The sequence below is a fragment of the Pipistrellus kuhlii genome, unplaced genomic scaffold (assembly GCF_014108245.1).
Source record: "Pipistrellus kuhlii isolate mPipKuh1 unplaced genomic scaffold, mPipKuh1.p scaffold_m20_p_63, whole genome shotgun sequence".
NCBI lineage: Eukaryota > Metazoa > Chordata > Mammalia > Chiroptera > Vespertilionidae > Pipistrellus > Pipistrellus kuhlii.
The window spans coordinates 978,584-1,122,057 of NW_023425566.1; the positions used below are offsets into that span (position 1 = coordinate 978,584).

A 143,474-nucleotide genomic window follows, 5' to 3' on the forward strand; every position below is an offset into this window, starting at 1 on the left:
AAGGAGAGAACTCAGTGAGGGTGCCCCTTACTCTCAAAGGGAAGGAGTGAAGTCTCCTCCTCCTGCACTTCCGGCAAACACGGTAAGACAAGGAAAGGCAGAGAAACTGGCAATTAAAGATAAAAACAAGATAAAAACTAAATGACGTGACTAAATGAGTACAAAAGATTGAAACCAAAAATTATTTTAAATTAAAAAGAAAGGCCTGAATTACCAAATATCACAAAATTCAAGTGCAAGAGGGCTCCAGTGGAAGCTCCTGATGTGGGATTGCAGACGGTGCTAAAATTTCAAAAGAAACGAGGGTGCCAATCTGGGTTGCCAGCTGGTTTATTCTTGTTAAATATGCTGTCTTTCTTTAAAAAAACAAAAACAAATAAAAACAACATTTAATTTAAAAAACTAGTATCTGAAAAACAAAATTAAGCCTTTTAAAAACCACTATCTTAAAGCAAAACAAAAAGCCCAAATTACTGTCTATTAACATTAGAAAATAAATGCCACTGAAATACTGTGAGCAGGAAGCTCCTCTCCTCCCCAGAGCAGTGCGGGCTGCCAGAGAGCTCCATCTTCTTCATCTTTTCTGTCTCACTGCGGATTGGCCTTGGCAGCCAGGCTGCAGCCCAGCTCTCCCGGTTCAGGAGTCCCTGCTCCTGAAGCCTTCAGCCAGTGTCCTCACCAGCGGGCCTGGGGCTGCCGCATCCACCACCAAATCTCAGGGAGCCAACTCTGAGAAAATGCACAAGAATCAATACCGTCCCTATCAACACATCATAAACAGTCTGAACGCAGAACGAAAACAGAGAGCCTGTTCGCAAAGTATCCAATTCTTGGGAGCTAGGACACACATCAGACTCCATGCTGATTTATTAGAATTACATAATTCCAAGCACAAACCCTTACTGGGAGAAACAGAAATGCAAAAAAAAAAAAAAAAAAAAAAATGGAGAGAGAGATCATACTTCTGGCTTAAGGCTTAAGGCTTAAATGCAGGAAAGATGACATTTCCCAACTTAATTTACAGATAATGCAATTCCAGTCAAAATATCAGCCAGGCCATTACAGAACTTGATAAAAATGGTAAAGTCCTATAAAAAATAAACGGGCAGAATTCTCAGGATTCTGAGATAACATGAGGTCGAAGGCACTTGCCCCAGCAGATCCTAAAATACAATGGAAGCCATGACGGCTGAGGCTGTAAGCCAGACACAGCAGAACTCAAGGGAAGATGTGACAATGTAACCAGGATAAATCACTATTAATAAGAACACACATTACTGACATTATGCCTCCATAGTCTGAGGACAGATAGATGCTTTTTTAAAACCCTCATCTTGACTGCGGACAGGAACTTTTGGTTCCTTCCTTCCTTTCCTTCCTCCCTTTCCTTTCTCTCTCTCTCTTTCTGTCTTTCTTTCTCTCTCTCTTCCTTTCTTTCTTTCTTTCTTTCTTTCTCTCTTTCTTTCTCTCTCTTTCTTTCTCTCTCTCTCTTTCTCTCTAATGTATTAAGCAACATCAGAAAATTTCAAAGTGACAAAGATGGAGATTTCTCGGCAGTCTTAAAAAACCATCGCTCTGGGATTCCTCTTTTCCTAGGTCATCTCAAACCCCATTCCTAGAGCGCCTGTAATCAGAAACACATTCACATTTGTGAGTGTGTGTGTGTGTGTGTGTGAGAGTGTGTGTGTGTGTGTGAGTGTGTGTGTGAGTGTGAGTGAGTGTGTGTGTGTGTGAGAGTGTGTGTGTGAGTGTGTGAGTGTGAGTGTGAGAGTGTGTGTGTGTGTGTAAGTGTGAGTGTGTAAGTGTGAGTGTGTGTGTGTGTGGGGGGGGGGGAGGATCTCCTGCCTGGGCTCCCTAGCAAGGGCCCTGCCCGCCCACCTGCCCACCTGGTGCCTACAGGTCCTCACAGGCTCCTTGTCCGTCCTTGGCTTCCTAACTGCCCACATTGTCCCAAAGGGCAAGGATGGTTTAGAAAAACGATGGGCTTCTCTTCCTTATGCTTCCCACGTGAAGAGCTGGGAGGAAGTAGTAGTTGTTTTATGAGGGAATTTCTAAACCAGCAAAGGGAAAACTCACAATTCACATGTATTTTAGCCCAAAACAATGGATGGAGGAGGGAGGGTCTGGAGTCATCACAGCCTATAAGTTTTCATTCCTGGCTTTGAGAAGCCTGGTCCTTTATTCTCCTATTTCCATGATGTTTTCTTTAATGTGTGCGGTACATGCCGAACCTCGGGCCCACAGGAACCTATCCTGGTGGCAGGGAGGTGACCTGTCCACGCCCAGCGCCTCTCAGGCCTGAGGACAGGGAGGGGCAGCGGAGATGCAGTGAGCCAGCGCCGACGCCTGGGCAGCAGAGGTGGGCTGGTGAACTCCCACACACCTGCGTGGCTTCAGGGTCCTGCACTGAACCACTCACCCCACTACCAAATGCATTTTGGAAAAACAAAGCAAGTGCCCAAAACAAACAAATACCTTAGCATTCTCTTTACCTCACACCACTGCGTGAACGAAGCTGACTTCCTGTGGTTATCCTTATCCGGAGGGACTGATTACAGAGCCCAGAGTCATTTGCCTGAAGATAATTGCCTCAATTCTCCACTTCACTTTGCACATATAGCAACAGTCCCAATCTACCGGAGCCTCAGTGACTAGACATGTGAAATTGGTCTAATCATATTTTGAAGAGCTCAAGCTGAAAGGATTTCTATGAGCTTGTGCCTGAACCATGACACCACTAAGGCTTTCTCCCCCCACGTCTGAAGGGTGAGTCAGAGCCTCAGCGGAGGAGAGAAAAACAGCTTTGAGGCCCTCTGTCAGTGCCGCTGGCGGAGGAAAAGGTGGGATGACCAGGAGAGCTGGACAAAAGCTACAGCCGTGAGCCTAGGGACTGAGCGTTGAGTCATCCTTCGTAGCCAGCCGTGCTTTCACCCGTAGCCCCCAGCTACCGGAGGAAGCTGTACGCAGAGCACAGGGGGGCATCTGAGATAATGCCCTGGGCTTCGGGCACCTCTGGACACTGATGTCTCAGCTGACCATGGCAATGAGCCGGATAGTTGGAGAGGAAATTTGGGCTAGGCAGACAGACAGATCTCTATGCCCACTTATGGACAGGACAAAGCCAGGCAAAGGGTCAGAGTCCAGAGCGTAAGCCAGGGGCCACATGAAAGCAGAGAATGGAGACAGCATGCCCAAGGAGGATCTGATGCCCCAATTTATGCTTTGCCCGAGGAATTTTTCCAGAAGCTTCCCGGTGGGCCAATAGCCTAGAAACTGCTCCCCCTGACAGAGAGAGGGAGGGGGAACCTGATGGAGGCGTGCTGAGAGGAAGGTAAGGCCCTCCTGAAAAGGACACTGCTAACGCTGTGGACTCGGGAATCAGCTCCATGTACGACCCCATCTCCTTTTCAAATGAAGGGCACAGACAGACTATTGTCATCCCAACAATGGCCCCCACAGACCCAGTCATGTCAGAAGACCGTTACTGCCCCCGAGGTTTGCTTTTGGCTTTAGATGGCATTCCCTCAAAATCGCGACATCAGCTCAGGGTTGTCACCATTTCTACTGGGGGGAGCCTGCCGCCATCAGTGCCCTGTGAACAACGGCGAGGCAGCATCCCAGAAACGAGCCACATGTGCCTGAGCTGTCCCCAGAGCGGAGGGGGGGGGCGAGTGCCAGGCAGTGGGAGCTCGTTCCTGCCCCAGGGAAAGCTGGAAAAGCTCTCGTCTCCCGGTGGTCCTTCCCAATGACTGCGAGCACGCCTTTCACGTGGATCTCGTCTCAGAGGATGTGCTGGCGTCCTCGGACCTGTGGCCAGGCCAGGCAGGCCTTTAGAGAACTGGCGCCTCATCTGTCTCGCCCTGAGCGACCACAGGGCTTCACACAGGGCAGTCATACGGGGAGGCAAGCAATATCCCCACAAACGTTTAAAAGGAAAATCTCCAAATCAGACCACACCTTTCAGAGACCCCAGAGGAGCTCTCCCGCTGGCCGTGGCCCCATCGCCGCCATCGGGCCCACCGGCCCTCCTGGGTCACGCCGCGGCCGTGGGTGCACGACTTGGCACCTGTCGGCGATCCCTTTTGAGTATTGGGACACTTCACCCTGACCTGCGCGTTACGCTGTGGGGGACGGTTGTTCCCTCGCCACTACAACTCCCACAATGTCCGGAATAGGGTCCTGGTCTCAGAAGTGACTCAATGCATGACTGCTGAACAGCCAGGATAATCTTTAATTTCCAAGCCCTCTCCTGGTGGGGAGGCAAGAGGACTGACATAAGGAACAGACTTGTCTCATTTCTTGCTCCAACCAGTGAGTCTGGCCCGGCTGTGGAAGCTCACAGCACACACCTGTTTGCTCGTGACCTGAAACGCCACCCGCGCATTCCTTCCCGTCGCCGAGCCACCGCTCTCTCCGGCTTCCAAAATAGAAGCGGAGCCGAGGAGCCCCCAGCCTGTCTCCAGGGCCTCACATGCCTTTCGTGCAACGAGAACCTGGGCTGCATCGGCTTCCAGCTTTCTCGGCTCATGAGTCCCACGGAAAACATCTCCAATATGCGGTCATCTGTCCTCTGATTTAAGACTGCTCCTGACAGAGAGCCAGCCACCGCCTGACAACAGAGCCCTGATTGTTAGACTATTCCTCCTTGGACTGGGCTGAGGTCTGTCTGTTTTAACTACCACCCATCAGTTCTAATTTAGTCTCTGGAGTCACACAAAACACATCTTAATGCCCTGTCCACAGGACAATCCTTGAAGGGACTGAAGACAACATTCTTCAAATTCATCCAAATAAGCACCCGACTGTAGGGCCCGGGGGACACTGGGAACCGGCGCCGTCCTGTCCAACAGGTCCAGCCCCGCCCGCACGCCTGCAGGTGATAGATGTCCGCACTTCATTCGCCGGCAGACAGATACAGCCCTTGTTCCTCAGCCTGCTAACAAGCCGGGGTCGTCCATCACCCGCTTGCTCCTTTTTGAAATTCACTCTGCAGCAAGCACTTTTAAAGCCAGGCACGCAATGCATTTTAAAGAGCATCTCCGCACAGACCCATTTGCTCGGCCTCGGCCCGAGCGGGAGGATCGGCGCTCCTCCGGGAGCCGTGGCGGCTGGGCACCGCAAGCATCTGGGGCTGGATGGAGAGTGCCCGTCGATTCAACATCCGTTTGTCGGTTAAAATGAATCTTGCAAAGAACGTGCATTACTAACGCAAAATCAAATCCAAAAATATGTATTATGTAATGCACATTTTAAGAAATGCAGGCAGTCTGTGTGCTTGTGAGCGGACCAGCTCTGGGCTGCCATCTCCGTTACAGCATAAAGCACTCCTTCCAAAAGACAGCGCTTCCACGCACCCACACTACCGAACCGCAACCCACACCGTCGCCGACAGTGGGTGTTCCCCTCCATTCAAAGGGCATCCGCCAGCACCCAGGTTCCCGGTTCTTCCCCCAGGGTGCCCCGAAACCCAGCGAACAACGTCTGCATGTGCCTACACTGTCAACGGGCTGCGCTCACTGAGAGAAACAAAGCCGGCAGGTCACTGTGAGCAGAGCCTTGAAAACAACCCCTCGTGGCGGAGCAATCACGACTTGAGATGTCCCATAACAACATCCACACGGTGACGGGAGCCATCCAGCAACTTGTGACAATAAAGCCTATTCCAGGCTCTCCAGGAGGTGTTAGAGTGCGGCACGGCTAGAATACGGACGTTAGCCTTTTATGGGGTCTGCCAAATCAATCCCACTTTATTAGACCAATCAGCATCTTAATGCTGCAAACTAACTGGAAGAACACAAGATGTAAGAGAGAGACACAGCCAAGAAGCCAGTCAGGAACATTCAAGACGGCGGCATCCAAGATGCAGACACTGAACCTCAATGCCTCCAAAGCAGCAGCTGGAATCTCATTAGGGCCTCACCTCTGGCTTGCTGGTCTTCATATGGGCGCGGTGCTGTTCTTCAGAGGGCGAATCCCACCTGTAGGGCGCACGGCTCTCCAGGAGGGCCGCCAGGGGGGCGAAAAGGGAAAAGCAGAGTTTTAGGGGGCTGTGGCCCTCTAAGCGTTCCCCATGTTGGCTCAAACACAAAGAAACGTGTCCCGAGTGAAGCCCCTTGCTAATGAATGCCTCTCTGGGCGCTGGGAGGGGCTTGGCCGTGGCTTCCCCACCTTCGGTCTTGTTACAATGGCCAAGGGCCCCGGCGCCGGGCTGCAGACGGAGCTCCAGAGCTCCCGCAGGACCGCGCTCCTGAGCACGGACCACCCACCCCAGGGCTCCCGGAGGACCTGTGCTCATTGGACTCTCCGGGGCCGAGAAAGAGGCTAACTTCCTCCAACGTCTTAGCCTTTGAGCTCCGACAACGTGCTCCAGGGACATTAGCTGAACCCTCGATCTAATGCTCTGGCTGAGCCAATCGTTTCCCACCAGGCTGGTGGGTAAGATGTTCTGAGTGGTTTGATGCTCTGATTCACAGCAGATTAATTCGAAATATCCTTTCCTTAATCTAAGACTTTTTTTCTCTTGTCTTTTTTTTTTAACTTTACCTTCAGCACCTAGAACAGAGATTGCCACTCAATAAATGTTTGTTGAATGAATGAATTTTGTTGAAAAACTATGAGTTTTAAGGAATAACCAATGAGGTTTCCAACACCCTGAGTCGCCGCCGCCCCCATGCCCCAGAGGGCACGTTTGGTTGTGCCTACTGCTTCTCAGGGCAGCAAAGACTGCAGGGAAGAGGTGGTTCTAGCAGATCCAAGTCTGCCTTCGGCCACGTTCTCCGCTAGAGCTCCTCCAGGAGCACCCTGGGCTTGAGAACATCACTGCTCCATGGAGACCCTTCCTAAGCAAGTAATTAGCAGATTGAGACTCAGGGCATGGGAGGGGGTGTCTGGGGGACACTTCTTCCATTACAGTCACTATAACAGCTCTGTCAACGGTGGTTTCATGATTAATGACTGCCTGAGATTACCATCCTCAAATTATTAAGCCCTTGGAAAATGCCCGGGCAGGATCATTAATACTGCTGTCCAGACCCTCATTTCCCCTGAATGTCTGCAAATCTGAGGTTTAGTTTGAGCTGCTTCCGGCTTTGTTCATTTTAAGGATAACACTGGAGAAGTTGGGGAGAGGATGTGAACCCCATGGAGAACCCATGCCCAGCTGCTAACCTGTGGCTCCATTGCTTGCTCCTTGGCACCCGCCACCCCGCCCCCTTGCTTCCCCCAAATCCTCTCAAACAAGGTTCCCTCCTGCCACCTGCCGGCCCACTAGGGTCTGCGCCACAGACTCAACGCCGCGCGCGCAGCTCGCGGGGAGGCGCCCCCACCGCCCTACTGCACATGCCCGGCAGAAGTCCGGGCGCGCAACTTTGCAGAACCTCTCCAGCAGCTCTCCGCGCCTCAGTCTCCTCTCTCCTCTCCCAGAGAGAGGATCTGCGGAGGCACCTCCCCGGGTCTTAGACCGCAGAGTCTGAGACTTCGGGAGAGGAGCCTAGGAGGAGACGGGCTTTCCCCCAGCCCTTCCTTTTGCTCAGAGCGGCGAGAAGAGGCGCGGAGCTTTAGAAAGTTGGGTGGTCGCAGCGGTAGGTGCTTCCCTTTTTGCCCTTACACCGAGGTGGGGCTGGGACCGCCAGACCCACGTTCCCACCTCGTAAGGTGCACCTTTTCCGGCTCCCGCGGCCAATGCGCACCGGAGCCGCTCTCTGCAGAGAGCGGACCAGCTTCTTGGTGCGCGCCTAAGAGGATGGATCGCAGGTCCCGGTCTCACTGGCGCCGAGCTCGCCACAATTACAACGACCTGTGCCCACCCATTGGCCGCCGAGCAGCCACTGCGCTCCTCTGGCTCTCCTGCTCCATCGCGCTCCTCCGCGCCCTCGCCACCTCCAACTCCCGCGCCCAGCGCGCGGCTGCCCGCCGCACCTTCCTCAACGCCCACCACCGCTCCGCCGCGCCGGTGGCCCCCGAGCCCCCCAATTCGGAATCGGATCCCGAGGAGCCAGAGCAAGAGGTGTCCCGCCCCGAGTGCCCTGGCTACGAGCAAGGGTTCAACTACGAATCTGAGACCGAGTCCGAATCTGATCTTGAGTCTGACATCGACTTCGACACCGAGACGGAGACCGCCCCCACCACTGAGCCCGAGACCGAGCCCGAGGACGAGCGCGGCCCCGTGGTGCCCATCCAGAACGCCTTCGCCCAGTCCCTCACCCAGCGCCTCCAGGCTCTGCGGGTGCGCAGCCCCGACGCCTCCCCGAATCGCGCCCAGCCCCGCCGCCGCCCGGAGCCCCGCAGCCCTCGCGAGGGGGAGGAGCCTCAGCCCGCGCCCCGGGCTGCGCGGGACCCCGAAGAGTCTCAGAAGCCCAAGAAGGAGCAGCAGCAGCAGCGCGGCGGCTGCAAGCCCAAGAAGCCCACCCGCCGAGACCAATCTCCGCGGTCCCCTCCCAGACGGGGACCCATCCCCATCCGGCGTTTCTAATGGAGGACTCTGTCCAGATTCTCCTTGTTTTCTTTGGTCCAGGTAGGTTGCCCACCGGGGAACTGGGGGGCCGGGGTGGGCGCGGGAGCAGCGGGAAGAGGGAGAAGGAATGCAGGTTAGGAGGAAGGCGGGAAGATAGCGGGCTCGGCTAGCCAGGCGGGGAGGTGGGCGGCCGGGAGGGCTGGGAAGGGCTCCGCAAACCTCGCCAAGGCGCTCAGGTGGCCAAAGGGTTGTTAGAAGGCGGTGCTCCTTGCACCCCGCTGGAGACAGCCTGAGGTCTCCGAGAGCTGGGAAGGGCTCCCCAAGGCGCCGGAGGGCGCCCGGATGGCCAAAGGCTTTAGACGGTCGGTGCTTCTGGCACCCCGCTGGAGACAACCTGAGATCCCCGAGAGCTGGGAAGGGCTCCCCAAACCTCCCCAAGGCGCCGGAGGGCGCCCGGTTGGCCAAAGGCTTGTTAGACGGTGGGTGCACCCCGCTAGAGACAGCCTGAGGTCCCCGAGAACTGGGAAGGGCTCCCCAAGTCTCCCCAAGGCGCCGGAGGGCGCCCGGTTGGCCAAAGGCTTGTCAGACCGCGGGCGCACCTGGCGCCCGGCTGGAGACAACCTGAGGTCTCCAGGAAGCGCGACTGGATCCCGGAGCGCCCCAGACTTCTCACTGCACACCCTAAAGGACAGGTAAGCGACTCGTTTTCTGCGCTTTCTTCCTCCTAGAGACTAATCTCAGCCCAGGTGGCTTTAGCGGCGCCGGATGTGTGGTTCCGTGCGCGCGGGCCAGCCCTCACGGCGGAGCGGCCGCGGGTTGCAAAGCGCGGAAGGAGCCAGCGGGCTGGCGGGCGCCCGCGGACCGCCGCCGCGGGATAGGCGCGCCGCGCCATGGACACTCGGGGCCAGGAGTCCGGGTCCCGGGGCTGCCAACTTGGATCCTTGGTGCCAGTGCCCCGCGAGGCTGGTCGCCAGGTCGCCAGCCCTGGCCGCGCCGCTCATCTCCGCGCGCTCGCGGGGCGGGAGGCCGCCGCAAAGAGCGTGCGCACCTGCCCGGGCGCCCAAGAGCCGGCTTCCCAGAGCGGCGGGCGGCCTCCCAGCCCAATACCGGTGCTTGGGGGTCAGGCGGAGAAGGTAGAGGCGTCTTGGGGGCTGCCTGGCTACCAGGATTGGTGGCGCGGGCTTGGTCACGTCGGGGTATCGCTTACCCTTTGGCGCAGCGGTTCCGGAGGCGGAGCCGGGCGGCCGCCTGGAGAGGTCCCGGGCCGTTGCGCAAGGCGGAGAGAGGGCGGAGAGCCCCGCGAGGTGTTCCCTGCGGAAGGTAAAGAGGTCAGGAAACGGCCGGTGCAGGGGTTCGCACTGATCATCAGAATCCTCTAGAAAGAGTCCCCAAAGAGCGCGGCATCCGCCGGGCTGGGGAAAGGTTTTTGGAACCGAGGCAAGTGTTTGGGCGGCCGGCCGGGCGGGGAAGGGGCCGGCGGCTCCGGCGGCTCGGGGCGGGGACGCGGCGCACACCGGCCATTTTCGGCTCGGCGGAGCCAAGTTTGCAGGCTAACCTGGAGGTGAAAGTGCCCGGTGCCAGAGCGCTTCACTGGCCGCGGTCCGGTCACACAGCGTCGGTGCGGAGTGTCCCTTCCTTGCCAGTCCTGGGGGAAAAGACCGATGAGTGAAATGTTTGCAAACCTCTCCCGACTTGGAAACTGATCTTTTCTTCGTGCGCGCGCGCGTCTCGTTTTCAGGTGTCGGTTTGAACTCTAATGATGGGAATGATTTGGGGGATAGGTGAAGCGTTTGGAGGGTTCTTAGCCCCCTGGCGAAAAGGAGGCGGCCAGAGGGAACACACTTCCAGGGGTCTTCGCTCCAGGCCTCTTCCCCGGGGGCGGGGGCGCGGCGCGGGGACTTGGCTGTGCGCGGCTGCGGGCGCGGGCTAATGACCGGCGGCTGCGGTTGTGGTTTTCACCGGTAAATACCAGGCGGGCAATTTGTCCACCAGGGGCTTCCCCGTGTCGGAAGCCTGGAGGCGGCTGTGTACTTACAGGAGGGGGCGGGGGGGGGGGGCCTACGGTCCTCGAAAGAGTGGACTTGCCTGAGTGAAAAGGAAGATCCCTAAGCCTGACATTCCTGCTTACACAGTGGTGCGTTAACGCCATTTCTGTGGCTTTAAGCGTTGTTTTCCCTTTGGGAGAGTCTGAGCAGCCTGAGCTCCCTGAGGAAAAGGGCTCCGGGAACAAGGCTGGGGCCCCGCTTGGCTTCGGGCAAGGTTTGCAGTGGGGAGCTGTTTTCATAGATTGGGCATCTGGGTCTTCCAGGTTTTCTGCAGAGTATGTTGCGTTGACTTGTTGCAGGTTGAATGAACAGAGTTTTAAAAAGTTCTCGGTGCCCAACCCATCCCTCCATCCCTAGTCTTAGTCTGCTTTTCTGTGTGTGTGTGTGTTTTAAACATTAAACAGAAAGTCTGCATTTGGGGTGCTGGCTTTCTTAACCTAAGCTATATACAGATTCATGATTGGGGTGTCCCCATCTCATCTAGGAACACACAAATAGTTTTGCCATCTTCTAGACTCCTTTTTACAAACTGTGAAAGCCTGTTACCCACCCCCACACTTCCTTCACCCATCTCCCCTCCCCAACTTCCTCCTGCCATCCTGGCTCCAGGGTGCCAAGGCCATTAGGGACCACACACAACTGAGGAGTATGCCAAACTCCTGGGAAAGCACCCAGTGCCCCCCGAGGAGAGGGGACTTAGCTACATAGGCAGGCAAACACTCTACCTGAGCCCCTTGGGGTCAGCTAGCTGCCTTTCTTTTCTAGATGTTTCTGGCAAGTTCTCCAAGCATTCCCAATTCAACAGCCTCCCAACCGCCCTTTGTCTCACCCAGCTACAGGGCACTTAGCATTTGAATGGGCTTGCTTGCCCTTTCAACTCAGGTGGGGCCAGGGTGTGAGGAAATTCCCCAAAGGTCACACCTAGTCGACCACACAGGTGCATTACCAGCCAGAAGCAATATTTCAGGGGGTAGAGGGGGAGGAGGAGAACAGTTAGTTATATTGATGGTATGCGCCAATATCTGGTGTGTTGTTTTTTTTTCCTTTACTACATTAATCATTTGCTTAATGGAAATTTGCTTTTTTTTTTTTTTTTTTTTTTTTTTAATAAAGCTGCTCTTACAACTTTCCAAGTTGGAAAATCATGTAGATATGTTCAAATTTTGTGTGGTACCAACAGTCTGTTGTGGGCTTACTTCTAAAAGTTTGGCAACTTTTCATCTGTTTATCAGAATTCATGAATTGGGAATTTTAAAGTTTGGAATTGTGTAATAATGTTTCTTTAATGAGCTTGAAGTTCTGCCCTGCCCCACTCCTTGCCCCTCCCCCTCCCAATTGCTTACAGCCCTTTGACTCTTTAGCCCTGGATTTTAGCAGCTGTGATAGAAGTTTAATGAAGAAAATGGAAACTTCAGTGTAAGAGTGAGGTCTTTTTTAAAGAACTGCATGAGTTTTTCTTAATATATTTGAATATCGCTGCTCTTCACGCAGAGGGAAGCTATTGAGAGGACACAGAAAGCACGGTGGTGGGGAAAGCATGTCTCTTAGCAGAAAACAAATCACTAAAATCAAATGAAGCTTCCAGAAGTGAGTGACGTCACAGCCCAGCAAAGGGGATGAGTCCTTAATCCCCAGGTTCCAGAATGAGGGATGAATGCCTCGCCCTGCTCTTCAGGGTTTGACATTGTACCTCTTTCCTGCATCCTGGTGCTCGGAGCCGGGCAATGTGATCTAAGGTCTGAGCACTGGTCCCAGCCTGCCTACCTGGTTCAGCCGCAGCACCCCTCTGCCTCAGTTTCTTCACAGGGAAAGAGAAATCTCTGAAGATGTTTCCAGCATCCCTTTCAGCAGAGTCCCCCAGTTTGACTCTGTCAATCATTTTAATACTAAATGGAACAAAAATTTTTTTCAATGTTTGATCAAAACAAAAGCACCAGTTGTGAAGAAATCTGTGTTGTGGTCATCTTACTTGAGTTTGTCAAATCTGTTTGAACTGGTGGCAAAATGGTTTAAAGAGGTGAGTTAGAGCACACAGAATCCCACGGTGTCCCATGACTAACCTATGAGAAAAGTGGGCACATGTTAGGTGTTGGTCTGATGTGTGCTTGTCTCCCTCCCTCCTTGTATCTGAGAACAAGCCTTTCAGAGGGGGGACAGGGTATGGTTCAGCAGACAGATAGCCACGCTGACCACCAGGCTTAACTAGCCACAGGTGTGGAGCACATTCTTCAGTAACACCTCTGAGTCCTAATCAGGCTAGGCCTGCAAATCCAGCTCCGAAGCTGCAGCTGGTTAGGCTAAACCAATTTTCTCAACCTTTTTCTTTTTCATTATCACTCCCTCCCAGGAGGTGTTTCAGACATTTCTTCCTAATTTCGCCTTTCCCATGAAATTTAGTACACACACATACTTCCATATGCTGTTCTGTTTGCTTCTGTTCTGCAGAAGCTGGTAATGACTAAGATATTTGCACTGCCCCGAACCAATTCCGCCTCTATTACCAATGCATGGGGTAAGCCAAGAAAGTGTTTTTAAAAACTGGTTATGTCAAATTAAGTAATTCAACATTTCATTTTTGTTTTCTATTTAACTTTTTTTTTTTTTTTTTTTCTACATATTACAAAGCTACACAGAAGGTGAAATTTACCGATGCTTGTTTTCCCTTGTTAAATCTTTTGTTTTTTTCCCCAAAGCCCTTGTACAGATGCTGGTACTGGTGCCTAGAGAATTCACAGGCAGAGGAGCCAGATTAAGCAGCCTAGTGACAGTCCTCCCGAGACCACGAGTTGACAGCACTCCGCCCACAGAGACAGGGCATCCGAGGAGTCATGCCACCTGCATGCCAGCTTGCCAGCTCCCTATCCCAGGGCAGACTTGGCTCCTTGCTGGCTGTGTGTGGACATGGCAGCTCCTATTCTCTGGGCTTATTTAGGATGAGCATGCTGCAAGTGTACAGCTATCAGAAAGGCCAGAGGGAATAAGATGGCTTCGTGGACAGAGAGACTGGGTGATGGCTGTAGTGTGGGGGTAGATTTGAGGATAGCAAAAGGAAAGGGTTGAGATTTGGGGGGCGGGGAGGATGCAAGGAGACCAGCCCCCCAGGGAGGAGCGCAGATTGGAGGTGGCACTCAGCCCACAAGGCCAGGGCTCCGGCGCAGTCTGAGTGAGGGATGTGGGGAAGGGATTTTAGTGGCAGGCTTCAGAGAAGCAGGGTGCTCAGCATTTGGCAGTCAGGGCAGCAGTGGAGGCCACTGGTAGAGGGAGCTCAGATGCGCTACCCTTGACCTTGCTTTCCCCAAGTCTCTTCCAGACCTGACCCAGAAATTTCCATTTCTTGGGTGCAGTGGAGTTCCCATACATGCTGCTCAACTGCTTCAACCAAGCAGAAAGAATTAAAGCCTAGGAAATCTTGTTTTATAGTTTAAATCTTGATCTTAGATCTCAGTTCATGGAGACCCAGCCTCAGTCTTGCGGGGTGTGGGGGCACAGGGCCAAGGCCTGCCCGCAGCTGAAGAGGACACAAATGTCCTCCCCAAGCAGGAGCTGCCTCTGAGCGCCTGGCTTATGTCGCTGTGTCAATTAGATTTCATCAGGAAATTCACTCTAGGTAATTGGGCTTCGGCTCAAAGGTGAAATATACCATTCCCCTCACATGCAAATGACGCTGCCCAGAAGCCCCCAGGGTGCCTGGAATTTCCACCGTGAATTACCGACATCTTAAACAGAGCTTCCACTAAAGCCAAATTTATCTTCCAGGATTCCCTCTCACCACCCTACCCCCATCCCCACTTTGCCCATCTTAGTCCCCTTCCAGTGGCACCGTTGTCTTTCCTGCAATGGCCACCTCTCCCCTCAGAATTCTCTGCCGCTTCACCGGGGCCTGGAGAGGCGTCCTCAGGCTGCAGACCACCTGACCCACTGGGCACACGGTGGTCGGATGGCAGCCTCCAGCCCAGCGGCACAGTGCGTTAGCCCCTAAGGTGAGGGTGAGCAGGCCAGGGGGAGAGCATTCTCCCAAGTCTGGGTTCCACTGCCTGTAAACCAGGGCGACATCTCTCCCAGCCCTCGGCCATTGGAAGCATTTTCCCTTCCGTTGGCATTTGCCTAAAACAGCCAGTCACACAGACCCTTCTGCAGACAGCAGGAGCTGGCAGGGGAGACGGGGCAGGTAGAAGGAGGGATGCAGCGCATCTTAACTGCATAGTAATTACCTGACCAGCTTCGAGTCTTACTGCTCCTCAGTCAGCACTCAAAACACTTGTCACTGGGAGCCTAAGAAACGTGAATTCTCCTTCCTACCTTCTCTCCTTTTGCCACTTCCTCACAACTGGTGGAGAGACTCTCCTTTTCCTCTCTGGAAAGAAACCCACCGACACTAACACTAACGACATGGCGGGCTCAGAGCTCTCTGCGGTAACCCCTCCCCCCGCAATGCCCGTGAGGAGGAAGTGTCACCACCCAGAAACATGTTTTCTTCTGACTTCTGCTCCCTTCTCTCCCGCCCTCCTCCACTCCCTGACAAAGGACCTCTTCCACTGCTTTGCTCTGGCTTCCTGGGATATAGGGATAAGCTAAGAAGATTGGCGGGCAGCTCCTTAAAATGTAGATGTGCCTTGTGCATTTGGCACTAAGAATCCCCAAATGGAAGGATGTTAACAGCTGTTTGCTGATTTATGTGCTGGCATGGAGGTGGCGATGTAGTGATAAGACTGAGTTTGGGAAGCTCAAAGTGTCACTTGGGGCCTGCAAGGAAGGGGCCATATCCTTGCAGGTGGTAGCGGTGCAGTTCTTTGTGTTTGAGTTAGTCATTTACAGAAAGTCAGCCAGTGTGCTACCTGTGGCCCCTGAGCCATCGGAGGGTTTAGCTGAGACATGGTAGTGCCTCCCATTCTTCAGTGGCTGGAACTCAGGGAGCCCTCACCTGGGTTTTGACAGCCAACCCTTTCCCTCCTCAGCCGGACACAGCATCTCCCTAAGCCATCCACTCCCTGAGGGAGGGCCCAGACCCTGGCACTCTACTTTGGTCCTTCACCCCAGTCAGCCAGCTCGCAGGAACTCGGACCAGCTTGTCTTGCAGGCCAGCTCCTGAGCTACATGAACTGACTTTCCTTCCCTCTCATCCCTATGAAATATTTACCTCTTTCCTTGATAGAAAACCACCCAGACTTGGAATTCTGGGCTTCAAATATTTTGCTATTACAAAATTAGTGGCAGACCCTAAAAACTAGGCCCTGGGTTAGGCCTGGACCAGGCTACATACTACACTCATCACTGGCCACCTCCATCTAAGTCAAGATCACATTTCTTTCTTTAAGCCAACAAGATTGCCAGCCCTAAGCAGGCTCCCCGGTAGTCCCATCAATCAGAACGGCCCAGTCAAGCCACCGCCTGCCCACCCCCAGCTCTTACCATACCAGCTCCTCAGGCCCTTGGCCAGGCTCCAGCTGTGTTTTGAGTTAAACATCTGGCCACACTCTGGGGCCTCTGGAGTCTCACTTCTGATCTGCAGTGGAGTTTCAACTCTCAGCCCCACTCACCCAAGCAATGGGGGTGTCAGAGTCTAGAGTCACTACAGAAAAGTAAAAATGGGCAAAAAGACACAAAAGAATTCAATCCTGCACTTTTTTCTTCAGTCCTAATTTGCCTTTAAGATGATTTCGACTCAAGGCAAAGGGTTGTTTCTCAGCCTATAGCAGTAGTTTCAACCAGGGGTGGGGGTGGGGTAGCGGGTGGGGGGCAATTTTGCCCTCCAGAGGACATTTGGCAAAGTCTAGACATTTTTTTGTTGCTATGCCTAAGGGGATGCTAGTGGGTAGAGGCTAGGGATGCTGCTAAGCATCCCACAGTACTCACAACGAAGTACCCGGCCCCAAATGGCAACCATCGGAGGTTAAGAAAACTGTCTAGATTAGCCAAGCTGACCAATTCCTCCTCTTCCTCTGATGTATGCCACCGGTCGCTCCCAGCCTCTTGCCACGCCCTGTGGTGGCTCCCTTCTCCTCTCCAGTACTGCAAGTGTTCAAGATTCTGTCACTCCCCTTGAGGGTCTTCTTCTCTGGTGACTTCATATCCTCACAAGGATGACCATCACTTTGAATTTGGGGTCTTAACCTTTCTTTTAAACTTCAGACCCATCCTCCTAAATAGGCTGTGAGAATCTCCAGCCAGTTGCCCATCCTTCCTCCGCCTCTGCTCTGTCTAAAACCAAATCAGCTCCGCCATTTTGGCAACTCCTGTCCCATCATCCAGATGCCAGACGTTGGCTCTGCCATCTCTTGTGCCATTCTAGCATATCAATTGTCATCGGGTCCTGTGGGGCCTTTCTTCAGCCTTGCTGCTTTCTTCACAAGTTGTGGGCTTCCCTCCTTTAAAGGTGATGACCAGACACAAGCCCCTATGTATTCTCTTCCTCAGACCTTCCTCCACATTGCCTCAGCCTGTCCTGAAACTAGCTTCAAATCCTCACTTGCAGGACAAAAATAAATAATTAACCAATCAATTAATTAAAATCAACACTTCCATCTCCTACCAAAATAGCCTCAAAATTGCTTGCCCTGATACTTCACCATATCCTGGAGAGACCCCATCTAACCTTTGTCCTGAAACTAGTCTCACTTGCAGAACAAAAATAATAAATAATAAATAAATAAAATCAACACTTCCATTTCTTACCAAAATAGCCTCAAAATTGCTTACCCTGATACTTCATGATATCCTGGAGAGACCCCATCTAATCTTTGTCCTGAAACTAGCCTCAAATCCTCACTTGCAGGACAAAAAAGTAAATAATAAATAAATAAATTAATTAATTAAAAATCAACACTTCCATTTCGTACCAAAATAGCCTCAAAATTGCTTGCCCTGATACTTCATGATATCGTAGAGACCCCATCTAACCTTTGTCCTGAAATTAGCCTCAAATTCTCACTTGCAGGACAAAAAAAAAATAAATAAATAAATAAATAAATAAATAAATGAACACTTCCATTTCCTACCAAAATAGCCTCAAAATTGCTTGCCCTGATACTTCACTATATCCTGGAGAGACCCCCTCTAACCTTTGTACTGAAACTAGCCTTAAATCCTCACTTGCAGGACAAAAAAGTAAACAATAAATAAATGAATAAGTAAATAAATAAATAAAACCAACACTTCCATTTCGTACCAAAATAGCCTCAAAATTGCTTGCCCTGATACTTCATGATATCCTAGAGACCCCATCTAACCTTTGTCCTGAAATTAGCCTCAAATTCTCACTTGCAGGACAAAAAAAAATAATAATAAATAAATAAATCAACACTTCCATTTCCTACCAAAATAGCCTCAAAATTGCTTGCCCTGATACTTCACCATATCCTGGAGAGACCCCCTCTAACCTTTGTACTGAAACGAGCCTCAAATCCTCACTTGCAGGACAAAAAAGTAAACAATAAATAAATGAATAAGTAAATAAATAAATAAAACCAACACTTCCATTTCGTACCAAAATAGCCTCAAAATTGCTTGCCCTGATACTTCATGATATCCTGGAGAGACCCCCTCTAACCTTTGTACTGAAACTAGCCTCAAATCCTCACTTGCAGGACAAAAAAGTAAATAATAAATAAATTAATTAAAAATCAACACTTCCATTTCCTACCAAAATAGCCTCAAAATTGCTTGCCCTGATACTTCACCATATCCTGGAGAGACCCCATCTAACTTTCCTGCTTTCTCCAACTGCTCCTCCAAGACCCCACAGGATGCTCTCTCTCCGCAGCCCTACACGTAGTTTCCAACCATCTTAGTTCACCGCCAGCCAACACCAACCATCCCCCACCTCCTACTCATAGTAAAGCAAGCCCTCTGTCCCTCTTTGGAAGCTCATTTGAAATGCCATTACCTTCATCAAGACACTCAAGATCCCCCAGTTGACGGTCTTTTCTTTCACATCTATGTTGTTTACCCTTTAGAATGGAGGTTAGGCCAACTACCCGATCCGTATCCCCTCAAAGCGCGCTCTCCTGCTAACGGGCGAGGTGCCGGGAAGAGGGAGGAACACAGGGGTCCCGGGCCCGTGAGCGTGTGGAACAAAGGGAGTCTGTACTCACTCCTTGAGGGAGAGCGCTTTGGGAAAGAGCGAGCTCTCAGGAGAGCAGTCATCCCTTTGGGGACGCCACCGCGGCCTCCCTGGGGCTCCAACCCCAATATCTACTGACCTTGCTCTTCGGCATGCCCGTCGCCTCAACTCCTTATCCATCGGGGCTCTCATTTGCATGGGGCGGTCAGCTCTCTCTCTTTCTCACTGATGGTATGTTTGCCCACCGCCATCAGTGAGACCAGGGGTTGGCCCCTGTGAGCCCCGACCTCCCCTCCAGCCTGGTGAGTGTCGGAGTCAGGAAGAGGGACCCCCAGTGCCCGCTGACCTCGTGGCATCCCGGGCCTGGCCGCCATATACACGCTCGCCAACCGCTTCCAAGCAGCACCACCTCTTAGGGCGTTCCAACTCGGCGCCCCCTAAGGGACCTCCCACTCACATCCGGTTTCCGGTTCGATGCCCCCTGCTCATTCGCCAGGCAGCCTTGATTGGCGTGACCCCGGCCCAATGGCTGACCCAGCACTGGGGGTCAAAGGGGAGCGAGTTGACTGTTGGGACCCAATTGGCACGTTGAGTGATTGTTCAAATGGTTGAGCCGTCTTTGCACGTGGGTGTAGTTGCTAAAGTTTAGACCGAAGTTCAGTGTTGACATTTGGGAGCGTGTGGACCCCCGGAAGTGAGACGATGCGCCTGTCGGGGGATCCAAACGTTACCCAGGGTTGCACTTTGTCGGCATCCCTCCGCGCAGCGCGGCAACGCTGGATGGCAGACGAGGGGGCCATGCTGCGCCGGGCTGGGGTCTCCTCGTTCTGAAAGGGAAATGGTGGGTTTAATGAGATTGCATTGTGAGTGGTTCGCCCGCCCGCGGTGCGTGGATACAAGGATCCACCGATTCAGGGATCCACCCGCGGCACGTCGGTACAGGGATCCACGGATACAGAGATCCACCTGCGGCGTGGCAGTACACGGATGCAGGCGCTGCGCCTCGCTTGCCGCAGCCCACCCTGTGTGACATTCATCCCCGTGCCATCCGCTCTGCAGGCCGGGTGGTCCCCAAGCCCCGCGGCCGCCTAAAGATGGCTCGCAGGCCCGTGTCACCCGCTGGCAACACAGACCTGATGCCCGTGCCGCGGATTTTACGAGATCCGCAAGCAGAGATTTTTTTTTCCATGTTTCTAATATGACTGCAGACCCCCGAGCGCGAGCAGCACACACATGCGCAGAGCCCACCCGGCAGCGGGGGTCTCCCTCCCCTCCGGCTGCGAGCCCCCCGCGCGCGCGCCACGGAGGCGGGAGCGCAGCCGGCGGCCGCGGGGTTTAGGACCAGGCTTGTTGCTGCCTCTGCGGCTCTAGCAGTTGGAAAATAAAGCGGCTACCTGGAGATACCAGAGCGAGAGGAGGGGGCTGGAGTGGGGCCGGGGGCGGAGGGGACTAATGGACGCTGCGGCGGGCGCCCGAGGCGGGAAGCAGGCACCGCGGCCGCCTTTGCCCGCACAGCGCGGCACGGCGTGGTGGGTGCCTTTGGGCTCAGCGCGCACAGGGTTGAACAGTCTCTGAAAGCACCCCAAATCCGCCTTAAATCCCCATGAAATCCCCTTTCACCCTTCCCCAGAGCGGTAGGACCCCCGAACGCCTAAGGCCTGCTCTCTCTGAGGTCTCTTCCTCGCCCCACGTCCCCTCCCGCCCTCCCTCCGTGCTGCCGCCGTTACCGCGGGCCGGGGTCGCCCACCCTCGGGCCTCCCGGATCCCCCGTGGCCCGTGGACCACCGCTTGGCGACCGTTGCGTCAAAGGTTTCCTTAAACCAGCGGTCGCCAACCTTTCGGACCTCACGGACCCCCAGGGGTCTGTGGTCCGCCGGTTGGCGACCGCTGGGGAAGGTCTCCGTGATGCGGACCCGAGACCCTCTTATTCCCCGGATCACTTGTCCGCGTGAACGCGGACCCCGGCCCGCGCGGCGCCCGCGGAGACCAAGAGCGCCGTGGGGAGGGGGCTTTGAGGTGATTGACAGGAGCCAGCCCCTGCAAAGCCGGCCAACCAAAGCTGCAGCGGCGCCGGAAAGTGCCCCGAGGCTTTTTAAAAACAAACTGTGTGCACACGCTCGGCATCGCCGTGCCCCTCGCCTCCTGCCCTCCCCATCGGTGGGCTCGCGACCACCTGTCGCATCCCCGTGCGCGCGCGCCCTCGCCCCCTTCCTAACGCCCTGTGCTCGGGATCTGGGCCCGGGATCGCAGGCTGCGCAGAGCTGGGGGCTGCGGCTCGGGCTCAGGAGTGTTTTGGGGTTATGAAACCTTCCTGCAGCTCCCCCCTCCCTCCAAGGAGAGCCTGGCGTCTGGGAGGGAGGGTGGCAGCTCCTGCGCTCCGCGTCCCGGGCCCACGTCGTGCGTCACGTGGCCTCACGCAGCAGCGTGCTGCGGCCAGGGAGCGCGAGCAGACAGCTCCCGGCAGTCCGGAGCGGAGCGGAGGAGCCGCCACATCCCTGCGAGGCCTGCTCGCCGCCCCGGACCCCAAGGCCCGGGCTGCAGGCAGCGGAAGCGGCTCCCGCAGCTGCCCGGGCCCCCGCCGGCGGCCTCTGGCGGCCGAGGGGGAGCTCTGCGGGCGACTTTCGGACCGAATCGGCGCGCTCCTCGCATCCAAAGGGGCGGAGCTAGCCTGGAGAGCCCTGAGAGACAGAGAGACAGAGACAGAGACAGAGACAGAGACAGAGACAGAGACTGAGGAGGGGGCCCAGGGTAGGGCGTGGGGGAGGGGGGGAGCCGTGAGCAGCCCCAGGAGGTAAAAAGTGGCCTGGAAGGAACTGAGATGCCACCAGCAACAAGAGAATTGCTTCTACCACAGCCTAGGGTTTGAGGGCCTCTACCCCCAGCCCAGCGGGGATTGGACAGTGAGGTTGAAGAACCGGCTGGCTGGTAATTTTGTTTTCATTTTCTTGGAAAGTATTTTTTTCACCCTAGTTTGGTTGGGTGCTCCGTCTCACGGAGCCCCAAATATAGATTAAGAGGCCGCCACCGTGTTATGGGCATGTGCCACTGCCTCTACGGCAACCATATGTCAGGACAACGCCATCTCCCCCCTGAACTCGAGAAATAATAGCCCGAGCAACCACCCTTGGAGGCCTCAGGGGCAGCTGCCCCCAGTGCTGGGCTTGGCGCAGCCGAAGAAATGGAGGCCCCATCGCCTTCCAGGGAGCCCGTCCCCGTCGAGACTGACGGCGAGGCCCGCGGACCTCCAGAGCCCTCCAGACCCCACGTGCAGGGCGAGGCAGGCCCGGAAGTCGGAGCCCACGGAGGATACAGCCCACCTCCGGAGGAAGCCATGCCCTTCGAGGTCCAGCAGCCCGGCGGGGGAGGCTTCTGGCCTGTCCTGGGGCGGCCTGCAGACGCCAGGGGGGCCCATGCAGGCCCCCGAGCCGACAGTCCAGCGCCCATGGAGCCCGGAGCCCGCGGTGATGCCGGAGCAGAGCTGGGAGGCTACAGCCCTCCGCCGGAAGAAGCCATGCCCTTCGAGTGGGAACAGCCTGCCGGGGGCGGGGGGAGCAGTCAGCCTCGTTCGCGGAGCGAGCGCGCTCCCGGAGGCCCCGCCGCGGGGGTCTTTAGCGCCCCCTCACTGGCGCCCCGAGTGCGCAGCCCTGCCTACGCAGGCTGCGGCGGAAGCGGCAGCCCTCCCCCGGAGGAGTCTATGCCATTTGCATTTGATGGAGCAGTCCGTGGGCACGACAGCCCACCCCCCGGGCTCCCCCGAGCTCCCCTACAAATCCACGACGGTGGCGGCGGCCACTCCGCGGCAGTCGCGGAGCAGAGTGCGATCGTCCTCGCTCCCGCCGCGAACGAGCCCCCCCGCCTGGTCCCCGGAGCCATCGCCAGCACATCCGGAGAGGCAGCCAGAGCTCTTCCACACTCCGTGGGCTTCAGCGCCCCGATGGAGGTCCCCGGACCCCAGCTCGAAATTGAATCCCCTCCCGTTGGGGTCGGCGACGCTCCCGTCAACATGGACAGCCCGCCAATCGCGCCAGACAGCCCGCCCATCGAGGTCTCCGGAGCCCCAGCCGCGGCAGAGCAGGCAGAGGGAGAGAGACCCCCAGTTGAAGGAGAAGCAGCCGAGATGGAAGGAAGCTCAGCAGCCCCCGCTGCAGCCGCAGCCGCAGAGGGAGACCAGCTCCCTTCTCCCGGAGCCGGAGCCGGAGCCGGAGACGGAGACGGAGACCGAGACCGAGACCGAGACCGAGACGGAGACCGAGCTCCTGTCGCCGCGGCCCCCGAAGCTCCAGACGCCGGAGCTCCTGACGCTGGGGCAGCCGCCAATGCCCCAGTCGCTCCCGATTCACCAACTGCTCCCGGAGCCTCTCCCGACCACCCGGCAGCCGCAGCGGAGCCAGCCGCCCTGGCAGATCCCGCCGTGGCAGATCCCGCCAGCGCCGGGGCAGATCCCGCCAGCGCCGGGGCAGATCCTGCAGCCCCACCCCCTGTTGCCCCCCGCCCCGATGTCACTGGGGCAGATCTTGCCGCAGGGGCAGATGCTGATGTCCCACCCCCTGTTGCCCCCCGGCCCCCCATCGCCGGGGCAGGTCCCACTGCCAGGGCAGATCCCGCTGTCCCACCCCGTGTTGCCCGCCGGCCCGATCCTGCCCCCCGGCCAGTCCCCTATGCGTCTGCAGCCTGGGGAGTCCCACCCTCCTGCTATGGTCCACACAACGCAGCCCTCCGCGTGTCCCGGGCTGCTCGAGATGCCCAGACAGCTCGAGAGCTGTCCGCTCGGTGGGCAGGCCCAGCCAGGCGATCCCATTCCGACCACCGTCCCATCGTCCGCCCCGACCCCCGCTTCCTTAGGCCCCCCAGCCCCGAGATTCAGCCTGCCGATCCGCCTGCTGCACCTCCTGCTCGCTTGTACCGGGCGAGGGCCTACGACGGCGGAGACGGCGGAGACGACCCCGGATGGGCCAGCAGCAGCGACGAGTCCAGCGAGGGCCAGTGGAGCTGCCTGCCCTGCGGCGGCGGCGAGAACGACGGAGACGGAGATCGTGGCCGCAGCCGCAGCAGAAAGTCGAAGCGTAACGTGTTCCGCCAGTTCTTCGAATGGCTCCTCCCCTGCTGCTTCGGCAAAAAAGGCAAAAGCAAGCGCAAGGGAGCCCAGTCCGGAGCCGGCGGCCAGGTCTCGATTCCTATGCTGGAGCGGAGCCGACGACAGGAGTTCCCCCAACGCCTCACCCAGCAGGGAGACTCAAGATGGCACGGCGGCCAGCTCCTCGACCGACAGCTCGGGCCCGAGAGGGTGGATTTCATGTGCTCCCACCGCCTGCTGCTTCTAGGTAAAGCGGCGGACTCTGCCCGTGGCGAGCAGGGCCGCCCGGGAGCGGGAGCGGGAGCGGGAGCGGGAGGCAGGGCTGCCCGGGGCCCGGGGCCGGCGGCGGGCGGCGGGCGGCCGGGCGGAGGCCGGAGAGCCTGCTAGGAGTCCCCGCGCGGGCCCCTCTCTGCCCCGGGAGCGGGCGGCGGAGGGCGCGGGTGGGCTCGGGTGGCCGGAGTGAACGCGCGGCGCGGAGAAAAGGAAAAAAAAAAGATGGTGTACAACACTGGGGTCGTTTCCAGCTGAGCGTGCCAGGGGCCGCGGCCGCGGCCGCAGGACGACCCGACTTCCCAGGGTGGGGGCCAGCCTGAGAGGCCGGGGGCGCGTCCTGACAGGCGGGGTCTACAGGTGAGCCAGGAGCTGCCGGGGAGGGGCCTGGGGGGGGGGCCCGGCTGAGCTGTTTGTGGCCGTGGTGGGATGGGGTCGTTGGGAAAGGCGCGCCCCGCCTCGCCTGGCACGGCTGCTTGAACTCAAGACAGCTTGTTGTTGGTGTGTGTTTGGTGTCCATATTGTGTCCGGCTGTGCATGACATGCGCTAAAGTGTCCCCCAGTTCCCTCCCCTGGCACCCCGAACCACCCGCCGACTGTGTACTTGTTGGGGAGCGGGCTGCCTTGTGTTGTGCGCCATGGTGCGGGCGCAAACTTGGCGCGTCCACACTCTCTGCGGTCCTGCCAGCCGGCTCTGCAGCGGGCGGCGCGGAAAACGCGGAGAGAAGGCTGTGGGACATCTTGGTAATACGGTGGGCGCCCCGCGCAGGGGCCGGGGGCCGCCTCCTGATGGCCTGCATAACCTTGTTTTCTGTGTGTCTCTCTCTTTTTTCCCTTTGCGATAAGCGTTTCCTCTCTTCTCATTCCTCCGCCAAACCCTCTCGCCTTTACGGTTGAAAAAAAAACCAGACACTCAGGTATCTGGGGCGTCAGGGGCTGCACACATAAGTTCGGCATTCTGCACACATTCGGCTCACCTGGTGGAGGGGCAGGGGTGGGATGGGGGCGGGAAAAGCACGCAAACATGCTCTAGGCAAGTCTGGATGCAAACCACGCGGGGCCGGTTCCGAGGGGGTGGGCGTGGCTGTTATTAAAAACATGAAATAATCCATCCCCCCACCCACTCACCCACCCCTTCCCCGGACCACCCGAGGTAAGCCCATCATTGACACTTTCCCCGCTCATGCAGTAGGAGGGGCTTAGGTAAAAGAGGGATGCCTGGGAGTGGACCACAGTCATATTTCAAATGCAATTAAAATAAATCATTTTTTAAAATGCTCCGAGTGTATTTTAAGTGTGTGGACAAAACGTGATAAAATTGACCATGACTTGTGAAATCTGTAAATGTTTGCATGTGCATCTTTTCAGGTAGCTTTAGCTGGGGGCAAAGAGGCTCAAAGGTAAGATCCTCTGCAAATGGGCTGGTGATTGAAAAACATTAAAGAGGTCTTGTGCTCATAATCATATTAGAAGGGTACCTTTGGGGGCCCTCTGCCTGCCCCCCTCCCTTACGGGGGTGGGGGCACATCTTCTACCACAGCAAGACGCCCGGCCCATCTTCATGTCCTTCCCTGGCCCCGCCCAGTCTCCACCCTCTTTGCCCCCTCCAGACTCCTTTAGCTCCAATCTGGAGTGTTGACTCTTGTGTCACAGTTAATCAAAGCAGTAATTAGCAATGGTCTGAATGTGTGGCTTAAATGAAAATTCCAAAGTGAATTTCCTTATTTTATTTTCTAAGACCTTTCAAGGGATTTGAAGATCACTATTTCTAAGGCTTTGCTAAATGTTTGTTAAGCACTTTATAATGTGTCCTGGTTTTAATTAATGACATCATGGACATGGCTGTATGCTGTTGTGATGTGCGTCTCTCACAAATCACAGTGTTAAATGTGATGGTCATTTATGCCCACCCATAAAGATAATGACATCATCATTTTCCCAAGAACATTTCGGGTGTCCCACTGCACTAAAGCCACCGAGCCTCAAATGACAATGCACTGTTTTCCTGCAAACAGCTGGTTTTGCCACAACAGTCCCATTTCAATATTCCAAGCACAGCCATGATGGGGGAGACACAATTGGGTAAAGACAGGAGAGTCAGTTACGGTGCACTTGACCCCTGGCGGGCACGCAGTGTCCCTTGCCTTCTGGGGCCTCAGTTGCCTCATTTGTGAAATGACTTGGGTCCTCTATTTGAGCGGGGGGAAAGAGGGGGTGCAGGGCAGGGAGCACAGTCCACTCAAATCAGCACTGGAGGCTTATATCATAGATGATACAGACATCAACCCACCAGCAAATGGTCTCTGTCTGAGGCGGAGTCTTAAGAATATTAGAAGTCACCCTTGTTTTATAGTGGGGGGCGGGGGGTGGGGAGTGAGGTGTTAACCTCAGTCACGGGAAATTTGCCATCATCCTGGCTCTGCTTCCAGGGCGGTGGTCCAGCAGACCAAACCTCAGCCACAGGTGGCATGGGCCTAAATTCAGGTAGCCAGGCTTATAGTTTCTCTCCAGGTTTCATTTTGCCCAAGTACCATTCATTCATACATCTGGGTCTGAGTTTCTCACTGGGGAGGGGGAGAGTAGGGAGAATGAGGCCTTATATTTAGAACAAGCCTTTTACTAACATTCTACTCCTAACACATAAAACAAGACATCCATCTTCCTGCCACTGAAAATGCAGAACAAATGACCATCCTTTGATGTGACTCTGAATTTGTGACATGCAGATTCATCTGTGGCTTTAAAAATGTGTGTGTGCATTTGTGTATATGTACTCTGTGTTCTTATTGCCCGAACAGCTTAACATGACAGAGATTAAGAAAATAAATAAATAAATAAAAACACTATATTATATTAATTCCAGTTGTACTACATAGTGATTCGGCACTTTTATCCCTTATGGAGAGATCATCACAAAAAACCTAGTAACCATCCATCACCATACAAAGTTGCTATCATATTACTGTGTTCCCTCTGCTGTAGTCAGGGAATCCTAAAGGAGAAAAGATAGGTAGGTAGGTAGAAAGAATCAATAACATGACTAGAATTCTAGAATATCTAAAGTGTTAAAGGCTTTTTCTTATTCAACACTATCCAATAATAGACTGTTTCCATGTTTCTGTTGCCCTTTTGGATAATTTTGGAGGCTTTACCATTTTTTGGAACCTAAATTTCCTCATGTCTTAAGGATTGAAGGGGCTGCTCTGTTAGAATTTCTCAGTAGCTGCTGCATTTATTAAAACTGTGCAGACAAAATGCTCCCTGTACTAATGGCCGTTCTGCCATGAGGCTTCATTTGTACAGCGAGTCTCAATTAATTGGTGATTTATTTATGCTACCACCAGCCACCAGGTGCAACAGTGCTGCATTGCAGCCATCTTGCAGGAGGCTTTTTTTTTTTTTTTTTTTTCCTCCAAAAAAACCCACTAATTTTTCTCTATTCAAAATGGCTCCTCTGAATTTCAGTGCCATGGAAAGGATATGGCCTATCTGGCCACAACATTGTTAGAAGTAAGAGATTTTTATTATTTTTCCTCCTCTGTCTCCCCATAGTGTTTTGTGCTTCTCAAAGGCCAAAGTGCTTGCCTGTTTTTTAAAATCCAGTTTCCCCTAGATTTCTAAAAAAAAAACACAAAACAAAACAAAACAAAAAAACCTGTGTGTTTCCTATCCAGGCAGATTAATTTTTATAATTTATCCTCATTCTATATACCATGAAAAACTGGTAGGAAGCTGTTTTGTGTGTCCCTGCTGACCCAGAGAAGAGGATGCACAATGGCCCTGGAGTTCTTAGTAACCAGGCACAGCAATGATTCCGCATAAGGACAACACATTCTCATTGTATTTCTAAAAGCCTTTCATAGAGCCACATTTGTCCTTTGAAACAGCCTTGGGCAATAAAAACACGCTAGGACCCCATTTCATAGGCAAATCAGAGATTGAATGTCAGGGACTTTTGCTCAAGGCCTGCAAGGTAAGTGAAGGAATCCATGCTTATCCAAAAACGCAGCAGTCGCTGTATCACATTATTAAACGTACAGCATGATTGCAAGCGTACTGTGTGCTCTTAAAATCCCTTGTCAGATGACAGGTGACCGGCAGTCTTCTGCTTTCTGATTTACAGCCAGAGCCTGACAGATTCCTGGTTATAAATGTCCATGGAGTGTATGTGAAACACGAGCTCCCCCATTCCAGAGACACCTGTCATTGCTACGGCAATATCCAGTTTCCACCATTTGCTTTAGCTCATCAGCCAACACTGCAGCCTTAGCTCATTCATTTGCTGGCTTTTTTTTTTTTTTTTTTCCTTTCTTTTCCTTTTCCTTTTAAATGCAGGTTTTCTTTTGAGTCTTTTTTAAATCCCCCTGTGGTTTTCTTCAGGATCTAAAGCTTTCCTATTGACTCGGGTTTCCACTAAAAATAATAATTTTAAAATGCAGTTGTTTTTATGCATTGCTTCCTTACATTTTTAGTGTTCTGGTATAATAGACTATTAGAAGCCTGCCTTGGATCTAATGACCCTATTAAAATAACTGTTGCTCAGAGTCCTTCAGAGTGATTTTTTTAAAAGTATTTCTCCCTTTTAGCAAGGGCTAATTCCTGCTTAGTGAGAGTCAGTGCATAATCTTAGAAATCACCTTTGATTTTTATGCAGGAAGGTCGGTATTAAGCAAGAAAGTAAATTTCTTTTTGGGAAGATAACCTAATTGACTAGATTTGAAATTTTTTTTACTGGTCATGCCTCTTCTTTTTAGAACTGATTTCCCCACCAAATAAAACAAACCCCTCACCCCAGCAATATTACGCCTCTTAAAATCTCTGTATCAGGTGACTTTGAGGAAGCATGTGACAGCCGGTGAAAACTGGTCTCTGCTTGTTGGCTTCTTTCACCAGGGGCCAAGTGCGGTTCTCCCGGGGCCCAGTGGAATGTGACATTAACCTGACAGTTGTCCATTTTTAAATCAAATTTGTCAGGGGATGTAGCACTTTTCAAAACAAAGGCAGGCAGGCTCAGTTGATACCACAGGGTCCCCACCATCAGTGGAACAGGTGGTCCAGTCTAATTAACCCTCTCGGGCCCTGGTGGCCTTACAGGATTTCATTGAATTGGATGGAAAGGGTCTTTGTTCTGGCCCCTGGTCACCCTGGCAGGAGACCTGCAGGGAAGTGTGAAGGCAAGTGAGAGGCCCAGTTGCCCTGGCCTGCCAGCCTCGAGACAGGGAGGCAATGTCACTGCCCTTCATGCCTCTGAAAAGAAGGCCCGAGACTAGAAGTGAAGTTCCCCTAGAGGGAGAGGAGCCTGGACAGGGGGTCCCCAACCCAGGGCCTGCGGAGGGGGGGGGCGCCAGTGAGTGGCAACCAGCATTTTTAGAACTTTACTTCTCCTTTTTAACTCTTCTGCTCCCGGTGAGGTTTTTGTTTTGTTTTGTTTTGTTTTGTTTTGTGTTTTGTTTTCTGTATTCCCCTTGAGATTGATCGCTGCTCAGTTCGAAGAGTCCGGGTAGCCACTTGTTCCGCCTCTCGGTTTCAGATACACTCTTTGGACACTTTTTGTAAACAAAGGCGAGCCCTAACAGTAAACAGATGACACCTTATCAAATTGGTGATTGTGTGAGGTCACTCTCGGGTGAGTGGCGTGGTCGAGCGAGGATGTTTTGGCTTTTCCTGAAGAAGTGTCACCCAGCCCTGGTTCCCCGCCACCTCTTCATTAAATCACATCAATGTTGGGGTCAAGCTCTGGGACCTGAGTGCAGATTGCTCTATGCTTATCACACGTGCAGAAAAAGAAAAAAAGATTGTCTTTAGTTTCCAGTTTCCTTCCGGACAGCCACATGGCGGACAAGGCCAGCCCTTGGGAGCGGAAGAGGACGAGACCGCCACGAAGAAGGTAGGGAGCGACACGAAAATGCAACGTGGGCCTTTTCAGGGGGGTTGCCCATCACGCTCAGTGGAGACGGGGTTCTCCGGGCTCCGATCATCCAGTGAGGATGATCCGAGCCGTTTTGCATGGCAGCCACTGGGCCTGTGGTAAGGGAGGGGTGTTGGGTAACTCATCTGTGACGGAGCACTGACGATGAAGGGAGGGCGGCTCTGCTTTACTCACTCAGAGCGAAAATCCCAAATTGCATCGTGGAGTAATTTGTTAAACCTCAGGAAAGTTCGTGAGCATTTCGACTCACGGAGTTCTGCCCACAGAAGTTGAACGTTAGCTTTCACGGAATGTTTCTTAATGGTTCAATTTGGGGCGAGGAGAGAGGTAAAAAGGTACCAATTGTTATCCGATCCCGAATTTATGATGAGTCAGTCAGCATTTCCGACGTTGTCGCACATTTCGTGTGTGGGACACAGTCGCACCTTAAACTTCCTTTAATGAGTTGCTAATGGGAAGGAAATGTCTTGTGCCCACAGTTAAGCTCTCGCAGGCGGGGTGCCTTGCTGAGAATGGATTTTTAGAAGGAACTATGAACTTGGGCGGTGAGAGCCTCTGTTTAATTGTCCGGCTCTTCTCCCCTGAGTCAAAAGACCACGTCACCTCCCTCCTCTGTCCTATTTGAACACTTCTGCCTCTCATCACACTGCCTGCTGATGTGCAAATGACTGTGAAGGTTTTTTTTAACAGGGCACCTGCAGCCAGGTAAGTTTGCAGCTGTGGGATTTCCGAAAAGGCTAAGGCTTAGGATGAATGACGCACAAAAACTGAAGTCACGCGCTGTGTGTGGCCCAGCACCAGGAAGGGCTGCTAGCCAGGGGTCTGCCACAGGAAATGAAGTGAGGGGGTCTGTTCTCAGCAGGTGTCCATGCCACACCCCAACCTCTGGGGCCATATGCCAGGGCCTCAGCTTCCTTAGCTATAAAAGTAGCTAATGGGTCCAACTGAAAACAAACAAACAAAAACCTGTCAAGGGTAGGCAGAATCACTTAGGAAGACAGAGGTACTTAAATTACTTAACCACCTTAACACACCCTTGGAAATGGGTGCCATTTTCTTATCTGCGCTTATCGATGCTACGCCTACATGTCCTAAGAACCTAGGCAGAAGCCCTGTGGGGTCCAAAAGGGAAAGTTTATTTGTCATTAGCACCTTGAGTTTTGGGGCCTTCATGGCCTTCTGAAATCTTTTAAAGTGTCCATCTTAATTCCTTGCAGCCATTCTTTGGACAGGCCTGTAGGCCTACAAGATGCTTACTTAGCTTATTCATAAAACCACACACTCCCTCCCGGGTCCTCCAGCCCAGTGCCCGCCTCAGGGGTGACTTTTTTAGTGACTGGCTCTCCAAGGGCCCGGAAATGGGGACTGTGAGCTGATATACAGGTGGCCACTAGATGGTGAGGTGGGACAAGGTAAGGATACCTGTCCCGGCCCTGGCAGGAATGAAAAGGGAGGGGAGGAGCCAGCAAGGCAGGGAGAATCCCACTTCACTTTTCCTCCCATGACCCCCAGGGCAAAACCAAGGTCTCATAGCCCCAAACTCAGTCAGACCCAGCCTTTTCTATTTAAGCTGTGATCTCTCTGTTGGCTGGCTCTGTGCTGGATCTTAGTAGCATTTGAGCATGTGTGTATTCACACGTATCTGTCCATATGTGAGTGCTCTGTCTAACAAAGAGGTGCTCCACAGTGGCTCCGCCCCATCTAATCCTGGGGCCAGTTCTGTACTCTTAAGGCGTTTGTAGCATCCTTGACCTCCACCCACTAGATGCAACACAAACACACATACACATACACACACACACACACACACACACACATGAGCACAATACACATGCAGTATATGCACAAATATACACACATGCACAGGTGTGTGCACAAACACAAAATACATTCATGTACACATACACACGCACACAAATATACACACATGAGCACACAAATATGCACACACAAAATATGAACACCTGCATGTACACATACACAAGCACACAAATATACACACATGAGCACACAAATATGCACACACAAAATATGAACACCTGCACATGCACACTCGTGCACACAAAACAAATGCAAACATATACAATGTGCACGGCACACATATGGACAAGCACACACAAATGCACACATGCGAGTACACACAAAATGAACATAAGTACACATATATGCACACATATATACACATGCACATACCCAGGTGTGAATGCACATGTATATGTAACCATGAACACACACCAACACATGCACATATACTAACGGGTGCACAAAGGATCATAAAAAACATACATGCGCATGTGCATACACACTCGTATGGATATATGTACACACAAGTACATGCACAAACATGCACACCTGCGTACACAGAAATATGAATGTACATGTGCACATATACACACATGTTCACATGCCTGTGTACACACACATGCATTCACAAGTATGCACACAAATATGCATGCACACACATACACACAAATACGTGAACAGATGTTCATATGCACACATACACATGAGCACACAAATATACACACTCAAAATGAGCACATGCACATGGGCACACACACAAATGCAAGCACACAAAATATGAACACACAGTACATATATATGTAAACATGTTCACACATGCATGCATACACATACCCACATGTGCACAAACATATGGGCAGACACGTGTGATTACACACATGCATCCACATGAACACACACCAATACATGCACACATACACATGAGCACACAAATATACACACTCAAAATATGAGCACATGCACATACACACTCATGCACACAAAACATATGCATATGGGCACATACACAAATGCACAGGTGCAAGCACACAAAATATGAACACATAGCACACGCACATGTAAACATGTTCACAATACACACATGCACATGCCCACATGTGCACACGCATATGGACAGATACGTGTGAATACACACATGCATCCACATGAACACACACCAATACATGCACACATATTCACGGGTACACATATACATGAGTGCACAAAACACACACATGTGCACCCACTCATATGGATGAATACACACACAAGCACATACACAAATATGCACACTTGTGCATACACAGAAATACAAATGTGCACAGGCACATATACACACATGCCTATGTGCACACACACATGTGCTCACAACTATGCACACATATACACATGCCCATGTACACATATATACATGCAGATATGTGCACACATATTCAGATGCACACATACACGAGTACACAAATATGCACGCACAAAATATGAGCACATGGACATGTGCACATACACACTTGTGCACACAAAACACATGCACATGGGCACACATTCACTAACACATGGACACAAATGCACACATGTGAACACACAAAATACGAACACACAAGTACACATATATGCAAATATGAACACACACACACACACACCTGTGTGTTCGTGCGCACACATGGACACGTGTGAATACACCCATGCATATGAACACACACCAACACATGCTCACACATATACATGAGCACACAGCACACACACATGCACATATTCATACATGTGCACTCGCATGATGTATATACACGTGTCCACATGCCAATGTGTACGCACAAGTGCACACACATACACACAAATGCATGCATATTCACATGCACACATGCACAAGCACACAAAATATGCACATATGCACATGGATGTGCATGTACACATGTGAACACACAAGTGTGCAGATGTGCACACACATGGATACATGCACGTAAATACACACATGTTCGCATGCACATATATTTATGAGTACACAATATACGCACACACATGTGCCCATACCCACTGTGCGCATGGACACGGACACACGCATACACATGTATAGATACAAGCATGTCCAACTATATGCATATACACTTGCACATGAGCACACAAACGCATGGACACGGACACACACATACACATGTATAGATACAAGCATGTACAACTATATGCATATACACATGCACATGAGCACACAAGCGCACACATGGACACACGTGTGTGCGTATTCACATATCCACATGTGGGCATACAAGATATGCTCACACATGTGTGCTGTACACATACGCGTACACAAGCTCACACGTACACGTGTGCACGCGTGCACACATGGACAGACACAAGGACATGCATGAGTCCCACAGGCACCGACTGAGTCTTGTAGTGGCAACGTGTGCATCCCAGCAACAAGGTTGTAGGCCCCATCAGCTGAGTGACCTTGGTCCCAGTCCCATAGGGAGCCAGCCCACTGCATGGAGGTGACCCATAACCCTGAGCAGTGGCTTTCTCAAGGCAGGAAGTTACCTTACAGGGATGGGTTGGGAGGGAGAGTGGGAAGGTTGCCTGTTGGTGACTGTACTGAGAAAGGCAACCTTAGATCTTTCAGGAATAAGGCTTAGTTGTGCCAAGGACATTTCCTGATCAGGAGGCTTGCACTTGGTCTTTGACAGGATGGGGGACACCTCCCCATTCGTAGGACAGATACTATAGCTAATACTTTGGAATAATCATAACTGGACTAAGTCATGATTTCACTTTTAAACAGTGTCTAACTCCTAAACAGGCACCTACCCAGCCTCTCCCAAGTAATCATTACGGAAGAAGACTAGATTGCTTCTTTATTATATTTTGAGCCTAAAACATTACATTTTTGTCCCCATCTGGTATTTCCATAAAGCCTTCAGATGTTACAAAGTCAACAGAGATTTAATTTTAAAGGTTTTTTTCTCGGAGAATTTAGAATTTGTGGCCTTTAAGTTAATTGCAAAGTGTAGCAGGGGGTTTGGGGGAAGACCAACTACACTTCAGACATCTATTATGAATTTAAACACTTTAGCTATTAATTTAAACACTTTACTATTAATTTTTTTTAATGGCAAGGTAGTTTGATGTTGTGTATTAGATGTGTTAAATTAGAAATATGTTTTAAAATGTTCCAAGCTCAGCTAAGCAAGGTTTCCTCCTACTAATAACTCCTTATTGCAGAATCCTTGAAATTACCCAAGGGGTGTTGACTGAATGTTGATTTCGACATTTTGTCTGGGACCAAGTGCATCCTTCAAGGAAATGTTTAGAAGGCTCCGGGCCAATCCCAAAACAAATGGCAAACATTAGGGGAAGATTTTGAAAGTTGGATTGTCAGAAAACTAATAGCTGTTTACCATTAAACACTTATGCAACTTCATTTCTTCCTTTTAGCCGCTGTAAGGGAAGCATAGTGGGTCACTCTGTTCTGCACACCAATGGCCAGGACAGGTGTTAAAATGGACACTTGAAATAAATTTTGGAAATTTTCCTGATGGGATCCAGTCATTCTGGACTGGTTTAGGAAATCACATATATCAGGGCTGATTGGCATGGGGTGAGCTTATGGTGATTATTCCTTGCTATCTTCCTACATTGTCCTAGTGGGGGATGGAGTGGGAAGCCCCAATTTTTCCTGAGGGTCTAGGATGGTGGAAAGAGAGCACTGGCTTAGATGTTAGGAGTTCTCATTCCTGGGACCTGGTTGAGTCTAGCCCTCTGCTCACGAATTCCATAAATTTGCCAAGTGACATCCAGAAAAGCCAATTATTCTTAAACATGTGGACAACGCTCCATTTTGGGATAATTCGCCATGGTTAGTGCAGGGTCTGTGGTCAGCATTTGTATAAATAGGTAATGGCCCCGGTGAGCAGGTGAACAGGCTTGAGAAAGGGGGTTCTGGACAGAGCCCCCTACTCACCCAGCAGGCACACATACACATGTGTGTCCTGGCTCTTAGGTACACAGTCCTTCCCTCCTTCCCTCCCTCTCTCTCTTGGCCCTGAAACCTTGATTCCCCAGAGGGAGGGTCTAACTTCAGGTACTGAGATGGGCTCAAAATTGGGAGCCTGTCTTGTCATTCTGCCAGGACACAGGGTCTGGAAAAAGACCATCGTCCTTCTGTCTTTGGTGGAGCAGAGGGGTGAGCCCCCACCCCCCAGAGGGCCACTCAGCACAGAAATGGGGAGCAGAAACCAGCCCCTTTAGCAATTCCCTCATTTCTGTCTTGCTTTTCCGTTTCGTTTTCTCTCTCGAGATTTAAAAAACAAACAAAAAAAAAATAAGATTTTTATTTGGGGGTCGGGTTCTGATCAGGAAATTCTTTTTTTTTTAAAGGGAAAGAGATGAGAACACAACTATTTAGGGCTGGGAAATAAAAACAATAAAATAAGGCAGCCTGCTCAAAGTTGGCTGACAGATGGCGCTCGGTGCTCACAGTTGAGAGCCTGGCTGTAAATTCAGTCTGCTGCGCCTCAGGCTTGCTCTGCATCCCCCTCCCCTAATCCTCTCCCCAGGAACCAGCAACTGCCCAGGCCCTGGGAGAGTCTGAAAGGGTTTTCAGTTGAGCAATTGACCCCTGGGGGCAAATCCCGTCACTTTGGTGGCTCTGTAAACCTGAGCCAGTGCAGGACAACATCGGTCAGTGACCTCCGCATGCCAGCCCACGCTCCAGTTCAGAGACCTGGGGCAAATGGCTCTGTCTTCTGGGTCCCAGTTTTCCACAGGTGAAAAATATGTCCTCCTCACTTTAAAACTTCCATTTGTTTACGGAAAGTTCAACTAACACAGGTATGCTACCCCCACGCTTGTTGAAAGCATCCTTTCAAAAGTGACATTGTGCAGGGACTCTTAGGCCAAATTTTTGTCCTTTTTATAAATAATTAATAATTCCACCCCAACGGAGGGCTAGGAAAGAAACTGAAAGGTGGGTAGGAAAACCCAGGGAGCCTTCCTGGAGGAGATAGCATTTGATGCAACCTGGGAAGATGCAGGGAGGATTGTGGGTGGTTATCAGTGATTTTTTACAGAGAAGGTACTAGCTGAGGATGAATCCGTTCCTGTTTGCTCATTTCCAAGAACATCCTTGGGGTTTTCAGGGTCTCTGAGATTCAGGGCTAGTTCTCATTTTTCCCTTCTCAGTATCTCTCTACTCCTTGGTGCTGCGAACCAGCAGCGCAAGAGGGCAGTCTTTCAGGAGGGTCTTCCCTGGCTAAGAATGGGGACCCCTCCCCTTCCTCTCTGGCCCGGCCTGCCTTTGGGCAAGCCACTTCTGCCTTCTCTAGACCACCTTTCAGTGCAGGGGCAGTTGGATGGGCAGAGGTCCTTGGTTCCAGAAAGAACAGGCATCCTTGCCACTTCTTTCCATTCCACCCTCCTCCCCTCTCTGCTGCCACTGTGAGGTCACGGCATCATCTAGTTGAGAAGGGCCTTCAACGTCCAGTAATGGCCACTTATTCCTCTTCTGTGGAACTTACCCTCCACCCACCACTCTTAGGTACCTCTCCTCCCATCTTAGTTGAAAAGTCAAAGAAACCTAATAAGACATTAACTTCAGGTAAAAGCTCCCCCCAGCCCTGCTACTAAAATTCTTTAAGTTGACAAACTTCATTCCAACATTCTTCCCTTCAGTCCGTAATGTTCCTGGGCCTCTTTAAGGCCTCCCTCCCTTCTCTCCTTCTTCTCCACTGCCCAGTTTGCAGTCCTGACCACAGCACCCCCTGCAGCTGACCCTTTGGCTCCTGGGGGCTGCTGGGGAAGCTGGGCAGGTGGGCTACCCCTGTTTCTAACACCTTTTCTGGGCCCAGACCTGCTCTCCCACCAGAGGTCAGCAGAGAGCTGAGCAGCTCACAGGAAGTAGGATCTTTTAGAATTCTCTAGATGAAATTAAGCCCAAAATGAAAAAAGGCCCGTTTGTTTGTTTGTTGTTTGTTTTTAGGGGGCGGAGGGCTGTATCTTATTACCTCAGGTTGAGGTTCATCCTGCCCTGGGCCTTTGGTGGGTTAGCCTTAACACCAATCCTATTCTGTGCTTGGGGGGAGCAGAGGGCTCTGATCTGTTTGTTAGGTGGGTTTGTTTGCTAGGGAAGAGGCCCCTGTTCCCCTCCCCATGACACACGCATCTTTTCTTCATAGGGAATCAAGACCTCTTAAAACTCAGGGTTTCCCAGTTGGGGCCAAGCTGCCCACTTTTTGCTTGCCTGGGACTGACAATCTGTGTCCCATTGTTTCCCTGGCCCCTTCCCCTTTTTCTTCCAGAAGTTGTATTTGTTTAAATTATATTATAATATTACAGGGAATTCCCTACCTTTGTCCTGCCATGATTTGATTTCTCCTTATCTCTTCTTCTTGACCCAGATGGATGGATATTTCTAAAGAAGGTATTAACTATGGCATGCAACCATTTTTGGTATTTAGGTCTTCAAACCCCTCCCCCCCCCCCCACTTCATGGTTCTTTCGCCTATTCAGTCCTTGCACTGGGGTGGGGAAAGGGGGCAGGAATCTGAATTCCTTTCTGTTCTTTTTCCTTGTCTGAACTTTTGAAATCCCAGCATCCTTATAAACTATTAAGAGGTTACAAGTCAATTCCCCTTAGCCAGGTCTTTATTGTCAAAAGAGAGAGAAGGTGCATTTGTCTTCTAAGAGATAAATAAACACAGACTAAATTCTTTGTAAGGAAGGAAAGAAGAGAGAAAGAAAGGGAGAAATAGTATCTTTGCTAAATTAAGCTCTCAAAGCGAGCCGGGTTCCTGCCCTCTAGGAACTTCTAGTCTGGAAGGCAGGATCAGGTTGCAAGTCATGGAGGCTGCATCAGGCAGAGGCTGGAGGCCTGCCAGGACCAGGCCTAGCGGCCAGCACAGCTGAGGGACCAGGCTGAGCGTGGCCTGGAGGAGGAGTGCAGGCCGGAGGTGTCATCTCCACCCCCCCCCCATGTCTCCTGGGGTCCCATGTTGGTTCCAGGAGCCCACTGAGTAGGAGACGGACTGGGAGGCCAGTGTGTTTGCTAGAGAAGAGGCCCCTGTTCCCCTCCCCATTGTTTGCTGAGCCCTGACCCTTGCCCTATCTCCCACAGCTTCCGCAAATGTCCCTCTCCTGATCCTAAAACGATCATTCCATTTTGTTTTTTGTTTAAGTTAGTAATAAGCCCCCTTCTTGCACAACCTGATTTCCCAAGTGTTTTCACAGGCCTTACCCCACTTAGTTTGGTTTGAAGAACTTTGGCACACAGTGGACTTTTTGTCCTTCAAAAAAAATCCAATCTTTCATGGATTTTTAAAAATTCGATAATGTCTCGAAAAACAGCAAATCCTAAAGCTCAGGCAGCCGCTGTGCACCACATGCACGCTCTGATGGGTAGGAAATCCTTAGAGGTGGACAGGTTGATGGCCTCAAGATTTTGGCTCCAGCAGACCCAGGAGATAGGCATTGTTTTTTTCCTTCCTCCCTTCCTTCCTCCCCCCACTTTGGAAAAATAAGTTTTATTCTCCTGGGCATGTTCATTAGAGGGGGTGGTGACTCTGTGCAGTGAGGAAGGGAGGGGCAGCGAGGAGGGAAATTCTGGACCACCTGGACTGCTCTGTGCTGGGGGCCTGAGGATGGACATGGCACCCCATGCCTCTCTCGGGCAGGAGAAGAGGGAACAGCAAAACCAGTCCTGTCCTCATTTATTGTGGTGGGACCCCCTTCTCCCAAGTGAACCAACCAACAACCCAAACACAACGTGGCCCAGAGACAGGCGGGGTTGCCATGCTTCCATTTGTTCTCCAGGTTTAGCTTCTCTCCTCCAGGAAAAGCCCACTTTCCCAAGGCCCGGAGTTAGAAATGTGTTGCTAATTGATTTGAGCCCAATCTATATTAGACAGAGCAGAATGGCCGGCGAGGGGCCGGTGTGTGCAGGGACACTCAGTCTGTTTATGAGACGGCCTCTGAGACGGGTGGGGCTTCAGGAAAAAAGGAAGGTTGTTGGGAAGCGCCTAATGGGAACTTGGCATAAAATGGCGCGCCTAATTGAGGAAAACCGTGCTTCCGAATGAAAACAGTTGTCACGAATTCATCTTTCAGATGTTTGACCACCGGCAGCTGTGAGGTTTACCTCATCTTAGATGGTGTCCAACTTGGCAGAGCGCATGGGATCCCAGTCCTTGGTGCCATGCACCCATTGCTCCTTACTGATAAGCGCGTGGCCGCCGGCCCCTGAGGGCGGCGTGGCCGACCTTTTGCCTTTCTAGTAGGGTCCTCGCTCGCTCGCAGCGCTCCGGGCCCGCCGGGAGGAGAGATCCGCGGCCGGTGAGTCTGCCTCCACCGGCATTTCCACCCGTTCGTCCATCCACTCATTTCCTCAATGCGCGGGCCAGGCGGCCAGGGGTGGCCTCTGCTGCCGATACTTGCGGGTCAGGGCCAGAGCACTGCACTGCACTTCCGGGTCAGGGCCAGGGCACTACACTGCACTTCCGGGTCAGGGCCCTCCTGGTGACCCAGTGGCGCAGGGGCCAGGTATGCCTTCCAGGGTCTCCGCGGGCCGGCGGCTCTCAGGCCCACCGACCACGCCTTCAGTGTCTAGATTTGTGTCCAGAGGGTGGGACCAGGACGTCTGTAGTTCAAGCCTGAGGTGGTGCTTTCATCTTCACGCCCGTCCTCCATCTTCGCTCCTGAGCTGCCCTCCATCTTGGCTCCCGTCCTCCATCTTAGGTCCTGGACTTTGGCGCCTCCCTCAGGTCTTCCATCTCCTGCTCTTCGTTTCCATTCGCAAACAGCTCAGCCCAAAGCGGGGGGCACCTTCACCGTCCTCTTCCTGGCAGCCATCTCCAATGGGGGGGGGGAGTGCCCCCCCTGCGCTGCTGTCTACCTGTCACCTTCTACCTGGGCCTTGGCGGGTGGGATGGCGCCCATTTCGGCTCCACCCACAGCCCAGCCGCCGGCCTCGCGGCCAGGACGCCCGGGCCGCCGCCGTTTGCTCAGGCTGGCCTTTGGCCTCTCAGGCTTGCCCTGCGCCCAGCGGCTGCGGTCACACCAGGACGCCCAGCTTCGCTCCAGGGCCCCACTGGCCCCCCTCCCCTGTTTGCCAAGGCCCCTCCAACATCGCCTGACTTTTCCCCTGGTTGGACCCAGGGACTCGGTGTGGCCTTTGCCCTGCGGCCCCATCGCCCAGGTTGTCCAGGCTTGCTTTTGTGAAGGGCTCCTTTCCTAGAGGTTTTGGTTCTTGGTGTTAGGTCACTGCAACCCTGGGTAAAAATAGGTGTAATTAGTGTGTTACGGATTAGACGCCGCGCTCCAGCTTTCTGCCACTTCCTCTAATAAGACCAATTTTGGTGGCAACACATTTCCTAGAATCCCGGACTTTGCTTCGATTGCTAAAATCCTCCAAAAGCCGATTACAGGATAGACCTGTTGGCTTCAGAACCTGGAAGGGTTGGGTCCTGACCAGCTATCTGGCTCCCCCTCTCCGGCCCCTGCCTCCCGGCCTGTCGGGATCTTTGTTCTCTCGGCCGCACAGCCTCTCCCCCGCAGGCTGCCTTTCTGTGGACGCCAGGCACACAGGGTCTTCTGTGGCACAGGCCCGTTTCTGGCTGGCTCCAGGCTGGGAAAACTTGAGTTAGGCTTTGCCATTTCAGCCAAGCTGGGCACACATCGGACACACCTGTCCCTAGGGCAGGCGTCCACAGTCAGCCCTGAGGGTCACGGCTGTAGCATGATTTCAGCATGAGCTCAGGATTTCACGTTTCTCAGGAAAAGAAGGCATTCCGAGCTGCTGCTGCTGCTCACCTGGTAACCTTAGGGGATTTCAGAGAATGGAAGGCAGGAGGGTTCCTCCCTGAGCCGCGGGGCCCTTCCCCGCTGTCTTCCTCGTGGGCAGCAGCCGCAGTCAGACTCCCTTTCATCCGGGTGTAGTTTACTGCTTATTCCAGCGCTACTTGCTGGTCCTTGGCCTCTAGCTCTTCCCTCTTCCACCCTGTGACCTGGCCTGCCATCCTCGGCAGGCTTTTCTGCTGTTTGGGGGCAGATCTCAATTCACAGTTAAGTCTGGGGTGGGAGAGGAGGAAAGTTCTGGCCCTCAGTCGGATCTTCTCATTTTATGTAAATGGCCCCCGAAAGCAACACCCTTTTTTAATTTGTCCTCCTGAGAGCTGGGCCCCTCCGTCACCTGGTCTCAGTGAGTGAACTGGCCATCTGCAGTGGGTGTGAAGGCCGAGTTGTCTGCTTCACAGAGAAACGTGCTATGTTTCGTGTTTAAAGCAAGCCTGCTCTGTGTTCTTTGTAAAGTCAGGGACATTCTTTCCATTTTTTTTCGGTATAATTAGCACAGAAGGAGCCGTAATACGAGAAGGTAGCAGAGACTAAAGCCACGACCTAAAGCCAGGAATGTTCAAGAAAGCGGGCAGCGGCGCTTTCCCAGGCCTGGGCGGTGCAGAGCGGGAGAGGCTCAGGGCAGGGCTGAAGCCTGCAGCTCATAAAAACATCTTTTCTTCTGATCCCCCAGCTGGCTGCAAAACTTTGGCCGAAAAACTTTCTCCTCCTAACTTAAAACCTTAGAAAGCCATCTGGGCCCTTCTGGTGTTGAGTGGGCTTCTAGCAGGCCAGGGAGTGTGCTGAGCACGCTGCCACGCCCCTGAGAAAGAGCTGAGTGAGGGGATGGGGGCACAGCCCCTGGGGTCCCCAGCAAACACTGCATTTTGACCAAACATGGGCCAAATGGAAGTCGCCCTGGGAGGAGATGGGGCTGGAGTGCAGATATCTGCAGGGAAGGCAGCCGTCCTCACCCTCACGGGGAGCCATGCTTTAGGCCCTGGGCTGTCGTCCCTCAAAATAATAGCGGGGTCCAAATTCAGAAATACGTTTTCTATTTCAATTTAAATGTGTGTGGGCAAAACACACACAGATAAAAAGGTACCTACATTTCTAGATGAATTAAAAGTGTGACTAATTGTCACATTAATTGCCTACTTCTGGGTTTACCCACAGCAGATGGAGAGGGGGTTTCAGCTGGGAAGGCAAATGGCACCATGGCCCATCATGGTCTCTGTTGTTCCAAACCGAGGCAGCAGCTAATTGCTAGGCTGTTTGAGAGTGATCAACCGCTTTGGTTGGTAGGTAGAGAAAGTAAAACCCCAAGAAGTACAATTTGTATGTAGCCGTTGTTTGGTTTGTGTGTGTGTGTGTGTGTGTGTGTGTGTGTATACACATACATACACAGAGCAGCTCTAAGCCACAGTGTTTAACTCTGAACTCTTAACTCTGTGGGGCTACATTTGAAGAATTGAATGCAATGGAAAAGGAAACTGTGAAATAAGAGCAGTTCAAGGGCTTGGTAATTTAAACATTTGTGCTTAGTTTAGAATGAAAGATTAGGAGTACTTGTGGTTGGAGTTACTAGCCTAGTGAATATGACAAGAAAAGAAGAGCCCTGGATAATCACTACCTCAAAGTATGAAGAACATTATGGTCCTAAGGAATAGAACCTTCTTAACCACAGTTAACTGGGCCTAGGGAGAAGGTTTTTTAGTTTCTTTGTTTTATAATACCTGCTTTTGGCATCTATACAACACAGCTTTCAAGTCACATTCATTTGCAAACCACACTTGCAGCCATTCTAGTTAAATAAAAATGCAGAAAGTGCTTTGAAGACAGTGACAGCACTAAATATTATAAAATTTTACACCAAAGGTTTCTGCATCAATGGAAAACTGTTTATTGTTTCCCATGATGTTAAAATACTATTATATTTTCCCTGGGCTCTTATAGATCCAAACTAAGGGAAGGTCAAGAACACTCTGGTCCAAAAACTGAATTACATCGTTAAGTATAATAATATTTTTAAGATTCTAAGCTGTGGTGAGTCCATTGCTTCTAAAAGCGGACAAGGCAGTCTCAGGAAGATGCGAAAGGCCCAGGAACACATCCACTCATAAACATGAAGCCCCCAAGACCTCACGCCAACACTGTCATGTGAAGTCAGCCTTTGTGGTAAACGTGCAACGTTGGAAAAGATGGCTGCTAGGCTGTCCCTCTGTGTAGCACGTGAATCCATCTGTTTGACCAGGTTGTATCACGCAGTGACCAGTGTTGTAGGTTGGGGTGTGTTGTTATCTGGTGACTTGCAGGCTTTGGCATGAAGCAAGTCACCTGAGCCAGGGACCTGTGCCCTCCCTGGCCATGTCATACCCGGGACATTCTGACCCTTTGCTCCTCTCTGGAGCCTGAAGTTTCCACCACTTCCATCTCCCCCTGAGCCAAATGAGAGGCCCCTCCATTGCAAAAGTCTAGCTGCACTGTACCAAGAATTATGCAAATGCATTGTTCTACTTTTAAAACATAAACCAGGTACTTAAAATGGTAATGGCCTGGTAAAATAAATTACTAATTCATATGAAAAGGTCACACTTGGTGGCCTTCAAATTGGAAAGGCTTTTTAAAAAAATTTAAAACTTTTAAAGCCTGGGTAGGTCAAATGCAAGACTGAAAACTGTATGCAGTGCCAGCTCACAGCGCTAATTAAGTAAAATCTCATCTTTCCCTTTGTGTGGAGTGAAAACAGAAAGCTGACCAGGCCACAAATGGGCTTGTGTTCCCGAGTTCTTAGTATCGTTTTCTTACCTGTAAAGCCTGGGTCCCATCTGCTGTCATTTATCTGTCCATCAGTGGCTGGTCTTAGTAAAATATAGATGAAACCTACATTAAAAAAAACACACCTTTTTTCAAGGATGGCCTGAGAGGTTAGAAGGTGAAATGACTAAAGCCTGACCTTGCTTCATACAATAGCCCCATCTGGATCGTGCTTTGTCTGGAATATGTGTCAGTGTGTGATATGGCACAGATTCACTGCTTTCAAAGTTTAGGCATGTTACGCCTCAAAGGGGAGCTGGTGACCCAGCTCCGGGGGGAGGGAAGGGTTCCAAACGAGAACCTCTTCATTACATTCCTTGTAGTAATGTGTAGCTACTGGCAGAAATAGGGAGGTTGTGTTGGTTACTATTTACCTCCGTTCCTCATAAATACGATGTGTTTGTGCTTTGACACATTAGAAACAGGGAGGAAGATGTTTTTGAACAAGTGGAGCACGATAAGAAATTCTGACCTCTCTTCTTCCTTCTTCCAAGTTTTCAATTTTTTTTAAGACAACCGATCAATGAAATGTAACCAGAAGTTTTACTTAGTATATAAATATATAAAATGCAGGCGCCGTTGTCAAGTTGTGTCTGAGCTTCTGAGCTAGCCGGTGGATGACTGTGAGTCTGTCTCGGTCACATTGTTATTGATTGCGAGCTCCCACCGCCGCTTGGCTTCCCGGCACAGTCAGGTTCAATATCATTATCTGCTGTTTATGTTCAAAGCGTCACCTAGTCACCTGGAACAGTCGTGCCTTTGAGCTTTTTTTCCAAAAGGGGTATTTTTGTGGAAGAGAGGCCAAAATCCAAAGTGTGACAAAGTCCCGCTTAGTTTGGTCTGGTGCGGGGGAGGGCGAGCACAGCCATGCACTCTCATTGGAATGAGGCCCCCTGGGCCCGCAGGGGCTGCAGGGGCTGGGGCCTGACTTGAAGCTTTTGCTTTCTGTTCTGAAGCCTGTGTGTGTGACTCTGTCACACTTTTTACACTGGGTATGACAGGGTTGAGGGGGCAATTTCAACAGTCCTGTTGAATAGCTAATAGTGTCTTCCTTTTTCAAAGAAAACTTAAACCTATTCCCAACAGTTTGCTCCAAAGTATCAAACAATCACCGAGGGCCGTAGGTGTGGTGTGTGTTTTGGTTTACAGGTGGGCTTCCGCCCTTTCTTTTTTTCCCAAGCACCCAAAGTTTTACTGACCCTTTAGAAGTCAAAAAAGTTTCAGGGTGGGAGAGAGAGTGTACCGTTACCACCTCCACCTGAGTTTATTGGCAGTTAGGCCTGCTGGGCAGCAGAGGCGGCCGTGCCATGTCTTTGCCTGATCACCTGCGACGCCAGCTCACCTGGGCACAAGGCGGACCACATGGCCCAAACGTTATTGTCCCTAAGCAGAAACCCAAGAGCGGCAAGCGATTTAACCGAGGTCTCAGGAAATGAGCGGCGGCTCGGTAGTTGAGAATTTGGTGTCCTTGCTCTTAGCCAGTGCTCTCTGCTAGTGTGGGGACGAGAGTGCAATGGGGACGTAAAGTTTTTAAACTTTCTGCAAACTTTTTCGTGTTCAGTAAACTACTTTTCCTTCTGTTCTAGAGCCACACCGCGGCCCCCAGGCCCGGCCTGGAGAACAGGACACCCGACTCCACCACCTCTCCCGCCTGGGAAGACGCCGGCTCCGCGGCCAACACCGCTTTCTCCGGCGCGCGCGGCCGCCGGCCGCCTCCAGTTTCCAGCAATGTAGTTTTGCGTTCGCGTGGCACTCTCACCAGATCTGAAACCCTCTCTAGGCGTCGAAAGTTGTTAGGCTGCCGACACCTACCTCCGCGGGCGCGCGCCGCAGCAGGGAGGGGTGGGAACGGACCCGCGCACTAGCCGGGGAGCTGGAGGTAAGCGCGCAGCGGGGTAAGCGCCGCCGTCGCACACTTTGCACGCCGCCCAGGGCTACACCACTCACCGAAAATTGGGAGGCAGGTCTGGGAGGCGGGGTCCGGTGCCCACCAACTTGGGCGCCCCCGCGCCCCCCGCTGCCGCACCCTTCACGCCCCCTGCCCACTCCCGTGACGTCCGTATTTCGGCGCACGCCCGTAGGGTGCGCGGCAGCCCATTTGGGTACGTCCCCGGCGGGCCGATTTTTCGGCTTCCCCTTCGGTTTATAGGGGCCACCGCTGTGGGTCAGTCCTCTGAAGAGGCTGGGGCGTCATCGGACTGGGTAGGAGCGCCGGTCTTCGGCTGGGACACTCAGTCGCGTCGGCACCGCGGAGCGGGCTGGTCCGGTGGCTGGCCCTGCGGCTCCGGCTCTCCGGCTCGGGGCTGCGGCGCCTCGGCTGGAGCGAACCCCTGTCCCGCGCGGGGCAGCGGCGGGCGGCCGGCAGGCAGGCACTGCCTTGCGTGTGAGTGCGCTTAACTCACATGTAAGTCCCGGTGCCCCGTGGCTCCACGCGAAGCGCGAGTGGCCAGGCGCGGGCAAGAGCCGCCGGGCAGGGCAGGGGCGCCCCGGCGCTGCCTCCCTGCCCTCCGGCTCCCGGGCAGCCCCCAATTCTCTCTTTTCTCTTTTCTTCTCTCCATTGGCGCGCCCAAGAGCCCACCCAAGGAGCGTCTGAGGGTAACGGCAAACTCGTGCCATCGCGGCTCTGCACTTTTTTTTTAGTTGTTTGACATTTCTTGGTGCTTTTTGGTTTTTCGCTGTTGTGGGTGCTTTTTGGTGTGTTCTCGCCCTTTTTTCATTCGCTCATCCTTTTTGGCGCTAACTCTTAGGCAACCAGCCCAGCAGCCCGAACCGAACCGGGCAGCCGCGCTCCGCGGCCCCGGGGCAGCGCGCCGGGCATCGCAGCGGAGACCCCCGACACGGGGCGCCCAGGGTTCCGCCAAGCCGAGGCCGGGGGCAGGCAGGGCGCCCGGGCCAGGCGAGAATCCGGCAACCCGCGGTGGCCGGGCAACTATGCTGAAGATCGCCAGGAAGATCAAAGCCAAGGCGCTGGACAGCGAGAGGAAGACGGCGGCCGCTGCGGCCGAGGTAGCTGCCGAAGCTGCAGCGGTGGCTGCGGCGCTAGCCGAGCCCAGAGAGCCGCGCGCCTCCTGGAAGGGCTCGGACCCCAAGAAGACCTGGAAGAACCCCAAAATTTTGCCGTGCGAGGTGCCCCCCGAGAAGTTCCTGACCGAGAAGGAGCAGAGAAAACTCGAGAAGAAGCTGCTGGAGCAGAGGCGAAAGGCGGAGAAGAAGAAGGAGAAGGAGAGGAAGAAGTTGGAGAAGGCGCAGAAGAAGGAGAAGAAGGGGAAGGAGAAGAAGGGGTCCGCTGCCCCGGGGCCCGCCGCCGCCGCCGCCGCCGCGGGCACCGCGGAGGGCGCAAGAGGCGCGGGCGCCGGCACCGCGGGCACGAGTAGGTGCTGGGCCCGGTGCTACTGGGACGAGGACGACGCCTACGCCTACTACCGAGAGCCCCGCGTGGGGGGCATCGCCTGGAACCCGTGGCCGCCGAAGACCGGCGAGCTGAGCACCCACATGCCTCTCATGGTGTTCCTGCTCTTCTCCGTGCGCAGCCCCTCGTGGGTGCTGGACTTCCTGCTCCACAAGCGCAGGGAGCATGGCCGCGGCTGCGGCTTCGTGTTCGGGGCGACCTGCTGCTTTAGAATGTTCCTGGGCTGCGCCTTCTTCTCCTACTGGGGCCAAAGGCGCAGGGGCCGCGGGCGCCCCGGGGCCACGGGGCCCTCCGGCTCGGGCCGTGCCCGGCGCCGGGGGCGCGGGGAGAGGCTCATCTAAGCCCCCCCAGCCCCCACCCCCAGCCCCCCACCACCAGACACCACCATCACCACCACCATCGCTGTGCAGTGTGGAGTTTTATTAAGTTCGTGTGTTTGTGTGAACACATTTTCCTTTTCGGTTGCTGTGTCCTTTGGTTCATGCTCGCCTAGCTTTTTCCACACTCCGCTCTGGCTTTCTCTGTGACTCTCTCTCTCTCTCTCAGAAAATTTTCCGAAGTCCGGGCTCTGGCCCGCGCTCCCTCCCCTTCCGCCCACCCCGGCCCCTCGGCGGCGCCTGCGGGAGGGGGGCCTCGGGCTTCGAGGCCGGGCGGGGGTGGAGCGTTGGCGTCGTGCGAGGGGTCGTCACTGGCTCGGGGCCGCCCCCTCTCCCCCCGCGGCCCGCCCGTTTGGGGCCCCGGCTTGGGGGCGAGGGGGCGCCTCCCGTCCCGGGACGGGAGCGGGCGGAGGGACCCCCTCCCCGGGCACCCGGGGGCGCCTCCCTCTGCCAGCTCCCGCCCTCCCCGCCGCCGGGCTGCCGCCACGGCTGCTCCTCATCCCTCCTCCTCCTCCTTCCACCCCCCTCGCCGCCGCCTCCTTCTCCCCCCGCTTCCCCCCGCCCGCCGGGGCCCTTTTGGGTAGGGGCGGCGGGCCCGGGCCGAGGCAATAAGAGCGGCCGCCGCGGCAGCAGCTCCAGCAGCTCCCGCAGCTCCTGCTCTGGTCCGCCTCGGCCCCGAGCGGCCCTCAGCCCCTTTGGCTCCGGCTCGAGGGGCGGGAACGGCTCGTTCCCCTCCGTCCGACCGCCACCACCCTCCCCGAGCGGCTCTCAGTCCGCCCCGCGCGCTCCTCCCCGAGGAGCCTAGCCCGCGCCGGCCCGCCCGCCCGAGCCGCCCGCCCGCCCGCCGACCCGCCGGCCGCGCCCGCCGCCGCCATGGGCTGTCTCGGAAACAGCAAGACCGAGGACCAGCGCAACGAGGAGAAGGCTCAGCGCGAGGCCAACAAGAAGATCGAGAAACAGCTGCAGAAGGACAAGCAGGTCTACCGGGCCACCCACCGCCTGCTGCTGCTGGGTAAGGGCGGGCGGGGGGCGCCGGCCGGCCCGGCCCGGGGGCCCCTCGGGGCGCCCAGGCCCGCGCGCCGAGCCCGTCCCCCGCCGGGCGCGCTCCCGGCCCGCCGCCCGCGGGCTCTGTCTCGGGCCGAGGCCGGAAGGGGCCCCGGGGCGCAGACGGGGCGGGCGGGGCTCAGAACGGGGTCGGGGGCTCGGCGGCGGGCGCGGGTCCCCCTCGCGGGCCGGCTCCGGCCCAGCGGCTCTCCCGCCCCTCGCTCCTTTCTCTCCGCGAGGCCTACACGGCGCGGGGCCCGGGCTGGTCGGGAGGGGGAGGGGAGCCCCGCCGGGCCGGGAGACTGCGACAAAGAGGGCTCGGGGACAGGAAACGGGGCGGCGGGCCGCAGGAGGGGGACCCGCCTCCGTGGGGGTGATCTGCGCGGAGAGGGACGGGGAGAAAGGGGCGCGGGGGGCGTCCGCGGCCTGGGCCTCCCGCAGGGCGGCTTTGGCGGGGCGGGGGGGGGGCGGTGACATCAGCCCCTCGGAGGGCTGCGGAGAGGAGGTGGGTGCGGGGAGTCGTGGCGCCGGGGGGGCGGGGAGGAGGGCGCGCGGCGCCGGGCGCGACTCGCTGCGGCCAGGCCGGACACTCTGCGCGGGGCAGATGTGTCCCGGGCCGGCCAGGCCGCAGAAAGAAGGAAAGGAGACTCAAATAAAAAAAATAAAAAAAAAATGGAGTTGGTGCGCTGAGTGCCCAGTGAAGCCAAATGACACGTCATTTTTACAGTATGACCTTTTTCCCCCTCCCAGACACGCAGGCTTTTTGAAAAGCAGAGAAGAGAATTAATGGCAGCAGCTGCCCTCACCCCCAGCAGCATCGCCTCCCCCCGACAAATTCAATAAATTAACACACGCATTTTCCTGTTAGTCCCCACATTGCCAGGACTTTGTGGAAGGGGGGGGGGGGGAGCATTCACAAATCAGAACTGGAAAATGACATTGGTCTGGAAATGGCTTCTGGGTCTGGAAATGGCGTTTTCTGTCCTTTGAAGGGGGCAGGGAGGCGGCTTGCGCTTGGAGGAGACTTTTCCAGGTGGAGGAGATGAAAAAACGCTAATTAGTTGTTTGTCAAGTGACATTTGGTTGTTTGGTTCTGGGCTTTCGCTCCTGATTGCGGTTTTCACTTTGGCCAAAAAGGGGGGTGGAATTTGAGATGACCTTTCCTCCTTTTTCTTAAAGGTGCGGCTTTTGGGGGGGGGGGGGGAGAAGTTAAAATAAAACAAAAAAAATCTTAAAAAGTGGTGAAATGACCAGAAGAATTACACAAGCATTAATTAGTATGGAAGTTTTCCACTTTCTCAGTTATTTGGTTATCTGGGTTGGTGAATTGGTAGGTTAAGACCTAGTTGATGGTAACCCTTCGACAAACCAGCTTAGTTATAAAGAATAAAGTGTAAAGGCTGATTTTCTTTGTGGTGTTTGCTTTGCTTGTTTGGATGGGTTATGCCTTTGTTCTCCTGAGTCCAGGTTTATATAAAGCAGGAAATATTAAGTGTAAATAAGTGTTTTTTGGTGTTTCTGCACTTGCGCTTTCAGTAATTAAATGATACATATGTTGAGGTCTTATTTAAAACTCCTAAAGGCAGAATTACACTGTGTGAAGAATAATATGCAAAAACTTGATTTCAAAGTGTAAGTAAGCCTGGAAAAGTCTAGAACCTTTTCCTTGGCTGCGAGCCATACCCGAATACTAATTTGAAACAAGTGCGATGCTAATGGTGCCTTAAATCTTAGCACCTTTGGCAGTAATCGCAGCCTCTGCTTGGCCACACCTTGCACCACTGGGCTCACCTTCCCCAGGGTCCTGTGGCTGCACCTTAGCCCAGCTGAGCCGCAGCCGCTGGCACAGGTGTCTGCAGCCCTAGCCAGGGCAAGACATTTTGCATTTTTAAGGTGATTCTCACCAAATTACCCCCCCCCCCAAAAAAAGAGAGGAAACAGTGACGCCTCAAGTCCTCTCTTTAATCCGTCTTAATTTAATAGTGAATTACAGCACCAAAAAAACGTTTCCAGCCCAATTCTCTTATTTCACTTATGTGGAAACTGAGGCGCCGATCTGTTTTGTGCCTCTAAAAGCACTATTACGCATCCTAACACCTCTCAAATAAGAATATTGGAGATTCTGATTAATTTTATGTTTTCTTCTTCATGGAATCTCCTATTTTAATGAGAGCGAGGCTCATTAAGATGGAGTGTTTGCTTTGAAATCAATGTTTCTTCAGAAACTTTTAACTTTCCCAGGTATTGATTACAGCCTTGTGAAAAGCAAGAGAAGGAGGAATGCTTTAGTCTGGGAAATAAAAAAAAAAATTAAAAAATTAAAAAAAAAAAAACAAGAAAAGTAAGGGGAGGAGGGGGTAAAGAAAAAACAAACAAAAAAACCTCAGTTTATTTGAGAGAAAGGTTAAAAAAATGGTTCACACAAGAATTATTTTGTGGAACAGTGTGTATTTACAAAAAAAAAAATTAAAACAATAGCAATCCTCCTTCTAGCCTGGAGCGCATAAAGGTAAGGTCATTTAAAATGGAGATATGTCACCCTTCTTTTAGTTGGGAAGGGCTTGACATCTTTGAAAATGCAGTGGTTTCCTTAGGATTAAAGTTTTTAACTCTTTAATTAGAGTTGCTGCATGTAATGTCGTTCTCAAGCACTGTATTTGATATTAAAATGTGTTTTTCCAGAAGAGAAAATGGGCGGTCTTCTACCCCCCCCCCCCCCCCATGTACCACGGTTGCTGAGCCCAGGGGGGGGGCGGGTAGAAGGCCCCTGGGCTGAGGGCTGGGACGGGCGGGGCCGCTGCCCGGGCGGCGCTGCTTTGGGATGGCGCTGGGGCACGCGCTGCGGCAGACTGCAGGGCCTGGCGCTGGGTGGGACCTGGGTATTTTAACCATGAAACATGGACAAACAACGAATTACGTGGCTCTACATGTCCACGTGTGCAATTCACCTGGATCCTCTGTTTGGAGGATTCAGCTTCACAGTTTGAACTTCAATTTCCTCGCACCCCCTCCCCAAAATGACAAAACGGCATCGCTCCCCCTCTCTCTGGGGGTCCCCACCCCACAAATTTAAAACAAAACGGCCCACGCCCACAGAACCTTTAATTCTTGTTTGTTGTTTAGTGGTGAAATACTGCAGGGACCAGAGGGGACATTGCTGTATTGTTTGCCAATGAAAAGTGCACGCCTCTTGTTTGTTTGTTGTTTGTTGTTCTCTCTGTGCTGCTCCCGTGGGAGACAGCCCCTCGCTGCCCACCGTGCCAAATGCCCCTCTTAACCTGAGCCTCACTTTCATTTTCTAGGTGCGGGAGAGTCTGGTAAAAGCACCATTGTCAAGCAAATGAGGATTCTGCATGTTAATGGGTTTAATGGAGAGTAAGTGTCTGAGCCGCACCAGGGACAGGACACACTGGACACTGACCTTTAGGGCGTTCAGGAGCCTGGGGAGACCGGGCAGCCCATTCCCACTTACTTTTTCAGCCTGGTATTAGAGAATCCCGAGGGGGTGTTTGGGGCAGCCACAAAGGTGACAGTAACAGCGTAAGGCACGAGGCGGCCCGGACTGCCTGCCGCAGGCCGTGGTGCAGTGGGTCCCCAGCATGGCCGCCCGGGCTGCGGCCACCCCGTCAGGTGACACCCACTGCAGAGCACCCCCCAGACCTCCCGGCAGTGCCGCAGCAGGACCTCACTGCCAGGGAAACATTGTTTCAATAACCCCCTCACAAAGCAAGTTAGGCAGCCTTGCTAATTACTATCCCCCTCCCTGGAATTAATGTTACCCGAATCGAATCATTGTTTCCTTTTTAACAAACTGGGCCTGGAGAGACAGGGGAGATGGGGTGGGGAGGCCAGGAGTAGGTGCTGTAGCCGATCAGGGGGCACTTTTGTCTTTGAAACGGCCTTTTCGGCGTGGGGTCTCAGGCCGTGACCAGCCGCAGTGCAGGGAGAGGAAAGGAAAACGCAGGAGGGGAGGGTACAGAGCCGCTGTCTAGCCAGGGAGCTGCCCCCTCAGGCCCGGCAGAGTTAACCCCATTGCTAGCTGGTCAGCGGTCCCAGCCTCTCTACCCGGTGGGAGTCGACCCCTTCGTTGCTCCCGGGGGCACACAAGCAAAAACGCAAACCCACTGCCCTCCCAGTGCCAGGGACACAATTTACCCCTTTCAGAGGGTGCACTGCCCTGAAGGCAGCTCTTTATGGAAAATTCTAGAATTTCTTAGATCAAGGGAGGGGGGTAAGAAAAGGATGACATCATACCAATAACTACTTTAGTGACACCCCCCTCCCCCCCCCACACAAACAACACCTTACCAGGAGCGGTTCAGGAGGCCGGTTAACCGGAATGACCCCGCCTGCGAACCTGAGATAAATATTTTGTTTGAAACGACATGGCTAGCATTTTTAAAGGGATTTAGTGGCCACGTTTACCTTAGTTATTTAAAGTTTTATAACTCCTAATTGCCCTATTTATTTACTTATTTACTTATTATTTTTAGAGAAAGGATTTTCCTCTCTCCGTCAGCTCATCTATAATGCAGTCCAGGCATTTAAACCAAAACTTCTCTTTTCTAATTTCTTTTTTTAAAAAGAGGAAGTGAGTTCCCAGTTTGCCTGCCTCGTAGAGGAAGCCATAGGTAATCTTGTAGGATGTTAAACTTAGCCTGCGAAAGTGACATGCAGGGGATTCTTAGCTTGAGTCCGAACCCTTATTTTTATCCCGTCCCAGTAGCCTCTGTTTACCTCGATTCGGTGTCGCAACAAACGGGTTCCCTCCTGCCAGGGGCTCCGGGTGGGGGTCCCTGCCCTCCCGTAAGCAAATGCGCTTCCTTAGAGCTAGCTGAGCTGTTCAACTCGCCTTAACTGCCACGCTGGTTACCTGTCAGAGTAACTTGTAATTCTAACCTGACTTCCAGAAGTAGAAGTCAAAGTCAGATTTCCCTAACGCACAGCTAACTCCTCTTGCACTGAAAAAGAAAACCCCAGCACCATTCATGCCAGCTGAGCTAATCGATGATAAAACCACCACACTTAGCCGGGCTGCCCCTCAGCTTCGGGATGGGGCGCCCCCCGTCGGGAAGACTAGGCTTTGAAAGGTGTGTTTGGTTTGGTTCGGTTTTCAAAGTCCAGATGTGGTTTGAAGTGATGACAATGACTCATCAATGACGTCATATGGGTAGTTTCTGGGCTGCAGGAAGGGAGGTCTTACTGTCGCAGCAGATGTCACAGGCAGACGTCACCGCGCTGCCCGTGTTCAGTCAACACTGAGGACCTCACAGGTACTGCCGTGGTCTCCAGAGGACGGAGAGGAACCGCCGCCGGCTCCCTGGTGCATGCACAATTAGTGAAAGCACGGGAAAATAATTAGCAGTCCCTCCTGTCCCCGGCCAGAGCCTCCAGAGGGCTCCGCTAATACTGCAGCCAGGGCGTGGCATTCCCCCACGGCCGCAGCCCAGGAGGCCTTCCTAGTAGCCAAGGAGGCGACCTGAGCACTAGCGGGATGGCGGCCCTTTGGGTGGGGGTTTGTGACATTGCAGTGCCTTGCAGATTAGGTGAGCTTTCAATCTCTCTTTAAAAGGGGCGGCGAAGAGGACCCGCAGGCTGCCAGGAGCAACAGCGAAGGGTAGGCACATTCAAAAACAGAAAAACTTTCCAGCAGACAGACATGAATAGCAGATTGGGAAACTGAGGCAGAGCCCGGGACGAAGGCAGAGATCATGCAGGGGCCATCATCCATCCTGACATACGTTTGCACACAACACATAAGCAACCTCATCTCATGGCACGTGAAATGCAAAACAGCTCTGTTGTGGCTTTTCTTTTGGCCATCCTTAGAGTACGATTAGATACAGCTGGGGGAAACTAGCTGCCAGCTCAGACCACCAGTTTAAGATTTTGAGAATTGCTATTTTTTCCTATGTTCCTATCCAGTCCCGTCCCCCAGCTCTTCATTTGAATCTGCTACTTAAAAAAAAAAATTAAAAAAAATTCCACCACCCGGTGGGTCTGATTTTAAAATTTCAGACCTCTCTGAGGAAAATCTCCCCTAAAATACGAGGTGCCACACCCTCCTTAATTTGGGGAAAAAGAAGTACTTGGCACGTGGGGGTGAGTTGATCTCGAAAAGCCTCTGGTCAAAAAGTTAACAATTTAATCCGAGGCTCTATGTCAGCTAGTGGGCAGGACAGAAAATGAGTGATGGCATCCATCTTGTCCCCCATTCATTATCGAGTTATGTTTTCCTTCACTTCCTGCATCACCACCATCACATGCCAGCACACACATGCATGCATGACAGGTAACCTGCTCCAGCTGTGCCTGCACGTTCAGCATGCTGTCATCGGCAGCTTTCTCATGAGACCATGCAGGGCCATGGACTGAGTCAGGGCTCCTCCAAGAAGTGGCTGGGAGGGGCGGGGCAAAGGAGATGGGGGTCGGGACCAAGTGACTGACACATGTTTGTTCATCTGTTTCTTTTAGAATACTTTCCCTCTAGATGATGGCTTCGGTTTCTCTTCTCCCCCCTCTCGGTTTCTCCTCTTCCCCTTCCCTACTGTCCTATCACCCTTGTTGCATGCTGGGATCGCCCGTTTTAGGAACTTCTAATAAGAATACTATTCTGTTGGGGGCTGAAGGTGGAGGGGTGGAGGGAGGGGGGCGGGGGGCGGAGGGAGGGGGGACTCCACCTAACATCTGAAGATAACTGGGGGGGAGAAAAATAAAAAACACACAAAAAAATTGAAAAATACAAAATCACAAAAACAAAAATGGGATGAAATTAACTTCAAAATGTAGTGATATTCAAAGTAGACATTTAGTCCTTAACTGTTCAAAATGTAGTGATATTCAAAGTAGACGTGTAGTCCTTAATTGTTCAAAATGTAGTGTGATATTCAAAATAGACGTGTAGTCCTTAATTGTTCAAAATATAGTGTGATATCAAAATAGACGTTAACTTCTTAATTGTTCAGTAATGTGTGACATGAAACTAAATACACTCCTTAATTGTTGAGAAATGCAGTGTGGCATCAAAATGGGCATCTATGTAACAAGTGACTTGACTCAGTTTACTGTACCAAAAGTTGGCATTTGAGAAGTAGTGACCAGTCCTTACTGAACAACTCCGTCTGCTAGATGCTGCCCTAACCCTGCCCTGCTAACACTTGCCTTCTCTTCTCTCTAACTGATAAATAAAAAACTCTGCATGCCTCAGCAGTCCCTGTCTGTCTTCTGTCTCTCCTTGTCTGTCTTTCCCCATAAAAGCACAAGAATGGAGAAAACCTCCCCCCCCCCCCCCATCACCACTCCCGAGGCCCAGGGAGGGGGCGGGGGCCCTTAGGACTTGAACCGAGCCCTCTGCTTCCCACACGGGGCGGAGCCTCGCGCTCCTGGTCCCGCCCAGCGGCCCCGGGCGGAAGCCCGGCCCAGCCCGCGGAGCCCCTCCCAGCCTGCCCCCAGCTCCGCTCATTGAGCAGCAGTTGGGGCGCCGCCCCCTCAGCCCGGCGTGCGGCTCCGTCTGCGCGCTAATTGCCGAAGGCGGCGCCCACGGAGTGTTACACCCCAGCGAGGCCGGCTTCCTACTTAGCGGCTCCCACTGATCCACTCCCACCTCCCCCGACAGCGCCGAGCGCGTCCTCAGAGGATCCGGGCTTCAGGGCGGGCACGTGCCCATTGCCATCCCGCTACTCAGACCCCATAACCCGCCCCACACAGCCCGCCCCAACCCCCCGGGGCCTAGGCGCGCCTGAACCCCTGAATAAGGCGGGGGGCGGGGGAGGGCGGGGTCAGACACGTCCTGCCAAGGTGCAGGCCTCTGCGCACCGAGCCCAGCCGGGCACCCAGGGCGCAGGAGGCGCTGCGAGTTGCACAAACAGCACACAGGGCCCAGACTCCCTCCCAGTCCCCCCGCCCCAGCTCCTGGAGTCCCCCGGTGCAGCTCTGGCCCAAACAGCCAGTCACCCCGCCCCCCGACTCTGCGGCGCGGCCCCTCCCTCTGGTGGGGGGCAGGCCTCCGGGCTGGCTGGACGGGAGGGGGGATTCTGGAAAGGGGCCACATGAGCTCATCTTGGAGATGAGAGCCGCCCCTCATATGCAAATGGGAACATTATAAGACAAAAGCCCAGGTTTGGGGGGCAAGCACACGCCCCCTCAGCTCCCTGCTCCCCGGCCCCTCCTTCGTCCTCCCCTCCTCCCCCCACTAACCCAGGCGGACTGGCTGCTATTAACACATTTGCGCTTCCCCTTTTCATGTTCTGCCCTCTCCCGAGGGGTCGCCACCCCACCCCGACTCCCCCAGGTGAAGGCTTCAAACAGACAATCTCAAGGGATTATAAAAGTTACAGCAGGAGAAATAAGCCCTGCCCCTTCTGCGGGCCTCAGTGTCCCCTCAGTCACGAACCTGCTTCTAATACACAGCAGGTGTTTGGATTCCAAACCTGCCCCCTCCCCCCAAGCCCAGAGGCTGGTTGGGACCATGGGCCTGGCATGATGCACGCCCCAAGCTAGGGGTCCTTTCCCCTTAAAAACCCGCCGGCCCAGCCTCTGGTGAAGGGCAGCTTGGGGAAGATAGCGTTTTCATTGACCTAATGTGGTGCAGGGTATGCAGGGGGGTTGGGGGAGGGCACCCAGAAGCCCTAGGGTGTGGCCTTGGCCAGGGAAGGAGGTCGAGATCATTCCACACTTGGATTTCCCTCCATAAGCCCCGCCCCGCCCCTGGAGCGCGCAGCTCCAGGTGGCACAGGCCCACCTGCGGCAGAGCACACCTGTGTCCTGCCAGCACATCCCGATGATTCTCAGCAAAGAGTTAGCTCCGAAGGCCATTGTATAGGTCCAAATTAAAGCAACAAGGATTCCAGCCTGTGTCCCCCTCCCCCCTCCCCTTCCCAGTGAGTGCAGAAGCCCCAGGTCACAAAAAGGCTTCTGGGGCAGGCTCCACCCTAGCCGCACCACACGCCCGCGCCAGCAGCCAGTCATTGCTGCTGGCCACAGTGAGACACAATGACCAGTAAACAAGTAAACAGTCGATCAATAAGCCAGTGACCAGGGCTGCAAAAGCCCCGAGGTGGGATTTATAACCCCCCTCATTCAGCCCCTGACCCCGTGGGGAGGAAGCCCCAAAGGGAACCATGAAACTTTCTCCCTGGCCACACCGTGGCCCCGCCCCCGCCCCCACAGGGACGCTGACACCGAGGTCCTGCTAGTGTGTGCTGGGGGCTCCCAGCGAGCAGGCCCACTGAGGGGAGCAGCGGACAGGGCACAACCTCTGGTACAGTAGGCCTCGGTCACTACCTAGATGCCAATTTGCTGATGGAGCCCAGGCAGGCGTGGCCTGCAGGCAGAGCTGGGCGGTGGCGGTTTGAGACCACCTTTCCTCGGGACCCTCCACCCCCCCTTCAAGAACAGAATACTATCCTTAGCGGAATGTGTTACTAAAACGGGCCCTGTTAGGCACCACGACGCCATGTGACTTCCTTTTTCCTTTTCAATCCCACTGTAGTGAGAAGGCCACCAAGGTGCAGGACATCAAAAACAACCTGAAGGAGGCCATTGAAGTATGTGCTCAGTTCTTTCTGATTCGGTTAGCCCCCCCCACCACACAGTACTGCCCCTGACCGCCTGCTAAATCCCTTTCAGACCATTGTGGCCGCCATGAGCAACCTGGTGCCGCCCGTGGAGCTGGCCAACCCTGAGAACCAGTTCCGCGTGGACTACATTCTGAGTGTGATGAACAAGCCTGACTTTGATTTCCCTCCCGTAAGCTCCGCCCCGCCCCGCAGGGCCCCTCCTCTCCCCACCCCACCCCTCGGTGCCCAGAGCTCCAGGTGGCACAGGCCCACCTGTGGCAGAGCACACCTGTGTCCTGCCCAACACATCCCAGTGATTCTTAGGAGAGAGTTAATTCCATAAGATCCTTAATATTTAAAAACAAAAAAAACAATTGCCCTGGCCAGTTTGGCTCAGTGGCTAGAGCCTCGGCCTGCATACTGAAAGGTCCCGGTTCATTCCGGCCAAGGGCAGATGCCCGGGTCGCGGGCTTCATCCCCTTTAGGGGGCGTGCAGGAGGCGGCCGATCAATGACCCTCTCTCATCATTGATGCTTTATCTCTCTCCCTTTCTCTCATTAATCAATACAAATATATTAAAAATAAATAAATAAAAACAAAAAAAACCACTAAGAATCACTAGGGCCTGGCTCAAGATGGGTGAGCGAAAGCCTGTCACCCCTTGCAAATCTCGGCTCTCCCGTGCCCACAAATGGGCGTCACGCTAAGGGTGTGCGCCAGCAAAAGCCAGGAGTTGTCACCCTTCACCCCTCGCACCCAGAGCCCTGCTCAGCCCGGCGGCCCCCCTGACGCCTCTCCTTGCCCGCAGGAATTCTACGAGCACGCCAAGGCTCTGTGGGAGGACGAGGGCGTCCGCGCCTGCTATGAGCGCTCCAACGAGTACCAGCTGATTGACTGTGCCCAGTAGTAAGTGACCTCGCCCGTCAGCACCACACGGCACACACTGAGGCCGCAGTCCACACCAAGCCACTTGTAAACGGGGCCATTCACTCCCTCTCAAAGCCCTTATTGCAGTTTTTAGTGCAGTGACATTATTTTACATAAATAATTAATGTCTGTTATCCAAAAATGGTCACTATCAGCAATAAGGTGACATTTATAATTAATTAGCTTAAAGTAATTAATTGGCTTGATCTCCAGGCAGTAGATAGACAGGACAGCTCTCATACTTGGGATAATGTAAAAATATTTTACTTATTGTAATTTAAATACATGCAAAAAGATGCCGCCACCCCCCTCCCGCCCGCCCCCCTCCTTGGCAGCTGATAATTGCTTTGCCAAGGGTTTACTAGACAAGCAAGTTTGTATATTTTCACAGCGGACAGAAAAACAGCCCCATCTGGGCCAGTCCTTGCGACCCCCACCCCTTCTTCAACAAAGCCCCTGATTTTCTAAAAAGTTTGAACTAAAAGCTGGAAGTGCTAATTATAGTAACGAAAAACAAATGGAAATCCTGGAATTGTTTCTGCTTGGGCCCTGGATCCAAGTCAGAGGACAGGTACAGGCCGGAGCGCCCAGAGGCGGGGCGGCCTCCTTAATAGCAGTTTAGGCTGCTTTGTCGTTTTTTAATCTTCCACCATCTTAGTGTTTTTCTTTTTTTTCTTGGTTCTTTATTGTTGAAAGTTTACGTATGTCTCCTTTTTCCCCCATTGGCCTCTCCCCGCCCACTCAAAAGTTTTTCTTAATGCAACATTCAGTGACTCCTGCAACTTCAGATGGAAGTGGCAAACATACCCAGTTTATGAAAAGTTTTAAGAAACTTCGGGAAAAAGAGGACATAGCTTATAAAATGTCTTCCCCGGAGGAGGACTCCGAGGCCCTGGCTAGCACTGACCACTGAGCTGCTGCTCCACTGCCTTGGTGCTCATTTTAAAAAGTGGAGGTAGTAGGGCCTTGCCCATGTCTGAAGCCGCCTATTTTTATTTGTTGAGCTGGGGTTTGGGCTGGCCCAGCTCCAGCTGTCTCTCTCGCAAGATTTGGTGCTGTTGAGCTATTTTTAGAACTGTGGTTCTGTTGCCATGGCAATACGCTGGAGGCCAGGGCGGCGGGGGAGCTATTTCTGGCCTGGTGCTGTAATGTAAGCCTGATTGGGCAAGTTAGAGTGTCCTCCAAGCCAGACTAACTCTAACCTGGTGAAAAGGAAGGGGAAGACTTAGAGAACTTCTTTAAATAGACTTTCCCCCTTCGCACTTCGTTTTCTGATCAGCCACTTAGAGCAATCCCAACGCCCCCCACCCGACTCCCCCCAAAAAACACAAAACACTGGGTTAACTAAACACTAATTAAGTTAACCCAGTCTTCCAGAAGTTACTTTTCCTAATGGTGTTTCCGGTCCAGCAACACCAAAGTACCAAGTTCAGCTGGGGGAGAGGAGGTGCTCCCCATGGGACTCCCTGAGACCCCAACCCCAACCTCTTTTGTTCTTTCATTATCGAGGTTCTTAAAGGCAGAAGGAAGGGGTTCCCCTTCTGAGTAACTCAAACAACTCACTTCCATTAGAATTTTCAAGTTACCCGCTAATTTAGTCCAAGCCAAACAATTTTACATTTAAAATGTAAATTTCTATTTACTTAGACATTATCAAAGGCACACAATCTCATAGGCCTGACTTCAGACTGCAGCTGTAGTGTCCCCTATTCCTGAGGGGTCACCACCCCCACCCCTGACTCTGAGCGTCAGAGCAAACGCAATTTAAGATAATTTGGAAATATTGGGCACATTGATATGACGCTCAGCTGCCCCCGTGTCTTCCTTCCCCTCCCAGCTTCCTGGACAAGATTGATGTCATCAAGCAGGACGACTATGTCCCCAGCGACCAGGTACACAACTTCTCCAGCTTTTAAGAGTTTTGCTCTAGATTGGCGATTTTTAACATTTCGGTCGATTTTGGGGAGACCCATTGACCTTGGTTATGTTTTAGGACCTGCTTCGCTGCCGTGTCCTGACTTCTGGAATCTTTGAGACCAAGTTCCAGGTGGACAAAGTCAACTTCCAGTAAGTGAACGGGTTCCCGTTAGGAAACGGAGATAACGGTGTCTAGGTGTTCCCCTGGGAGGCCCCGGAGTGTAACCGGCGTCCTTTCCCTTCCAGCATGTTTGACGTTGGTGGCCAGCGCGATGAACGCCGCAAGTGGATCCAGTGCTTCAATGGTAAGGACGCTTCTCTACGTCTGAGTTCTGTTTGCCTCTGTAATGGTGAAGGATCCTTCTGCTTCTGACACGTATTGCCTTGCTTTCTTGCGCTGAAGATGTGACTGCCATCATCTTCGTGGTGGCCAGCAGCAGCTACAACATGGTCATTCGTGAGGACAACCAGACCAACCGTCTGCAGGAGGCTCTGAACCTCTTCAAGAGCATCTGGAACAACAGGTGGGTGGAGCGGCCCTCCTCGGACTGAGTCCGGCCCCGCCTATCCCCAGCGTTAGAGCAGAATCTTGTCCAAGTCCTTGTGAGAGCATCTCAAGCCCCTTGAAGGAGAAATCTCTTCTCCTGGGCTCTAACCCTGCTCCCCTCTCTGCTAGATGGCTGCGCACCATCTCTGTGATTCTGTTCCTCAACAAGCAAGACCTGCTTGCTGAGAAAGTCCTCGCTGGAAAATCCAAGATTGAGGACTACTTTCCAGAATTTGCTCGCTACACTACTCCTGAGGATGGTACGTAGGACCTTCTCCGGTTAATCGGCATGTGAGTTTCCATATGCAATCATGTGTCCGTAACAAAATCTTTATGTTCTTCCTAGCTACTCCCGAGCCTGGCGAGGACCCCCGCGTGACCCGGGCCAAGTACTTCATCCGCGATGAGTTCCTGGTGAGCAGACTGTCTTCACGTCCCTCCCTGGTTGCTTTGATTCTCGAGGATGGAAATTAACTTAATTCCACACTTGGAGATTAAACCATCCAGTACTTCCATTTCATCTCATGGGTTGCCCTGTGAATTTTAGCTTTTGTGCTCCTTGACTTGGGTTTGTTTTCATTAACATTAGTAGCTGGCCAGGGGTCCTAGGGGGCAGGGGCGGGTTTGTGCAGAGGCGGTGCTAACCGAGCGTCCCTGTCTGTGCCGCAGAGAATCAGCACTGCGAGTGGAGATGGGCGCCACTACTGCTACCCCCACTTCACCTGCGCCGTGGACACCGAGAACATCCGCCGCGTGTTCAACGACTGCCGCGACATCATCCAGCGCATGCACCTCCGCCAGTACGAGCTGCTCTAAGAGGGGAACCCGACTTAATTACAGCCTTAAGCACAATTAATTAACATGAAATACACGCAGTTAATCACCCACCATAGGGCATGATTAACAAAGCAACCTTCCCTTTTCCCCTTGAGTGATTACAAACCCCTCTTCCCTTTCAGCTTGCTTAAATATTCCAAATTTAGAAAGCTTAAGGCGGCCTTCAGATAAAGATAAATAAAAAAAAAAAAGGCCAAAACAGTTCCCTCTCTCTTTAAGTAACTAAAATTAAAAGCAGCAAACAGAAATAAAAGAAATGAATTCAATATTGTCTTGTGCAGCATTAAAAAATCAATAAAAATTTAAAAATTGCAGTTTGGGACTCCTTTGACTTATTTGCGGTTTCGAGCAAATGCCGTTGTTCACGGTGGTGGTGGTGGTGCTGGTGGTGGTGATAAAAAGGTGGGAGGCCCCACGGGTATAAGTGGGGGAGGGAGGGAGGAGAGGGAAGAGGGAACCTACAAAAAATCACATATAATAAAATGTGAATGGGGGTGGGGACTGCATAAAAATCAGTAACAAAGGGTTAATTTCCCTGATAAGCAAAAAGCTCTTAAGAATTAATAAGCTAACCCATCACAAAAATGAGCAAAGTGCATGAACAAGCAGTTTACTTAAGAAATACACAAATAAGACGGGGGAGCCACGGAACCTCGGTCATAAATGAAACGCTAATAAAACGTGCGCCATTGCTGGGCAGGGGTGGTTGTCCATACTCGGGCCCGGTGGGTTGGTGCTGGACCGAAGGTCCACTTGGGATCCCTAGTGCTTCATCCCCAGGATCACCCCTTAAGCATGTGGCACCGTGGCGTGATTTCCCAGGTGATGGGAGCCACAGCATCAAGCATTGCAGCTGAGACCGCCCCCAGGGTCAGCCATCAACTGTTGTACATTTCTGAAACTGGCCTAATGGAACATTAACGGAGTCAATTCCGCAATTCAGGCCAAAATCCATTTCCTATTTCCCAAATCAAATGAATCCCAACTAAATCAAGCATTAAACATCAAGCAAAATGAACCCCTAGGTGCAAAAAGTACCAAACACCATTTCCATAAACCTCAAAGCTTCCTATGAAATATGCAGTCCACATAAAAATTGTGTGCTTGCCCAAATACCCTCCCTTGCTGGTCTGATCTCAGCCCCAACAGCCCTCCCTTGACATCCTGGTTGCCCCCAATGGCCCTCCCTGCTGGTCTGGTTGTGCCCCCTAACTGCCCTCTCCTGATGGCCTGATTGCCCCAAACGGCCCTCCCCTGCCGTCCTGGTCACCCCCAATGGCCCTCCCCTGCTGGCCTGGTCGCCCCCAATGGCCCTCCCCTGCCGTCCTGGTCACCCCCAATGGCCCTCCCCTGCTGGCCTGGTCACCCCCAATGGCCCTCTCCTGCTGGCCTAGTCACCCCCAATGGCCCTCCCCTGCTGTTCTGATCTTGCCCCTAATGGCCCTCCTCTACCGGCCTGGTTGCGCCCCTTAACTGCCCTCTCCTGATGGCCTGGTTGCCCCAAACAGCCCTCCCCTGCCGTCCTAGTCGCCCCCAATGGCCCTCCCTGCTGGTCTGATCTCGCCCCTAATGGCCCTCCTCTGCCAGCCTGGTTGTGCCCCCTAACTGTCCTCCCCCATGGCCTGATCGCCCCCAACGGCCCTCCCCTGCCATCCTGGTTGCCCCCAATGGCCCTCCCTCCTGGTCTGGTTGTGCCCCCTTACTGCCCTCTCCTGCTGGCCTGGTTGCCCCCAATGGCCCTCCCCTGCTGGTCTGATCTCGACCCTAATGGCCCTCCTCAGCCATCCTGGTCGCCCCCAATGGCCCTCCCCTACCATCCTGGTTGCACCCCCTAACTGCCCTCCCCAATGGCCTTGTCGCCCCCAACGGTCCTCCCCTGCCATCCTGGTTGCCCCCAATGGCCCTCCCCTGCTGGTCTGATCTCGCCCCTAATGGCCCTCCTCTGCTCGTCTAATCTTGCCCACAACGGCCCTCCCCTGCCATCCTGGTTGCCCCCCATGGCCCTCCTCTGCCGGCCTGGTTGCACCCCCTAACTGCCCTCCCCAACGGCCTTGTCGCCCCCAATGGTCCTCCCCTGCCATCCTGGTTGCCCCCAACGGCCCTCCCCTGCTGGTCTGATCTCGCCCCTAATGGCCCTCCTCTGCTCGTCTAATCTTGCCCACAACGGCCCTCCCCTGCCATCCTGGTTGCCCCCAATGGGCCTCCTCTGCCGGCCTGGTTGCACCCCCTAACTGCCCTCCCCAACGGCCTTGTCACCCCCAACGGCCCTCCCTTGCCATCCTGGTTGCCCCCAACAGCCCTCCCTTGCCAGCCTGGTTGCCCCCAACTGCCCTCCCCTGCTGCCCTGGTTGCCCTCAACGGCCCTCCCGTGCTGCCCTGGTTGCCCCCAATGGCCCTCCCCTGCTCGTCTAATCTTGCCCCCAACGGCCCTCCCCTGCCATCCTGGTTGCCCCCAATGGCCCTCCTTTGCCATCCTGGTTGCCCCCAATGGCCCTCCCCTGCTGGTCTGATCTCACCCCTAATGGCCCTCCCCTGCTCATCTAATCTTGCCCCCAATGGCCCTCCCCTGCCATCTTGGTCACCCCCAATGGCCTCTCCTGCCAGCCTGGTTGCCCCCAATTGCCCTCCCCTGCTGGCCTGGTTGCCCCCAACTGCCCTCCCCTGCTGGCCTGGTTGCCCCCAATGGCCCTCCCCTGCTGGCCTGGTTGCCCCCAATGGCCCTCCCCTGCTGGTCTGAACTCACCCCTAATGGCCCTCCTCTGCCGGCCTGGTTGCACCCCCTCACTGCCCTCCCCTGCTGGCCTGGTCGCCCTCAATGGCCCTCTCCTGCTGCCCTGATGTCGCCCCTAATGGCACACCTCTGCCACCCTGGTAGCCCTCAATGACTCTCCCCTACTGGTCTGGTTGCCTCTAATGGCCCTCCCCTGCTGATCTAATCTCGTCCCCAATGGCCCTCCCCTGCTAGCCTTGTTGCCCCCAACTGCCTTTCCCTGCTGGTCTGATCTCGCCCCCAACTCCCCTCCCCTGCTGGTCTGATCTCACCCCCAACTGCCCTCCCCTGCCAGCCTGGTTGTACCCCCAACTGCCCTCCCCTGCCAGTCTGGTTGTACCCCCAACTGCCCTCCCCTGCCAGCCTGGTTGTACCCACAACTGCCCTCCCCTGCCAGCCTGGTTGCCCCCAACAGCCCTGCTCTACAGACCTGGTCATCCCCAACTGCCCTCTCTTGTTGGCCTGACCGCCTCTAACCACCTGCCAGCCTGACCTTGCCCCTAACTGCTTCTGCCTCAGCCCCCACCAACATGGTTTTGTCTGGAAGGAATTCAGATGTCCAGAAGGTAGCTGGTTTACCTGGTCTAATTAGCATATCACCCTTTAATTAGAATAGATGCCCTCCTCCACCTCGGCCCATCCCCCTGTACCCCGTAATCATCACACTGTTGTATGTGTCCATGAGTTTACAAAGCAACATGTGTTTATAAAAGTAACAATCTGCGCCACAATTAATTAAGGTGCAGAGGCCAATTATTATAAATAAATATTAATTGACCTTTTTTAAATTATTTTTTTACTAGAGGCCTGCTGCATGGATTCCTACACTGGTGGAGGCGTAGCCTGCGGGGATCGGCCCAGCTGTGGGAATGTCACTCATCCCAGTCAGGCAAGTGGTGCTCCCACTGTGGGAGTGCACTGACCACCAGGGGGCAGCTCCTGCGTTGAGCATCTGCCCCCTGGTGGTCAGTATGCGTCACAGCGACTGGTCAACTGGTCATTCTGCTGTTTGGTCTCTGGGCTTTAAATATATAGACTAGAGGCCTGGTGCCTGAAATTCGTGCACAGGTAGGGTCCCTAGGCCTGGCTGGTGACCAGGGTCAATCAAGGCCCTTTGGCTGCCGGCTGGGGCCTTCCTTCATTTTGTGCCGCACCCTGGTGGTCAGCACATGTCATAGTGGGTGATCCAACTTCTGCTCTCCCGGTCGAACTCCTGAGGGGGTACTTTGCATATTAGCCATATATATAATTCTTTATTGTAGACAGTATTATATATGCCCTCCTTTTCCCCCTTTAACCTCCTCCCACCCAACCCCCACCCCTTCCTCTCTTTCCCACCCCCCCACCCCCACCCCCAGGACCTCACTCCCACACTGTCTGTGTCCATGGGCCATGGATACAAGGTCCTTGGTTGATTACCCTCCCTCCCTTACCTTTCCTCTGAGATTCCACACCCTGTTCCATGTCTCTGGATCCACCCTGTTTATTGATTTATTTTGTTATTTATTTTTCACATATGAGTGTGATCATGGGATACTTATCTTTCTATGACTGACTTATTTTACTCAGCATGATACTCTCCAGATCCCTCCATGCTGTCTCAAAAGGTAAGAGAGTCTTCTTTGTTACTGCTGCATAGTATTCCATGGTATAGACGTACCACAGCTTTTTTATCCACTCATCTACTGATGGGCCCTTGGGCTGTTTCCAGATCTTAGTTATTGTAAACTGTGCTGCTATGAACATCAGAATGCATATATCCATTCTGATTGGTGCTTTGGAATTCTTAGGTTATATTTCTAGAAGTAGGATCACTAGGTCAAATGGCAGACCCATATTTCACTTTTTGAGGAAACTCCATACCATTTTCCATAATGGCTGCACCAGTCTGCATTCCCATTAGCCATGTACCAGAGTTCCCTTTTCTCTACAGCACTTGTCACCAGCTCTTGTCATTTGTTGATTTGTTGATGATAACCATTCTGACAGGTGTGAGATGATACCTCCTTGTCATTTTAATTTGCATCTTGATGATGATGATCAGGGACAGGGACATTGAGCATTTTTTTCATGTCTCTTGGCCATCTGTACTGGTATATCCTCTTTTGAGAAGTGTCTGTTTAGGTCCTTTGCCCATTTTTTGATTGGATTGTTTATTTTCCTTCTGTTAAGTTGTATGAGTTTCTTATATATTTTGGATATTAACTCTTTATCAAATGTATCATTGCCAAATATGTTGTTCCATACAGTGGGCTTCCTCTTCGTTTTGTTGATGGTCCTTTGCTATACAGAAGCTTTTTATTTTGATGTAGTCCCATCTGTTTTTCTCTCCTTAATTTCCATTGTACTAGGAGATATATCAATAAAGATATTGCTATGATATAAGTCTGATATTTTGCTGCCTATACATTCTTCTAAGATTTTTACGGTTTCCCATCTTACATTCAAGTTCTTCAGCCATTTTGAGTTTATTTTTGTGTATGGTGTAAGTTGGTGGTCTGGCATCATTTTTTTGGTCCAATTTTCTCAACACCACTTACTGAAGAGACTGTCTTGACTCCATTGTATGCTCTTGCCTTCTTTGTCACATATTAATTGAGCATAATGGCCCTACTTCTGGGTTCTCTGTTTGGTTCCATTGGTCTGTGTGTCTGTTCTTGTGCCAGTACCAGGCAGTTTTGAGAACAGTGGCTTTGTAATATAGTTTGATATTTGGTATTGTGATCCCTCCAAGTTTGTTGTTCTTTCTCAAAATTGCTGTGAATATCCGAGGTCTTTTTTTCTTTGTTCCATATGAATTTTTGGAGAGTTCTTTCTAGGTCTATAAAATATTCCATTGGTATTTTAATGAGGAGTGCATTGAATCTTTAGATTGCTTTGGATAGTATGGTCATTTTAGTTATGGTGTTTCTACTAATCCATGAACACAGTATATTCTTCCATCTGTCTTCCTCTATCTCTTTTTTTTTTTAATTTCTGTAATTTTCTGAGTACAGGCCTTTTATTTCCTTAGTTAAATTTATGTCTAAGTATCTTAATTTTTTTTTTGTTGCTATGGAAAATGGGATTGTTTTTTAGTTTCTCTTTCTGTGAGTTCATTATTGGTGTATAAAAAAAGCCATAAATTTCTGGGTGTTAATTTTGTATTCTGCTACATTGCTGAATTCATTTATTAACCTAGTAGTTTCTTGATGGAGTCTTTAGATTTTTTTTATGTACAATATGATGTCATCAGTAAATAATGATGGTTTTACTTCTTTTCCAATTCGATGCCTTTTATTTTTTCTTCTTGTCTGATCGCTATGGCTAGGACTTCTAGTACTATGTCCAACAGGATTGGTGAAAGTGGGCATCCCTGTCTTAGGTAAAATGGTTTTAGTTTTTGCTCAGGTTTGTCATATGGCCTTTATCATATTGAGATATGCTCCCTCTATTCCCACTTTTCGGAGAGGTTTTTTTTTTTTTTCCAGAAGTAGGTTTTAGATTTTGTCGAATGCTTTTTCTGCATCTATCAATATGATCATGTGATTTTTGTATTTCAGTTTGTTTATGTGATGTATCACGTTTATTGATTTGTGAATATTGTACCAGCCTTGCATGTCTGCAAAAAATCCTACTTGGTCATGGTATAAGATCTTTTTGATATATTATTAGATCCAATTTGCTAATATTTTGTTGAGGATTTTAGCATCTATGTTCATCAGGGATATTGGTCTTCAATTCTCTTTCTTTGTAGTGTCTTTATCTGGTTTTGGAATTAGGATAATGCTGGCCTCATAAAAAGACTTTGAAAATGTTTGTTCCTATTGGATCTTTTGAAATAGTTTGAGGAGTATACTAGTGGGTGTCAGTTTTCCTTAAATGTTTGGTAAAATACCCCTCAGAAGCTGTCCTGACCTGGACTTTTGTTTGCTGGGAGTTTTGTGATTACTGCTTTATTTCATCAGTTGTTATTGGCCTATTCAGGTTTTTGTTATTCTTCCTGTTTCCATTTTGGGAGATTGTATTTTTCTAGGATTTGTCTATTTTATCTACATTGTCCAGTTGTGTATAGTTGTTTATAGTGTTTCCTTACAATCCTTTGTATATTTGTGGTGCCAGTGTTTACTCCTCCACTTTTGTTTCTGATTTTATTTATTTGGATCATTTCTGTTTCTTGATGAGATTGGCTAATGGTTCATCAGTTTTGTTTATCTTGTCAAAAGACCAGCTCTTCGTTTCATTATTTCTGCTATGATTTTTATTATTTCCTTCCTTCTGCTCACTCTGTTGTTCTCCTTCTAGTTTTTTAAGTTCTAGGGTTTTAAATAGTTTATTGCTGATTTTTCTTCTTTTTAAGGTATGCCTGTAGTGCTATGAAGTTCCCTCTCAGGAATGTTTTTCATGTGTCCCAGAGATTTTGGATTGTTGTGTGTTCATTTTCATTTGTCTCCAGGAAGTTTTTGATTTGTTTCTTTATCTTGTTGGTAACCCATCCATTGTTTAATAAAACGCTATTTAGCTTCCATGCATTTGGATATTTTTTTATTTTAGTTGATTTCTAATTTCACTCCAGTGTTATCTGAGAAGATGCTTGATATTATTTCAATCTTCTTTAATTAGAGACACTTGTTTTGTGTCCTAACACGGGGTGTATGTTTGTGAATGATCCATGTACACTTGAGAAGAATGTATATTCTGCTTCCTTGGGGTGAAACATTCTATAAATGTCAAATAAATCTATCTGATCCAGTGTGTCCCTTAGAGTTATGATTTCCTTGTAAGTTTTTGTCTAGAATAGGGGTGTCGAACTCAATCAGAGAAGGGGCCAAAATCTAAAATCCAGCCTAAATCGCGGGCCGAATGGTTTACTGAACAGTCATAAACTGTCATTGTGATGGAAATGCAGCGGAGTGCAGTGATGACAGCGCGGTGCGGGCCACATTGCAAGGCCTGGCGGGACGGATTTGGCCCGAGGGCCTTGTGTTTGATACATGTGGTCTAGAAGATCAAGCCAGTGACATCAGCAGGGTGTTAAAGCCCCATAATATAACTGTATTGCTATCTATCTCTCCCTTAAAGTCCTCTAGAAGTTTTTTTTTTTTTAAATATATATTTAGGTGGTCCTAATTTAGGTGTATATATGTTTATCAGAGTTATATACTCTTGTTTGATCAATCCCTTTAGTGTTATGTGGTGACTTTTGTTATCTCCTATGATGACCTTCATTTTGAAGTCTATTTTGTCATACATGAGTATTGCTGCTCCAGCTTTTTTTTCTTTTCCTTTTGCAGAGAAAGGTGTTTTTTTTCTTTCTTTCTATTTCTTCACCCCCATTCTGTGAATCTTTTGGTCTGTGGTGGGTCTCTTGTAGACAGCATATTGTTGGGTCATGTTTTCCTAGCCATTCAGCTGCCATTTGATTGGAGCACTAATCCATTCATATTTAAGGTTATTATTGATAGGTACTTATTCATTGCCACTTTAATTCTGTAAGCTTAGGTTTCTCTCTTTATTTCTTCTTTTCAAACCAGCATTCCCTTTAGCATTTCTTGTAATGCTGGCTTGGTGATGATATATTCCTTTAGCCTTTTCTTGTCTGGGAAGCTTTTTATTTGACAGTCTATTTTGAATGATTGCCTGGCTGCATATAGTAATCTTGGTTTCGGATCCCTGCTTTCCATTACCTTGAATATTTCATGCCATTCCCTTCTGGCCTGTAGAATTTCTTATGAGAAATCAGGTGTCAGCCTTATTAGAGTTCCTTTGTAGGTAACAGTTTGCTTTTCTCTTGCTGCCTTTAAGATTCTCTCTTCATCTCTAATTTTTGGCATTTTAATTATTATGTGTCTGGGTGTGGGACTGTTTTGGTTCTTCTTGCTTTGGGTTCTTTGTGTCTCCTGGATTTGTGTGACTTTTTTTCTTTACCAGTTTAGGGAAGTTTTCTGCCAATATTTCTTCAAACATGTTCCCTAGCCCTTTCTCCCTTTCTGCCTCTTCTGGCAAACCTGCTATTCGAATATTGTTCCGTTTCATATTGTTCCACTGCTCTCTTAAGTTGTTCTCTTGTTGTTGTTGTTGTTGTTGTTGTTTTTTTTTTTAACTGTGTTTTCTTTTTGGTTCCGATTGAATGATATTTTCAACCCTGTCTTCTATTCACTGATTCTTTCTTCAGCTTCCCCTAATCTTCTGTGTATTCCTTCCAATGTATTCTTTATTTGTGCTGTCATTCTGTATTTCTGTTTTTATAATTACTATATCTTTACTCACACTGTTGAGCATCGTTACCATAATTATTCTTAACTCTGTATCAGATAAATTTCTTATGTCCATATCATTTATCTCTTCTTCTGGAGAATTCTCTTGTTCTTTTATTTGTGGGTTCTTTGCTTCCTCATTTTGGCTGCCAGTCTCTTTACAGTCTTAATTTTCTGTCTTTGATTATCAGGATTCTTCAGTGAGTCTTTTCTGCATTTTTGTTGTATAATTCAATTTGGTCCTGGGAGCATGTTTGTGCAGCATCCACTAACTCCCCCGCCATTTTTAATTTGGGAGCTGCCGACACCCAAGGGTCAATCAACTGTGTTCTCCACCTCATTGATCTCTTAGAGAAATAATAATAATAATAATAATAATAATAATAATAAAGTGACTAAGTCCCTGGATGAGGCCTAATGTAAGGAATGCCTACTTTCAGATTTTTTTTTAAATATGGGCAAAATTACATAAAAATAAATGTCCTTCTTTGTCAAATGACATTTTGTTACCATAATGTGTGTTTTCTTGGACATTTTTAGTCATTTTATTATTCAACAAATGGAGAGATCCTTAATCATTGCCAATACTAGGAGTACTGCTCTCATGGGTTTATACTGTATTAGGGGAGATACACATTTACCAAATAAATAATCAAAAGAATGATATATGATGACAAGGTGCCTGAGCTCATAAGAAAATTGGTGACAATGGGGACTGGGATATATCTAGGGAGGGATTTCACTTTAGCGATAATGGCCAGCAGGATCCCTTGGAGGAGGTGACTTTTCTTATGGGAGTGCAAGGATAAGAAGGAGCTAGACATCCAAGGACAAGTAGCACTATTTCTGATTAATGCCAATTAATAAAACATTCTAATTAATGTTTTTGGAGCACTTTACTATGTGCCTAGAACTGTCCTAGGCCCTTGATATGGATTATCTCACTTAATCATTTTGAAACTCTATGAGAATGTACCCTTAACATCTCTACAACATGTACCCAAGTTTGCACTGCACTGCACAAAAATGAAAAAGGTAAATTACTTCTAAAACACTGTGAAAAATTCAGGCAAATTATTTTTTCAACAATGGTTACACTAAGAGACCATTGCAATCACCATTTTATTTGAGGAATTGCTATTCTGGGGTTGGGTAATTTAGTGTCTCTACCATAATTTTCCTGTGTTCAAACATTCATATACTATAAATGAGTAAACTTTTCTGGTTTTAGCTATTTTCTCTGTATCATTTAGGTATTCTGCAAACAACAGAATCTTTACTTGGAGTGGCACAGAAAAAAGGAGGCTTCTCTCTCACTCGCTAAGCATTCCACAGGTAGGTAGTTCCTGTGTGATTTCAGCAGCTCCTCAGTGGCAGCCCCAATGCCTCCACAAGTGTTTTGGCTTCTCTCTCAAGGCAGTAAGATGGTATCATGTCATCAGCCCAAGGCAGAAAGATGAGGAAAAGGACAGCTGAGTCAATTCTTTCCTATATCAGGAATGCAAATGCTTTCCTGATGCTCTTCTTTCTCTCCACCAGATAGCAAGATAAATTGGTATATGGATAGATACACAGCTAGCTAGACTGACAGAAAAATGCCTATTCAATAGCACTATCACACACACACACACACACACACACACACACACACACACACGGATATATCACTTAGATCTTGAAAGAATACCCAGAAAGATATGTGCATTGCCTATAGTTTGTAAGGATTATGGAAGATAACAGATAAAAAACTTTCAAATCATAAGAGACTAATTTGTATAATTCTGTGTAAGTCAGTTTGAAAGCCTACATGAAATAGATAATTTTTCCAGATAAATAATGTTTATCAAAATTGAATCCAAGTTTCCACAGAAAAAAATACAGCACATAGTTCGAGAGCAGCGCGGTAAAATGGCTCCAGGCATTTTGGAGTGGGAGGCTGGGAAGAAGCCTAAGGAGGCTCTGGGTGCCAGTGTCTGCTCCATCAGCATTTAGGTTATCAAATAAGCATATTCCATTTAGAACATTCATTGAACTATAATACATCTATGGTTTGTGCAGTTTTCAGTATGTATATTACATTTTAAAGTTTTTTAATAAGGAAAAGGAAAAAGGCACCACACTCACAGGGGATTCTACCTAATCTTTTAAGATCAAATAATTACAATACTAGTTAAATTATTTCAGAGTAGAACCAAAGGAAAACTTCAAAATTATTTTTATGAAGTATAACAATGACTCTAAACCACGTCAAAGACTGCATCTCAGAGTAAAGTGATAAACTAACCTCACTTATGACTATCAATATGAAAATCTTTAAATGCAAGCAAGCAGAATACAATATTAAATTTAAAAAGTATATGTTATGCCTAGATGAGATGTATCCTTTGAATTCAAGGTTGGTCCAATATTAGCAAAATTAAATTTTGCCAAAATTTAATACCCATTTATATTTTTAGAAATTCAATAACAGTGTAATTAATTAAAGTGTCATTAATGACTATGTAACATATACACTGAGTGGCCAGATTATTATGATCTCTGAGTGCATAATAATCTGGCCACTCAGTGTGTGTTGTGTGTGTGTGTGTCTCTGTGTGTGTGTATTATATGTATACACACACACACACACACAGAGACACACACACACACACACACACAGTCCCACCAACAGTGTACAAGGGTTTCCTACTACAGACTTACCAACGATGATCGCTTACCTTTTTTGTAGCAGCCATTCTAACAGATGAGAGGTGATATCTCATTGTGGTTTTGATTTCCATTTCCCTGATGATTAGTGAAGCTGAACATCTTTTCATATTCCTGTTGACCATTTGTTTGTCTTCTTTTTTCTTTTAATCCTCACCCAAGTATTAATATATGTTCACTGATTTTGAGAGAGAGAGAGAAAGAGAAAGAGACAGAGAGACATCAATTTGTGAGAGAAACATTGATCAGTTGCCTGTCGTATGCAACCCCTGTCATATAATGGGGATCAAACTGCAACCCTTTTGGTGTTTGGGATGATGCTTCAACCAAGTGAGCCACCCAGCCAGGGCCTGTGTGTCTTCTCTTGAACAAATCTATCCAGGTTCTTGCACATTTTATAGTCAGGTTATTTGACATTTTGGCTATTGAGTTGTGTGTGTTCCTTATATAGGCATACATAGTTTTGTTGTGTTTTGCTCAATTTTTGTCGCATTTTGGTAATTCTCACAATAGTTCCAACTTTTCACTATTGTTATAGTTGGTACAGTGATCTGTGATCAGTGATCTTTGAGAAATCATTTGTGAAAGGAAGAATCAGCTGATGTGGCAAACGTCATTGTTTTCTTATTTTAAAAATGGCCAAAGCCACCCCAACCTTCTGCAGCCCCTCTCATCAGTCAGCCGGCATCGACATCAAGGCAAGACCCTTCACCAGCAAAAAAGATTACAACTCGCTGAAGGTTCGGGTGATGGTAGCATTTTTAGCAATAAATGCTTGATTTGGGGAGGTGAGGGTGAGAGGATGGGAGTGGCTGGAAGGGGCTCATGGGGGTGGCAAAGGAGGACCTATGTAACACTTTCAACAATAAAGGTTTTTTTAAAAAGAGCAGAAATAAAAAATGAAATGTTTGATTTTAAAATCAAGGTTTGTATATTGGTTTTAACGCTAAAATGCTATTGCCCACTTAATAGACCATGGCTTCGTATAACATAACCTTCATACGCACAGGGAACCAAGAATCAGCGTGACTTGCTTTATTGCGATAGGCCCTTTATTGCAGTGTCCTGGAACCCAAACCGAGTGTCTCGGAGGTCGGCCTGTGCTCTTTGGTTAATAACCCCTTCTCAGAGGTATGATTTGCACACATACTCGCCCACCCTGTGGTTTGCCTTTTTCTCTGCTGATGGTTTCTGTTGCTATGCACAAGTTTTCTCGTTGGATGCAATCCTGTTTATCGATGTTTTTGTTCTACTCTTCTGTTCTGATTACGATCACTTCGTAACACATTTTGAAATCAGAAAGTGTGATGCCTCTTGTTTTGTTCTTATTCAAGGTTGTGTTGGCTATTTGGAGTCTTTTGTCATTCCCCGTTAATTTTAGTATTTTTCTATAAAGAACACCTTTGTGATTTTGACAGAGGTTGCATTGAATCTATAGGTCATTTTGGGTAGAATTGACATTTTAACAAATAAGTTGTTCCAGTCCATGAACATGGATGTCTTTCCATTTATCTGAGTTATCTTTGGCTTCCTTCATCAATGTTTTATCATTTTCAGTGTACCAGTGTTTCTCCTGTTTGGTTTAGTTTACTTCTGAACATTTTATTCTTTTTTGTTGCTATATGAATGGGATTGTTTTCTTAAATTCCTTTTGGAAAGTTTGTTATTTGCGTATAGAAATGTGACTGCTATTTTTATCCTGCAACCTTATTTAATTCATTTATGAGTTCTAACAATTTTGTTGTTGTTGTTGAGTCTTTAAGAGCTTTTTACATATGTGATACTGTCATTTGCAAACAGAGATGATTTTACTTATTATTTTCCAATTGAATGCCTCATATTTCTTTTTCTTACCCAATTGCTCTGCCTACAACTTGCACTACTCTGCTAAACAAAAGTGGCAGGAGTGCCCTGGCCAGTTTGCTCGGTGGTTGGAGTGTCAGCCCGTGGAACAAAGGGTTGTGGATTGGACTCCCGTCGGAGCCATGCACATCTGTTATAGGTTCCCCAGCCCTGGGAGGGGTGCTGCAGGAGGGTGACAATTGATGTGTCTCTCTCAATGTCAATGTTTCTCTCTCCCCTTCCTCCATCTTCCCTCCCTTCCATCTCTCTCTCTTTCTTGCCTTCCACTGTCTCTAGAAAGAAATGGGAAAACAGATTCTTGGATGAGGATTTAAACAAAAGTAGCAGGAGGGAGTATCTTTGCCTTGTACCAGACCTTGAAGGAAAAGCTTTTAATTTTATCCCATTGTTTATGATGTTAGCTTTGCCTTTTCATATATGACCTTTTTTATGCTGAGTAAATTCCTTCTATACCTATTTTGTTCAGAGTGTTGTTGTTTTTATTTCAGAGAAAGAGAGATAAAAACATCAATGGTGAGAGAGAATCATTGATTGGCTGCCTCCTGTATGCCCCACATTGGGGACCTAGCCCAGGAATCAAACCATGATCTCCTGGTTCATAGGTCAACAGTTAATCACTGAGCAATACCGGACGGGCAAGAGTTTTCTTTTAAATCATGCATGGATGTTAAATTTTGTCAAATGTTTTTCTGCCTCAAGTGAGTTAATCATGTGATTTTTACCCTTCATTGTGTTAATGGGGCATGTCACATTGATTGACTAGCATGTGTTGACCATGCTTGCATCTCAGGGGTAAATCCCACTGGGTCATAATGGAAGATCCTTTTAATTGCTACAACATTTGCTTTGTTGATATTTTATTGACAAATTTTGCATCTATGTTCATCAGGAATATTGGTTTATAGTTTACTTGTTTGTGGTACTTTACCTTTTTTTTTTTTTGTATCAGGGTGAGGCTGGTCTCGTGCAATAAATTTGGAAGTATTGCCTCTTCTATTATTTTGGAAGAGTTCAAGTAGGATTGGCATTAATTTATCTTTATATGCTTCATGGACTTTTCTTTGTTGGGGGTTCTGGTTACTAATCAGTCTGCTTATTTATCATTGATCTGTTCGGGCCTTCTACTTCTTCTTTTTTTTTTTTTTTAATTCTTAACCAAGGATATGATTTTATTGATTTCAGAGGGAGAAACACTAATGTGTGAGAGAAGCATCCGGTGGCTCCCTTCCATATATGCCCCAACTGGGAATCGAATCCACAACACAGGTATGTGCCCTACAGCGTCTCCGCATGTGGGACAAGGCTCCAATGAACTGAGCCCCCAGCCAGAGCTCTGTTTCCATTTGATTCAGTTTTGGTAGGTTGTATGTATATAGGAATTTAGCTATTTCTTCTAGGTTATCCAATCTGTTGGCATATAACTGTTGATATCATCTCTTATGATCCTTTTTCCCCCTGAGTCATCTGTTGTAATGTTTCCTCTTTCATTTCTGATATTTGAAATTTGAGTATTTCTTTTTTTCTTAGGGTAGCTAAGGTTTGTTGATATTGTTTATCCTTTCAAAAAATCAATTCCTACTTATTTCCTATTGTGTTTCTATGTTCTATTTGATTTATTTCTACTTTGTCTATTTTTTAATTTTATTTTGCTAACTTTAGGCTTGGTTTGTTCTTTTCTAGGTTTTTGACGTGTAATGTTGGATTGTTTGTTGAGACCTTATCTCTTTTTTAATGTAGGTTTTATCACTATAAGCTTTCCTCTTAATATTGCTTTTGTGGCATCCTATAAGTTTAGGCATACTATATTTAATTTTTGTTTGCCTCAAGATATGTTTTAGACATCCTTTTAATTTCCTCTTTGACCTAATGGTTATTTGAGAATGTGTTATTGAGTTTCCACATATTTATGAATGTTCTCATTTTCTTACAGTTACGATTTCTAGTTTCATTCCATGGGAATCATTTCATGGGACAGATACTTGGAATGATTTTGATCTCTTAAATTTGTTAGGACTTGTTTTGCGACCTAACGTGTGATTTCTCCTGAGGATGTTTCATGTGCTTGTGGAAAGAATGCGTGTTCTTCTGAGCAGAAAGTTCCGACTATTTGTGAGATCCACTTGGTCTGTAGTGTTGTTCAAGTCAGCCGTTGGTTGATTTTCTTTCTGGACGTTCTATACATTATTGAAAGGCTATTGACTTTTGTATGTTGATCTTATAAACTTGTACTTTACTAAATTCTCATTTTTTAGTAATTATTTTTTGGTGACTATTTTGGGGGAGTTATGGTATTTAGTGATATCATTTGCAGTAAAGAATGCCTCTATAGAAAAGGGTATGGCAGTTCCTCAAAACATGAAAAATTAAAGTGCCATGTAGTCCAGCAATCCCACTTCTGGTTATATATCCAAAGGGAATGTAACGAGGATCTTGAAGAGATTTCTGCACTCCCATGTTCATTGCAGCACTATTCACAATAGCTGAGATATGGAAACAACCTCAATCTGTCTGTGAAGAAATGGATTTTTAAAATGCTGCACATACTTACAATGGAATATAATTGAGTCTTTTAAAAAAAGAAAATAGTGCTGTTTATGATAATATGGATGAAGATGATGACATTGTGCTAAATGAAATAAGTCAGAGAGAGAAAGGCAATTGTGCATGAACTTTCTTATCTGTGGAATCTAAAGTAGTCAACCTCATAGAAGCAAAGAGTTACAATGGTGGTTGTAAGGGGTTAGGGTGAGGAGGGAAGGACAGATATCATTCAAGAGGTCAAGTTTCAGTTATGCAAATGAGTAAGTCCTGTAGACCTAGTGTACAGTGATGTGACTACAGTTACTGCATTGTAGGCTTGAATTTTGCTAAGAGAGATTTTTTAAAAATTTGTTGACACTATAACAAGTTCCCCCCAATTTCTCCCTCTTTACTCCCTTCCTCCCAGCCCCTGACCCACCACAGGCCTCCACCACACTCTTGTCTGTGTCGGTTGGTATGTACATATGCCCATAAGCTCTTTGGTTGAAAGCAGAACTTAAAGTGTTGTTGCCAGAAAGAAAAAAATAATATGGTAAGCATGAGAGGTGATGTGTTAATCAGCCTGACAGGGTGATGTCTTCTCGATGTGTACGTATATCAAAGCATCAAGTTGTACAACGTAAACGTTTTTATAATTGTCAGTGATACTTCAGCCAAGATGGGGAGATCAATAGCCTGTGAAAGGTCAACAATAAAGCCTGCATGAAAACATGGGAGGCCCCGGCTGGGTGGGGCCCTCATGTTGCATTTGGCTTATATGTCTTTTAAATCTTTTTAAATATGTATGTTTTCCCCCCTCTATTTTTTAAAATCTCCCTTACAATTTAGTTGTTGAAAGAACTGGGTTGTTTGTTCCCTAGAGCATTTTAGATTTTGCTGTTTGCATCCTTCAAAATACAGCCTATTTGGGATTCTGGTATGAACAACCAACAATTTAGAAAACTGTAAAATCCTCAGAAAAATCTGAACATTAAACTGGATATTTGATACTACTTTTTAAATATTTGTGTTAATATTTTATGTGTAATTTATGCTAACATTTTATGCATGTTTGGGAAATTTTAGTTATATTTTTAGGAATTTGTGATCTTTTAGGGGTATGCACAGAAACAAAATATTCCAAAATAATGCTGTGGAGTGGGGGAGGGGGACAGTGGGAGCAGGTTGGCTGGTAATTAACAAGCTTTCCAGTGTGGGTGTAGCCGGGAATCTAAATAAAAATAGTGAAAGAAGAGAGAGAAATGGTCAAAAGGAATATGATAGAGAAGTCAGGCTATTGGGACAGAAAGTTTTAATGAAAAAAACACAAGGTTGTTTTTTTTAATACTTTTATTTTTTTATTTTTTATTTTTTATTTTTTCATTTTTTAAATTAAGGTATTATATGTGTACATATCTTACCATTGCCCGCCCCCACGCCCATACATACCCTCCCTCCCCAGAGTTTTTCGTCCATTGGTTTTGCTAATATGCATGTATACAAGTCCTTCGGTTGATCTCTTATCTCCCCCACATCTCCCTATCCTCCCCGCTGTAATTTGACAGTCTGTATGTTGCTTTTCAGTCTCTGTATATATCTTTTTGTTCATCAGTTTATAATGTTCTTTATTATCCATAAATGAGTGAGGCCATGTGGTGTTTTTCTTTCATTGACTGGCTTATTTCACTCAGCATAATGTTCTCCATTTCCATCCAGGTTGCTGCAAATGATAAGAATTCCTTATTTTTTATGGCAGCATAGTATTCCATTGTGTAGAAAAAACTCAAGTGTTTTGCTTTTTCCAGAAATAGAATTGCAGTCGCTGAACAGCCAAGACAGTTGTTATTCGTCTCCAGGAACAGGAGTCCACGTGAAAGGCTGTATTTCACAAGGAGAGAGGCCTTTCCTTAGTTTGTGACCGGAAATCAAAACACATCAGGTAACACAGGTGAATCCCAAACAACAGTCCATGATGACAATGTGTGAAGCCTTCACCCTAAATGACAGCTCACTGTGCAACTGGCTGAGAAGTCACCCCAATAGAATTCCACAACTGCTTCAACACACAACAACAAACACTTCCTCATCACACAGAAATGGGAATATCCTCATGATAGTTTCCTTAGTAAATGAAAGGAGCAGTAGGACATTGACATTTGTGTTATAGCCCTTGCATTTATTTATTTTAATTATTTCCTTTTTTCTAAATATTTTTTTTTTGAAAGAGTGAGAGGAAAGGAGAGGGAGAGAGAGAGAGAAACAGGGATGTAGAGCCTCCTACACACTTCCCATCGGGCATCAAGGCTGAAATCCTGGCAAGAGCCCTGACCAAGAACGGAACCAGTGACTTTCTGTGCATGGGATGCAACCCACCTACTGAGCCACACTGGCCAGGACAAGGCCTTTCCTCATAAGCAGTAACAGCAGTGGGAACCAGAGGAGGCCCTGCTGTGACCTGGGACAATGTGAGCTCATGCACTGAAGGTTCCCCCGGAGGAACCCCTTTCTGTTTTGAAAGGAAAAGGTAAGTCTTGTATTTGTTTCTCTACAAAAAAGAAAAGATTGTTTCACACTGACTCAAATTAAGTGTGGAATTTACACTTTTTTTTTTTTTTCCCATTAGGAGTTTTGAATTTGGACATAGAATTAACTCCCATCTCCAATCAAGACGAGGCCTTCTGCAGGATAATTCAGAGCATCTTCTGAACCCACACCCTCATTGTGAGAGTTTTAATTCAGATGAGTTTTCAGAGTTAGTGTCTTTCCATGCCTCAAAATAAGCAATTGTGTCCATTTTTCTTTTGTATTTCTTCATTTTTATTTTCTTAGATTTACTGAATTTATTGGGGTGACATTGGCTAATAACATATAGGCTTCCAGGTGTGAAATACTATAACACATCATCTGCATTCTGTACTGTGTGTGCACCACCCCAAGTCAAGGCTCCTTCCGTCATCCTTTACCCACCATTACCTTCCCCCACCTCCCCCCACTCTCCATCATGCGTGTGTCTCTGAGGTGTTTGTCTCCTCCTTAATGCCTTCATCTTTTCACCTCGGCCCCCAATTTTCTTCTTCTCTGACCGCTGTCAGTGTGTTCTGTGTCTATGAGTTCGTTTCCATCTTGATTGTTAGTGTATTTTGTCCATTAGATTCCACATATGAGTGAAATCATCTGGTGTTTGTCTTTCTGACTGGCTTATTTCAGGTTTATACAGAATACTCTCCAGGTCGCTCCCTGTTGTTGCAAAGGTAAGCTTTCTTTCTTTTTTATGGCCGAGTAGTATTCCATTCCGCCAATGTCCAGCTTTGTCACCCACTCATCTCCTGATGCCCCTCGGGCTGCTTCCCATCTTGGTTATTGTAAATAATGCTGCAATGAACACAGGGTGACACATTCTTTTGAAGCAGTGTTTCTGGTTTCTTTTGATATATTCCCAGATGTGGAAATACTGGGTCATAAGGCAATTTCATTTTTGATTTTTTAAATATATTTTCATTGATTTCAGAGAGGAAGGGAGTTGGAGAGCGAGAGATAAATACATCAATGATGATGAGAATTATTGATTGGCTGATTCATGGAGGACCCCTACAGGGGACTGAGCCTGCAACCTAGAAATGTGCCCTTGACTGGAATCAAACCTGGGATCTTCCAGTGTGCAGGCTGATGCTTTATTCACTGAGTCAAACTAGTAGCGAGGGATCATTTTTTAATTTTTGGAGGTAACTCCATACTGCTTTCCACAGTGGCTGCGCCAGTTTGTATTCCCACCAGCAGTGCACTAAGGTTCCCATTTCTCCACGTCCTCACCATCACTTCTTTGTGAATTTATTGATGATAGCCATTCTGACAGGTGTGAGCAGATATCTCATTATGGGTTTTTTAAAATATATTTTATTGATTTTTTACAGAGAGGAAGGGAGAGGGATAGAGAGCTAGAAACGTCGATGAGAGAGAAACATCGAACAGCTGCCTCTTGCACACCCCCTACCGGATGTGCCCGCCACCAATGTACATGCCCTTGACGGGAATCGAACTCGGGACCTTTCAGTCCGCAGACCGACACTCTACCGCTGAGCCAAACCGGTTTCGGCTCATTGTGGTTTTTAAAAAATACAGTTTTATTGATTTCAGAGAGAGGAAGGGAAAGGATGAGAGAGAAACATCAATGATGAGAGAGAATCATTGATCGGCTGCCTCCTGCACGCCCCTCACTGGGGATTAAGCCTACAACCTGGTGTGTGCCTGGAGTGGGAGTGGCACTCTGACCTCCTGGTCCAGGGGTCGATGCGCAGCCACCGACCATTCCAGCCAGGCTCCGGTGGTTTCATGTGCATTTCCCTGACGATTAGTGATGCTGAGCATCTGTTCACGTGTCTCATAGCCATATGTATATTTCTTTGTAGATGTGACTATTCATGTCCTTTGCCTTTTGAAACTGTATGTATGTATGTACGTATGTATGTATGCATTCATTCATTCCTCATCCTAACATAGTTTTCCATTGATTTGTAAAGGGAGTGGAAAAAAGGGAGAGACAGAGATAGAGAAACACTGAGGTGAGAGTGACACATGGATTATTGCCTCCTGCATGTTCCCCAGCTGGGTACTGAGCACACACACAGGTATGTGTCCTGACCGTGAATCAAACCAGCAACCTTCCATTGCACGGGAAGTCACTCATTGAACTGAGCCATCCTTCCAGCTTTAATCCGGTATGAGTTTATTCTTACTATGGTTGTTTGGGGTCTGTCAAAGCTGGTTCAACAAGTGGGTAACATTTAGAAGAATGCTGCTGAAACCAGTTTGGCTCAATGGATAGAGCGTCGGCTTGGGGACTGAAGGGTCCCGGGTTCGATTCCAGTCAAGGGCATGTACCTTGGTTGCGGGCATATACCCAGTAGGGGGTTTGCAAGAGGCAGCTGATCGATGACTCTCTCATCGATGTTTCTAACTATCTCTCTCCCTTCCTCTCTGTACAAAATCAATAAAATATATTAAAATAAAAAAAATAGAAGAATGCTGTCCTGTTGGGCATTTTAAATAGATAAAAGTATAAATTATATGTATTTATTTTGTAGATTATTAATGCAGTATATTTTTATATCACTATGCATTGCTATTTATAATGTATTTCATATATAATTAACAGACATAAGCTGATCTATCACATTGAATCATATACAGTTTATTATGCTACACTAATTAGTTACATTTTCTGATAGATTAATGTAGATGAGTGCTTCCTCTCCTTTGGTTCTTCTTAAAAGGAAATGGAGACTCTGTCTCCTGAGCCTGAGCCTGGCCAGACTTCTCTACAAAGTAGGAGAGGAGCTGAGTCACAGCTGAGGGGACCCAGACCCTGGGGAGAGGGCTTTAGCCTGGGAGGCAGAGGGTGAGCCTGGCGACCTGGCAGCACCACGCCCTCCCCAGGGGGCTCACTGGGACGGCCCTCCCAGCCCCCAGGGTCAGGAGAGCCCTGGGAGCTGTGGGTGCCCTCTGGGTGTGTCCTCAGCCCCGGGCACGTCCGTAAGGTCTGTGTGGGTCCCACAGCCAGCCATATCCTCCCTGCGCTGGACCCAGGAAGAACAAAGCAGTGCCCCCTGCAATCTCCACAACTCCTTCCGCTCTGAGGGCCAGGTTTCCTTCCAGTGCAGTTTCAGCAACTGCTGAACGTGGGAATTAAAGTCATGAGGATGGAGGAGGTGATGGCGACAGGACTTGAGGAGGATGGGTTCCGAGGCAGAGAAAACCCCGGAGAAAAGTCTCTGAGTGTGTGTGCATCCACCACCCTGCGCGCCAGGGCTGCTGTGTTACGCGCACACGCAGGAGCTGCCGGCCTGAGGGCAGCGCTGCAGAAGCTCCACAGCTGCCGGGCCCTGTGGTCCCTGCCTGCTCCTGTGTCCCACAGCCTGACAGTCACACTGATGCTGCTGAGGCCAGGCCCTGGCAACAAACTTTAATGCTCTTGTTAACGAAAAAACCATTGAAACCTGTAAAGAATTTTAGTGAGTTTATCTGAGCCAAACTTTCCACATATGCCGGCAAGCAGAACCTCAATGATTTGAGATAATGCTCCAAAGAATGGTGGGTAACATCTCTATTTATACATTTCAATTAAAGAAGGGACACAGGTGGGTTACATGAAATTCATTGGTGTTGGACTAAGGAGGTGGGATTAAAGCAAAGCAGTGGGCAACCCCTGGGATTGGATAAAAAGTAAAATGATGGATGTGTACTCAGGTGAGTGCAGTAACAATTAACATGATAAGGAAGGAATCTGAGGCATCTGTCCTGGCGCCCACCACATTTGGTTGTGTCCCAGGGGCTCCAGATAAAGGGAAGTTACAAGTTACCCAGACTTCTCATAGATAGGTTATCTTAGACTAGAGGCAGGAGGGCAAATGGGCTCAGTAAAGAAGATCTAAGTTGATCTTTGTCTGGTGAAATATTGGACATGACTACCCACTCTAACCTGTTCGTAGTTAGATATTTAATTTTCAAACCATCTTTTGTGGTTATTTTAGGTCTCTGAGTTTGCAAGACTGCCACGCAGGCCTCCCCTGAGCTTGTCAGGTTAGCATGTGGCTCTTTTCCTTCACACTCTTAATAATTGGAAGACTCTTAAATCCAATTTTTATCAGATTACATGATATTATAGATTTTTAATAATATACTAGTAAACATAGTTTTGTGATATAACATAATATGTGAAATATATATTCAATTATATGTAATTAATGTTATACAAAACTATATAACAAAATTTATACGTGATTAATATTGACTTATATTTTTATATTACCACATTTATATCTAGTAATAATTAATGTCGTTTTTAAACATTCGTTTAAAATCTTGCTTGGCGTTGATTTGTATTGACATAACCTTCAAACACGTGGTATCTACACAACGTGTGAAGTGCAATTAACAAGTTTTGCTTGAAAAAGTTTGTGTTTGGTTTGGTTTTTGTTGCAAAACTAGGGCTAAGAAGATGGCGGTTGAAGAGCATATTCGGCACTGCATGCTTTACGAGTTCCAATTAGGAAGAAAAGCAAGTGAGGCTGCAAAAAACATCTGTAGTGCTCTTGGTCAAGATGCAGTTAGCACCAGAAAATGCCAGCGTTGGTTTGAGAAATTTCGCAAGGGAAATTTTTCGTTAGATGACAAGAGTGGTCGAGGCCGTGTGTCCAATTTTGATCAAGAAGCTCTTCAAGCTCTTTTGGTGCAAAATCCTCAAATTACCCAACAAGAGCTTGCGACAACTTTAAATTGTTCACAAAAAACAATTTCCAATCAATTGCGTGCACTTGGCAAAGTCCAAAAGTTTGGAAAATGGGTTCCTCATGAGTTGACCGACAACAACCGTAATCAAAGAGTCACAATTTGCAGTTCGCTCCTCTCTCGTCAAAAACCGTTTGCCGTTTTTAGAGCAAATTGTTACTGCAGATGAAGAATGGGTGCTGTATGTTAATTTGAAAAGGCAGCCTCAATGGTTGGACAAAAATGAGGCTCCACAGCCCATGCCAAAACCTGACTTGCATGCGAAAAAAGTGATGTTGTGTGTTTGGTGGAATTTTAAAGGAATTCTTCATTATGAACTTTTACCATCTAACCAAACCATTACAAGTGCAGTGTATAGTGCCCAATTGGAAAGGTTAGCCCAAGCTTTAAGAGAAAAAGAACCCGCGCTGATTAATCGGAAGGGCGTAATTCTTCACCACGATAACTCACGACCACATACTGCAAGAATCACTGCTGAAAAACTGCGCCAGTTGGAATGGGAAGTTCTCCCTCAACCTGCATATTCTCCTGATATTGCCCCTTCCTATTACCATTTGTTTCGTTCTTTGCAAAACTTTCTTCTTGGAAAAAAAATTAATAATGAAGAATGCCTCAAAAATGCATTGACCGAATTTTTTGCATCAAAATCACAAGAATTTTACAACAGAGGGATTAAAATGCTTCCTGAGCGTTGGGCACAAGTAGTAGATAACAACGGCAACTATATTGTTGATTAAATTTTGTTGTATTGTTTAAATAAATTCGATTTAAAAAAGTATTAGAAAACCACATTAATTATTACTAGACCTAATATTTACATCTTATTTCATGTATTATAATCATGCATGTATAAGGTGATATATTACATATGAAGTTATATATTATTTATTATACAATACTATATTATGTTTCATGAAATACTAATATAGCTTGTGGATATATAATTATATTATTAAATAGGGATATATTTTGTGTCATCTTGTATGTACATATGCATAGTGGGATATAATATTCTGCATTAAAAGGTATGTAATTTGCCAAAGCCCGTTTGGCTCAGTGGTAGAGCATCGGTCTGTGGACTGAAAGGTCTTAGGTTCTATTCCGGTCAAGGGCATGTATCTTGATTGCGGGCACATCCCCAGTGGGAGGTGTGCAGGAGGCAGCTGTTTCTCTCTCATCGATGTTTCCAGCTCTCTATCTCTCTCCCTTTCTCTCTGTTAAAAATCAATAAAATATATTTAAAATAAAAGGTATGTAATTTGTATTGTATTATATTCATTTTGATTTTACTATTATTTTCGAAAATAATTTTTTTATTATTGAAATTATTACCTGTGTCCCTTTATTTTCTCTGTTGATCCTCTCCAGCCTGTTCCTGTCCCCCCTGCTCCAGGCACTGACCGCCTCATTGTCTGTGTCCAGAGGCCATGCATATAAACACACAAGGTCCTTGGTTGATCACCTCCTGTGCCTTTCCTCTGAGATTCCCTCTCTGCACCATGCTTCCTTGTCCCTGGATCCACTCCGCTCATCAGTTTATTTTGTTGCTTAAATTCCAGATATGAGTGACATCATGTGATACGTGACATCATGTGATAGGTGCATTTCTCTGACTGACTTACTTCACTCAGCATGACACTCTCCAGTCCCTCCATGCTGTCTCACAAGGTAAGAGATTCTTCTCTGTTACTGCTGCAAAGTGTTCCATGGTGTAAATGTACCACAGCTTTTTATCCACTCACCTACTGACGGGCACTTGGCAGTTTCCAGGTCTTAGCTATTGTAAATTATGCTGCTATGAACATAGGGTTGCATACCTTCTTTCTGATTGGTGTTTGGGTTTCTTAGTTTATAGTCCTAGAATTGGGATCACTGGTCCTAATGACAGTTCCATATTTAATTTTTGGAGGAACCTCCATACTGTTTCCATAAGGGATTTACTAGTCTGATTTCCCACCAGCCATGTACCATGGTTCCTTTTCTCCATGTGCTCGCCAGCAGTTGTCATGTGTTGATTTGTTGCTGGTAGCCATTCTGACAGGTGCAAGATGATATGTCATTGTGCTTTTAATTTGCATCTCTCTGATGATAGTGACTTTGAGCACTTATTCATATGTCTCTTGGCTATCTGTAAGTCCCCTTTGGAGAACTGTCAATTTAGGTCCGTTTTTTATTTTTTATTGGATTTATTTCCTTCTTTTAAGTTGCCTGAGTACCTTACATATTTCAGATATTAACCCTTTTTCAGATGTATCATTTCCATATATGTTCTCCCAAATGTTGGGCTCCCATTTCATTTAGTTGATGGTTTCATTTGTGGTGCAGAAGCTCTTTATTTTGCTGTGGGCCCATGTGTTTATTTTCTCCTCAGTTTCCTTTGCCCTGGGAGATGTATCCATAAACATATTGCTACAAGAGATGTCTGAGATTTTGCTGCCTCTGGTTTCTTCTAGGATTTTTATGGTTTCATGACTTACATTTAAGTATTTTATCCATTTCGAGTTTATTCTTGTATATGGTGTAAGTTGGAGCTCTGGTTTCATTTTTTTGCTTGTATCTGTCAAATTTTCCCAACACCATTTACTGGAGAGATGGTCTTTTGACTCTATTGCATGCTCTTGCCTCCTTTGTCAAATATTAATTGAGCATAATGGTTTGGATCTATTACTGGGTTCTCTGTTCTGTTCCATTGATCTATATGCCTATTTTTGTGCCAGTACCAGGCTGTTTGATTATGGTGCCTTTGCAGTATAACTTGAAATCTGGTATTGTGATTCCTCCAACTTTGTTTTTTATTTTCAAGATTGCTGCAGCTCTTCAGGGTCCATTTTAGTACCCTATAAATCCTTGGAGTATTTGTATTTGAGATGTGCAATCTGCTGTTGGTATTTGAATAGGGATTGCATTAAATATGTAGATTGCCTTGGGTAGTGTGGACATTGTAATGATGGTGATTCTATCAATCTATGAACTTGTTTGTGTTTTCTCCTGTCTCTTTTTTGAACTTCCTGTAGTTTTCTGAGTACAGGTCTATTGCCTCCTTGCTCAATTTTATTCCTAAGTATTTTTATTCTTTTGTTGAATTGGTAAATAAGATTGCTTGTGTAGTGTCTCTTTCTGAGAATGCATTATTGGTATATAAGAAAGGCATTGAGTTTTGGGTGTTGATTTTTTATCCTGCTACATTGCCAAATTCATTGATTAAATCTTGTACAATAGTTTTTTGGTGTATTGTTTATGGTTTTCGATGTACATTATTATGTCATCTGCAAGTAATGGGATTTTTACTTCCTCCTTTCCAATTTGGATGCCTTTTATTTCATGTTGTCTGATCACTGTGGCTAGAACTTACTGTACTATGTTGAATAAGAGTGGTGAAAGTGAGCATCCCTGTCTTGCTCCTGTTCTTAGAGGAAATGGTTTTAATCTTTGTCCATTGAGTATAATATTCGCTGTAGGTTTGTCATATATGGCCTTTATCAAGTTGAATTATGCTCCCTTTATTCTCATTTTGCTGAGAGCTTTTATCAAAAATAGGTGTTAGATTTTGTCGAATGTTTTTTTCTGAATATATTCATATGATCATGTGATTTTTGTCTTTCAATTTTTTTTTTGGTGATGTATCAGGTATATTGATTTGTGAATATTGTTCTCACCTTGCATCCCTGAAACACATCCCTCTTATTCATGGTGTATTATCTTTTTGATATATTACTGGATCCAACCTGCTAATATTGAGGATTTTAGCAACTATGTCCATCAGAGTATTGCCTTGTAATTCTCTTTCTTTGTTGTGTCTTTATCTGGTTTTGGAATTAGGGTAATTCTGGCCTCATGAAAAGAGCTGGGAAGAGTTGCTTCCTCTTGGATTTCTTGGAATAGTTTGAGGAGTATAGGTGTTAGTTCTTCTTTGGTAAACTTCCTATGAAGCCATCAGGTCAAGGGCTTCTGTTTGCTTCTAGTTTTTTGTTTACTGCTTCTATTTCATTCATTGTTTTTGGCCTATTCAGGTTTGTTGATTCAGTTTTGGGAGATTATATTTTTCTAGGAATTTGTCCATTTCATTCAAATATCCAGCTGGTTGTCAAATAGTTGTTCATAGTATTTCTGTGCAATCCTTTGCATTTCTGTGGTGTCAGCGGCTACTTCTCTGCTTTGTTTTCTGATCGTATTTACTTGGGTCGACACTCTCTGTTTATTTATGCATCTGGTCGAGGGTTTATTAATCTTGTTATCCTTTCAAAAACCAGCTCTTGGTTTAATTGCTGTCTTGTATTAGTTTTTTGGTCTCTATGTCCTTTATTTCTGTTGTAATCTTTATTATTTCCTTCCTTCTACTTACTCTGTGCCTTTTTTCTTCTTCTATCCCCAATTCTTTAAGTTGTGGGGTTAAATAGATAGCTATCAACTTTCTATCTTTTCTTTTGACTTCCTTTTCTTTTCTTTCTTTCTTTCTTTTTTTTTTTTTTAAGGTAAGTCTGTAGTGATGTGAGCTTTGCTCTCTGGAGTGTTTTCCTGTGTCCCAGACATTTGGCTAATTATTCTTTTCATGTTTCCATGAAGTTTTTTATTTCTCTCTTGATCTCATAGGTAACCCATATTTATTGTTTAATAACATGCTATGTAGCCTCCATGTGTGTGAATGTTTTGGGGTATTTTTAGTAATTTCATTCCACAGTGATCTGAGAAGATGCTTGATGTGATTTCAATATTCTTGAACTTGTAGATACTTGTTTTGTGACCTAACATGTGATCTATCTTTGTGAATGATCTTTGTGCACTTGAGAAGAATGTATATTCTGATGCTTTGTTGTAAAATATTATATAAATGTCAGTTAAATCCATCGGATCCAGTGTGACCCTTAGAGTCTCTGTTTCCTTGTAAAGTTTTCATCTGGAAAAATCTATGCAGTGAAGTCAGTGGGTGTTACAGTCCCCTGCTATGACTGTCGTGTTGTCTATCTCAGCGTTTTTCGAGATGTTGCCTGGTGTGCCGTAGGTGCAGACAAGACAAGAATTTTATAATTTTTCACTATTTTGTTTACTTAATATTTCATAATAAAGTAATTATAAAATACTTTCTTTGTGTTTATTTGATTCCTATTCAAGAGAATTACTTTATATATAGTCAATATAGGCACAGAGTTAAATTTTTTAACATTTTCTAATGGTGGTGTGCCTCGTGATTTTTTTCATGAAACAAGTGTGCCTTTGCCCAAAAAAGGTTGAAAAACACTGGTCTATCTCTCCCTTTAAGTCCTCTCTAATAAATACTCAGGTGCTCCCATAGTGGGTGTGTATATGTTTATCAGGGTTCTATCCTCTTGTTGGATTGGTTCCTTTAGTGACTTTTGTTGTCTCTTGTGACGGCCTTCAGTTTGGAGTTTATGATGTTGGATATGAGTATTGCTACTCCAGCTTTCTTTACTTTTTCATTTTCATGCAATATTTGTTTCTATCTTTTCACTTTCATTCTGTTGTGTCTTTTGTTCTGAGGCGGGCCTCTTGTAGACAGCATATAGTTGGTCATTGTTTTGTATCCATTCAGGCACCCAATACCTTTTGATTGAAGCATACAATCCATTTACATTTAAGGTGATTATGGATAGGTACTTATTTATTGCCATTTAAATTCTCTCTAGGTTTCTCTCTATATTTCTTCTTCTCATTACAGCAGTCCCTTTAGTATTTTTTAAATTTTTACTTATTTATTTATTTATTTATTTATTTATTTATTTATTTATTTTTGTAATGCTGGCTTGGTGGTGATGTACTTTTTAAGCCTTTCCTGGTGTGGTAAGCTTTTCATTTGACCGTCTATTTTGAATGAGACCCTGGCTGGACATATAATAGTAATATTGGTTTCAGATCCTTGCTTTCCATTACCTTGAGTACTTCATGCCATTCCCTTCTGGCCTGTGGAGTTTCTGTTGAGAAATCAGGTCATTTCTATGGGAGCTCCTTGGCTCCTTGTTTTCCTCTTGCTGTCTTTAAGATTCTCTCTGTCTTAATTTTTGGCATTTTCATCATGTTGTGTCTGGGTGTGGGCCTGTTTTGGGTCTTCTTCGTTTCTTTTTCTTCCATAGAAAGGTAGGTTTAACAGAATAGAGACATCTGAATACAAAGGACTTACATAAATGAGTAATTGTTCACATAAAATATTACATTTTAATAAAAATTAACATTTTTTCTTGAACATTAACTTACCAGACAATTAATATCAGCACAAAGTGGAACAAAAATAACCCCCCCTTTTTTTTTCTTGTTCTCTCAAAGTGAAATATTCCTGTTGTGCCCAACAAAAAAGTCAGTACAAGACTAATGATGTGGCAATCGGCTGCTAAAATACTTGCTGCTAGTATTAGGGGAGAGGAATGGTGCGAATGTTGTAGTTTCTTATTAATAATTATGTACTATTTAAAAATTAATTAAATTAACGAAATTTTAATTAAAATGGTATGTTTCTTACATACTGTTTTATTGGCTGGGCCGCAAAAATATTCGTTGTGCTCCTCGACTTTGACATGCTTGTTCTACATCTTCATCAGCATTTGGTGTTGTCAGTGTTCTGGATTTTGACTATTCTATTATGTGTGTATTGATATCTCATTTTTGTTTTAATTCGCATTTCTTTGATTACATATAATGTGGGGCATCGTTTCCCATGCTGTTTGGTGAGATGTCTGTCAAGGTTTTTTCCCATTTTTAAAACAGGTTTTCTTATTTTTAGGTGTATTCTGTTGTTTTTGTTTTTGCTGTTGTTTTGTTTTTTAGATTGTAGTCCTTTATAAGGTATGCTTTTTGCAATATTTTCTCTCAGTCTGTGGCCTGTCTTCTCATTCTCTTGACATTGTCTTACACAGAGCAGTTTTAGATTTTAATAAAGCCAACCTTACCAATTATTTCTTTCATGGATCATGCCACTGGTGTTACATTTAAAGTCACTGCTGTACCCATGACCATGTAGGTTTTCTCTTATGTTCTAGTTTTTTGTTTTTTTTTCATCTAGTCCCACGATCCATTTTGAACTAATTTTTTTGAAGGAGGTATAAGGTTTGTGTCTAGATTCAAGCTTTTTGGCATGTGGATGTACAGCTGTCCCACACCAGTTAGTAAAAGGCTATCTTTGATCCACTATACTGCCCTGCTTCTCTGTCAAAGATCAGATTACTATTATATATTTCTGTGGGTCTATTTCTGGGCTCTCTATTCTGTTCCACTGATCCACTTGTCTTACTTTTTTGCTAAAACCACACAATCTTGATCACTATCACCTTATAGCAGGTCTAGAAGTCCGGTAGTGTCAAGTCTTCCTGTTTTGTTCTTTCCTTCAATACTGTGTTGGCTACTCTTGAGTCTTTGCCTCTCTATAGAAATTTAGAAGCAGTTTGTGGATATTCACAAGGTATCTTGTTGGGATATTCATTAGAACTGCACTGAATCTACAGATCAAGTTAGAAAAACTTGACATCCAACAACATTGATTCTTCCTTTCCGTGAACTTAAAATCTCTCTCCATTTATTTACTCTTGACTTCATTAATTAGTTTTATATTTTTCCCTCTTATAGCTCTTATAGATCTTGTATACATTTTGTCTGCAGCTCTTCTTCCTTAGCTGGGATCTGTTTTGATCCTTTTTGCTTGGTGTTCTCTGTGCCTCCTGAACTTGTGTGACATTTGCCTTTACCAGGTTAAAGAAATTTTCTGTAATTATTTCTTCAAACATATTCTCTTTCTCCCTTTCTAACTCTTCTAGCGCACCTGGTCTTTGAATATTATTACATTTCACATTGTCTCACAGTTTCTTTAAGCTGTTCTCATGTTTTGTTTTGTTTTTTTAATTGTTTTTTTTTTCTGTTTGGTTGGCTGATTGAGTGATTCTTTTTAACCCTATCTTCTATTCTCCTAATTTTATCCTCAGCTTCCCCTAATCTGCTGTGTATTTTTTCCAATGTGTTCTTTATTTGTGCTGTGTCATTCTTTATTTCTGTTTTCTTTTTAATTTGTATTGATTAAAGTATCATATATGTGTCCTTATCTCGCCATTGCACACTGCCCCCCTGGTCGTGTCCTCATCCTCCTACTGTCTGTGTCCATTGGTTATGCTTATATGCATGCATACAAGTCCTTCGGTTGATCTCTCTCTTTTCCCCAACCCTCTCCTGCCTTCCCTTTGAGGTTTGACAGTCTGATTGATGCTTCTCCTTCTCTCGATCTGTTTTTGTCCATCAGTTTATGTTGTTCATTACATTCTACAAATGAGTGAGATCATGTGATATTTGTCTTTCCTGACTGGCTTATTTCACTTAGTATAATGCTCTCTAGGTCAATCCATGCTGTTGCAAATGGTAGGAGTTCCTTCCTTTTTACAGCAGCGTAGTATTCCATTGTGTAGATGAACCACAGATTTCTAGTTCACACATCTGCTGATGGGTATTTAGGCTGTTTCCAAATCTTAACTATTGTAAATTGTGGTGCTATGAACATAGGGGTGCATACCTTCTTTTTGATTGGTGTTTCTATTGTAGTTTCTTATAATATCTTTCTAGATGTGGAATAACTGGGTCATATGGGAATTTCATTTTTAACTTTTTGAGGAAACTTCATACTGTTTTCCACAGTGGCTGGACCAGTCTCCATTGCCACCAGCAGTGCACAAGCGTTCCTTTTTCTCCACATTGTCGCCAGCACTTGTCATTGGTTGATTTATTGATGATGCCATTTTGACAGGTGTGAGATGATACCTCATTGTCATTTTGATTTGCATCTCTGGGATGATTAGCGACTTTGACCACGTTTTCATATGTCTCTTAGCCTTCTGTATGTCCTCTTTCAAAAAGTATCTCTTTAGGTCCTTTGCCCATTTTTTATTGGATTGTTTATCTTCCTTTTGTTAAGTTGTATGAATTCCTTTAAATGTTGGAGATTAAACCCTTATCAGAGATAAGATTGGCAAATATGTTCTCCCGTGCAGTGGGCTTTCTGCTTGTTTTGTTGATGGATTCTTTTGTTGTATACAAGCATTATATTTTGATGTAGTTCAATTTGTTTATTTTCTCTTCAGTTTCCATTCCCTTAAAAGCTGTATCAGTGAAGATATTACTTTGGCATATGTCAGAGATTTTGCTGCCTATGGATTCCTCTAAGGTTTTTATGTTTCCCATCTTACATTTAAGTCCTTTATTTATTTTGAGTTTATTTTTGTGAGTGTTGTAAGTTGGTGGTCTAGTTTCATTTTTTTTTTAATGTATCTGTCCAATTTCCCCAATACCATTTATTGAAGAGACTGTCTTGACTCCTTTGTATGCTCTTGCTTCCGTTGTCAAATATTAATTGAGCTTAGTGATTTGAGTCAACTTCTGGGTTCTCTATTCTATTCCATTGGTCTATATGTCTCTTCTTGTGTCAGTACCAGGCCGTTATGAGAACAGGGCTTTGTGATATAGCTTTGTATCTGACATTGAGATCCCTCCTACTTTGTTCTTCTTTCTCAGGATTGCTGCAACTATTCGGGATCTTTTATTCCAGATGAATTTTTGGAGAGTTTGTTTTAGGTCTATGAAATATGTTGTGGTATTTTAATGTGGAGTGCATTGAATCTATAGATTGCTTTGAGTAGTTGGACATTTTAGTGATGTTGAGTCTACCATTATATGAACATGGTATGTTCTTCCATCTGTTTATGTCTTCCTCTACCTCTTTTTTCAGTGTCCTATAGTTTTCTGAGTATATGTCTTTTACTTACTTAGCTAAGTTTATTCCTAGGTATCTTAACTTTTTGTGTGTAATGGTAAATAGGAAGGTTTTTTAAAAAATCTCTCATTCTGTAAGTTCACTATTGGTGTATAAATATGCCATAGATTTCTGGGAGTTAATTTTGTATCCTGCTACATTGCTGAATTCATTTATTAAGCCTAACCATTTTTTTATGGAGTCTTTTGAGTTTTTTATGTATAGTATCATATCATCTGCAAATAATGACAGTTTTACTTCTTCCTTGCCAATTTTGATTCCTTTTTTTCCTTCTTCTTGTCTAATAGCTATGGCTAGCACTTCCAGTACTATGTCCATCAGGAGTGGTGAAGGTGGGCATCCCTGTCTTATTTCTGTTCTTAGGTGAAATGGTTTTAGTTTTTGCCCATTGAGTATGATGTTCCTTTAGGTTTGCCATAGAAGGCTTTTAATATATGTTCCTTCTATTCCTAATTTGCTGAGGGTTTTATCAAGAAAGGGTGTTAGATTTTCTTCAAATGCTTTTTCATTGTCAACTGATATGACTATGTGATTTTTGTCTTTCAATTTTTTTATGTGATGTATCATGTTCATTGATTTGCAAATATTATATCAGTCTTGTATTTGTGAAACACATCCCACTTGGTCATGGGCATGATCTTTTTGATACATTACTGGATTTGATTTGCTAATATTTTTTTTTGAGGATTTTAGAATCTATGTTCATCAGGGATATTGGTCTGCAGTTATCTTTCTTTGTAGTGTCTTTATCTGGTTTTGGAATTAGGGTAATCCTGGCCTCATAAAAAGGTTTGGAAGTACTCCTTCCTCTTGGATTTCTTGGAATAGTTTGAGGAGTATAGGTGCTAGTTCCTCTTTGGTAAAACACACCCATGAAGCCATCTTGCCAGCAGCTTTTGTTTGCTAGGAGTTTTTTTTTTTTTGTTGTTTTTTTGTTTACTGCTTCTATTTCATTCATTGTTATTGGCCTATTCAGGTTTTTCTGGTTCTTCCTGATTCAGTTTTGGGAGATTATATTTTTCTAGGAATTTGTCCATTTTATCCATATGTCCAGCTTGTTGACATCTAGTTTTTCATTGTATTTCCTTACAATCCTTTCTATTTCTGTGGTGTCAAAGAGTACTTCTCCACTTTGGTCTCTGATTGTATTTACTTTGTTCCTTTCTTTACGCATTTGGCTAAGGGTTCATTAATTTTGTTATACTTTCAAAGAACTAGCTCTTGGTTTCATTGATGTTTTGAATTAGGTTTTTTTAGTCTCTATGTTATTAATTTCTGGTCTAATCTTTATTATTTCCTTCTACTTACTCTAGGTTTTTCTTTTTCTTGTCTCTCTAGTTTAAGTTGTGAAAGTTGTGAAGTTAATTAGGTTGGGACTAATTTTTCTTTTCTTTTTTCCTTTTTTGTTTGTTTGTTTGTTTTGTTGAGGTAGAACTGTAATACTTTGAACTTTTTTACTATCAGGACTGCTTTTCCTGTGCCCCACATATTTGGGTAATTGTTCATTTTCAAATTTTTTGAAGTTTTTTAATTTCTTTTTTGATCTTCTTGTTAATTCATATCCATTGTTCAATAACATGCTATGTAGCCTCCATGTGTTTGAATGTTTTTACTATAGTTGATTTCTAATTTTGTTCCACTGTGATCAGAGAAGATGTTTGATATTATTTCAGTGTTCTTGAGCTTGTAGAGACTTGTTTTGTGACCTAACATGTGGTCTATCTTTGTGAATGACCCATGTGCACTTGAGGAGAATGTGTATTCTGGAGCTTTGGCATGGAATGTTACACAAATTGAATTAAATCCATCTGATCCAGTGTGGCTTTAACAGCCACTGTTTTCTTCTAAAGTTTTTTCTGGAAGATCTATCCAGTGAATCAGTGGTGTGTAAAAGTCCCCTACTATGATAGTATTGCTGCCTAAATCTCCCTTTAAGTCCTATTGAGGTATTTTTATATATTTAGGGGATCTGATAGTGGTTGTGTATATGCTTACCAGGGTGGTATCCTCTTATTGAATTGATCCCTTTAATATTATGTTGTGACCTTTGTTATCTCTTGTGATGATCTTCAAGTTGAAGTCTATTTTGTTGAATAGGAGTATTGTTACTCCATCTTTTCTTCTCTGACATTTTCGTGGATAATTTGTTTCTATCTTTTCACTTTTATTCTGTTGTGTCTTTTTGTAGGTAACAGTTTGCTGAGGTGGTTCTGTAGTAGACATCATATAGTTGGGTCTTTGTATCCATTCAGGCAACCTATACCTATTGACTGGAGCATTTAATCCATTTACATTTAAGGTGATTATGGATAGGTACTTATTTATTGCCAATTCAATTCTGTATGGCTAGGTTTCTCTCTCTATCTCTTCTTCTCATTACAGCAGTCCCTTTAGAATTTTTTTTTTTTGTAATGCTGGCTTGGTGGTGATGTGCTTTTTTAGCCTTTCCTCATCTGGTAAGCTTTTTATTTGACCATCTCTTTTGAATGAGAGCCTGGCTGGATATAGTAATATTGGTTTCAGATCCTTGCTTTCCATTACATTGAGTATTTAATGCCATTCTCTCCTGGCTTGTGGTCTTTCTGTTGAGAAATCAGGTTTCATTCCTATGGGAGTTCCTTTGCAGGTAACAGTTTGCTTTTCTCTTGCTGCCTTTTAGATTCTCTCTTTGTCTCTCACTTTTGGCATTTTAATCATGTTGTGTTTAAGTGTGGGTCTGTTTTGGTTGTTCTTGCTTGGCCTTCTCTGTGTCTCCAGGACCTGTGTGAGATTTTTTTTTTTGTTTTTTTTTTCTTACCAGTTTAGAGAAGTTTTTTGTCATAATTTTTTCCTACATGTTCTCTTTTTTCCTTTCCAACTCTTCTGGCACACCTGTATTTGAATATTGTTACATTTCACATTCCCACAGCTCCTTTGAGCTGTCCTGTTTATTACTTATTTTTTTTCCTTTTGGTTCTCTGAGGGATTTTTTTTTCAATATGTCTTCTAATTTCTTAATTCTATCCTTAGCTTCCCCTAATTTGATGTGTAATCCTTGTAATGTGTTCTTTATTTGTGCTGTGTCATTTTTATTTCTGTTTTCATAATTACTACATCTTTTCTCAGGCTATTGAGCATCTTTACCATCATTACTCTGAACTCTGTATGAAATAAATTTTTACTTTTATCCCCATTTCATTAATCGCTTCTTCTCCTCCAGAATTTCCTTGTTCTTTCAATTGGACGTTGTTTCTTTGACACCTCATTTTTACTATCTGTCTTAAGTAGATGTGCTATACCTGTCAATCTGTAATGCAGGAGAGTGTCAAACAGTTTCTGACTAATGAATCAGACAAAGGCTCAAAGGCTTCAGAGACCACCTCTGTCTAGAGATAGGAATTAGTCTTAAACAGGCAACCTTCATAATTGTGGCAAGAGTTTCTTAAACAGGGTGGGGGAGTTTCTTCTGCCTGTTGGCTAATTGTTATTCTCAGTCTCTTAATGGGCCTGAGCTACTCTGTACTGTGGGGCAAGATTTTTCCAAAAAGGTGGATCAACTGTCTTCCCCCTTTCTCCATCCACTGAGGCTGTGTGGTATGTATAAAAAATGGAACTCATACAACTTAATAAAAGGAAGAGAAATTATCCAGTAAAAATATGGGCAACAGACTTAAATAGATACCTTTCCAAAGGAGACAGAAGATAGGCCAAGAGACATATGAAAACATGCTCAAAGTTACTAATCATCCTAGAGATGCAAATCAAAATGACAATGTGGTACCATTTCACACCTGTCAGAATGGCTATCATCAACAAATCAACAAACGAAAAGCACTGCTGGTGGGAATGCATTTTGGTGCAGCCACTGTGGAGAACAGTGTGGAGTTTCCTCAAAAAACTAACAATGGAACTCCCATTTGACACAGTAAACCCACTCCTAGGAAGCTATCCAAAGAAATTTGAAGCACTAATCAGAAAGGATATATGCACCTCTAAGTTCATAGCTGCACAATTTACAATAACTAAGATTTGGAAACAGCCTAAGTGCCATCAGCAAATGAGTGTATTAGAAAACTATGGTACAACTACACAACAGAATACTATGCTGCTATAAAAAAAAGAAGGAATTCTTACCATTTGCAGCAGCATGGATGGACCTGGAGAGCATTATGTTAAGTGAAATAAGCCAGGCAATAAAAGAAAAATACGTGATCTCACTCATTTATGGAAAACAAAGAACATTATAACCTGATGAACAAAAAGATACAGAGGCAGAGAAGCACGGAACAGACTGTCAAATTACAGCAGACAGGCTGGGGAGTGTTGGAATTGGGGGGGCGGAATGATAAACTGAAGGACTTGTATGCATGCATATAAGCACAACCAATGATGGACATAGGACACTGGGGGTGTATGATGAGATGACGGCAGTGGACAGGGCATAGGGAGACTGGGAAAGTTAATGGAAAAGAAAAAGGAGATATATGTATGTACTACTGTGTATAATACTTTAAACAATAAAATTAAATTAAATTAATAGATCACAGCAAATAAAATGTCTGCATGAGATTATGACTTCTGCAGTGTGAGGGAATGACCCAGCACAGCACACTGGGATGGCTGCTTTCTGGGCTCTAGCCCCAGAGCCCCCGATCCTGGCTTCTGCTCTCACAGCTCCAGTCCACTCTGCCTTCCTTCTCCCAAGGCACAAGGAGGGTGACTCTGTGGAGAATGTTGTGCACTGGCCCTTTAAGAAGGTACCTGAATTTCCAGCCATCTGCTGCTTTTCACAGCCAGATGTGCTGTGGACACCTTTCTCAGTTCTGGTGCACTCTGATGGGGCCCTGCTCAGGGATTAATTCCCAGAGTTCTCAGTGGCACCCCTCCCCCCCATGGCTGAGATATCACTCAGGAACTTCCATTGCTGTCTGAGGAGCCTGCCCCTCCCACCAGGCTCTATATGGCCTCCACTTTTTGTCCTGGGTAATCAAGGTTCTCTCCTGGGAGTCTTCTGATGGTTATTCAGGAAGTTTTCCTGTATTTATTGTAATTCCAGTTTGGTCCTGGGAGCATGTGCGTGCTGCAAACACTTACTCCGCCACCACAGTTAATCTGCAAATATACATTTGCAGATATGTTTTTAAAAATTGTTGATAGTCTTACAGGTGTGCCCCAATTTCTCTCTCTTTACTCCCTTCCTCCCAAACACTGCCCCACCAGAGGCCTTCACCACAATATTGTCCTTGTCCGTTGGTATGTACATATGCACATAAGCCCTTTGGGTGAAAGTATATCTTAAAGTGTTTTTGCCAGAAAGAAGAAAAAAAAAATATGGTTACCATGTGAGGTGATGTGTTAATCAGCCTGACAGGGTGATGTCTTCACAATGTGTACATATATCAAAGCATCAAGTTGTACAACGTAAACGTTTTTATAATTGTCAGTGATACCTCAGCCAAGATGGGGAGATCAATAGCCTGTGAAAGGTCAACAATAAAGCCTCCAGGTGAAAACATGGGAGACCCCGGGTGGGTGGGGCCCTCCTGATGCATTTGGTCTAAATGTCTTTAAATTTTTTTTAATTTGTATGCTTCTCCCTTCTCTTTTTCAAAATGCCCCTTACAATTTAGTTGTTGAAAAAACTACAATAGTTGTTTGCCTTTAGAACACTTTAGATTTTGCTGATTGCATGCTCCAAAATACAGCTTATATGGAATTTTCATTTGAACAGATAACAATTTAGAAATCTGTAAAATTATCAGCATAATCTGAACAGTAAACTGGATATTTAATACTATTTCTAAAACTATTAATATTTTATGTGTAATTTGTGGTCACATTTTATGCATGTTTGGGAAATTTTAGTCATATTTTTAGGGACTTGTGAACTTTTAGGTGTACGCACAGAAAGAAAATATAGTGATATTCCAAAATAATACTGTGGAGTAGGGGAGGGGGACAGTGAGAGCAGGTTGGCTAGTTATTAACAAGCTTTCCAGGTTGGGTGTGGCCAGGAATCTAAATAAAAATGGTGAAAGAAGAGAGAGAAATGGTCAACAGGAATATGACAGAGAAGTCAGACTATTGGGACAGAAAGTTTTAATGAAAAGCCTCAAGTGTTTTGCCTTTCCCAGAAATAGAATTAGTCACTGGAACAGCCAGGACAGTTGTTATTTGTCTCCAGGAACAGGAGTCCAGGTGAAAGGCTGTATTTCACAAGGAGAGAGGCCTTTCCTTAGTTTGTGACAGGAAATCAAAACGCATCAGGTAACACAGGTGAATCCCAAACAAAGGTCCATGATGACAATGTGTGAAGCCTTCACCCTAAATGACAGCTCACTGTGCAACCGGCTGAGAAGTCACCCCAATAGAATTTCACAACTGCTTCCACACACAACGACAAACACTTCCTCATCACACAGAAATGGGAATATCCTCATGATAGTTTCCTTAGTAAATGAAAGGAGCAGTAGGACCTTGTCATTTGTCTTAAAGCCCTTGCATTTAGTTATTTACTTATTTAATATAATTTCTTTTCTTTTCTTTCTTCCTTCCTTCCTTCCTTCCTTCCTTCCTTCCTTCCTTCCTTCCTTCCTTCCTTTCTTCCTTCCTTCCTTCTTCCTTCCTTCCTTCCTCTTCCTTCCTTCCTTCCTTCCTTCCTTCCTTCCTTCTTCCTTCTTCCTTCCTTCCTTCCTTCCTTCCTTCCTTTCTTTCTTCCTTTCTTTCTTTCTTTCTTTCTTTCTTTCTCTCTTTCTTTTTTATTGAAAGAGTGAGAGGAAAGGAGAGGAAGAGTGAGAGAGAAACAGGGATGTGAGAGAAAAACATTGATTGGCTGCCTCCTACTCACTTTCCATCCGGCATCAAGGCTGAAATCCAGGCAAGAGCTCTGACCAGGAATGGAACCAGTGACTTTCTGTGCATGGGATGCAACCCACCTACTGAGCCACACTGGCCAGGACAAGGCCTTTCCTCATAAGCAGTAACAGCAGTGGGAACCAGAGGAGGCCCTGTTGTGACCTGGGACAATGTGAGCTCATGCACTGAAGGTTCCCCCGGAGGAACCCCTTTCTGTTTTGAAAGGAAAAGGTAAGTCTTGTAATTATTTCTCTACAAAAAAGAAAAGATTGTTTCAAACTGACTCAAATAAGTGTGGAATTTACACATGACTTACTTTTTTTCCATTAGGAGTTTTGAGTTTGGACATACAATTAACTCCCATCACTGATCAAGATGAAGGCTTCTGCAGGGATAATTCAGAGCATCTTCTGAACCCACACCTGCATTGTGAGAGTTTTAATTCAGATGAGTTTTCAGTGGCAGTGCCTTTCCATGCCTCAAAATAAGCAATTGTGTCCATTTTCCTTTTGTATTTCTTCATTTTTATTTTCTTAGATTTACTGAATTTATTGGGGTGACGTTTGCTAATAACATATAGGCTTCGGGTGTGAAATTCTATAACACATCATCCGCATTCTGTATTGTGTGTGCACCACCCCACGTAAAGGCTCCTTCCGCCATCCTTTACCCACCATTACCTTCCCCCACCTCCCCCCACTCTCCATCATGCGTGTGTCTCTGAGGTGTTTGTCTCCTCTTTAATGCCTTCATCTTTTCACCTCGGCACCAAATTTCCTTCTTTTCTGACCGCTGTCAGTGTGTTCTGTGTCTATGAGTTCGTTTCCATCTTGATTGTTAGTGTATTTTGTCCATTAGATTCCACATATGAGTGAAATCATCTGGTGATGTCTTTCTGACTGGCTTATTTCAGGTTTATACAGAATACTCTCCAGGTCGCTCCCTGTTGTTGCAAAGGGTAAGCGTTCCTTCTTTTCTATGGCCAAGTAGTATTCCATTCCGCCAATGTCCAGCTTTGTCACCCACTCATCTACTGATGCCCCTCGGGCTGCTTCCCATCTTGGTTATTGTAAATAATGCTGTGATGAACATAAGGGTGCATATATTCTTTCTAAGTAGTGTTTAGGATTTCTTTAGCTGCCTCCTGCACGCCCCTCACTGGGGATTAAGCCTACAACCTGGTGTGTGCCTGGAGTGGGAGTGGCACTCTGACCTCCTGGTCCAGGGGTCGATGCGCAGCCGCCGACCACGCCGGCCAGGCTCAGGGTTGTTCCATGTGCATTTCCCTGACGATTAGTGATGCTGATCATCTGTTTATGTGTCTCATAGCCATATGTATGTTTCTTTGTAGATGTGACTATTCACGTGCTTTGCCTTCTGAAATTGCATGAATGTATGTATGTATGTGTATATGTATTTATTCATTCCTCATCCTAACATATTTTTTCATTGATTTGTAAAGGGAGTGGAAAAAGAGGAGAGACAGAGATAGAGAAACACTGAGGTGAGAGTTGCACATGGATAGATTTCCCCCTGCATGTTCCCCAGCTGGGTACTGAGCACACACACAGATATGTGTTCTGACCGTGAATCGAACCAACTGAGCCCTCGGCCAGCCTTTAATCCAGTTTGAGTTTATTCTGACGTATGGTTGTTTGGGTTTGTCAAAGCTGGTTCAACAAGTTGGTAACATTTAGAAGAATGTTGTCGTGTTAGGCACTTTACATACATAAAAGTATAAATTATACGTATTTATTTTATAGATTATTAATGTAGATATTTTATATCACTATGCATCGCTATTTATAACATATTTTATATATAATTACAAAGATATAAGGTGATCTATCACATTGAACCACATAGAGTTTATTATGCTACACTAATTGTTACATTTTCTGATAGATTAATGTAGATGAGTGCTTCCTCTCCTTTGGTTCTTCTTAAAAGGAAATGGAGACTCTGTCTCCTGAGCCTGAGCCTGAACAGACTTCTCTACAAAGTAGGAGAGGAGCTGAGTCACAGCTGAGGGGACCCAGACCCTGGGGAGAGGGCTTTAGCCTGGGAGGCAGAGGGTGAGCCTGGCGACCTGGCAGCACCACGCCCTCCCCAGGGGGCTCACTGAGACGGCCCTCCCAGCCCCCAGGGTCAGGAGAGCCCTGGGAGCTGTGGGTGCCCTCTGGGTGTGTCCTCAGCCCCGGGCACGTCCCTAAGGTCTGTGTGGGTCCCACAGCCAGCCATATCCTCCCTGCGCTGGACCCAGGAAGAACAAAGCAGTGCCCCCTGCAATCTCCACAACTCCTTCTGCTCTGAGGGCCAGGTTTCCTTCCAGTGCAGTTTCAGCAACTGCTGAACGTGGGAATTAAAGTCATGAGGATGGAGGAGGTGATGGCAACAGGACTTGAGGAGGATGGGTTCCGAGGCAGAGGAAAACCCCGGAGAAAAGTCTCTGAGTGTGTGTGCATCCACCACCCTGCTTGCCAGGGCTGCTGTGTTACGCGCACACGCAGGAGCTGCCGGCCTGAGGGCAGCGCTGCAGAAGCTCCACAGCTGCCGGGCCCTGTGGTCCCTGCCTGCTCCTGTGTCCCACAGCCTGACAGTCACACTGATGCTGCTGAGGCCAGGCCCTGGCAAAAATACTTTAATGCTCTTTTTTTAAAATAAATATTTATTGTTCAGATTATTACAAATGTGATCCTCTTCCCCCCATCAATTGCTCCCCTTCACCAGGTTCCCACCCCGCCCTCTGTCCTTTCCCCAACCCCATTGTCCTCATACATAGGTGCACAGTTTTTGTTCAGTCTCTTCACACACCCCCATTCCCCTTTTCCCCGAGAATTGTCAGTTCACTCCCCTTCCATACCTCTGATTCTATTATATTCACCAGTTAATATTGTTCATCAGATTTTTAAATTCCCTTGGTTTTTAGATTCACTTGTTGATAGCTACGTATTTGTTGATCATAATTTTTATCTTTATCTTCTTCCTCTTCCTAAATAACCCCCTTCAGCAATTCATATAATTCTGGTTTGGTGGTGATGAAATCTTTTAGCTTTTTTTTATTTGTGAAGCTCTTTATCTGTCCTTTGATTCTGAGTGATAGCTTTGCTGGGTAGATTATTTTTGGCTGTAGGTTCTTGCTATTCATCACCTTGAATATTTCTTGCCATTCCCGTCTGGCCTGCATGGTTTCTGTTGAGAAATCAGCTGACAATCTTATGTGTGCTCCTTTATAGGTCACTACCTGCTTTTCTCTTGCTGCTTTTAATATTCTCTCTTTGTCTTTTGCTCTTGGAATTTTAATTATGATGTGTCTTGGTGTGGTCCTCCTTGGATTCCTTTTGTTTGGGGTTCTGTGGGCTTCCTGGACTTGTAAGTCTATTTCTTTCCCCAGGTGGGGGAAGTTTTCTGTCACTATTTCTTCTAGTATTCTTTCAGTATCTTGCTCTCTCTCTTCTTCTGGAATCCCCATAATTCTGATGTTGGTTCACTTGAAATTGTCCCAGAGGTTTCTTACACTATCTTCAACTTTCTGGATTCTCTTATCTTCTTGCTTCTGTGGAGGAGTGTCCTCTGGCTCTTTGTGTTCTAAATGTTTGTCTTGATTCTTGCGATCTTCCAGTCTGTTTTTAGGACTTTGTATAATATTTTTTATTTCAGACAATGTTTTCTTCATTTATAGTTGCTCCCTTTTCATATCCTCATAGGTGTCATTTATTTTATCAGCCTTTTTTAGGATATTGTTGAATAACCTTATAACTGTAGTTTTGAACTCAGTGTGCAATCTTTTCTTTTCCTCCCTCTCCTTCCTTTGTGTCCTTCTTCTTGTCTGCATTTTAGTTGTTTCCCTGATTTGATGGAATAGCTTTGTGTGCTAGGTGTTCTGGTAGAGCCCAGTAGCACAACCTTCCCAGTTACCTGCGGTGGACAGTCTTGGTATAGCCCTTTGTGGGCTGTGTGTGCAGTCTTGTTGTTAAGCCTTGCTTATTGTTGGTATCACTGGGAAGCGTTGATCTCCAAGCCAATTGGCTGTGAGGATCAGCAGTGTCTCAGCTAGGAGGGCTTCTGTACTCTGCTTGGATAGGGCGGGGTCTCAGGGTGGTGCAGACAATCTTTGGTTCCCTGTCAGTTTCGCCTTAGAAAAGTCCTGTTCCTGGAAAGTTTCGGTAGATCAGTTGCAGGCGTGCTCACCTCTTTGGTAAAGATGCAGACAAACTTTGGATTCTGGCCAGTCCCTCCTTAGAGAAAGCCAGCCTCTGGGAGAGCTTCTGTGCTCAGCCAAAGATGGGGCGGACTCTCAGGTTGGTGCAGACAAACTTTGTTTTCCCTTCGGCTCCTCCCCAAGTCCCGCAGTAATGGCCTCTGGCTTCACACACCTCCAAGAGATCTCTGCCCTCTGCCTGACATTCTGTCCTCTCACTGTCTGGGGCCGTCTATCAGAGCAATAGGGTGATTCTGTTTTCCTCTCGAACAAGAAAGCCAGCTGCAGGTTAGCTGTTCGCCCTCTCCGAGAGCCAGGAGTAAGCCAGTAGTGAACTCAGCCAGGCCCGCCCTCTCTGCTTGCTGGGAGTAAGCCAGCAGCAATCTCGGTCGGCCCTTCCTCTCTGCACTCGGGAGTAAGCTGGCGCCTTTTTGCACACACAGTTCTCCGTACCTTCACAGTTCCTGAGGTTCAGCGTGCCTTCTTTCTCCTTCCCAGATGGCAGAGCCTCCTCTCAGCTAGCCTTCCAGCACTTCAGGGCAATGCCTCCCCTGTTTTTCAGTTCTAAATTCAAATTTGTTGTGGTAGGCTGCATTCGGGTGTGGTGTCTATCCTATGCCGCCATCTTGGTTTCTTCTCTTTTTTTTTTTTTAAACATTTAAAAATATATATTTTATTGATTTTTCACAGAGAGGAAGAGAGAGGGATAGAGTTAGAAACAATGATGAGAGAGAATCATAGATCAGCTGCCTCTTGCACACCCCCCACTGGGTATGTGCCTGCAACCAAGGTACATGCCCTTGCCCGGAGTCAAATCTGGGACCTTTCAGTCCGCAGGCCGATGCTCTATCCACTGAGCCAAACCGGTCCCGGCACTTTAATGCTCTTAATAAATGGTAGAGGATTAAATCCGATTTCTGTCAGATTACATGATATTATAGACATTTAATTATACAGTAGTACGCATACTTTTATGGTATAGTTTAATATGTGAAATATATATTCAATTTATATAATTAATGATATACAAAACTATATAAAAAAATTTATAGGTGATTTATATTGACTTATATTTTTATATTACCACATTTACATTTACATCTTATTTCATATAATTCATCTTATTTCATTATAATCATGCAGGTATAAGGTGATATATTACATATGAAGTTATATTTTATTTATTACACAACACTATATTATGTTTCATGAAAGACTAATATAGCTTGTGGATATATATTTATATTATTACATAGTGATATATTTTGCATCATCTTCCACTTACATATGCATTGTGGGATATGATATTCTGCATTAAATGGTATGTAATTTGTATTGTAATATATTAATTTGATTTTACTATTATTTTTTAAAATAATTTTTTATTGTTCATTTTTCTCTATTGGCCCCCCCCAGCCTGCTCCCGTCCCCCGGCTCCAGGCACTGACCGCCTCATTGTCTGTGTCCAGGGGCCATGCATATAAGCACACAAGGTCCTTGGTTGATCACCTCCCCTGCCTTCCCTCTGAGATTCCCTCTCTGCACCATGCTTCCTTGTCCCTGGATCCACTCCACTCATCAGTTTATTTTATTACTTAGATTCCACATGTGAGTGACATCATGTGATACCGGCCTTTCTCTGACTGACTTACTTCACTCAGCATGACACTCTCCAGTCCCTCCATGCTGTCTCACAGGGTAAGAGATTCTTCTCTGTTACTGCTGCACAGTATTCCATGGTGTAAATGTACCACAGCTTTTTATCCACTCACCTACTGACGGGCACTAGGGCTGTTTCCAGGTCTTAGCTATTGTAAATTGTGCTGCTATGAACATAGGGGTGCATACCTTCTTTCTGATTGGTGTTTGGGTTTCTTAGGATATAGTCCTAGAATTGGGATCACTGGTCCTAATGACAGTTCCATATTTAAATTTTGGAGGAACCTCCATACTGTTTCCATAAGGGATTTACTAGTCTGATTTCCCACCGGCCATGTACTGTGGTTCCCTTTTCTCCACGTCCTCGCCAGCAGTTGTCATGTGTTGATTTGTTGCTGGTAGCCATTCTGACAGGTGCAAGGTGATATGTCATTGTGCTTTTAATTTGCATCTCTCTGATGATAGTGACTTTGAGCACTTATTCATATGTCTCTTGGCTATCTGTAAGTCCCCTTTGGAGAACTGTCTATTTAGGTCTGTTTTTTATTTTTTATTGGATTTATTTCCTTCTGTTAAGTTGTCTGAGTACCTTACATATTTCAGATATTAACCCTTTTTCAGATGTATCATTTCCATATATGTTCTCCCAAATGTTGGGCTCCCATTTCATTTAGTTGATGGTTTCATTTGTGGTGCAGAAGCTCTTTATTTTGCTGTGGGCCCATGTGTTTATTTTCTCCTCAGTTTCCTTTGCCCTGGGAGATGTATCCATAAACATATTGCTACAAGAGATGTCTGAGATTTTGCTGCCTCTGGTTTCTTCTAGGATTTTTATGGTTTCATGACTTACATTTAAGTATTTTATCCATTTCGAGTTTATTCTTGTATATGGTGTAAGTTGGAGCTCTGGTTTCATTTTTTTTGCTTGTATCTGTCAAATTTTCTCAACACCATTTACTGGAGAGATGGTCTTTTGACTCTATTGCATGCTCTTGCCTCCTTTGTCAAATATTAATTGAGCATAATGGTTTGGATCTATTACTGGGTTCTCTGTTCTGTTCCATTGATCTATATGCCTATTTTTGTGCCAGTACCAGGCTGTTTGATTATGGTGCCTTTGCAGTATAACTTGAAATCTGGTATTGTGATTCCTCCAACTTTGTTTTTTATTTTCAAGATTGCTGCAGCTCTTCAGGGTCCATTTTAGTACCCTATAAATTCTTGGGTCATTTGTTCTAGAGATGTGCAATCTACTCTTGGTATTTGAATAGGGATTACAGTAAATATGTAGATTGCCTTGGGTAGTGTGGACATTGTAATGATGGTGATTCTACCAATCTATGAACTTGTTTATATCTCTTTTTTGAACTTCCTGTAGATTTCTAAGTACAGGTCTATTGCCTCCTTGCTCAATTTTATTCCTAAGTATTTTTATTCTTTTGTTGAATTGGTAAATGGGATTGCTTGTGTAGTGTCTCTTTCTGAGAATGCATTATTGGTATATAAGAAAGGCATTGAGTTTTGGGTGTTGATTTTTTATCCTGCTACACTGCCAAATTCATTGATTAAATCTTGTACAATAGTTTTTTGGTGTATTGTTTATGGTTTTCAATGTACATTATTATGTCATCTGCAAGTAATGAGATTTTTACTTCCTCCTTTCCAATTTGGATGCCTTTTATTTCATGTTGTCTGATCACTTTGGCTAGAACTTACTGTACTATGTTGAATAAGAGTGGTAAAAGTGAGCATCCCTGTCTTGCTCCTGTTCTTAGAGGAAATGGTTTTAATCTTTGCCCATTGAGTATAATGTTCGCTGTAGGTTTGTCATATATGGCCTTTATCAAGTTGAATTATGCTCCCTTTATTCTCATTTTGCTGAGAGCTTTTATCAAAAATAGGTGTTAGATTTTGTCGAATGTTTTTTTCTGAATATATTCATATGATCATGTGATTTTTGTCTTTCAATTTTTTTTTGGTGATGTATCAGGTATATTGATTTGTGAATATTGTTCTCACCTTGCATCCCTGAAACACATCCCTCTTATTCATGGTGTATTATCTTTTTGATATATTACTGGATCCAACCTGCTAATATTGAGGATTTTAGCAACTATGTCCATCAGAGTATTGCCTTGTAATTCTCTTTCTTTGTTGTGTCTTTATCTGGTTTTGGAATTAGGGTAATTCTGGCCTCATGAAAAGAGCTGGGAAGAGTTGCTTCCTGTTGGATTTCTTGGAATAGTTAGAGGAGTATAGGTGTTAGTTCTTCTTTGGTAAACTTCCTATGAAGCCATCAGGACAAGGGCTTCTGTTTGCTTCTAGTTTTTTGTTTACTGCTTCTATTTCATTCATTGTTTTTGGCCTATTCAGGTTTGTTGATTCAGTTTTGGGAGATTATATTTTTCTAGGAATTTGTCCATTTCATTCACATATCTAGCCGGTTGTCAAATAGTTGTTCATAGTATTTCTGTGCAATCCTTTGCATTTCTGTGGTGTCAGCGGCTACTTCTCTGCTTTGTTTTCTGATCGTATTTACTTGGGTCGTCATTCTCTGTTTATTTATGCATCTGGCCAAGGATTTATTAATCTTGTTATCCTTTCAAAAACCAGCTCTTGGTTTAATTGCTGTCTTGTATTAGTTTTTTGGTCTCTATGTCCTTTATTTCTGTTGTAATCTTTATTATTTCCTTCCTTCTACTTACTCTGTGCCTTTTTTCTTCTTCTATCCCCAATTCTTTAAGTTGTGGGGTTAAATAGATAGCTATCAATTTTCTATCTTTTCTTTTGACTTTCTTTTTTTTTTTCTTTTTTTCTTTTTTTAAGGTAAGTCTGTAGTGATGTGAACTTTGCTCTCTGGAGTGCTTATCTGTGTCCCAGACATTTGGCTAATTATTCTTTTCATGTTTTCATGAAGTTTTTTATTTCTCTCTACATTCCATAGGTAACCATATCCATTGTTTAACAACATGCTATGTAGCCTCCATGTGTGTGAATGTTTTGGTGTATTTTTACTAATTTCATTCCACAGTGATCTGAGAAGATGCTTGATGTGACTTCAATGTTTTTGAACTTGTAGAGACTTGTTTTGTGACCTAACATGTGGTCTATCTTTGTGAATGATCTTTGTGCACTTGAGAAGAATGTATATTCTGATGCTTTGGTGTGAAATATTATATAAATGTCAGTTAAATTCATCCCATCCAGTGTGACCCATAGAGTCTCTATTTCTTTGTAAAGTTTTCATCTGGAAAAATCTATGCAGTGAAGTCAGTGGGTGTTAGAGTGCCCTGCTATGACTGTCGTGTTGTCTATCTCTCCCTTAAGGTTCTCTCTAATAAATACTCAGATGCTCCCATAGTGGGTGTGTATATGTTTATCAGGGTTCTATCCTCTTGTTGGATTGGTTCCTTTAGTGACTTTTGTTGTCTCTTGTGACGGCCTTCAGTTTGAAGTTTATTATGTTGGATATGAGTATTGGTACTCCAACTTTCTTTACTTTTCCAATTTCATGTAAAATTTGTTTCTATCTTTTCACTTTCATTCTGTTGTGTCTTTTGTTCTGAGGCAGGTCTCTTGTAGATAGCATATAGTTGGTCATTGTTTTGTATCCATTCAGGCACCCAATACCTTTTGATTGAAGCATTCAATCCATTTACATTTAAGGTGCTTATGGATAGGTACTTATTTATTGCCATTTAAATTCTCTCTAGGTTTCTCTCTATATTTCTTCTTCTCATTACAGCAGTCCCTTTAGGGTTTTTTTGTTTGTTTGTTTTGTTTTGTAATGCTGGCTTGGTGGTGATGTACTTTATAGGCCTTTCCTGGTGTGGTAAGCTTTTCATTTGACCGTCTATTTTTTTTAATAAATCTTTATTGTTCAGATTATTACAGGTGTTCCTCTTTCCCTGTTCTTCCCCCATAGCTCCCCTCCACCTGATCCCAAACTCCACCCCATGCTGTTAACCTGCGCCCCTGTCTTCATCCATAGGTGTAAGATTCTTGTCCAATCTCTTCCCTCACCTCTGAGAATTGTTAGTCCAATACCTTTCAATGTCCCTGATTCTATTATATTCACTAGTCCATTTTGTTCTTCAGATTTTTTATTCACTTGAATTTTAGGTTCGCTTGTTGGTAGGTATGTATTTTATGTCTTTTTGTTGTTCATAATTTTTACCTTTACTTTTTTCTTCTTCTTTCTCTCCTTAAAGAATATCCTGCAGCATTTCATGTAATTTTGGTTTGGTGTTGATGAACTCCTTTTACTTTTTCTTGTCTGTGAAGCTCTTTATCTGACCTTCAATTCTGAATGATAGCTTTGCTGGGTAAAGTAATCTTGGTTGTAGGTTCTTGTTCATCATTTTGAACATTTCTTGTCACTCCCTTCTGGCCTGCACAGTTTCTGTTGAGAAATCAGCTGACAGTCGTATGGGTACTCCCTTGTAGGTAGTTAGCTGTTTTTCTCTTGCTGCCTGTAATATTCTCTCTTTGTCTTTTGTCCTTGTCATTTTAATTATGATGTTTTTTGGTGTGTTCCTCCTTGGATTCTTCTTGTTTGGGGTTCTGTGTGCTTCCTGAACTTGTAAGTCTATTTCTTTTACCAGGTAGAGAAAGTTTTCTGACATTGTTTCTTCCATTAAGCCTTCAATATCCTGCTCGTTCTCCTCTGGCACCCCAAAAATCCGGATGTTGGTATGCTTTAAGCCATCCCGGAGGCTCCTTACACCATCCTCACATTTTTGGATTCTTCTTTCTTTCTGCTTCTCTGGTTGGGTGATTTTTTCTTCCTTATATTCCAGGTCTTTGGTTTGATTCTTGAGGTACATTGATCTATAGTTGAGTTTCTGTATGTTTCTGTATGTTCTTTATTTCAGAGATTATATGCTTAATTTCTGACTGGTCCTTTTCCATTTTTTTGGTATTCTCTTTAAGGTCCTTGAAGGTCTCACCAAGCTCCTTGGAGGTCTCATCAAGTTTCTTAAAGGTTTTTAGAAGATTCTTTAGTATTCTGAACTGTGTGTCATCCATTAGTTTATTCTCCTCCATCTCTCCCATTTGTGTCATGCTTCTGTGTTTCCTCATTTTGGCTATATCCCTGTGTTGATAGAGTGGCTTTATGTGGTCGGTGGCCTATAGGGGTCAGTAGCTCAGCTTCCCCAATCACCTGAGGTGGTCGCTTTTGCTATAATATATCCCTTTGTGGGCTTAGTGCACAGTCTTGGTGTAATTAAGCCTTGATTGCTGTTGGTATACTGGAGGAATTGACCTCCAGGCCAATTGTCTGTTGGGATCCGCTGTGTCTATAAAGGAAGAACTGCTGTGCTGGAGTCACACCTTGTTTCAGTGGGGCTTTGGTGCTCCCTTAGACCTTCTCCCTAATGTGTCACTTATGGGTGTGAGGAATTGAAACTGAGCACTAGAATTCTGGTTTCTGGGTCTCAGTGAGGTACAGTTCAGCTACTGTCTGAGGCCAGTACTGTCACAGAAGCTACAGCGTGAACCTTGGATAAGCTACAGTCCTATCCTCCTTGGATCTGTTTGCCCCAGGTTGCAATTTTGCTAAACTGCAACAGAGAGGGCCATTCATATGCAAAATTGGATGCTTGTAGTTTGGATGTGTTGTGAGGGGTGGAGTCTCAGGGCTGATTCTCAGAGCATCACTAGGCTGGGGCATGACCAACAGCAATGGCTGCCTGGCTGCCTCTCAGATGGCATCCCTGTGTCTCAACGCTCCTCGCATCAAGCACAGTAAACAATCTCAGCTCTGCAAGCAAAGAAGCCTCACTCTCTGATGCGATGGCAGACAGTCTAACCTCTCCCCAAAAACTGGATTTCTAAGAGATCAGGCTCTTGTCTCTCTTCGGTTTGAAGAAAGCACTGCCCTCCGAGCAGGCAGGGTTCCTCCGCCAGCTTGTATCGCGTCCTTGCCCATCCTTCCTCAGTTTTTCAGTGCATATGCCCTGGATTCTCCTCTTTCTCTTTCAGTGTAGATGTAGATGCTTCCTCTCAGCCAGCTTTCATTTGGTTTTGGGGAGATAGATGTTTGTTTTATAGTGTTTCCTTGGTCTTGGGGAGATAGATGTTTGTTTTATAGTGTTTCCTTGGTCTTGTGCCAGCGGCTGTTCAGGAGTGTTTACCCAGTGCCGCCATCTTGTCGTTCCTCTTGACCGTCTATTTTGAATGAGAACATGGCTGGACATAGTAATATTGGTTTCAGATCCTTGCTTTCCATTACCTTGAGTACCGTATTTTTTGGACCATAAGACGCTCCGGACCATAAGACGCACCAGTTTTTAGAGAAGGGAAATGAAGAAAAAAAGATTCTGAAACAAATAGTGTCCTAAAGTATTTTATGTGCATTAAAACCCAACATCACAGTCATAAACACATATAATCAACCCTGTAAAGTAAACAGCAGCGTTTAGAACCATTTTAGAGCCGGGCAAGCACACAGAGACCACACAGAGCTGGGCAAGTAAAAAAACTTTTTTTTTAAAGTATATGTGTAGGCTATATTTGGACCATAAGACGCAGGGACTTTTTCCCCCCACTTCTGGGGGGAAAAAAGTGCGTCTTATGGTCTGAAAAATACGGTACTTCATGCCATTCCCTTCTGGCCTGTGGAGTTTCTGTTGAGAAATCAGGTATCATTCCTATGGGAGCTCCTTGGCTCCTTGTTTTCCTCTTGCTGCCTTTAAGATTCTCTCTGTCTTAATTTTTGGCATTTTCATCATGTTGTGTCTGGGTGTGGGCCTGTTTTGGGTCTTCTTTTTTTTTTTTCTTCCATAGAAACCTAGGTTTATTTCAATAGAATAGAGACATTCTGAATACAAAGGACTTACATAAATGAGTAATTGTTCACATAAAATATTACATTTTAATAAAAATTAACATTTTTTCTTGAACATTAACTTACCAGACAATATCAGCACAAAGTGAAACACAAATAAACCCTTTTTTTTTTCTTGTTCTCTCAAAGTGAAATATTTCCTGTTGTGCACAACAAAAAAGTCAGTACAAGACTAATGATGTGGCAATCGGCTGCTAAAATACTCGCTGCTAGTATTAGGGGAGAGAAATGGTGTGAATGTTGTGGTTTCTCATCAATAATTATGTACTACAGGATATTGTAAAAATTAAGATACAAAATTTTAATTAAAAGGGCATGTGTCTTACACACTGTTTTATTGGCTGGGCCGCAGAAATATTTGTTGTGGTCCTCGACTTTGACATGCTTGCTCTACATCTTCATCAGCATTTGGTGTTGTCAGTGCTCTGGATTTTGACCATTCTATTAGGTGTGCAGAGATATATCATTTCTGTTTTAATTCACATTTCCCGATTACATTTAATGTGGGGCATCGTTTCACATGCTGTTTGGTGCGATGTCTGTCAAGGTCTTTGGCCTATTTTTAAACAGGTTTTCTTATTTTTTAGGTGTGTTTTGTTGTTTTGTTGTTGTTTTGTTTTTTAGTCTTTTATAAGGTATGCTTTTTGCAATATTTTCTTCCAGTCTGTGGCCTATCTTCTCATTCTCTTGACATTGTCTTTCATGGAGCAGTTTTAAATTATATATATATATATATATATATATATATATATATATATTTGACTTTTTACAAAGAGGAAGAGAGATGGATACAGAGCCAGAAACATCCATGAGAGAATCATCAATCAGCTGCCTCTTGCCCACCTCCTACTGGGGATGTGCCCACAACCAAGGTATATGTTCTTGACTGGAATCGAACCCAGGACCCTTCAGTCCACAGGCCGATGCTCTATCCACTAAGCCAAACCGGTTTTGGCAAGTTTTAAATTTTAATGAAATCAAGCTTACCAATTATTTCTTTCATGTATCATGCCACTGGCGTTACATTCAAAGTCACTGCTGTACCCATGACCTTGTAGGTTTTCTCTTATATTCTAGTATTTTAGGCGTTTTTTTTTTGTTTGTTTGTTTTGTTTTTTTCATTTAGTCCCATGATCCATTTTGAATTAATTTTTTTGAAGGAGGTTTAAGGTCTGTGTCTAGATTCGTGCTTTTTGGCATGTGGATGTACAGCTGTCCCACACTAATTAGTAAAAGGCTGTCTTTGATCCACTATACTGCCCTGCTTCTCTGTCAAAGATCAGATTACTTTATTTCTGTGGGTCTATTTCTGGGCTCTCTATTCTGTTCCACTGATCTATTTGTGTTACTTTTTTGCTAAAACCACACAATCTTGATCACTATCACCTTATAGCAGGTCTAGAAGTCCGGTAGTGTCAAGTCTTCCTGTTTTATTTTTTCCTTCATTACTGTGTTGGCTACTCTTGAGTCTTTGCCTCTCTATAGAAATTTAGAAGCAGTTTGTGGATATTCACAAGGTACCTTTTTGGGATGTTCATTAGAACTGCACTGAATCTACAGATCAGGTTAGAAACAGCTGACATCCAACAACATTGATTCTTTCTTTCCATGAACTTAAAATCTCTCTCCATTTATTTACTCTTGACTTCATTAATTAGTTTTATATTTTTCCTCTTATAGATCTTGTACACATTTTGCGAGATTTATACTTAAGTGTTTCATTTTTTTATGCTAGTATAAATTTTATGTCTTTTTAAAAAATATATATTTTTATTGATTTTTTTACAGAGACGATAGAGAGTTAGAAACATCGATGAGAGAGAATCATCCATCAGCTGCCTCCAGCACACTCCCCTCTGGGGATGTGCCTGCAACCAAGGTACATATCCCTAACCAGAATCGAACCAGGGACCCTTCAGTCCAAAGGCCGAAGCTCTATCCACTGAGACAAACAGGTTTCAGCTAAATTTTATGTCTTTTAATTGCAAATATCATTTTTGTTAGTGGTATTAATACACACACACACACACACACACACACACACACACACACAAATTAAATATTATGGTAGCTTGTTCTTCAGTCTGGCTCATGGGAAAATCATTTCCTTAAAAGCAAAGGCCAGCAAATTAAGGCCTGTGGGCAAAATGCAGTTCATCACTTGTTTCTGTATTGCCCAAAAACTAAGAATTTTACACTTTTAAATGGTAGTGTTTGGAGGGGGGAATCAAAAGAAGACTATTCTATGACACATGAAAGTTACATAAAATTTAATTTCGAGTGTCTTAAAGAAGTTTTATTGGGACATAAACACACACATATTTATTTATAATTGGCTGCTCTCTCACTACAATGGCAGAGTTTGAGTAGTGCAATGAAACCTTATGGTTTATGAAGATTACAATATTCACTACCAAGTCCTTGACAGAAAGTAACCAACCACCCCTGCTTAAAAATCTGTTCAGAGAGTGAAAGAGCCTTTAATTTAGAAAACAGGCAGTCTTTCTCAGACAAAAGGAAATTTTGGCATTCAGGTTCAAGGATCCACAGAAGTATTTGAGAAGTTGATTTAATACTGCTCCCTTTCTTAAATGATTTTTATAAGCTAAAATCTTTACCTTTCTGTAATTAGTTCAGCATGCTCAAGATCAACTCTAAAAAGATAATAAATATAGATAATATATACCCAGTTTTAAACAATATAGCTCAGATGGAACTCTTTTTTTAAAATTTAATAAATCTTTATTTTTCAGATTCTTACAATTATTTCGTATATTTTCCTCCATAGCTCACCTCCACCTGGTTCCCACCCCACCTTCTGCCCTTAACTCCCTGACCCCCACTGTCCTCACCCATAGGTGTGATTTTTGTCCAGTTTCTTCCTGAACCACCCACTTCCTTTTCTCCCTGAGAATTATCAGTCCACTCTTTTTCTATGCCCCTGGTTCTATTATATTCACCAGTTTATTCTCTTCCTCAGATTTTTAATTCATTTAAATTTAGGTTCACTTATTGATAGATATGTATTTGTTGTTCATAATTTTTATCTTTACTTTTTTCTTCTTCCTCTTCTTAAAGAATACCTTTCAGCATTCCCTATAACACTGGTTTGGTGGTGATGTACTCCTTTAGCTTTTTCTGATCTGTGATGCTCAGAGTTAATAGATTCTCTGTGAGTTTTTCTCTTTCCTTCTAGTTGTAGAATTTCCACTCAGCCAGCTTTCCTGTGGTTCTGCATGATGTCCATTCTGTCTTTTAGTTGTAGTTTTGAAATTGTTGTGTGAGGCAACAGTTTAGGTGCTTATCTATGATACCATCTTGGTTTCTCCAGATTGTTGAACTCTTGAGTTAGACTGCCCAAGTTCAAATCTCAGCAGTTCTGTCTCCTAAAAGCTGTGTAAACTTTGGGGAATGTATCTTTCCCTTCCTTGCCATGAGCGGCCGTGAGGTCCATGACCGTCTGCAGCTCTTCCTCCTCAGCTGGGATCTGTTTTGATTCTTTTTTCTTGGGGTTCTCTGTGCCTTCTGAACTCGTGTGACATTCGCCTTTACCAGGTTAGAGAAGTTTTCTGCCATTATTTCTTCAAACATGTTCTCTTCCTCTCTTTCTAACTCTTTGGGCACACCTGTTCATGTTATCCCAGTTCCCTTAAGCTGTGCTCCTGGTTTTTAATTTTGATTTTTTTTTTGTTGTTGTTGTTGTTCTCTTACTGAGTGATTTTTTTCAATCCTATCTTCTTCTTCTTCTTTTTTTTTTTAATATATATTTTATTGATTTTTTCACAGAGAGGAAGGGAGAGAGATAGAGAGCTAGAAACGTCAATGAGAGAGAAACATCGACCAGCTGCCTCTTGCACCCCCCTTACGGGGGATGTGCCCACAACCAACGTACATGCCCTTGACCAGAATTGAACCTGGGACCTTTCAGTCCGCAGACCGATGCTCTAGCACTGAGCCAAATCGGTTTCGGCTCAACCCTATCTTCTAATTCCCTAATTCTATCCTCAGCTTTCCCTAATCTGCTGTGTATTTTTTCCAATGTGTTCTTTATTTGTGCTGTGTTATTCTTTTTTCTGTTTTCTTTTTATTGATTAAGGTATTATCCTTATCCTGCAATTGGTACCCCTCTCCCCACCACTCCTGCCTTCACCACCCCACTGTCTGTGTCCATTGGTTATTCTCATATGCATGTATACAAGAACTTCTCTCCCTTCCCACACCGTCCCCTGCTTTCCCTCTGAAGTTTGAAGGTCTGATTGATGCTTCTCTGTCTCTGGATCTGCTTTTGTTCATCAGTTTATGTTGTTCATTACATTCTACAGATGAGTGAGATCATGTGATATTTATTCTTCTCTGACTGGCTTATTTCACTTAGCAAAATGTTCTCTAAGTCCATCCATGCTGTTGCAAATCGTAGGAATTCCTTCCTTTTTACTGCAGCATAGTATTCCATTGTGCAGATGTACCACAGTTTTCTAATCCACTCATCTGCTGATTGGCATTTAGGCTGTTTCCAAATCTTAACTATTGCAAATTGTGGTGCTATGAACATAGGGGTTCATATATCCTTTCTGAATGGTGTTTCTATTTTCTTGTGATATCTTCCTAGAAGTGGGGTCATATGGGAATTTCATTTTTAACTTTTTGAGGAAACTTCATACTGTTTTCCACAGTGGCTGCACCATTCTCCGTTGCCACCAGCAGTGCACAAGGGTTCCTTTTTCTCCACATCATTACCAGCACTTGTCATTGCTTGATATATTGATGAGTGCCATTCTGACATACTCATTGTCATGTTGATTTGCATCTCTGGGATCATTAGTGACTTTGAGCATGTTTTCATATGTCTCTTAGCCTTCTGTATATACTCTTTCAAAAAAGTATCTATTTAGGTCTTGTCCATTTTTTTATTAGATTTTTTATTTCCTTTTGTTAAGTAGTATGAGTTCCCTGTAAATGTTAGTGATTAAACCCTTATCAGAGATAGGATTGGCAAATATGTCCTCCCATGCAGTGGGCTTTCTTTTTGTTTTGTTGATGGTTTCTTTTGTTGCACAGAAGCATTATATTTTGATGTAGTTCAATTTGTTTATTTTCTCTTTAGTTTCCATTGCCCTCAGAGCTGTATTGGTGAAGATATTATTTTGGCATATGTCTGAGATTTTGCTGCCTATGGATTCCTCTAAGATTGTTATATTTCCCATATACATTTAAATCCTTTATTTATTTTGAGTTTATTTTTGTGTGTGGTGTAAGTTGGTGGTCTAGTTTCATGTATCTGTCCAATTTTCCCAAAACCATTTATTGAAGAGACTGTCTTGACTCCTTTGTATGCTCTTGCCTCCTTTGTCAAATATTAATTGAGCTTAGTTGTTTGAGTCAACTTCTGGGTTCTCTATTCTATTCCATTGGTCTATATGTCTCTTCTTGTGTCAGTACCAGGCCGTTATGAGAACAGGGCTTTGTGATATAGCTTTGTATCTGACATTGAGATCTCTCCTACTTTGTTCTTCTTTCTCAGGATTCCTGCAGCTATTCGGGATCTTTTATTCCAGATGAATTTTTGGAGAGTTTGTTCTAGGTCTATGAAATATGCTGTTGGCATTTTAATGTGGAGTGCATTGAATCTGTAGATTGCTTTGGGTGGTATGGACATTTTAGTGATGTTGAGTCTACCATTACATGAACATGGTATGTTCTTCCATCTGTTTATGTCTTCCTCTACCTCTTTTTTCAGTGTCCTATAGTTTTCTGAGTACATGTCTTTTACTTACTTAGCTAAGTTTATTCCTAGGTATTTTAATTTTTTTGGTATAATGGTAAATAGGGAGGTTTTTAAAAAAATCTCTCATTCTGTAAGTTCACTATTGGTGTATAAATATGCCATAGATTTCTGGGAGTTAATTTTGTATCCTGCTACATTGCTGAATTCATTTATTAAGCCTAACCATTTTTTGATGGAGTCTTTTGGGTTTTCTATGTATAGTATCATATCTGCAAATAATGACAGTTTTCCTTTTTTCTTTGCCAACTTTGATGCCTTTTATTTCTTCTTCTTGTCCAATAGCTATGGCTAGCACTTCCAGTACTCTGTCCAACAGGAGTGGTGAAGCTGGGCATCCCTGTCTTATTTCTGTTCTTAGGTGAAATGGTTTTAGTTTCTGCCCATTGAATATAATGAACCTTTAGGTTTGCCATATAAGGCTTTTAATATATGTTCCTTCTATTCCTAATTTGCTGATGGTTTTTATCAAGAAAGGGTGTTGGATTTTGTCAAATGCTGTTTCTTATGTTTAAATATATTTTATTGATTTTTACAGAGAGGAAGATAGAGGGATGGAGAGTTGGAAACATCGGTGAGAGAGAATCATCAATCAGCTACCTCTTGCACAACCCCTACTGGGGATGTGCCTGCAACCAAGGTACATGCCCTTGACTGGAATAGAACCCGGGACCTTTCAGTCCGCAGGTCGACGCTGTATCCACTGAGCCAAACCAGTCCTGGCTCAAATGCTTTTTCATTGTCAACTGATATGACTATGTGATATTTGTCTTTCAATTTGTTTGTGTGCTGTATCACGTTTATTGATTTGCAAATATTGTATCAGCCTTGTATCTGTGAAACACATCCCACTTAGTCATGGTGTATGATATTTTTGATACATTACTGGATTTGATTTGCTAATATTTTTTTGAGCATTTTAGCATCTATGTTCTTCAGGGATATTGGTCTGCAGTTATCTTTCTTTGTAGTATCTTTATCTGGTTTTGGAATCAGGATAATCCTGGCCTCATAAAAAGAGTTTGGAAGTGCTCCTTCCTCTTGGATTTCTTGGAATAGTTTGAGGAGTATAGGTGCTAGTTCCTCTCTGGTAAAAAAGCCCTATAAAGCCATCTTGTCAACGGCTTTTGTTTGCTGGGAGTTATTTATTTATTTATTTATTTATTTATTTATTTAGTGTGTTTTTTTGTTTGTTTTGTTTTTGTTTACTGCTTCTATTTCATTCATTGTTATTGGCCTATTCAGGTTTTTCTGGTTCTTCCTGATTCCATTTTTAGAGATTATAGTTTTCTAGGAATTTGTTCATTTCATCCATATGTCCACTTTGTTGGCATCTGGTTGTTCATAGTGTTTTCTTACAATCCTGTCTATTTCTGTGGTGTCAAAGAGTACGTCTCCACTTTGGTCTCTGATTGTATTTACTTTGTTCCTTTCTTTATGCATCTGGCTAAGGATTCATTAACCTTGTTATCCTTTCAAAGAACTAGCTCTTGGTTTCATTGATGTCTTGAATTAGGTTTTTTTAGTCTCTATGTTATGTATTTCTGATCTAATCTTTATTACTTCCTTCTACTTACCCTGGGTTTTTCTTTTTCTTTTCTCTCTAGTTTGTTAAGTTGTGGGGTTTATTAGGTTGCTACTATTTTTTTTCTTTTCTTACTATCTTTCTTAATTTGTTTGTTTGTTTTTATTGTTTTGTTGAGGTAGAGCTGTAATGTTTTGAACTTCTTTACTATCAGGACTGCTTTTCCTGTGCCCCAAATATTTGGGTAATTGTTCATTTTCAATTTTTCTGATTTTTAAAAATTTCTTTCTTGACCTTGTGGGTAACTCATATCTATTGTTTAATACCATGCTATGTAGGCTACATGTGTTTGAATGTTTTTACTATAGTTGATTTCTAATTTCATTCCACTGTGATCTGAGATGTTTGATATGATTTCAGTTTTCTTGAGCTTGTAAGGACTTGTTTTGTGACCTAACATGTGGTCTATCTTTGTGAATGACCCATGTGCACTTGAGGAGAATGTGTATTCTGAAACTTTGGCTTGGAACGTTATACAAATTGAACTAAATCCATCTGATCCAGTGTGGCTTTAACAGCCACTGTTTTCTTCTAAAGTTTTTTCTGGAAGATCTATCCAGTGAAGTCAGTGGTGTGTAACAGTCCCCTACTATGATAGTATTGCTGCCCAAATCTCCCTTTAAGTCCTATTGAGGTATTTTTATATATTTAGGGGATCTGATAGTGGTTGTGTATATGCTTACCAGGGTGGTATCCTCTTATTGGATTGATCCCTTTAATATTATGTTGTGACCTTTGTTGTCTCTGTGATGATCTTCAAGTTGAAGTCTATTTTGTTGAATAGGAGTATTGTTACTCCATCTTTTCTTCTCTTACATTTTCAAGGATAATTTGTTTCTATCTTTTCACTTTTATTCTGTTGTGTCTTTTTGTAGGTAACAGTTTGCTGAAGTGGTTCTGTAGTAGACATCATATAGTTGGGTCTTTGTATCCATTCAGGCAACCTATACCTTTTGATTGGAGCATTTAATTCATTTACATTTAAGGTGATTATGAGTAGGTACTTATTTATTGCCAATTAAATTCTGTATGGCTTGGTTTCTCTATTTCTTTTTCTCATGACAGTAGTCCCTTTAGCAATTTTTTGTGATGCTGGTTTGGAGGTGATGTAATTTTTAAGACTTTCCTCATCGGGTAAGCTTTTTATTTGACCGTCTATTTTGAATGCGAGCCTGGCTTGATATAGTAATATTGGTTTCAGATCCTTGCTTTCCATTACTTTGAGTACTTCATGCCATTCCCTTCTGGCCTGTGGACCTACTGTTGAGAAATCAGGTGTCATTCCTATGGGAGTTCCTTTGTAGGTAACGGTTTTCTTTTCTCTTGCTGCCTTTAGGATTCTCTCTTTGTCTCTCACTTTTGGCATTTTAATCATGTTGTGTCCAAGTGTGGGCCTGTTTAGGTTCTTGCATGGCCTTCTCTGTGTCTTTAGGACCTGTGTGACTTTTCCTTTACCAGTTTAGAGAAGTTTTTTGTCATAATTTTTTCCTACATGTTCTCTTTCTTCCTTTCCAACTCTTCTGGCACACCTGTACTTGAATATTGTTACATTTCACATTGTCCCACAGATCCTTTGAGCTATCCTCCTGTTTTTTAATTGTTTTTTCTTTTTGGTTCTCTGATTGAGTGATTTATTTTCAATATATCTTCTAATGTCCTAATTCTATCCTTAGCTTCCCCTAATTTGCTGTCTAATCCTTGTAATGTGTTCTCTATTTGTGCTGTCATTCTTTATTTCTATTTTCATAGTTACTACATCTTTTCTCAGGCTATTGAGCATCTTTACCATCATTACTCTGAACTCTGTAACAGAAAATTTTTTAGTTTTATCCCCATTTCATTAATTGCTTCTTCTCCTCCAGAATTTCCTTGTTCTTTCAATTGGACGTTGTTTCTTTGACACCTCATTTTTACTATCTGTCTTAAGTAGATGTGCTATACCTGTCAATCTGTAATGCAGGAGAGTGTCAAACAGTTTCTGACTAATGAATCAGACAAAGGCTCAAAGGCTTCAGAGACCACCTCTGTCTAGAGATAGGAATTAGTCTTAAACAGGCAACCTTCATAATTGTGGCAAGAGTTTCTTAAACAGGGTGGGGGAGTTTCTTCTGCTTGTTGGCTAATTGTTATTCTCAGTCTCTTAATGGGCCTGAGCTACTCTGTACTGTGGGGCAAGATTTTTCCAAAAAGGTGGATCAACTGTCTTCCCTCCTTTCCCAATCCACTGAGGCTGTGTTGTCTGTATAAAAAATGAAACTCATACAACTTAATAAAAGGAAGATAAATGATCCAGTAAAAAAAAAATGGACAACGGTCTTTAAAAGATACTTTTCCAAAGAAGACAGAAGGATGCCCAAGAGACATATGAAAACATGCTCAAAGTCACTAATCATGCCCGAGATGCAAATGAAAATGACAATGCGGTACCATTTCACACCTGTGAGAATGGCTATCATCAACAAATCAACTAAGGACAAGTGCTGGCGAGGATGTGGAGGAAAAGAAACCCTTGTGCACTGCAGACTGGTGCAGCCAATGTGGAGAACAGTAAAAAATTAAAAATTGAATTTCCATTTGACCCAGTAAAATTAAAAATGGAATTCCCATTTGACCCAGTGATCCCACTTCTAGGAAGCTATCCCAACAAACTACAAATACAATCTGAAAGGACATATGCACCCCTATGTTCATAGCAGCACAGTTTACAACCTCTAAGATTTAGAAACAGCCTAACTGCCCATCAGCAGATGAGTGTATTAGAAAACTATAGTACATATACACAACAGAGTACTACGCTGCTATAAAAAATAAGGAATTCTTACCATTTGCAGCAGCATGGGTGGACCTGGAGAGCATTATGTTAAGTGAAATAAGCCAGGCAATGAAAGAAAAATACCACATGATCTCACTCATTCATGGAAAATAAAGAACATTATAACATGTTAAACAAAAAAAATACATACAGAGGCAGTAAAGCAGCAAACAGACTGTCAAATTACAGCAGGAAACCTTGGGAGTATTGTGGAGGAGGGTCGGGGGAAGATAAACCAAAGGATTAGTATGCATGCATAAAAGCACAACCAATGGACAAAGGACATTGGGGGCATGGGGTAGGATGAGGCATGGGACAAGGGGTAGAGGGCTGGGGGAAGGTCAATGGGGGAAAAAGGGCGATACATGTACTACTATGTGTAATACTTTAAATATAAAATAAAATAAAATAAAATAAAATAAAATAAAATAAAATAAATAGATCACAGCAAATAAAATGTCTGCATGAGATTATGACTTCTGCAGTGTGAGGGAATGACCCAGCACAGCACACTGGGGTGGCTGCTTTCTGGGCTCTAACCCCAGAGCCCCCGATCCTGGCTTCTGCTCACACAGCTCCAGTCCACTCTGCCTTCCTTCTCCCAAGGCACAAGGAGGGTGACTCTGTGGAGAATGTTGTGCACTGGCCCTTTAAGAAGGTACCTGAATTTCCAGCCATCTGCTGCTTTTCACAGCCAGCTGTGATGTGGACACCTTTCTCAGTTCTGGTGCACTCTGATGGGGCCCTGCTCAGGGATTAATTCCCAGAGTTCTCATGGCAACCCTTCCTCCCCCATGGCTGAGATATCACTCAGAACTTCAACTGCTGTCTGTGGGAGCCTGTCAGCCATTTCATGCCTCTGCCCCTTTCATAGGCTCTATATGGCCTCCACTTTTTGTCCATTAGATTCCACTTATGAGTGAAATCATCTGGTGTTTGTCTTTCTGACTGGCTTATTTCAGGTTTATACAGAATACTCTCCAGGTCGCTCCCTGTTGTTGCAAAGGGTAAGCGTTCCTTCTTTTCTATGGCCGAGTAGTATTCCATTCCGCCAATGTCCAGCTTTGTCACCTACTCATCTACTGATGCCCCTCGGGCTACTTCCCATCTTGGTTATTGTAAATAATGCTGCGATGAACATAAGGGTGCATATATTCTTTCCAAGTAGTGTTTAGGATTTCTTTGGCTGCGTCCTGCACGCCCCTCACTGGGGATTAAGCCTACAACCTGGTGTGTGCCTGGAGTGGGAGTGGCACTCTGACCTCCTGGTCCAGGGGTAGATGCGCAGCCGCCGACCACGCCGGCCAGGCTCAGGGTTGTTCCATGTGCATTTCCCTGACGATTAGTGATGCTGAGCATCTGTTTATGTGTCTCATAGCCATATGTATGTTTCTTTGTAGATGTGACTATTCACGTGCTTTGCCTTTTGAAATTGCATGAATGTATGTATGTATGTGTATATGTATTTATTCATTCCTCATCCTAACATATTTTTCCATTGATTTGTAAAGGGAGTGGAAAAAGGGGAGAGACAGAGATAGAGAAACACTAAAGTGAGAGTGACACATGGATAGATTGCCCCCTGCATGTTCCCCAGCTGGGTACTGAGCGAACACACAGGTATGTGTTCTGACCGTGAATTGAACCAGCAACCTTCCAGAGCACCGGACGACCCTCATCCAACTGAGCCCTCGGGTCAGGCTTTAATCTGGTTTGAGTTTATTCTGACGTATGGTTGTTTGGGTTTGTCAAAGCTGGTTCAACAAGTTGGTAACATTGAGAAGAACACTGTTGTGTTGGGCATTTTGAATACATAAAAGTATAAATTATACGTATTTATTTTATAGATTATTAATGCAGTATATTTTTATATCACTATGCATTGCTAGTTATAACGTATTTCATATATAATTACATAGACATAAGCTGATCTATCACATTGAATCATATACAGTTTATTATGCTACACTAATTGTTACATTTTCTGATAGATTAATGTAGATGAGTGCTTCCTCTCCTTTGGTTCTTCTTAAAAGGAAATGGAGACTCTGTCTCCTGAGCCTGAGCCTGAACAGACTTCTCTACAAAGTAGGAGAGGAGCTGAGTCACAGCTGAGGGGACCCAGACCCTGGGGAGAGGGCTTTAGCCTGGGAGGCAGAGGGTGAGCCTGGCGACCTGGCAGCACCACGCCCTCCCCAGGGGGCTCACTGAGACGGCCCTCCCAGCCCCCAGGGTCAGGAGAGCCCTGGGAGCTGTGGGTGCCCTCTGGGTGTGTCCTCAGCCCCGGGCACGTCCCTAAGGTCTGTGTGGGTCCCACAGCCAGCCATATCCTCCCTGCGCTGGACCCAGGAAGAACAAAGCAGTGCCCCCTGCAATCTCCGCAACTCCTTCTGCTCTGAGGGCCAGGTTTCCTTCCAGTGCAGTTTCAGCAACTGCTGAACGTGGGAATTAAAGTCATGAGGATGGAGGAGGTGATGGCGACAGGACTTGAGGAGGATGGGTTCCGAGGCAGAGAAAACCCCGGAGAAAAGTCTCTGAGTGTGTGTGCATCCACTACCCTGCGCGCCAGGGCTGCTGTGTTACTCGCACACGCAGGAGCTGCCGGCCTGAGGGCAGCGCTGCAGAAGCTCCACAGCTGCCGGGCCCTGTGGTCCCTGCCTGCTCCTGTGTCCCACAGCCTGACAGTCACACTGATGCTGCTGAGGCCAGGCCCTGGCAACAAACTTTAATGCTCTCAGTTAAAATAATTGGAAGATGCTTAAATCTGATTTATATCATATTACATGATATTATAGATATTTATTAATACATTAGTACACATACTTTTATGATATAATTTAATGTGAAATGTATATTCAATGATATATAATTAATGTTAGAAAATTATAAAACAAAATTTATGTGATTAATGTGTTGTTATATTTTTATATTAACACATTTATACGCATGTCTTATTTAATATATTATAATCATGGATGTAAAAGATGATATAATACATATGAAGTTATGTATAATTTATTACACAATACTATATTATGTTTCTTGAAAGACTAATATAGCTTGTGGATATATAATTATATTATTAAAATAGTGATATATTTTGCATCATCTTGTACTTACATATGCATAGTGGGTTATGATATTCTGCATTAAAAAGTATTAATTTGTACTATATTACCGTATTTTTCGGACCATAAGACGCTCCGGACCATAAGACGCACCAGTTTTTAGAGAAGGGAAATGAAGAAAAAAAGATTCTGAAACAAATAGTGTCTTAAAATATTTTATGTGCATTAAAACCCAACATCACAGTCATAAACACATGTATTCAACCCTGTAAAGTAAACAGCAGCATTTAGAACCATTTTAGAGCCAGGCAAGCACACAGAGACCACACAGAGCCGGACAAGTAAAAAACTTTTTCTTTAAAGTATATGTGTAGGCTATATTTGGACCATAAGACGCAGGGACTTTTCCCCCCCACTTCTGGGGGGAAAAAAGTGCGTCTTATGGTCCGAAAAATACTGTATATTTAATTTGATTTTACTATTACTTTTTAAAATTTTTTATTATTGGTAGTATTACATGTGTCCCTTTATTTTCTCTATTGACCCCCTCCCCCCCCAGCCTGCTCCCGTCCCCCGGCTCCAGGCACTGACCGCCTCATTGTCTGTGTCCAGGGGCCATGCATATAAGCACACAAGGTCCTTGGTTGATCACCTCCCCTGCCTTCCCTCTGAGATTCCCTCTCTGCACCATGCTTCCTTGTCCCTGGATCCACTCCGCTCATCAGTTTATTTTATTACTTAGATTCCACATGTGAGTGACATCATGTGATACCGGCCTTTCTCTGACTGACTTACTTCACTCAGCATGATCCTCTCCAGTCCCTCCATGCTGTCTCACAGGGTAAGAGATTCTTCTCTGTTACTGCTGCAAAGTGTTCCATGGTGTAAATGTACCACAGGTTTTTATCCACTCACCTACTGACGGGCACTTGGCAGTTTCCAGGTCTTAGCTATTGTAAATTGTGCTGCTATGCACATAGGGGTGCATACCTTCTTTCTGATTGGTGTTTGGGTTTCTTAGGATATAGTCCTAGAATTGGGATCACTGGTCCTAATGACAGTTCCATATTTAAATTTTGGAGGAACCTCCATACTGTTCCCATAAGGGATTTACTAGTCTGATTTCCCACCGGCCATGTACTGTGGTTCCCTTTTCTCCACGTCCTCGCCAGCAGTTGTCATGTGTTGATTTGTTGCTGGTAGCCATTCTGACAGGTGCAAGGTGATATGTCATTGTGCTTTTAATTTGCATCTCTCTGATGATAGTGACTTTGAGCACTTATTCATATGTCTCTTGGCTATCTGTAAGTCCCCTTTGGAGAACTGTCTATTTAGGTCCGTTTTTTATTTTTTATTGGATTTATTTCCTTCTGTTAAGTTGCCTGAGTACCTTACATATTTCAGATATTAACCCTTTTTCAGATGCATCATTTCCATATATGTTCTCCCAAATGTTGGCCTCCCATTTCATTTTGTTGATGGTTTTATTTGTGGTGCAGAAGCTCTTTATTTTTATGTGGGCCCATTTGTTTATTTTCTCCTCAGTTTCCTTTGCCCTGGGAGATGTATCCATAAACATAAACAACAAAAAAATATTTTTATTCTTTTGTTGCAATGATAAATGGGATTGCTTGTGTAGTGTCTCTTTCTGAGAGTGCATTATTGGTGTATAAAAAAGTCATCGATTTTTGGATGTTGATTTTGAGTCCTGCTACATTGTCATATTCATTGATTAAATCTTGTAGTTTTTTTGTGGATTGTTTAGGGTTTTCAATGAACAATATTATGTCATAGGCGAATAATGAGATTGTTAATTCCTCCTTCCCAATTTGGATGCCTTTTATTTCGTCTTGTCTGTTCAATGTGGCTAGAACTTGTGTACTATGTTGAATAGGAGTGATGAAAGTGCGCACCCCGTCTTGCTTCTTTTCTTAGAGGAAAGAGTTTTAATTTTTGCCCATTGAGTATACTGTTCACTGTAGGTTTGTCATATATAGCCTTTATCAAATTGAATTATGCTCCTTCTGCTCTCATTTTGCTGAGAGTTTTTGTCAATAATGGGTGTTAGATTTTTGTCAAATGTTTTTTTCTGAATATATTCATATGATCATGTGATTTTTGTCTTTCAATTTGTTTTTGTGATGTACCATGTTTATTGATTTGTGAATGGTGTACCAGCTTTGCATCCCTGAAACACATCCCTTCTAGTCATGGTGTATTACCTTTTTGATATATTACTGGATCCAACTTGTTAATATTTTGTAGAGGATCTTAGCAACTATGTTCATCAGGGATACTGGCCTGTTATTCTCTCTCCTTGCAGTGTCTTTATCTGGTTTTCTAATTAGGGTAATTCTGGCCTCATAAAAAGAGCTTGGAAGAGTTCATTTCTATTGGATTTCTTGCAATAGTTTCAGGAGTGTAGGTATTAGTTCTTCTTTGGTAAACCATTCTGTGAAGCCATCAGGACAAGGGCTTTTGTTTGCTTTTAGTTTTTTGTTTATTGCCTCTATTTCATCCATTATTATTGGCCTATTCAGGTTTGCTGATACAGTTTAGGGAGATTATATTTTTCTAGGAATTTGTCCATTTCTTTTTAAAAAAATATATTTTATTGATTCTTTACAGAGAGGAAGAGAGAGGGATAGAGAATTAGAAACATCGATGAGAGAATCATTGATCAGCTGCCTCTTGCACACCCCCTACTGGGATGTGTCCGCAACCAAGGTACATGCCCTGGCCAGAATCGAACCCGGGACCTTTCAGTCCGCAGGCTGATGCTCTATCCACTGAGCCAAACTGGTTTCGGCAATTTGTCCATTTCATTCATATGTCCAGCTTGTTGGCATATAGTTGTTCACAGTATTTCTGTACAATCTTTTGTATTTCTGTGGTGTTAGTGCTTACTTTTCTGTTTTGGTTTCTGATTGTATTTACTTGGGTCGTCATTCTCTGTTTATTTATGCATCTGGCAGAGGGTTCATTAATCTTGCTTATTCTTTCAAAGAACCAACTCTTGGTTTGATTGATGTTTTGTATTAGTTTTTGGTCTCTATATCCTTTATTTCTGCTGTAATCTTTATTATTTCCTTCCTTGTACTTACCATGAGCCTTTTTTGTTATTTTCTCCCTAATTCTTTAAGTTATGGGGTTAAACAGGTAGCTATTAACCTACCTTCCTTCCTTCCTTCCTTCCTTCCTTCCTTCCTTCCTTCCTTCCTTCCTTCCTTCCTCCCTCCCTCTTTCTCTCTCTCTCTCTCTCTCTCTCTCTCTCTCTCTCTCTCTCTCTCTCTTTAAGTAGGTCTGTAGTGCTGTGACTTTGCTCTCAGGAGTGTTGTACTGTGTCCCAGAGATGTGGGTTATTGTTCTTTTTCATTTGTTTCCATGGAGCTTTTTATTTCTCTCTTGATCTTGTAGGTAACTCATATCCATTATTTAATAACATGCTATGTAGCCTCCATGTGTGTAAATGTTTTAGGGTATTTTTACTAATTTCATCCCAGAGTGATGTGAGAAGATGCTTAATGTGATTTCAATATTCTTGAACTTGTAGAGACTTGTTTTGTGACCTAACATGTGGTGTAACTTTGTGAATGATCTTTGTGCACTTGAGAAGAATGTATATATGATGCTTTGGCGTGAAATGTTATATAAATGTCAGTTAAATCCATCTGATCCTGTGTGACCATTAGAGTCACTATTTCCTTGTAAAGTTTTTATCTGGAAAATCCAAGCAGTGAAGTCAGTGGGTGTTACAGTCCCCTGCTATGACTGTCGTGTTGTCTATCTCTCCCTTTAAGTCCTCTCTAATAAATACTCAGATGCTCCCATAGTGGGTGTGTATATGTTTATCAGGGTTCTATCCTCTTGTTGGATTGGTTCCTTTAGTGACTTTTGTTGTCTCTTGTGACGGCCTTCAGTTTGAAGTTTATGATGTTGGATATGAATATTGCTACTCCAACTTTCTTTACTTTTCCAATTTCATGTAAAATTTGTTTCTCTCTTTTCAGTTTCATTCTGTGTATGTCTTTTGGTCTGAGGATGGTCTCTTTTATATATATATATGTGTATATATATATATATATATATATATATATATATGATTTTTTACAGTGAAGAAGGGAGAGAGATAGAGAGCTGGAAACATTGATGAGAAGGAAACATCGACCAGCTGCCTCCTGAACACCTCCTACCAGGGATGTGCCCGCAACCATTGTACATGCCCTTGACTAGAATCAAACCTGGGACCTTTCATTCCACAGACCAATGCTCTATCCACTGAGCCAAACCAGTTTCAGCGAGGTGGGTCTCTTGTAGAGAGCATATAGTTGGTCATGTTTTTGTATCCATTCAGGCACCCTATGCCTTTTGATTGAAGCATTCAATCCATTTACATTTTAGGTGTTATGGATAGGTACTTATTTATTGCCATTTAAATTCTGTATGACTAGGTTTCTCTCTCTATTTCTTCTTATTATTACAGCAGTCCCTTTAGCTTTTTCTTTCTTTCTTTTTTTTTTTTTTTTTTTTTTTGTAATGCTGGCTTGGTGGTGATGTACTTTTTTAGTCTTTACTTATCTGGTAAACTTTTTATTTAACCGTGTATTTTGAATGCAAGCCTGGCTGGTAATATTGGTTTCAGATCCTTGCTTTCCATTACCTTGAGTACTTCATGCCATTTCCTCTGGCCTGTGGACTTTCTGTTGAGAAATCAGGTGTCAGCCCTATGGGAGCACCTTTGTAGGTAAAAGTTTGCTTTTCTCTTGCTGCCTTTAAGATTCTCTCTTTGTCTCTAATTTTTGGCATTTTCATTATGTTGTGTCTGAATGTGGGCTTGTTTTGGTTCTTCCTGTTTGTGGTTCTCTTTGTCTCCTGGACTAGTGTGACTTTTTCCTTTACCAGTTTAGAGAAGTTTTCTGTCATTATTTCTTCCAACATGTTCTTTCTCCCTTTTTAACTCTTCTGGCACACCTGGTCTTTGAATATTGTTACATTTCACATTGTCCCATAATTTTTTTAAGCTGTTCTCCTGTTTTGTTTTGTTTTTTTAATTGTTTTTTTTTTTTTCTTTTTGGTTGTCTGGGTGATTCTTTTTAACCCTATCTTCTATTCTCCTAATTCTATCCTCAGCTTCCCCTAATCTGCTGTGTACTTTTTCCAATGTGTTCTTTATTTGCGCTGTGTCATTCTTTATTTCTGTTTTCTTTTTAATTTGTATTGATTAAGGTACTATATATGTGTGTCCTTATCTCGCCATTGCACACCACCCCCTCTGGTCATGTCATCACCCCACTACTGTCTGTGTCAATTGGTTATGCTTATATGCATGTATACAAGTCCTTTAGTTGATCTCTGTCTTTTCCCCAACCCTCTCCTGCCTTCCTTTTGAGATTTGACAGTATGATCAATGCTTCTCTCTCTGTAGATCTGTTTTGTTTTTTGTGTGTTTTTTTTAATAAGTTTTTATTGTTCATATTATTACAAATGTTCCTTTCCCCCCCTTCCCCAACCATTGCTCTCCTCCACCAGGTTCCCACCCCACCCTCTGCCCTTTCCCCACTCCCCATTGTCCTCATCCATAGGTGCACAGTTTATGTTCAGTCTCTTCCCACATCCCTCTCTCCCCTTTTCCCCAAGAATCATCAGTTCACTCCCCTTCCATACCTCTGATTCTATTATATTCAACAGTTAATATTGTTCATCAGATTTTTTTAATTTCCTTGGTTTTTAGATTCACTTGTTGATAGTTACATATTTGTTGTTCATAATTTTTATCTTTGTTTGCTTTCTCTTCTGAAAGAACTCCCTTCAGCAATTCATATAATTCTGGTTTGGTGTTGATGAACTCCTTTAGCTTTTTTTATTAGTGAAGCTCTTTATCTGACCTTAGATTCTGAGTGATAGCTTTGCTGGATAGATTATCTTTGGCTTTAGGTTCTTACTATTCATCACTTGAATATTTTTTGCCATTCCCGTCTGGCTTGCATGGTTTCTGTTGAGAAGTCAGCTGACAATCGTATAGGTGTGTCTTGGTGTGGTCCTCTTTGGATTCCTTTTGTTTGGAGTTCTGTGTGCTTCCTGGACTTATAAGTCTAATTCTTTCACCAGGTGGGGGAAGTTTTCTGTCACTATTTCTCTCTCTCATCTTCTGGGACCCCCATAATTCTGATGTTGGTTCGCTTGAAGTTGTCCCAGAGGTTTCTTACATTATCTTCAACTTTCTGGATTCTCTTATTTTCTTGCTTCTGCGGAGGAGTGTCTTCTGGCTCTTTATGTTTCAAATCTTTGACTTGATTCTTGCAATCTTCCATTCTGTTTTTAGGACTCTCTATAATATTTTTTATTTCAGACAATGTATTCTTTATTTCTTGTTGATCCCTTATCATTTCTTGTTGATCCCTTATCACTTCTTGTTGACTCCTTATTAATTCTAGTTGATCTCTTTTCATATCCTCATAGGTCTTATCCATCTTTTCTAGGAAATTCTTGAAAAACCTTATAAGCATAGATTTGAACTCAATATCCAGTCAATTTTTGTCCTCCATTTCTTTTGTTTGTGATCTATTTTGTTGTCACATTTCGCAGTTACAGATGGGACGGGATTTCAGGGTGGAGCCTACAGCCTTGGCTTCCGTCAGCCCCGCCTGTAGATCTGTTTTTGTTCATCAGTTTATGTTGTTCATTATATTTCACAAATGAGTTGGATTATGTTATATTTTTCTTTCCTGACTGGCTTATTTCACTTAACATAATCCTCTCTAGGTCCATCAACACTGTTGCAAAGGGCAGGAGTTCCTTCTTTTTCACAGTGGCGTAATATTCCACTGTAGAGATGTACCCTTGTTTTGTAATCCATTCATCTGCTGATGGGCACTTAGGCTGTTTCCACATCTTAGCTATTGAAAATTGTGCTGCTATGAACATAGGGGTGCATATATCCTTTCTTATTGGTGTTACTCGTTTCTTGGGATATAGTCCTCGAAGTGGAATAAGTAGGTTAAATGGGAGTTCCATTTTTAACTTTTTAAGGAGACTTCATACTGTTCTCACAGTGGCTGCACCAGTCTGCATTCCCACCAGCTGTGCACAAGGGTTCCTTTGACTTCACATTCTTGCCAGCACTTGTAAATGAAGGTTCCCTTGGGGGAACCCCTTTCTGTGTTGAAAGGAAAATGTAAGTCTTGTATATGTTTCTCTACAAAAAAGAAAGGATTTGTTTCAAACTGACTCAATAAGTGTGGAATTTATACGTGACTTTTTTTCCATTAGGAGTTTTGAGTTTGGACATACAATTAACTCCCATCACCAATCAAGATGAGGGCTTCTGCAAGTATAATTCAGAGCATCTTCTGAACCCACACCTGCATTGTGAGAGTTTTAATTCAGATGAGTTTTCAGAGGCAGTGCCTTTCCATCCTCAAAATAAGCAATTGTGTCAATTTTTCTTTTGTATTTCTACATTTTCTATGACTTACTGAATTATTGGGGTGACATTGGCTAATAAAATATAGGCTTCGGGTGTGAAATACTATAACACATCATCTGCATTCTGTATTGTGTGTGCACCACCCCATGTCAAGGCTCCTTCCGCCATCCTTTACCAACCATTACCCTCCTCCACCTCCCCCCACTCTCCATCATGCGTGTGTCTCTGAGGTGTTTGTCTCCTCCTTAATGCCTTCATCTTTTCACCCTACCCCCAATTTCCTTCTTCTCTGACCGCTGTCAGTTTGTTCTGTGTCTACGAGTTTGTTTCTATCCTGATTGTTAGTGTATTTTGTCCATTAGATTCCACATATGAGTGAAATCATCTGGTGATGTCTTCCTGACTGGCTTATTTCAGGTTTATACAGAATACTCTCCAGGTCGCTCCCTGTTGTTGCAAAGGGTAAGCGTTCCTTCTTTTCTATGGCCGAGTAGTATTCCATTGTGCCAATGTCCAGCTTTGTCACCCACTCATCTACTGATGCCCCTCGGGCTGCTTCCCATCTTGGTTATTGTAAATAATGCTGTGATGAACATAAGGGTGCATATATTCTTTCTAAGTAGTGTTTAGAATTTCTTTGGCTGCGTCCTGCACGCCCCTCACTGGGGATTAAGCCTACAACCTGGTGTGTGCCTGGAGTGGGAGTGGCACTCTGACCTCCTGGTCCAGGGGTCGATGCGCAGCCGCCGACCACGCCGGCCAGGCTCAGGGTTGTTCCATGTGCATTTCCCTGACGATTAGTGATGCTGAGCATCTGTTCATGTGTCTCATAGCCATATGTATGTTTCTTTGTAGATGTGACTATTCACGTGCTTTGCCTTTTGAAATTGCATGAATGTATGTATGTATGTATGTATGCATTATTCATTCCTCATCCTAACATATTTTTCCATTGATTTGTAAAGGGAGTGGAAAAAGGGGAGAGACAGAGATAGAGAAACACTGAGGTGAGAGTTGCACATGGATAGATTTCCCCCTGCATGTTCCCCAACTGGGTACTGAGCACACAACACAGGTATGTGTTCTGACCGTGAATCAAACCAACTGAGCCCTTGGGTCAGGCTTTAATCTGGTTTGAGTTTATTCTGACATATGGTTGTTTGGGTTTGTCAAAGCTGTTCAACAAGTTGGTATCATTGAGAAGAACACTGTCGTGTTGGGCATTTTGAATACATAAAAGTATAAATTATACGTATTTATTTTATAGATTATTAATTCAGTATATTTTATATCACTATGCATCGCTATTTATTATATATTTCATATATAATTACACAGGCATAAGGTGATCTATCACATTGAACCATATACAGTTTATTATGCTACACTAATTGTTACATTTTCTGATAGATTAATGTAGATGAGTGCTTCCTCTCCTTTGGTTCTTCTTAAAAGGAAATGGAGACTCTGTCTCCTGAGCCTGAGCCTGACCAGACTTCTCTACAAAGTAGGAGAGGAGCTGAGTCACAGCTGAGGGGACCCAGACCCTGGGGAGAGGGCTTTAGCCTGGGAGGCAGAGGGTGAGCCTGGCGACCTGGCAGCACCACGCCCTCCCCAGGGGGCTCACTGGGACAGCCCTCCCAGCCCCCAGGGACAGGAGAGCCCTGGGAGCTGTGGGTGCCCTCTGGGTGTGTCCTCAGCCCCGGGCACGTCCCTAAGGTCTGTGTGGGTCCCACAGCCAGCCATATCCTCCCTTCGCTGGACCCAGGAAGAACAAAGCAGTGCCCCCTGCAATCTCCACAACTCCTTCCGCTCTGAGGGCCAGGTTTCCTTCCAGTGCAGTTTCAGCAACTGCTGAACGTGGGAATTAAAGTCATGAGGATGGAGGAGGTGATGGCAACAAGACTTGAGGAGGATGGGTTCCGAGGCAGAGAAAACCCCGGAGAAAAGTCTCTGAGTGTGTGTGCATCCACCACCCTGCGCGCCAGGGCTGCTGTGTTACGCGCACACGCAGGAGCTGCCGGCCTGAGGGCAGCGCTGCAGAAGCTCCACAGCTGCCGGGCCCTGTGGTCCCTGCCTGCTCCTGTGTCCCACAGCCTGACAGTCACACTGATGCTGCTGAGGCCAGGCCCTCGCAACATACTTTAATGCTCTCAGTTAAAATAATTGGAAGATGCTTAAATCCTATTTGTATCAGATTACTTGTTATTTAATAATACATTAATTGTAATACTTTTATAATATAGTGCATAATCATAGAGATATGTGAAATATTATGTATTCAATTATATATAATTAATGTCATAAACATTATATAACAAAATTTATAGGTGATTAATATTGACTTATATTTTTATATTACCACATTTATATTTACATCTTATTTTATATATTATAATCATGCAGGTATATGGTGATATATTACATATGAAGTTATGTTTAATTTATTATACAATACTATATTATGTTTTATGATAGATTAACATACCTTGTGGTTATATTATATTATTACATCTACACTAATAAAAGAGAAACATGCAAATTAACCATATCTCCACTATGCACACTAGGCATGCCCACCAGCCAATCAGGAGCGAGTATGCAAATTAACCCAATCAGATGGCTGTGGCCTCTGAATGAGCAGGAGGCTTCAGTTTCTCCAGCAATGGAGGAAGCCAAGCTTTCCACCTGCTCTGGCCAGCTGTGGCCTTCACTCAAGGCTACAAATTTTCAATTATAGAAGATAAATAAATCCCCCCAAAATGGTGGCAGCCATGGAGCTGGAGAAAGCAGGAGATTTGGGTTGCCCTTGGTGATGTAAGAAGCCAAGCTTCCTGGCTTGCCCTGGCCTCCTCTCAGGGCTACCATGTTTCAATTATAGAAGATAAATAAATTCTAGATACCAGGGCCTCTGCTTGGGTGTCTGGGCGGTATGGCCAGCCTGCAAACTACCACAGGCCTCTCGCCCTGGCTGTCCCATGGCCCAAAAGAACTCCCACCCTGATCCAGTACACACTTCAGGGCAAAACAGCCACCCCACCCATGCACCAGGCCTCTATCCTATCTAATAAAAAATAATATGAAAATTGACTGTCACTTCAACATACAAGATGGCTGCCCCTATGTGGTCAAAGATGGCTGCCCTCACGTGGACACAAGATGGCCACTACAAGATGGACAGGGGAGGGCAGTTGGGTGGGACCAGGCCTGCAAGCGGGGGCAGTTGGGGGAGATCAAGCCTGCAGGGGAGGGCAGTTAGGGGTGACCAAGCCAGCAGAGGAGAGAAGTTGAAGGCAACCAGGCCCACAGGGAAGGGCAGTTGGGAGGGACCCAGGCCTGCCAGGGAGGGCAGTTAGGGATGACCAGGCCTGCAAGGGAGGTCAGTTAGGGGCAAACAAGCTGGCAGGGGAGCAGTTAGGCATCAATCAAGCTGGCAGGGGAGTGGTTAGAGGTGATCAGGCTGGCAGGCAGAGCAGTTAGGGGCAATCAGGAAGACAGGTAGGCAAGCAGTTGGGAGCCAGCAGTCCTGGATTGTGAGGAGGATGTCCAACTGCCTGTTTTGGCCTGATCCTGCTGGCATTGGGCCAAATTAGGCAGTCGGACATCCTTTGAGGGGTCCCAGATTGGTGAGGGTGCAGGCTGGACTGAGGGACACTCCCCTCCATGCACGAATTTTGTGGACTGGGCCGCTAGTACTTATATATTTTGCATCATCCTATAGTTACATATACATAGTGAGATATAATATTTTGCATTTAATGGTATGTAATTTGTATCATATTACATTATACTTTATATTATTATTTTTTAATAATTTTTTATTGCTGGGAGTATTCCATATGTCCCTCTTTTTACCCTAGTGACCCCATCCAGCCAGCCTCTGCTCCCACTGCTCCAGGCCCTCACCTCCCCATTTTCTGTGTCCATGGGCCACTCATATATTCATACAAGGTCCTTGGTTGATTACCCCCACCCACCCTACCCTGCCTTCCCTCTGAGATTCTGCACTCTGTTCCATGTTTCCAAGTCTCTGGATTCACTTTGTTCATCAGTTTATTTTGTTACTTAGATTCCACATATGAGTGAGGTCATGTGACACTTGTCCTTCTCTGAGTGACTTATTTCACTCAGCATGATCCTCTCCAGACCCTCCATGCTGTCTCACAGGGTAAGAGATTCTTTTCTGTTACTGCTGCACAGTATTCCATGGTGTAAATGAACCACAGCTTTTTTATCCACTCAGCTACTGATGTTGCTAGGCTGTTTCCAGATCTTGGCTATTGTAATTGTGCTGCTATGAAAATAGGAGTGTATACATTCTTTCTTTTTGGCACTTTGGGTTTCTTAGGATATATTCCTAGAAATTGGATCGCTGGGTTAAATGGCATATTTAATTTTTTGAGGAAACTCCATAATGCTTTTTATAATGGCTGCACCAGTCTGCATTCCCACCAGCAGTGTAATAGGGTTCCCTTTTCTCCACATCTTCACCAGCATTTGTCATTTGTTGATGGTGTGAGTTGATGATACCTCATTGTCATTTCATTTGCGTATCTCTGATGATCTGTGACCTTGAGCAATTTTTCTTATGTCACTTGGCCATCTATATGTCCACTTTGGAGAAGTATCTATTTAGGTCCTTTGCCCATTTTTAAATTGGATTATTTGTCTTCCTATTTTATGTTGTTTGAGTTTCTTATATATTTAGGATAAAAACCCTTTATCAGATGTATTATTGCCAATTATATTCTCCCATACAGTGGACCCCTTTTCTATTGTTGATGGTTTATTTTGCTGTGCACAAGCATTTTATTTAGATGTAGTCCCATTTGTTTATTTTATCCTTAGTTTCCTTTGCTGTAGGAGATATATCTGTAAAGAATTGCCACGAGAGATATCTAAGATTTTTGTTGCTCATGGTTTCTTCTAGGATATTTATGTTTTCATGACTTACATTTAAGCCTTTTATCCATCCTGAGTTTATTCTTGTACATGGTGTAAGTTGGAGGCCTAGTTTCATTTTTTTGCATGTGTCCGTCCAATTTTCCCAATACCATTTATTAAAGAGCCTGTCTTGATTCCACTGTAGGTTCTTGCCTCCTTTGTCAAATATTAATTGAACTTAATGGCTTGGGACTATTTCTGGGTTCTCTTGTGCTCTCCCATTTACCTATATGCCATTCTTCTGCCAGTACCAGGCTGTTTTGATTTCGGTGGCTTTGTAGTATAACTTGAAATCTATTATTGTGAGTCTTCCAACTTTGTTCTTTGCTGCAACTCTTTGGCATCTATTTTTGTTCCATATAAGTTTTTGGAGTAGTTGTTCTATATCTGTGAAATATGCTGTTGGTATTTTAATAGGGATTGCATTGAATCAGTAGATTGCCTTGGGTAGTATGGATATTTTAATGATATTGATTCTACCAATCCATGGACACAGTTCATGGATTCTTCTACTTGTTTTTATCTCCTGTTATCTCTTTTTTCAACGTCCTATAGTTTTCCAAGTACAGGTCTTTTGCTTCCTTGATTAAGTTTATTTCTAAGTATTTTAATTTTAAATTTTTTTTTGCAATGTTAAATAGGATTGCTTGTTTAGTTTCCCTTTCTGATAATTTATAATGGTGTATAAAAAAATCCATTGAAATTTGGGTATTGATTGTGTATCCTGCTTCACTGCCAAATTAATTTATTAAATCTAATAGTTCTTTTGGTGGAATCTTTAGGGTTTTTTATGTATAATATCGTGTCATCTGGGAGTAGTGAGAGTTTTATTTCCTCCTTTCTAATTTGAGTGCATTTATTTTTTCATGGCTAGGACTTCTAGTACTATGTTGAATAAGAGTGGTTCAAGTGAACATCCCTATCTGGTTCCTGTTTTTAGGAAAAATGGTTTTAGCGTTTTCCAAATAAGTATAATGTTCACTGTAGGTTTGTCATACATGGCCTTTATCATGTTGAGTTATACTTTTTCTATTCTCACTTTGCTGATTTTTTAAAATAAAAAATGGGTGTTGGATTTTGCCAAATGTTTTTTTTTCTGCATCTATTGATATGATCATGTGATTTTTATCTTTCAATTTGTTTATGTGATGTATCACGTTTATTGATTTGCAGATATTGTACCACCTTTGCATCCCTTCAATAAATCCCACTTGGTCATGGTATATGATCTTTTTAATATATTGCTGGATACAATTTGCTAATATTTTGTTGAGGATTTTAGCATCTACTTTCATTAGGGATGTTGGCCTGTAATTTTCTTTCTTTGTAGTGTCTTCATCTAGTTTTGGAATTAGGATAATGCAGACCTCATAAAAAGAGCTTGGAAGTGTTCCTTCCTCTTGGATTTTTTGGAATAGTTTGAGGAGTATAAGTGTTAATTACTTGAATGTTTGGTAAAAGACCCTTGTGAAGCCATCTGGAGAAGAGTTTTTGTTTTCTGGGAGTTTTCTTTATTACTGCTTCTATTTTCTCAGTTATTATTGGCCTGTTGAGGATACCTGATTCTTCCTAATTCAGTTTTGGGAGATTGTATTTTTCTAGGAATTTGTCAATTTCTTGCTCATTGTCCAGATTACTGGCATATAGTTGTTCACATTATTTCTTTACAATTTTTTGTATTTCTATATTGTCAATTGTTAGTTCTCTGCTTTCAGTTTTGGTTTTATTTATTTGGGTCCTCTCTCTATTTCTTGATGAGTCTGGCTAACAGTTCATCAATCTTGTTTATCCTTTCAAAGAATCAACTCTTGGTTTCATTGATTTTTTTTATTTTTTTTATTTATTTTCTATATCATTTATTTATGCTTGAATCTTTATGTTTTCCTTTCTTCTATTTACTCTGGCAATTTCCTTTTCTTTTTCTTTGTTTTATAATTCTTCATTTTAGAAAGTATTACATATGTCCCCTTCTCCCCCCATTGGCTTTCTCCTGCACGTCCCTATCTCCCTCTCCACCCCAGGCCTCAGCACCCTATTGTTTGTGACCATGGGTTATATATATATATATGCATACAAGGTCTTTGCTTGATTAACTCCAACCTACCCATCCCTCCCTGTCTTCCTTCTGAGATTCCGCACTCTGTTTCATTAACGTAAAAATATTCAAACCTCCAAGTTTATTTGAGCCAAATTGTCCAAAATTGCCAGGAAGCAGAATATCAATAGATTGGGATAATGCTCCTGGGAATGGTGGTTTTTCACCTATTTTTATAATTAAAGGGGAAGCTATAAGTGGATTACATGAAATCCATTGATGATAGATT

At 45.5% G+C, this 143,474-nt stretch overlaps 3 protein-coding genes across 12 annotated transcripts; all 3 read left to right on the top strand.

Annotated features, from left to right (window-relative positions):
• The first annotated feature begins 7,358 nt into the window (after positions 1–7,358).
• LOC118708738 (neuroendocrine secretory protein 55-like) lies at positions 7,359–58,588 on the top strand. 3 transcript variants are annotated; one of them, XM_045575075.1, is made up of 3 exons: positions 7,359–8,512; positions 52,374–52,446; positions 58,559–58,588. In XM_045575075.1, the coding sequence occupies exon 1, from the start codon at positions 7,742–7,744 to the stop codon at positions 8,468–8,470; it is 729 nt and encodes a 242-aa protein (XP_045431031.1). In that variant the 5' UTR covers positions 7,359–7,741; the 3' UTR covers positions 8,471–8,512; positions 52,374–52,446; positions 58,559–58,588. The 3 variants fall into 3 exon arrangements, with proteins under 3 accessions (XP_045431031.1, XP_045431030.1, XP_045431029.1); XM_045575074.1 differs by having other exon boundaries at positions 58,562–58,588; XM_045575073.1 differs by lacking the exon at positions 58,559–58,588 and adding an exon at positions 54,644–54,693.
• On the top strand, positions 19,996–25,343 carry LOC118708750 (guanine nucleotide-binding protein G(s) subunit alpha isoforms XLas-like). The gene is made up of 2 exons (XM_045575072.1): positions 19,996–23,877; positions 24,155–25,343. The coding sequence occupies exons 1-2, from the start codon at positions 21,735–21,737 to the stop codon at positions 24,262–24,264; spliced, it is 2,253 nt and encodes a 750-aa protein (XP_045431028.1). The 5' UTR covers positions 19,996–21,734; the 3' UTR covers positions 24,265–25,343.
• Positions 48,826–63,074, top strand: LOC118708733 (guanine nucleotide-binding protein G(s) subunit alpha isoforms short). 8 transcript variants are annotated; one of them, XM_036420164.2, is made up of 13 exons: positions 48,828–49,039; positions 52,374–52,446; positions 54,644–54,688; positions 58,559–58,616; positions 58,699–58,818; positions 59,437–59,534; positions 61,393–61,447; positions 61,549–61,622; positions 61,719–61,777; positions 61,876–61,996; positions 62,149–62,279; positions 62,366–62,433; positions 62,689–63,074. In XM_036420164.2, the coding sequence occupies exons 1-13, from the start codon at positions 48,901–48,903 to the stop codon at positions 62,833–62,835; spliced, it is 1,188 nt and encodes a 395-aa protein (XP_036276057.1). In that variant the 5' UTR covers positions 48,828–48,900; the 3' UTR covers positions 62,836–63,074. The 8 variants fall into 8 exon arrangements, with proteins under 8 accessions (XP_036276063.1, XP_036276064.1, XP_036276057.1 ...); XM_036420165.2 differs by having other exon boundaries at positions 48,829–49,039; positions 58,562–58,616; XM_036420166.2 differs by lacking the exon at positions 54,644–54,688.
• The last annotated feature ends 80,400 nt before the right edge of the window (positions 63,075–143,474 follow it).

What these genes read in the sequence shown, in the direction of transcription:
- LOC118708738 (XM_045575075.1), top strand. Translation starts at nt 7,742, where the DNA reads ATGGATCGCAGGTCCCGGTCTCACTGGCGCCGAGCTCGCCACAATTAC.
- LOC118708750 (XM_045575072.1), top strand. Translation starts at nt 21,735, where the DNA reads ATGGAGGCCCCATCGCCTTCCAGGGAGCCCGTCCCCGTCGAGACTGAC. An exon ending in CCACCGCCTGCTGCTTCTAG is followed by an intron (nt 23,878 to 24,154) that starts GTAAAGCGGCGG and finishes GGTCGTTTCCAG; the next exon opens with CTGAGCGTGCCAGGGGCCGC.
- LOC118708733 (XM_036420164.2), top strand. Translation starts at nt 48,901, where the DNA reads ATGGGCTGTCTCGGAAACAGCAAGACCGAGGACCAGCGCAACGAGGAG. An exon ending in ACCTGAAGGAGGCCATTGAA is followed by an intron (nt 58,617 to 58,698) that starts GTATGTGCTCAG and finishes AATCCCTTTCAG; the next exon opens with ACCATTGTGGCCGCCATGAG. An exon ending in CTGACTTTGATTTCCCTCCC is followed by an intron (nt 58,819 to 59,436) that starts GTAAGCTCCGCC and finishes CCTTGCCCGCAG; the next exon opens with GAATTCTACGAGCACGCCAA.